The following is a 137,397-nucleotide window of genomic DNA, read 5'->3' as shown; positions in this document are numbered from 1 at the left end:
CAAGGGGAGCTAAAGTTCAGAGTGTAGTGGTGACTGTGGAAAAAGGGCCAAGCCAGAGTTGTGACTTTGCTCTTTTCTGCAGTTGATCTCCGACCATATCTCCTTCCCTTACCCTTCACCAAGACAAATACACCAGCTCCCCTCCATGCTGCAGTAGTCCCTGTAAGTGCAGCAGCTGAGGTTAGCTGGATTCCCTGAGAGAGAGCAGCCAAGGCCTGGGCGGCCTTGGCTCTGTTGCAGAGGGGCCGCCTGCCTGCCTGCCTGCATTTCACCAGCCTGGGGGTTGGGGGGACGCTCTGAACCAGTGCCTACTCGCTCCCCAACAAGTTCAGGGCTTAGAGTTCAGGTAATTAGGCCCTTGGCAATCTCACCTAAGCCCGCCAATAAAACTGAAACAAACACCTTCAGCTCCTCTTCAGGAGGGAGAGAGGAAATGAAGAGGGAAGGAGGGAGGACAGGGGAAATTTTTTTTTTTCTAAGCTGAATTCCAGCCTTGGCAACCAGAAGAAAGAAGGCTAGTATTCTACAAAGTAGCCACTCCAAACACTCTACCATATTCCACAATCATGGTCATCCCTCTTGCCACAGAACCCTGGCCTCCTTCTGCCACCATTATCCAGGTGACAGTCAACACCTGTTGGCACTGCCACTGGAACAGGAAACATACAATGAGGGCTTAAGCTTGCAGGGCTAGCTTTCTCCAACATGGCTTCTTTAATGGTAGAAAAGAGAAGGCACAGCATCCTGCAACCCCCCCTGGGGAGATATAGCCACCCCTCAAGAAAGTCTAAAAGGGTGCTCCAGAGTGTTCAAGAGTGACTGGGGTGGGGAGGGAGGAGTGGAGGTTCACCAGATTGGAAGGCAGGGAAGGATGGATGTGACAGTACAATAAAAAGACAGTAGAACGCATCGGACATCACTTTCCTATGTTCATATATGATCACACAACCAGTGAAACTCCACAGCATATACAGCCACAAAAATGGGAAGTTATACTCGATGTATGTAGGATTATAAAACATAAAAATAATTATTTAAAAAATTTTTAAAAAGAGTGACTACATGACTTCTTCTTACTCTGGTGTTACCATCAATTGTTGAGATCTTAATCCTTGTTTGAGCTCCTGTAGAATGGAGACCATTTCTTAACCATGCTGTGATTGGCATGCTGTCCAACACTCAGATAGGAATTTCCTTTTCTCCATAAATAATAAAAAATATTTCTTGTTGATATGGGATGGAGTTCCATACCAAGCCCTTTTTACTGGATAGTCTAAACTCCTTTCTGGGATACACAGGAAGAAGGGCATTTCTGTCATATGGGAGCGTGGGAAAGACGAAGTTTAATTATAATAATTGCCATTTGTTGATTGCTTGCTAGGGGCCTAGCATAAGTAGTCTACGAGGGTTCTCTAATTCTTCCTACATGGTAGGTGTTGTTATTATTATCCCAATTTACAGATAAGAAAACTGAGGCTAAGAAAGACAGAGGTTTGCCCAAGGTCACACTCGGACTTTAATGAACACTTGACTTGAACTGAATGCTCCCACTCTATACTAAGAATTAGTAGGAAGGAGGGGTAGGGCATCTTGCTCCAAAATACTCCTATCTAGTCTCCCCCAGCAGGTAAGCAGGCCCTAATACAGTCAATAAGCTCTGCTACATATCCTCCTTGGGAGCAACAGGTCCATCTAGACTCTAAAGTTGGAGGGCCTCCTCTGGAGTGGATGTACCCTTCCACCTGCGATGGAACCTGGAAGCCTTCAAGGAACCAAAGGCTACCATTGCCTCTGCCTTTCCCACTGCAGGCTCCTGTGGTTCAAGAATAAAGCTCCCAGTTCCTCATTGCACGTCCTCCAGGGAAGAGATCCCGACAGGTGGAAAGTGGGTGCATTGAGGGATCCTGGGAGTTGAATTGAGCCAGAGGCTTCTCGCTTCCTTTCCAACACCCCCCGCAAGAGCTGAGTTGTGTCTCGTGCGGGGAGACGTGGGCAGTGCAGTCAGTCTTGGGGTCTGCGGCTTGTCCAAGACGGAGGACCTCGCAGCATCACCTGGCCCTGGGCAGACACCCTCAGGGAAATACATAACCACATCCTCGGCGTGCACGCGCAACAGAAAGCGCCCCTGAGGAACCAGGACTGGGACTGGCGCGCCCAAAGCTCGCTGGTCCCCTCCTCTCCCCGCCCCTTTCTTACAGCCAGGCTCTAAGGCCAGAGGCCCCAGCAGCTGGCTAATTTTTCACGCCCCCCAGACCGCCTCCCTAGGTGACGCTACAGCCTCTACGGTTCCTTTAAAGGCTGCGGGTTCCGTTCTTCTTTCCTTTTCCACTGGATGCCAAAATATGCAAATTCGGGGACCGGAATCTGCAGCCAAATAGAGAAGGAGAAGGGGCGCGGCCGGCACGTCACCGGATCCGCTCCTTGTATGGCTCTTCCCGGCTTGGCCAGCCGCCCCGCGACCCTCCCTGCAGCCGCCAGGGCCCCTCCCTCATCCAGCCCGGCTCACACCGCCACCCACGCCCCCCGACCGGCCGCTCGCCCCCCCCCCCCCCCCCAGGGAACCGGGGGCGGGAGGCGCTGCATGCCCTGATTCCGGCCGGAGCCAGGGACCGCTGCAGCGCGCTGCTTCCCCGCGCCGCGCGGGCGGAGGAGAGCCCGGGGGCGCTGTGCCTCCCCGGCATAGGAATTGGGAGCCTGGCGGGGGTGGTGGAGAGGGGGCTCGCGGGCGGCGGGAATCCCTCCTTTCCTAAGAACTAGAGAAGATCCGGGGGAGACCGGGCCCTCCCATCCTCAGCTTTCCATGGAGTGAAGTGGCGGGGAGGGAAGGGAGGTTGTCATCCACCCCCACCACAATGCGCAGCTCGGGAGTTCCTCCCACACGTCCCCGGCCCGCATGGCCCTCCCACGGCGTGAGGCCCGGGGATCCTCTCTTCTTCCTTGTCAACACTCCCACTCCCCCTGAGAGATGCACGGTCCCCCAACCCCGACTCTGCAGCGGGGGACGCGGGATTCACCGTGCCCACGCGGCCACCGAGGAGAGAATCCTCCCCCGCCAAGCCGGTGTGATTCGGGGTCGCGCCTCTGTGCGCCCTTCCTCTCCTCCCCCTCGCCTGCGGCCCGGCCGCGCGCGCTTTAGGAGCAGGCCTCGGGGAACACATCACCCGCCCCCGGGATCCGCTGCCGCTCCGGGAGCTGACAGCGCTCCAGGTCGGCACATAGGCCGCGCTTGACTGCAGGGCGCGAGCAGGCAGCAATGAGGACAGCCCTGTGGAAGGCGAAGCGGAGGGTAGAGACTAGGAGAGGCTGCGGGGGGCGGGGGGGGGTGTTCAGAGATCGTGGATTCGGTGTTCTCCTGGTGCAACTCAGCAGCGGCCCTTTCGCAGGCAGCAATAGACAGCGACTGTGCTGGGGCCTGCTGGGCCCTCCTGCCATCCTGTGGCCAAAGGGGTTGTTTTGGAATCGTTAGGGAATTTATCTGGGACTTGGTGCACGTGTTTTCTATCCTAAACTTCATTCCTTCTTCCTCACCACCAAAACCGCACATCTTTGACTCCAGATGAGTGGGACTCTTGCCTCCCGCGCAACCGATTGGCAGTTACAACACCCCACCATCACCGAGTTCAACTGGAAGTCAGCTCCGGGCCAGGGGTCCAGGAAGGGGCAGGGGCTGCGAATCAGAGTGAGGTGTGCACCAAAGTTCTCAGGATAATGGACCAAAGAGCCCTAACACCTTGGAACCCCCAGGCAAAGGGAAGCACTCTCGTTAGAGTCTCGAGTAGGGTCCTGAACTCTAGGGGCGCCGCAGGAGCACGGTCTGAGCGCATACCTTCCGGGTTCCCCAGCAGCTTTCAGACTACCAAGGGGACATCGTCGGGTGTATTCAATTTTCTTTCTCCCTCCTGGGGTTGCTGTAGGCCAGTTGCAACCCCAGTCCACCCTCCATACATGCTAATTCAGTCCTCAAAAAAGCGCGCGCACGCGCGCACGCGCGCGCAAACACACACACACACACACACACAAACACAGGCTTGGTTACTGGTTTTTCCACTAAGCACTAAGCACTGCGTGCTGCGCGCTTTGCTTTCAGCAGCATCCCTCTTTCACATTTTCCTTCTCTTTTTTTTCTTCTACTTTTCTCTTTTTCTCTCTTTATTTAAGAGCGGCGAACGATGCGGGCGCTGCACGTTGGCTGCGGCCCGCTTCCTGCTTTCTAATGTTCCATTGTGAGGAGCTTCCATTGTGACGTCGCGCCCCTTCGGCTGGGCTTTGTCTGTCCATATATGGGCAGCTACGTCACGGAGTTTTCCCGGGGCTCAGATAAATAGGCTGGTGGAGTTCCCTGGCTGGGAGCTTTTGGGCAGCAGTGAGCTTGCTAGGAAGCGGCGGGGCTGGTGGTGGTGGTAGCAGCGGCGGCAGCGGCGGCAGAGGCAGCGGCGGCAGAAGCGGCGGCGGTGGCGGCGGTGGTGGCAGATCGGGGGACGGGGGGGTGGCGGGCGCGTGTCTGTTTGTAAGATCAATCCTGAGGCCGCGTCCGACCCCCTAGAGCCGAGATCACCCCGAGCCCAGCCCCCACCCCACCCCCCGCACGCGCCCCACCCCCCACGACCCAGCCTCACACAGCACCAGCTGAGGCACCCAAGAGGATTACCCCCTTTGCCCCCCTCCCACCCACCCCCCAAAAAAGAGAAGATCCCCTCCCCTGGCCCACCCCTTCCCCTCTTCCCTCCCCCCTCCCCCCGAACTTTCCCTCTCGCATGCTTTTCCCCTGCACCACGGATCGCCTCTCCGATGCCGCTTGCCTGGAAGCTGCGTTAGGAGCGAGCGGCGGCGGCGGCGGCGGCGGTGGTGGCGGCGGCGGCGGCAGCTCGGGAGTGCTATGACCGGCAAACTCGCCGAGAAGCTGCCGGTGACCATGAGCAGTTTGCTAAACCAACTGCCTGACAATTTGTACCCCGAGGAGATCCCCAGCGCGCTCAACCTCTTCTCTGGCAGCAGCGACTCGGTGGCCCATTACAATCAGATGGCTACAGGTAAGGGTGGCAGGGAGGCTGCGAGGCAGCAAGGAAGGCAAGGGAGAGGAAGAGAAGGAAGGAACGAGCTAGCGATGGATGGATAGATGGATGGATGGATGGATGGATGGATGGAGAGGTGGGGGCGTGCTGGGAATTTTCTGGGGGGCGAGTTGCTTTTCCCACCCACTCCTCCCGCCCTCCCCGATAGGGAAGGCTCGGTTGGCGACGCCACGGTAGAGGCTTCGGTTCTCCCGGGTGGGGGCAGCCGCCGATCGGAGGGAGGTAGGTGCGAGCTGCTCTGGGGTTCTCCCTCCCCACGCAGGGGGCCCGATCTCTGGGCTGCACGCAAGGCGTGGTGCTGTCGCCCCCTTTCTCGGGAGGAGCCCAGCGTCTTTTTTCACCCGCGCTCTCCCCCCTTACTCCCTCAGCCTCCCACCCGGGATGGAGCCATGTGCGGCGTGGAGTCCCCGCGGTGGGAGAGGTACTGCGACGCTGCCTTTCCGGGGCGTTCAGCAAAACCGTGGGGGTGTGGGGACGGCTGGGAGAAGGAGGGGGCTCTCCTGCGGGGCTGGGGGTACTGCCACAGGGGGCGATCCTGGGACCCGGGAGCTTGGGAAGGGCGGCCGCTCCAGCGCTGGAGACACGGGCCGGTTTTCCGCCGCCCTCCACCCTCTCTAGCTGGGCATAGGCTTTTCCCCTCCAGCAAGAGCTGAAAGCCCCTTCAGGCCAGGAGGAGGCTGGGGACCGGGGAGGCCACCGGAGAGCTCCCTTTGCGGGCGGCACCCTTCTACGCTCCGAGGACAAAGCGTTGAAGCGCTCTGGGTCCGCGACCCAGGCGCAGCGCGCGTAGGGGGCATCGCCCTGGCGGTAAAGGCGCGGCGTCCTGGAGTAGACAGGGCCAGGGGAAGAGGCCGAGTTGTGTGAGCTGGAGAGCGAGAGCCCGGCGCGCTCCGGGTCTGAAACTACCTGTAGCTGCAGCTACCTGCCCGCCCCACCTCGGGAAGAACAACAATGCTTCTCGCGCGCGCGCGCGTGTGTGTGTGGTACGTGAGTGTGTGCGCGGCGTGTGCGGTGTGTGTGCCGCAGCCACTCCACACCCCGATCCGTAGTATTTTGCTGTATCCAGGTTGCGCCCGGGAGCGCGGCACCGCCCGCTTTGCGCCGGGCCCAGCGTTCCTCTTACCCCATGCGCTGCGCACTCCAGCCGGCCGCACCCTCCTCACCTGGGCAAGGACCTGGGCGCCACGGCCCGGAGCCGACTCGGCTTCACTCACCCCTCCCCTCTCTCCCCCGCTCTCCGCAGAGAATGTGATGGACATCGGTCTGACCAACGAGAAGCCCAACCCGGAACTCTCTTACTCGGGCTCCTTCCAGCCAGCCCCCGGCAACAAGACCGTGACCTACTTGGGAAAGTTCGCTTTCGACTCCCCTTCCAATTGGTGCCAGGACAACATTATTAGCCTCATGAGTGCCGGCATCTTGGGGGTGCCCCCGGCCTCAGGGGCGCTCAGCACGCAGACATCCACCGCCAGCATGGTGCAGCCGCCGCAGGGAGACGTGGAGGCCATGTATCCGGCGTTACCCCCTTATTCCAACTGCGGAGATCTCTACTCGGAGCCCGTATCTTTCCACGATCCCCAGGGCAACCCCGGGCTCGCCTATTCCCCCCAGGATTACCAATCGACCAAGCCAGCCTTGGACAGCAATCTCTTCCCCATGATTCCTGACTACAACCTGTACCACCACCCCAACGACATGGGCTCCATTCCGGAGCACAAGCCCTTCCAGGGCATGGACCCCATCCGGGTCAATCCGCCCCCTATCACCCCTCTGGAGACCATCAAGGCGTTCAAAGACAAGCAGATCCACCCGAGCTTCGGTAGCCTGCCCCAGCCGCCGCTCACGCTCAAGCCCATCCGGCCCCGCAAGTACCCCAACCGGCCTAGCAAGACCCCGCTCCATGAGCGGCCCCATGCGTGCCCGGCGGAGGGCTGCGACCGCCGCTTCAGCCGCTCGGACGAGCTGACCCGGCATCTGCGTATCCACACGGGCCACAAGCCCTTCCAGTGCCGGATCTGCATGCGGAGCTTCAGCCGAAGCGACCACCTCACCACTCATATCCGCACGCATACGGGGGAGAAGCCCTTTGCCTGCGAGTTCTGCGGGCGCAAGTTTGCGCGCAGCGACGAGCGCAAGCGCCACGCCAAGATCCACCTCAAGCAAAAGGAGAAGAAGGCGGAGAAGGGGGGTGCGCCCTCCGCGTCCTCGGCGCCCACCGTGTCTCTGGCCCCCGTGGTCACCACCTGCGCCTGAGGCTCGGGCCCCCAGAATCCCCTCTTTTCCCCTCCAGTGCCTCCCGGCTGCTCGCCTGAAGGCAGCGGGAAAGCCAGCCACGGAGGCTCAAGGGCCGCGCCCTGGCCTCTCCATGGACGTGCGGCCCTTTGCACCCCTTCGATGCCCCCCATTCCCATCCTTTCACACCGGCCAGCGGTCGAGGGCCAGGCTGGAGGCGCCTTCCCCTCGCTGTCCCCCACTTAGCCAAGGCATGGGGGCGGAAAGGTGGCGTCTAGCCCGCTTTGTTCAGTTGGGATCGCCTTGATCCAGGGGCCGCTGGGCCGCGCCAAGGACCTGCGGGGGACTGAAGGCGGGGCCCACCCAACCCTCGCCCTACCCAAGCACCTCACTGATTCCCCCCGTGTGTCTCTTCCCCCTCGAAGACCCGAGAGGGGGAGGGGGTATGGAGCGCACCAAAGCGCAGAGCTTGCTGCCCGCCGCACGCACGCGCGCCTGCGTGCGGGGATGCGCGCGAGTGTGTGCGTGCTCGCGTGTGTGTGTATGTGTGTATGTGTGTGTGCGCGCGCGCGCGTGTGTGAGAGACTCTTGAGCTGAACTGGGCTGTGTCTAACCCAAACTCTTCCCCACATCGGGTCCCCAAAGCCGCTCGGGGATATCCCAGGCTAGGGGCCTGCACGTGGCTGGAGGAGATGGTCTTCCATCTGCTCCGAAATAATGTTTCTTACAGAAATGCCTCGGATGCCGCCGCCGCGGTGCAGCTGCAGCCGCTTAGGGTTTGGCCCCTCAGAACCCCCCCCCCCTTTTCCGAGCGCTTCCTTCTTAGGCCTCAGGGCAGTTTGATCTGCGGGGAGAAAGAGCAGCCATCACTGAGCCTGCCTTTTAAAAAATATGTTTTCTCGGCCCCCCTTTCCAAAATCTATGCTCCTGAGTTTGCCCTCTGCCCTCTCCCTCTTCTTTTCCCCTCTCCCTGACTTCTTCCCCATGTCTCTCAAAACCTTTTATCAGAAAGGCAGGCCCCAATCAGCCACCCAACTTTGTTTTTTCACTCACATACCTATTTCTTCTTCCCACCATTCATGAGAAAGCTGGCCATGTTTTTTGTTGTTGTTTGCTTCTGTCATCACCAACACAACAGATAGAATTTAAATATATGTGTATGGTGTGTGCATGTATGTGTATGTATATGTATGTGCATATATATATATATATATATATATACACACACACACACACACACACACACACATACATACAATATGTATTCCTAGCAAAATCAAATCTCTAAGGTACTTGGTTATCCGGCGCAGTGCACTGGAATAAAGAGAACTAGTAGGCATATACAGCTTTAAATGATTTATTTTTTATGAAAATATTAAATGATGAAATTATATCTACATGTTTGTATGTATACGTGGATATATATATATACACATATACATACATATATGTGTGTATATATGCATACACATATCTCTGTCCAAATTTTCCTCTAAGTTACATGAGGATTTTTGCATTAATCCATGTTGATGAATCAGGCACATCTTTTCCATTCCCCAGTCTCACCTTCTCCCTGCCCTACCTCACCTCTTCTCAGGCGCCCCCTCTTCCCCAGCTGTCCTGCCCAGCCCTTCCTCACACAGGGTGGCCCTTTTGAAGTGGAGAAGTAGGGAAGGGTGCTCTCTGACACAGCTCCCAGCAGTCTTGACTGAATGTACTGTTCCCTATTAGCGTTATTTCTCCTGTGGCCAGTAAGCTGCCCAGAGAGAAGGAACAAAGGTCTGGAGTTTACAGAATGTCTGTTTTTAAAGTCACTTTATGCGTTTCCCACTTTATTTTTTTTTTATAAAAAAGCACCGTTTTTGGTGGTGGATAATAATACTAAGAGGACTCTAGTGAAAGGGGAGAAAAACTCAAAGAATAGGGGGATTGTGAATTTCCAGGTACTTGGGCTTTTTGTAGAAGGAGAGAGAGGAAGATGAAGTTTGCCAGGAGGGCCCATATTTTTTCAGCTGAAGGGTAAAATCTTTCTTTGCAGAGACAGTATTTTGCTGAATACTTTTTATAATGTGATGATTATTAAAAAAAAAATTTGGTCACTTCAAAGCTGGAAGGAGGAATCAGATATCCTTTAATATTTTTTCCTTGCTCCTCCTGGGATATGCATGTTACTGCATGATTACTCTGAGTTTTCCTTTGTTTTAATAAAACTGTTCTCAGACATTTAAGCTAAACTAAGAGAAAAATAACTTTGTTGCCAAAAGGTTGTGCTATCCAGATTTTTTTATATGTCTGCATGTTTTAAAACCAACAAAAGAAAATGCACTCTAACTTATGTGAACTGAGAGAAAAAAATCAGGTTTTAAACAGGAAAACCTATGGGGAATGATATTTTTTGAAAGACTTTTGTACAAAGTTGAGTACTTAGAAAAAGACAAACCAGATGTAATATATTTTGTGGATGTTTTTATTTCTTGGATTTATAGTACCTTATACTAAGGTTAAAAAAATGCTTGATATTGTGAAAAGGTGAGATTCTTCACCAACATTTCATTTGCTCCTTTGTCACATTGTTATGCCAATATAATATAGTTAATGAAAACAGCATTTTTAAAAACCGAAATATTGAAATGGTGTAATGTTGTACCATTTGCACTGTGAGCAAATGCCAATACAGTAAATATATTGTGTTTGCTGACAATCAGCCGGCCTTTAAATCTCCTTATTTTATTTCTTGTTTTCATAGCATAAAGTTTTGGTTTGGCCTGTTTTTTGTCTTGTTTTGTTTTTGGCTGGTGGTTTGTTTGATAGGTTGCTATGCCTCATTTTGCTGTTCTTGTTCTAAAAACTCTGGAAATATGGAACCTGGTGTTACTGGAAGTGGGTCAGAATTTTGTGTGGGTTCCAGAGTTTCAAATCCATTTTTGAGTGCCAACTGTGGTTCTAGGAGAATAGGATCCCACTTCACCTTTCTGGGAGTCTGAAACTATCACAGATTAAATGAACAGGTTGGATAAATTCATGGGAGTCAAGACTGGTGACTAAAATCTTCTAGAACCTTCCTTCTGGTTTCCAATGAGTAAATCTCCTACTTTGTGAAGTATTTCTCTAATGATCTTAAGGAATTCCTGAACAGGAGGACTCTGAAGGGCCTCTTTTGCTTAAGCTTTTGAAGCCTGAAAAACAGAAACTTGACAGGGATTCTTCAGGGTTGGCAAGATAACTGAAAAGACTGGCAATTCTTTTGTGGTCAGATAATGGGGGGAAATCAGATTTTAAAGTTCTACAACTTTAATCCCACTTGGACAGAATTCCTCTAGGGCTCACTTGTCAATAGCTGGGAAAGGTAGCCAAGGTGGTCCTGATTCAAAAATAGCTCCTATGACTGACCCAATGCTTTTCAGGGAAGGAAGGACATCTGGGATTTGGAAAACATGCAGGGAAAGTTTGTGTAGCATCAAACCATCACATCTTATGATTTCTATCTCCCATGAAAATAGTGCTTCCCTCACCCCGCCAGCTATCTTTCCCAGAACATTCCTCATCCTTAACCAGGTTTACCAGCCAGCCTAGAGCTTTCTCCATTGCTTATGAGGAAATATGTGCATTTCACTTATTGTGTCTGCATCTCTACCCTCTCCTCTCACATACTCCCTGTAGTCTTAAGAATCCTTTATCCCTGCAAGGTTGGTTCTAGAGCAGTCTTTGGACAACTCAGTACTCTCTCTCTCCTTTTCCTTCTGTGCACATTATAGAAAATTCACCTGGTCTTCTCTGCTGTGCCTTTTGCATGTGATCTGCCTCACCAAAGTTTCGGGCTTTGTAAATGACAATGCGCTGTGTAAATGTAGCACCAGATTGTGAGAGGGGTCAGCGTGTCTGCCCCTGAGGTGCAAACCAGGCCAGGCCCAAAGTCACAGAAATGTGTCCCTGCTCAGAGAGTGCTCTTGACACCCCAGTGCAGACCCATCACGGAAATATGGAGGACATTTCTGATTGGCTATAGTTACCAAAACGTTGAGGCCAGAGCTGAGTGGAGGAGGTGGGCTGCGGCCTTAGAAAAGAATGTTTTTGACGTGAGAGGTGAATAAAGAGAATGCAGTATGGAATTTTAAATTCTCGCACCCACACAATTCTAGGTCACTGGTTGCCATATTGAATTCCTTTCTCTCACCTCAAGAAACTCAGAATTCCAAACTGCAGCTTTATAGACAGAGAGTTCCTTCTTAAAGGAAATCCAAGATAGCTGAGAAGTCCTAATGATTGCGCTTGTAGTCCATCTTTTCACTAAACTAGATGTTTCCTTCCAGATTTCTATGGTTTTCAGGTGAATATTATCAGAGGCAAAGATATTATCACTGGGTATCTTCATAGTTAGCATCCTGCCCCACCTGCACCTTCTCCAATCAAACCAGGCCTTCAGAGTTACACTTTCGTCAACAGTGTACAACACCGCATGATTAATAAACTCATTTCCCATTGGTGGATATTACTCAGCCCAACCTGGTTCAACCACTGGGTTACTTGGCAATATGGCAGTCCGCCTGGCTGGCACCAGCCCTGTGTGGTGTAATCACTGATTCACACTTTGTAGATAGATAAGGCTGCCTCTGATAGCATCATACCGGCTACCCAACCTGCCTGGGTTTTGCAAATATGGGGAGAGGAGACTCAACCCTGAAACTTAAGGATGAAGCAGAGAATTGGTGAAGCAAATGCCTGGATGGGAAGGAATTCCATAAGAAGGAATTGATGGAGACTTTGCAGAAAATAAGCCTGGAGCAAAATCATTAAATTATAGGAGAATTAGAGGCATAGCTCCTTCCAAGCACCCTCTAAGGTGTTTGAGGGTGAATGAAAGGACACCAAAAGGCGTGCACACACATGCACCATCTTAAAAGTGGCATTCTGAAAGTGATGGCTTTTTGCGAGGTTGTACTTGGTGAACCAGAGTTTGGTATAAATGAGATAATTTTGAGAATGTAGAGTAAGGAGTAGCATACGTTTTTATATGGTGGTAATGGGGGTTATGTGTGTGTGTGTAATATATAGAAAGAAATAGCAAAGTGGATTTTGGTAAACAAAGGCCATAGCTTGTGGCCAGTTGTTACTGTTCCCTGCATTTGCTAGTCCAGGATTTGTTTGCCATATATGAAGAGGTTGTGAGCTTCCTCATCCTGGCCCTGGGCTTCCCTTGTGTTACAAGCTTGAGGAAAGAAGGGGGCCTCTATGTGTCCCAAAGCTAGAAATTATACTGGCAAAATCTTAGTGACTAGTGGGACTTTCTAAAAGGTACTGTGGGGTTTTAACAATAAGTCATAATCCTAAATCTATCCCAAAGCATTCTGTTCAGAAAACCCAGTCTTTGAAAATAGGAAAGAGATCTTCATAGAAAGGGGAAACATCTGAGTGAATCTTGAAGACCTTTGGCCAGACACCAGACTAGTCCCTGGGACAGCCCTGAGGACACTCGGTCCTAACCATAGATCATCCACAGAGGCCAAGAGGACATCATATCCCAGTAGCTTCTCCTAGACACCCAGTTCTTGAAGTTGACCATTCCTTTTGCTTAAAGGTCTCCATCAACCCCATCTCCATTGTTTTCAAGATTGATCACTTTCACAGCCCTCTGTAAGAATAGAAGTAAGGCTTTCCCCAGTTTGCAATCAAGTCTCTGAGGTTTCCACAAAGCTACAAACAAGAATGCCAACTAGAAAGTTCTAAGTGCTAGTCTGGGTGGGAGTCAGACCACTTGATGTTTTCAACGTTGCCTAGCTTCCTCCCTGGCCTTGCCTTTGGAGAGGTCCCCAGTACATTGTCTCAGGGTCAGAACATGTGGCTTTCAGGGTTTGTTGAGATCCTGCTCTGGTCCCAAGTTCTCTAGATTTAAAAAAAGGCCCTTTCTCTGGACCTCAGGCCTCTCTTGTGACTCTTGCAATCTTCTCCTTTATCCCTTTCCTGGGGCCTCTGGGACACCACCATTCTCTTATCTTCCTGTTGCCCCAGTAGTGTTCCCTGGGCCCTGCTCATCTCTCATGAAGCATGATCACTAGTCCTTCAGGCTTGCTTCCTCCTAGGACTGCCCAGGGTCAACAGCCATCTGGGCCTTGGGCCTTTCTTTGTGGTCTCATTACCTACCCAGAAACAGACTGTTCAGCTACATATTTGAGGTCCCTTTGGTCACACACTGAGTTCCTGGGATAGTTCCTGGCATGCCTGACCTCTCAACTCCCTGAAGGAAGAGATGTCTGCTACTTCTAAGGCTAGGGCTGCCCCAAGCCCTCTTCAGGGAATATCACCCTTGTCCGTGAGCCTGTATTCTTTGGAATGTCTCACCCCAGGGGGTGGCCACCCACCAGGCCAGAATCCATCAGTGCCCTGAGAGAGGTTAGTAACCAAAACAGAACTGAGCACCCAAGTCCTTCAGCATCTTTTCAACAACAGGTACAAGAGCTCTGGTACCTTTCTACTCTCGCTGTTTGGTCTCTCCATGTAGTTATTGCCTAGCACTCCGCCATTGCTCCTTGCTTCCTTTCCCCACTGCTTAGGAAGGTCAGTTCATCCTAAGAGGGCCAACAACTTCCAACACCGGTGGGACCCCAGGGTACTAGCGAAAACCTTCTTTGGGGAATCTGTTGCCTACTCAGATCTCAGTCCTGAGAATGAAGTGGCAGTTGGATGAGCCAGCAACTTCTTCAGTTTTCCCTTAGGAAAAACATCCTCCTTTGGAATCCCAGCCTCCGTTCTGGACCTCAATTTCAACCCTGCCACCTCCTCCCAGTGCCACTGTCCATGAGTTTCTTGGTCTTTCAGAAGTTTAGTTTCCTCCTTTATTTTCACTGCTATGGTGGAGTTCAAATGAAGTCATGTATATGGTACCTGGCTCATTTTGGGGGCTCCATCAATATCTTTCTATCCTTTCCTTGTTTCCCCTGCCCCCATCCCCATCCTTTGATGTGAGAAAAAGAGCTCCGACCCCACCAAGGATCAGTGTCTAAATTCAAACACAGCCAAAGGACCATGTCGTCCTCACCACCACCCTCAAGTCCTGCCATTCACTGAAGATCAGTATTCTGAACGTAGATTCTCTCCACCCACCCCCCATCTACCCAAAGAGAGCACAGGTCCTTTTCCTTCTTGGGCACAGCCAAGGTTCATTGTTGTCATTTCCTGGGTTGGTTTCTGACCCCTTTCCAGGTCCTTTTGTCCTCTCTCTCTTACCAAGATGGGTGGATATAACACCTTCCTGATCCAGTATCATCTGCAAAGTTAATTAATGTGTCATTGGGCTGTTGCCTGCTTCCTGATCCTTATCAAGGATTTGAATAAAACGCAGCTGCCCCAGTTCTGTTCATCCATCCCTCTCCCTTGATTGTTAGTCATCCATCCTTAACCTCAGCCTTCTGGGCAGTTCTTCGCTTCCAATCACTGGGCTGGTGGCACTGCCCATGCCCAACCCCAGTTTGGGATCAGAATGTCATCCGGGATTTTAATGATGTAATGTTTTTGAAGAAAACTATGAACCTCAGGGCCCTTCCCTTATCCCGCCTCTGTGGGCAGATCCCCCTAGATTTTTCAAGTCATTAAACCCAACAGACTTCTTTTCAGATGAGGAAACGGAGGTCTACAGAGGTTTGGGCTTGTCTCACACATCTAATAAGGGCACAGCCAAGCTTTCAGATCCCCATCCCATCAGTGGAGGGCTCCAAAGAAAGGTGTTAATAACTTTGATTAGTTAGTATTTGCTGAGGGCCCTCCAGATGCAACACTTCCTTCTAGGCATTGAAGAAACAGGAGTAAACCAAAGACCCCGCCCTCTCAAAGCTTACCTTCTCCAGGACAGAAACTGATAAAAACCAATAAACAAATATGTGTTAGGTCTGACTGTGACATAAATTAGGGAGAAAAACAGAGAGAGTAAGAAGAACAAGGAATGTTGGTGGAGGGAGGGAATGACCATTAAATATGGGTACTTCAGGATGGCCTCCCAGGGAGGGGGACCTTTGAACACAGGCTCAGGAAGTGATAAAGTGGGCTATGTGGATCAAGCAGAGGAGACAAAATACAAAGGTCCTGGTGAGCTGGTGTCCTGGGCTGTTTAAGGAATACCATGGAGCTAGAGTTGCTGAAGGAGTGAGGAAGGAGGTCCACAAGAAGAGATGAAATCCAGGTGGCAGTGTGGGACTAAATCATAGGAGCTCTTTAAAGGAGATAAATGCATCCAAAAGAAGCCAACTAACACTGAAGGCTAACAGTCAAGGAAAGGTCCCACAGGCCCTGAGCAGAACCCCAAAATATACCTGGGCTACCAGGCCACAGTGACATAGTTGACCTGTCCTTCTCCCCCAGACCACATCTCCCTGTCCCCAAGGCCTGCTTGTTCTTATAACCTCTGACTGCAGTCTTCTTAATCTCTCTTTCACATCAGGGATATCAGGTCCACTGGTGATTCTTAAACTTCAGCTGGGCCAAAGACAGCCAGAACACCCACTTCAACAACCGCAGCCTGAAAGCCTTTCCTCTTCCCATTGACCTTTGCCTGGGTGCCAAGCCCTAGCAAGATGGAGGACTCTTCTTGCTGCCCAATCTATGAGTGAGAATGTCTCTTGGGCTCATCTCTCAGAAACTACTCCTACAAATCCAACTTCTTCCTTTCTCTGTGGCTGGAGTGGTCATATTTCCTGCCTCTGCGCAAATCTGGTAGATGGCCAGGTTCTGTCAATATGGCCATATTCCCATCTGTAACGTGAACCCAGAGCATGAAAATCAGGACATGCCTAAAGTCACTTGACCCACAATGTATTCTTTGCCACAAGTTCTCCATTTCCCTAGATTCCTGGAAATCTGTTTGGTACCCCATTTCTACAGCCTTATCTAAGCAAGTTCATTCATGAAAAAAAAAAATGTCTTCCTCCTTCTCTCCAAGGTTTTTGGTCTTCCATTTCCTGTCTTTCCAAAAGCTCTCCTCAGTCTCCATCTCTTCCTGGCAACATGACACCATCCAGAGCTTCTTCATATCTATTCATCTATTAAGGAAGCAAAACTGTTTTAAGCCAGGAACAGTGCTCAGCATCCCATGAGAAAGGTGGCCACCCCGTGCAAAGATGGATATGACATAGTCCTTGCCCTGGAGGATCTTCTGTCCAGGGAGGGGACACAAATAATTCCGATATATTGGGAATAGTGTCATGATAATGGTGGTCCCTGATAGGAAGGTACCTAAATCAGAGTCTGGTGGGAGGTGGGGACACCAGGCGTGGGGAAGGTGGAGAATGAAGAAGGGGAACTTCCTAGAGGACCTCAGGAAGTCCTCTTTCAAGTCGCCCATAATAATAAAACCATGAACATACTAGTATTTCCTACATGCCAAGCGCTGTGCTAAGGATATCACATGAATTATCCCACTAGACTCAGGTGGAGTGGAGCTACCCCAAGGCCCTTACCTGGAGGCCTGGGGACTGCACACTCTTTTGTCCTTTTCCTAAAGGAGGAAGAGAAAATCCCAGTGGCCATGGGCCCCAGGAAACAGCGCAGCAGCTTGGCATCTCTGGAGTGTGCCCAGCTGGCTCGGTGGAGGTTGTCCAACCCAGATGACACGTCCTTGTACTACATTCTGGTTCTTTCTCCTTGCTACAGGACAGACTTTTCCAGAGCTGGGGGAGGGCTGAGAAAGGGGACTCTGTCTTGAGATTCCCTTGGTCCAGGCAGAGCATCCCCCTGGGATGTGGGAGCCAGCTCCTCCACACAGGACCTGAGATAGAGAGCTGAGAGGAAAAGCCACCCACGTCCTCTTCCTCTAAGGCATTTAGAGTCTGCCACCACCATTCCAGGCATGGACAACCCTCTACCTTCCCCTCTCTCAGCTTCCTCTCTGCCGCTGCTGGTCAAGAGGTCCAACTTCTCCATCAAAAAGCAAAGCTGTCACTTCTGTTTTGGATCAGGAATCAATTCCTTCACTTGGCTGAGCCTCAAACTACCCCCCATATCTGTACCATGGACTGATACCCTACTCCAGTAGGTAGTGGGGAGGATCTGCTGAAATGTAACTATCTGAAAAAGAGCTGCCCTGACCCAGAAACCTGGAAAAGGTTGTTGAGGGAGGGAGGTAGGTGAGGACACTTCTCCTTCAACAGGTGAATAATCTAGGAAGATATTCTAGGTGGAGCTAGGAGCCTGGTCTGAACTCAGTCACTGTCCTCACCAGATCAGGTGAGCAAAACACACAGGATCCAGATGACTCAGAGGTGACAAGCTCAGGAATAATCCTCACTTCTCTGTGGAAACTCTATCTCCTGGGTCTTAGGGCACTAAAATCTCCATCCAATGAGAATGTATATGGCAGGCACCTGTGGGCTCCACTGCCTCAGGAGTTAGGAGACCTGGCTTCTCATCTTGGCTCCGACACTGGGACAAAGCTGTATGACATTTGCAAAGTCACAGTCCCTCTCTAGGTCTTGAAATCCCACAGAAAAGCAAGCTGTCATAGTAGGGGACCCAAATAGTATCATCAGCCCTTACATGCAGAAGTCCCAGGACCATCACCTTGTGTATAAGACCTACTCCTCCACCTCACATCTGGGACTCAGCCAGGGTTCGGTAATGACAGATAAGGTTCAAATCCAAAGATCCTGCTTCCTGCTGCTTTGAAGCACCCAGTCCTTTCTATGTCCTCTCTGTCCTCCATGGGTGCCATGGTGGCATGGCTTCACTTGTTTCTTGGGGCTCTGAGTCCTCAGTCCTCTCATTCCCAAACCCTGGTCCTTTTTGGCCTGAATCCATGGGAATGTTCTGTTCTGTACTCATTTCTTGTAATACGTTTTTAAACCAATTTCCTCTCCTTTTTGCTGGAAAAGTCCTTAGTTGGGGTCCCATTCAACCCCATGCCAGAAATGCTCAGCCGTGGCCTGTAGCGCACAAATCAGCCTCACATCCATGGACTGGAAGGTTCCAAGAGATGGTCAGCTCCTAGAGCCACTGTCATAGTGAGGGAGCAGCAGGGACCTGGAAGGCTTTGAATCTCTACCTGGGGTCCATCCTGAGCATTCCTACTTCTAAGAACCCTCCAATTTTGGTTACCAGCTCCAAACCCACCATCCAGGTTTCTGCCTCTCAGGAGGTCAAGGACCCATACTCCTTCCCATCCCCAGAGCCCAGTATGCTTCCCCTCATCCTTCTCCTAAATGGGCTGCCTGGAACTGCAGCCCCTCCCTGCTGGCACACCCTTTCACCCTTATCTCCACCATCAGCCACTTATTCCATTCCTCACCCTGCTGTAGCGTCTGCAGGGTTACCCAACCACCTCTAGGTCAAGCCTGTGTCGGATGGGCTGAGTCACTGCCTCCATCTCCTTCCAACCCTCCCAGGTCCCAGGGCTGGGTCTGGTTCAGCAGGCTCCATCCTTCCATGTGGGGAACCTCCAAGCCCATGGGCCTCCTGGGACCAGGATTTTCCAGATAGTCAGCCTAACTTGGTTTTCTCTGGAACAGCCCCTGTCACCAAAGAGACCTCCCAACAGTTCACCTGAGTTTGCTCACTGCCCATCTCCCTTCCTACCTCTTTTTCTGGCCAGTCATGGAAACTTAGACACACTAGTGAACCTCTCTCTGGGCATCAGATGACACATCTGTAAAATGGGATAATAATACCTCTCCTGCCCCAAGGAAAGACACTGGATCAGCTCATTTTCCAATGCACTCTTTCAGTTCTCATAAGCCTGCTGATTCTCAGCTCTCCCTGACCCTTGCTCTTAGAACACACCATGCGCAAACACTTAGGAGTCTTAATTCATTGCATCCTCATTATCAGTGCCACTAGCTTTTTCTCCCACCCCAGCTTCCACCTCTTTCCCATTCACATCCTCCTATTCTCAGGGTCTCTGCAGACTTCCCTGTGGGGGAGTCATACACCTACCAAACAGGCCTGCAGACAAAGCAGAAGTTCAGGCCCCTGCTTCCTGACCCACCCAATCCAGGGAAACCCAGAGCTCAGAGAGTTAAGCCCAGATTCCCTCTGGGGTTGGCACAGGGTACTGTCCTCTGCAATTGGCTGGGCCCTGAGCAATCCCTGCTGCGCACAGCCCGGGTTGCGTGGCCCCGTCTTTGCACACACCCTGCACACACATGCACGCAGCAGCCCTACTCCGTTCTCCCACAAGCACCTGCGCTCCTGCGCTCCCTCCCCCTCTTTTCTCCCTGCACTGTGCCTGTAGGACACACCCTCCCAGCCCACCAATCCCACCCCTGCCACTGTGCTCTACAGGCCTCAGCTCCAGAACCTCCCGTGCTCCTACAGCTCCCTCCACCCCCAAAGGGTGGGCCCCCACCAGCCCACAAGACAAAGACGCCTCCTTCTCCAGAAGTCTTTGTGGGAAGGGTCTTTGCTAGCTTCTCTCACACCTGCCTCCTGCAGCCCCTCACCTCTTTTCCTTTGTATGGAAAAGCAGCCTGAGGCCCCCACAGCCCAGGCTACCCCTCCCTAGCATCTGGTGAGAAGACAAGAAAAAGGAAGAACTGTGGGTTCTTTTCCCTGAGACTCCTAGATTTTGTACCAAAATGCAGGGTGTGCTCCTGTTTGCTTTTTTTTTTTTTTTGTTTCCTTTCTGAAAATAACCATGAAACTATCATTTCCTCCCACTGCCTTTTCCCTATCTTATTTGGATTAGCAGAGCTGCTGGGAGAGGTGGTTGGGAGCCACTCACAGCCTCCTGCTCTGGCCTGAGTCCTCAGAACTCACAGGTGGCTTTTGAGCAGGTGCAGCCAGATGAGTGCTGAGTCCCTCAGGTGGAGGGATGGAGTAGAGGCCGGGCACCATGACCCACTGTCATGCTCTTGTTCAGAGACCCCTAGAAAAGCAGGTGCTTGCCCTGCCTGGTCTCCAAGTTGGTGAATTTTGGGACAACCTCTGCCCTGGTGTTCTCTCTGCTGCAGCATAGAGAAGGAAGAAAGGAGGGCAGGAGAGAGGCAGGGGAGTCAGCTCAGCCCCTCCCTGACAGGTGGGATGCTGCCATGGATGCAGACTCTCCATGGGAGGGTGGTCCATACAGAGGAATTTGTACTAACAGAAAAAGACTGGAGTGCATGGTGGGAGGGGGGGGTGTCTCTCTTTTCCCTGTTTGTCTCATGCAATGCCATAGCCATTCTGAGTATCCATACAGCTCACCAAGAGGCAGTCTGTAAAAGAAGCCAGTTTATGGGGAGTCAGAGAGGCTCCAAAGGAACCTGCCTCTCCCCCAACCTGAGTGCCTTCAGGGCCAATCCACCAATTCTTGCCACTTGCATGAGAAACTGGTGCTCCCTGCCTTCCTACCCCTGTGGATATGCTACCCTGGCAAGCCCCAGCCCTTTCTGACATCTCAGGGAAATCAATGTCCAAGCACATTTGTCAGAGGGGAGAATAGTTAGGAATGGGAGGGGCAACAAGCCAGTCTTTCAATGAGATACTCCATCCCATAGGCTCTGGCCCCAGTCACAGGCCCCCAGCCACCAAAGCTGGCAGCTGCATGACTTTGCATCTGGTTAAAAAGGACCCTGAGGGAGGGCCCCGGTGCCTGGACAGTTGCAGTCCCAAGCAAGGCCAACGGTGGCTGAATCTGGAAGAGGGGCAAAGGACTGGCCTCCCTGGTAGGGGGAGCTGGTGTTCTCAGCAGCCTCCTCATTCTGGCCTAGCCTCTCTTCCTCCCTGCCATGTTCCCTTTTTGGGAATTCCCTCCTGGTCAGACCAGAGGCTCAGCAGGCCAGGGCTAGAGGCAGCAGCTGACCAGACTCAATGGCACTACCAGCTCCTCCTACCCAGCATTGAGACCCTCCACATGCCCCTCATGCTAGGCACCACTTTTCACTGTGACCAGACTAAGTGGCATGTGCCCTATCTAATTGCTCTGGGTCTGGTCTACTACGATAGGACCTCATTCCTTTCTTTGAGGGTCATGGGCTGCACAAAAGGCAGAGGACTTAGCATGAAATCCTCCCTGCCCCAGTGGCCCTTCCCGACCATCCATGCCCCACGCCCCTCGGTCCTCCCCGTTCCTCCTCAGCAGGACCTTTCTCCTCCCCCACTCCCTGCACCAGGCTGGGCTGCTGGGCTATTTGGGGCACTACTGGCCCTGCAGTGTAATCAGTACCCAGGGATAATTGCCACCTGCCCTGCCAGTGTCTGGGGGCTGTCTCGGCCACAGCGGCAAGAAGCGGACACAGAACAGCCAGGCCTGGAGTGAGGTCAGGCTAGGGCAGTCATGCCCATGCCCTGGTCTGCTCACCATGTGGGGGACCTGCAAGGATTCCCTAGGAAAGCCACACACTCCAGGGAGCTGTACTCACCCGAGATACCCTATGGATTTAGCTGGAATTTTATCCCAGCCAAGGGACAAAATTCCCAAACCTACTCTATTCCTCCACAATCAGCCCAAACTATGTCGTCCACCTACTAACTTCCTATATAGGGAAACCTGCTGGCTGCAAGCTGACCTCTGGGTGGTACAGACACCAAGCAGGAGGGACTTTGATTTGACCTTTAGCCCAGCAAGCCTCATCATTCTTCTCCAGAGAAGCAGCAAGCACTAAGGACATGACTTAAGGGAGCAAAACTTTTAAATACCAGCTCCCGGTACCGCCACCACTTTCTGCTACTTTCTTTTATATTCCAAGGCAATTTAGACAGCCTGGGTTTAAACATTCATGCTTCTCACGATCAAATCTATGGCCTTGGGCAGCTAGTTCAGCCTCAGTTTCCTCATCTGTAAAAAGGACATAATTTGAGGAGCTGTCCCACTAAGTTGCTGAGAAGAACACTTTATCTGCTATGTGTAACATGCTTCATCCACAATGGTAGTTATAACTATTGGGAACTGCAAGAGGCAGACAGTGGGGGTGGGGAGCATCATATACCAGCCATATGATACTCTGGAAAGCAAAGCCTAAAGAGACTCTGGAGCTGAGGGGACAACCCCAGGGCCTGGACACTTTATAGCAGCTATAGCCCTGGGGCTGGGGGACACCTCATAGGCCTCCAGAAGAACTGCTCCTACTGTTTCAACCCCATTTGCTAGAATGCAGTGCCATGGAAGCTTTATGAGGCCAGAAAACATCAAACACCTGTGGATGTTTTCTTTTCAAACATTATTTTCAAAAGCAAATCAGCAAAGCCCAGCAAAACTTCCATTCTGCTCCTTAGAGAAGAAGTAAAATAGTGTTTCTATCTTTTGTCCTAAAAACATTATTTGTCCTAATGCTCAAAATCCTTCACATAAATATCCATGGTCCTGCCACTTGAAGTGCCACTCAGATGAACATCTCCTTTCCAGAGTGGACCACTACTGGGAGCTGGGCCAAAGGGCCAGGACTTACATAGTCAACCTGTCCCTGAAGCAGTCCAGCTCTATCCCTCTCTGCTTCAGAGTCCCCAAGAAGACCCCAAGCTGGCACTCTGGGTCAACAGGCCAGACTGGAAGAGTGCCTTAGCCCTTCGACCCCACAGCACCAAGGTGGGAGCAAAGTGGCCCCTGTGGGCAGGAAGGCCATTCAATGTACGAGGCTCTGCCCCTCAGGGACAGAGAGGAAGTATGGGAACAGGATGTGGGCACCATGTCCACCTGCCAGCAACTTCTCAACCCCAGTCAGAACCCTGAGGGCCCCAGCCCAAGGCAGCAGTTGTTAGCCACACCACGGCTTGAGCACTATCCCCATATCACAGTGACTTCCTCCCATGTCCCCTTCCTGGGTATATTCTGCTCCAACCAGGGAACCTAGAGCCACCTCAGACCTCAAGGGCCTTGGCTGAGTGACCCTTCTGCCAGTTTTCTCTAGTGAGCACCTCCACCACTGGTCTGGGCCTACCTCAGAGACCACTGTGAGGGGGCTGCCCAGCCCCAACCTAGCAGCTCTACGGCCCTAGCAGCCCTTGGCCTGATGCCTGGGGAATACATCGTCAGGGTGGGGGCTGTTTTCCCTCCTGGGTACACTCTCTCTCACTCGTCTCCTCCCTGGGCCTGTGAGCTAATCAGAGAGAAGGAGGGGGAGGAGGGGGAAGCTGCTTGCCTTCCCCGTTATCTGCAGCAATCCACGGTGACTAATGCTCCCAGTTGGTAAAAAGGCAGTGTAATCAAAACACTTTTTTTTTTAGTCCTTAAAGTTAGTCATTCTCCCAGAGTGGAGGAAAAAAAAGCTACAGCAGGCTCCATGAGATGCAAGCCCAGAGGCTCCCACTGCTGGGTGGGACTAAAGCATTGGCCGCTGAGGCTTCTGCAGGTCTAAGGTCAGTCCTCCTCCTCTGGACCCATGGCTATCCTTCCTCCACACCCTCATTTGTTCTTGCTTTCCTTGACATCTGGGCTGCCTGGTCCCTGAAGGGCTGCCGTGCCAAGCCAGGGCCTGCCCTTTGCTCCCAACCCTGCCAGGTACTGCCATCTGCTGGTTGCAGGTTTCCAGAGGGGAGGAAGCATATAAAAGCTCCCAGGATGAGGCGGAGCAACAGTCAATTCCTTCTTAGGTGCCTGGTCTGTGCTGCCAACCTGGCCATTCAGTCCATGCGCTTCTTATGACCCCATCTCCTTGGTGCCTTGGGACCTCGCTGTGCCTCAATAGAGCCATCGATTGTCAGAGGCAGGAACCTCAGGAACCAAGGGGGGGGGCGGGGTATACCATAGTGGTGAAAAGCACAAGGGTCAGAGCCAGGACACCAGGTTGGAATTTCTGCTTCACCACGCCATGGCTGTGTTTTAGCCCCCGCCTCTGTAAAATGATAATAATAGTAGTACCTACCTCATAGGGTTGTAAGAATTAAATGAGAACTACTTACTTACCCAGTATGTCATGCGTGCTCAACGAGTAACTCAGCTAAAATAATGACAACATTTTAAAAAATGACATATATACATCACATGTCCATGACTGGGCCAAGACAGACATTACTAATCAATCACAGAACTCTCCCACCAATGGTAGATTCTCTAGAATCCTCAACACAACACTCCAAGCAGGTAGCAATGAATGATCCAAGTTAGCATATGGAATGACACCCATTTGCCATTCCAGATAGAACCAGGAACCTTTACATTGTGACCAAGGATGATGAAGCCCTAAGGAAGGAACAGACACCCTCAAGCCATTTGGAACCAGAGCCAGGGCCCTGACTATTCCTTGCTGACTACATTAAAAGTTTGAGCACAGTCCCAGTCAGGCCTCAGGTGACTCCTTCCCTCCCATAAGATTCATACCTAGCTTCATCTCTGCAACAACTTCTCTGGGCTTGTCCCTCTGTTAAGGACCTGCTTCACTGGCCTCCTCTATTCACCTATTCCCAAAAGCCTGTAGAGTCAATGTGACAGTGGACTAAGAATTTGAATGTGGGAGACTTTGGTGATGTTATCTTGTCATTCATTTATAGAGGAGGAGACCAAGGCCAGGAGAGATGTGACTGAGGTCACATTTTGTCTGAGGTCAGTCATGTTGTCAAATATGGAACTAGAACCTTGGTATCCTCCAGTCTTTTAGTCCAGAACCCATTCATTCTCATCCTACAAGATGTGTCTGCTACCTCCACTCCCATCCCTGAAACAGACTTCCCTTGGTATATGGCAGGCTAACATTTTTGGAAATATTTATCATTGCAGAATCCCTGAGGAAGACAGAGTATGGGAGAAGGCAGGATGTAGGTGGGGGAGCCATCCACAGGTGCTAAAGCACCAGGAGACTCAAAAACACGCAGCACCCCTTCCATCCATTAAATCTTCTGCAAGGCTGCAAGGACTGACCATTCTCCACCCATACTCTCTACCCAGGCTGCCCTTTGGGGACTTCTTTTCTCTCCAAGGCTGTTCTAGTGTTCATGTTGGCCCATTTCCTGAAAAATAACATGGTGATGAAGCTGATCTATGTGATGTGCTTGGGGAGCCACCTTTCACTAGAAAACTTGTTTGAATCAAACTGTGAACCCTTTTGAGTGGAAACAGAAAACACAAATTAGAGACTTGCCCCTATGTCCCACACTCTGAGCCCTCTACTGCACCCTAGTATGTCAGAACAAATCATATATCTCTTATTGTCTAGATCACTGCCTTGGTTGCTCCCCGGGCAGCTTATGAAACAGTTGAGGGTCATTTGAAGAATTTCAGAAAGCAGGTCTTTGTGGGGGCCAGCATGGACATCACTGCCAGCTCTTCTCTCTCCTTACTGGGCCTCAGTCCTCTTCTTAGCCATGGCAAGTTCCCTCTGTGTGCCTCCACACCCCTCATCTCAGATTCAGCTGGCCTGATTCCACCTCAGAGCTTGGTTTCCACAATGGCTCCTCCTGGAAACCTTCACTATTGCCCCACATGAGACTTAGGGGTCCCCTTACAGGCTGCCCTAGTCTTGTTATATCCCTTCCTGTATTATTACTGTAACTGCCTGTTTACTTCCTTCTGCAAGAAAGCAGCTCTAGGAGGGCAGAGGGCAGGATCAATACTTCTTTTGTGTGGCTGTATCCTTAAGATTTGAAAGATCCTGCAAAATTGCAGGAGCTCAGTTAATATTTATTAAATGAAGGCATAGAAAGAGTGGGACCATTCACATCATTGGGTCCTGTAGAGGAGACCACCGAAGGGAAGGACCAGCAGCTAGGGAGCAATCCTTACTCAGAGTCTTGTTGAGTAGATCTACATAATATTTCAGCCCACAAAGCACCTATTCTATTTGCATTTGAGCCCTGGGCCACCCTGAAGGAGGGAAAGATCTATTTATTGTAACACGCAATGCATGTGTGGAATATAACATTTAAAAACTGGAAGAGTACAGGGCAAACTGAGTCTCCCTCACACTGTGTGTCCAATGGATCCTTACCCCATGGACACTGCTCCCCAGTCTCAGGACTAGAAACCTCAAGACAGGTGATGAGCCTGTTAAGGACCCTTATTGGGAAGCGGAAGAGAATTTTGTGAGTCGGTGTCGACGGCTGAAAACGCCTCCAGAGGTCCTCCTGCCTCGGCGGCAGGCCGAGCCTCAGAACCCCAAGCCTGGGCAGGAGAGTCGCCAGCAAGGGAAACTCCGCGGCCAACACGCGGCGGCCAAAGGGTTAACCCGCCGGGTCCCGCCCTCCTGCCTGCCTCTTCCGGGCAGAGGGGGCGTGATTGCGTCACTTCCTGGAGACTGTCTGAATCCGGAAGTGATCCCAGAGGACCGAGTTGCGGCGGAGGACCCCGGCGGGCGGCCCAGGTTCGGGACCATGAGCTGGTGAGTGAGGCCGGGGCGACAGGGGATGGCTGGAGCCGCAGCCCGCCGTGCGTCTGGCCTCTGCGTCACTTCGGAGTCCCGGCACCCGCCCTTCCTGCACCGACCCCTCACCCCAGAGCCGGCCCGAGAGCCCCAGCTCCGGGGTCGTTCCTGGAGAGCCGCCTGCTCTACGCAGGAATCCCAGGGATACGGGCCGGGGGATGCCCTCAGCCTGGGACCCCGCGTCTGATCCTGTTTCCTACTCTGTCTCTTCCAAGGAGCCGGACCCGTTTCCTCCCATCTCCTTGAGTGAGGGACTTCCTTGGTCTCTCTTTCATTAAGTATCTGTTGAAGTAGAGTTGGTGTCTTCTTTGGCCCCCGAGAACATCTCTCCACCGCCGCCCGCCTGCCTCAGATTAGTGAACAAAAACTACTCGCCTTCAGATAACTGGTTTTTGCACCACTTTACCGTCTTCAAAAGATTAAAAGTGAATTTCCTTTGGAAGGGGCCAGAATGACAATCTACATTCACCCGCCCAGTGTGGGATTGGACTAGGTTTAAGTCTTTTCCGGGGCCATGACCCACTACTCTCCCTCTAAAATAGAAGCTTTGAACCTTAAGGAAACTGAAACCATGAGAATAGATGCCAAGGAGTCTTCAGAGTAGTGGAGTCACTACTCCAGTTGCCGCAGAGTTCTGTGATATTTGGGTCATGGTAGACACTTCATAATGTTTAGTGATTGATTTATTTTGTAAGATTCAGTTCGCAATCCCTGTTACTGGGTCTGGATTATTTACGTCCCCAGGAGACAACCATGGAGCTTCCTTAGAGGCTGCCTTGTGAGGGCTCTTATCTTGCCATCAGGCCCAAGAACCTGTATATTCACAACACCTGAACCTCAGGAGATCCACCTCTAAGGCACTTGCATGAATAATTTGACCCCCAGAAATGTGCAAGATGAATTAAAACCCAGTCACACTAATGTAGGGAACATGCTCAGAGTCTAACTTGTTTGTGCAAAGTGAGTGCATGATAATCAGTTATGAATAAATGAAAATAGTAGATTATCCTTCAGGAAGGATTTTGCCCGCTGATGTTTGGCCATCAGCAGAGACCCACCCCTGGCCACAAGCAGCTGATGTCAATCAGTGTCCAGGCTAGCTCTCTAATATAATATTCAAACCATTTCTGACCCCTCCTCCACCTGCTTCTTAGCCCAAGATTGATGGGCAAATGTCAGACAGTCAGCAGCAAGAGAGGGAAGCCTGGAGAAATCCCCTGATAAGCCCCAGCTGGAGCTGCTCCTTTTCCCTCCGTCTTTTTCTGCAGGAGGCCAACAGGGGCTGAACCCTAAAAAGGTAACTTTTCTTGTTATAACCTGGCTAGTGATGGGCAAAGTTCCCTTTCTTCAGTTCCCTTAGAGAAATTTCTTTCTTAAAATGCTGGACTGGGTCTCCCAACCTTGTAATATACCACTCTTTATGCAAAGTGTACAATATGCATAGAACATCAACATTGGAAATTTCTCACTGTTACATTCTGAAAGCCCAGCCTACCCCAGAACAATGGTTATCCTTTGTGCCCCTAGGCCTTATAAGTATGATAAGGTATTATCTTGTCCTCTGCATCCTGAATCTTTGGAGTTCTCTTGCCAGATTTTTTAAGTAAGAAGCAGAAAGTCACATGCTTTATGTTGTTTTGATTGGCACTTACAAATTAAAAAACTGAATTCATCTTTTCTTCTCTAATTGGAAGAACAATAGAACAGAGACCACTGAAGGTAAATTATTCTCTGGATGAGCTGAGGCAAGTTGTTTCCTCTTGTCTTGCAGAAAGTTTCTAATCTGAAAAACTAGCCCCCCATTTCCTAAAGTCCATGAGGTTGGAGAAAATTGAAATTGGCAGCTGTCTAACAAACAGGAGCTGAGATTTTTGTGAAGTAGAACTAATTTACCAGTATATGCACATCTTGGTACCTCCTTGGACTGAGGGTCACAACCAAAAGGGTGCTTTGTCCCTCAAAGCTGAGATTCCTTTCTTTTCCTCCTTAGAGGGCGCCGACGTCATATCTTGCGTGGACCCTGACCCTCTCTCCATGTGAGGGGACCAGCACCGGCGCCTGGGCACACAATTACACTCAGTTCCTAGCTCAATGGCTGGCAAGGGGACCAGGGCTGGGTGCTTCTGATTCATTCCCAGAGTGGTTTTCCTGCTCCCAGAATGAATCCATCCATTCATCTGAGACTGGAATTCTCAGTAGGGGAAGAGACCAGAGTGACGTAGAGACATCATGGGAGGCTGATGCCCAAGGTCAAGTTCACCAAGTACATGGGCTATGCCAGCTATAGTTAAATAAGGCCTAGGGGCACATGGCCCATGGTCCCCAAAGGGTAACCATTGTTCTGTTATAGGCTGGGCTTTCAAAATGTCACAGTGAGAAATGTCCAATATTGATGCCCTATGCACACTGTGGACTTTACGTGAAGATTGAGAAGGTTTTGTTCTCTGCTTCCTCTGTGCAGGCAGCCCGCCCACCCAGTTTATTTAGTGGGTACCTGCTGCCTTACTGCATTATCTACCCATTTGCCTTTCAGCAAGACAACTCAGTGATCTCTCTTACCGGGAAGAAAGCATTCCATATTCACATCTTAGATCACTGATTCATATCTTGACCCCAAGCCAAATGCTTTCCCCTCCCTCTCCCCCCTTTTCTCTCTTCCTTCCTCTCTCTCTCCCTTCCTCTTCTCTCTACTTTTGTATGTTTGTCTTTATTATGGAATGGTGAGAGAATTAAGTAGAATTAAGTGTAATGATCTTAATCTAATTTAGCTGTCTCCAGGAATAGTAGCCTTCCCTGGAACCATATACCTAGATGATCTTATGACAAGAAAGAACACGGGAGGAACTCTTCCTATATCTAGGGGTCTGGTAGTTTGAGAAAGAAGGAAATTAGAGGAAGTACAGAAAAGTTTGGGAGGTAGAGTGCTGTGTTCAGGTTCTGGTTTGGTTGCTCACTGTGGCCCATCAACCTTTCTCTGTGTAGCATGAAATAGATAACCCAAGCACACAGTCTGCTGTCCTAGTGGCAGAGTTAAAAGAATGGAGTCTGTCTGCAGATGTAATCCCTTTCTGAATATAGGCTCTAGTTTGCCCCTTAAGTTTGGGTATTCCTCAGGTTTGGTCTGCAGCTCCCAATCCACCCTGCAGTCCTGAGGGTAAACAACTGATATTCTACTGCAGATTGTGTTGCTAAGGTGGGATGTTCTGTAGGTTAGGTGTAGTAAATGCATTTCTCATTCAAGATCTTTTTATCTTAACAGTGGGTTTATTAGGGTGTAATCCCATCATATGTTGAGGAGCATCTGTGTAATGTGATGCATGTAGATGATTCTCAACAAATATTTGCTAATTTAATGCTTATTAAACATTTACAGTATTCAGAGGTCTCTGTTAAGTGTTGGGAAGGCATTTGAAAGATTATGAGTCAGACCCTGTCTTCAGCCAGTGTCTGCAAAGTGCTAGGGAGTCCAAGGAAGGACATCTGATCACTGAATGTCAGCATGGTTTCAACAAGAAGGACTTCAAGTGGGAGATAGAATTTTAACTGGACTGTGATTTATCAAGCACATACCGTTTCCATGGCGAATGAGAGAGGGATCTGGCTACCAGAATGGCATGGAAAAGGTGTGTGCAGAGAGATGTATTGAGAGTATTTGGCGCAGACAGTCAGGAGGCCAGTTTGGATGCAGTGAATAATGGTTGAGCAGAGGCTTCATTGGTGAGAATTGGCATTCTTAGCTTGGGGCACATTTATAGTGCTTTCAGTTCCATGCTGAGAAATTGAAATTGAGCCTGGCCTTTGGAAAATTGAAGGTTCTTGAGCAGGAAAGTGGCTTAACAAAAGAAATGATTTATTCAGATTATTTGGCAGTAGCCTGTGGGACAGCTCAGAAAAGAGAAAGAAAGGAGCCAGGGAGGCCAACTTGGACCAAAACTTCCAAAAAATGTTGAGCACACTTGCGGTTAGAAATATCTTTGGACATTACAACTCACATGCATGCATTTCAGTATATGTGCAATATACCCTAGTATGTTCTTTTTTGTGTGTTTTAAAGAACAACTCACCTCAGTTACTTTTATGACTACCTTTGATATGTGTATATAATGGAATAATGTAGGTAGACTAAGTGATCTGTGTGCCCTGGCTTCAAAAACCAGCACTTGGGGGGGGGGGGGCACAGAAGCTATGTGATACTGTTCTGCATGGACCCCAGTTAGAAAAATAACTATTCAAACTAGAAGCTAGCTTTTGATTCCAGCTAGCTAAAGATAGTGTTGTTAGTTTGGTTGCTTTTGAAGGGTTAAAATGAGAAATCCAGAGGGGTAGTTGAAAAGAACATTTATCCAACACTTTCCAGAAAAGAAAACCATAGGGACAAAAACCCATACAAAGACTTCAGTCTCATTGAAGTTCTGACTCTATTGCTTAAAGACCTGAAGCAAGTATGGCTTAAAGTTTGAATTTGACAAAGCCATTTGGTAGATCCGTGAATAGTTACTATATATTCTCTATAACTTTTTGAATGTTTGCAGTATTTCATACTTTTTATTTATTTTTTTTTTTTTTTGATCATCACCAGGGCAGACCTCACTTTCCATCGCATGAGAATGGTTGCCCTCTGGCCAGGGCCCGCGATGATATAGGGAGGGACCAAAAGTCCCGCAATGATATAGGGAGGGACCAAAAGTCTGTTTCCGTCCTCAGCCCTGCTCCTTTTACCTCCTGCTTCCCAAGGGCCATACTTTCAGCGGAGAAGAGGGAAAGGGTAGTGTGGGAGCTCTTCATCAGTTCCTGGGGGTAGGAGACTGAAGTGAGAGTGAGATTAGAGAGAATGCCTTAGAAGTGGCACTGCTGGTCTGGTGCTCTCAGAGTTCCACCTGGGCACTGTGAGCCTATGGGTGGAAATGAGGCCATCTGAGCTTTTTCTCTTGCTTGCTGAGTAAGCAGAGCAAGCCTGTCAGCTCCGAATGCCTTATGTTTTCTTCTTATAAAATGGGGAAACCCGTTTCCTACCCCTCAAGTCTTAAAGATTAGAATAGAATAGGTGACAACTTGTCTGTCAGATACTAAGAGTCTCCTGCCTCCTTGAATTTCTTGTCCTCCAGGTGTTGCTGCAGCAGCCTTCACATTTCTGTCGCAAATTCTTCCACTGTTCAGGAGGAAGTCACCACTCAGGTTTAAACAGTTGTATAACTTGGGCCTGGTTATGATGCATTATGGAATGGGACAGCTGCTTGTCCTTAAAACAGAAGAAATAGTTTCAGATTTCCTAACCATTCACTGCAGTATACTTATCTCTTTGTGACTCAGTGCAGTCACCCCTTCTGGGCCGTGGTGTGATCTTCCTCACCAAAATACCCTCCCCCACCCTCACAGCAAATCCTTACAGACCACTTACTGAAGCTTGGGTGCTGTTTTAAGCATTAAACTCTTAACCTTCACAGAGACCTTGTAGAGTTAAGTAGATTTTCATCCCACTTCATAGACAAGGAACCTGTAACCTGGCAAGGCGAGGGAACTTGTCTTAAGTCTCAAGCCAGTGATCAGCAGAGCTAAGATTTTAACCCCAGCACTATGGCTCTGGAGTCCATCTTCATCCAGTGAAGTATAGGAGGGGACCACTTCAAGTGAACTGATGTATCAGAAGCATAGGATCTGGCAATAGTAGATGCTCAATAAATGGTCACTTTAATTAGAATGTCCCCTGACTCTCACATGACCTAACATCGTGTGATTCATTCTGTCTGCTTTTCAGAGGGCATCCTGGGGAGCCATGGGGAAGAAGGGATCACAGCTGAGCCCAAGGATTGTTCTGGTCACAGTAACAAGTCAGCCAAGTCACAGAGTCATGCCTTTTATTTTTAAACACACATGCACCCCTCCTCGGACTGATGGCAGGTCAGGGTCATGTTCCATGTGCTCTGGTTTTGAATCCAGTTAATTAGGCCAGAGGCTGTGGTCATGGGCACTGAGATGAATGGTTTCAGCTCAGGTCACTGCCCCTCTGAGGGGGTCTCTTATGTCCTCGCTCAGACTGAACTTTCCCTGGCCCTTGGCATTGCGGCCAGCTGGCCCTTCATCTGGAGAGGATGGATCCAACAAGCAGCTGTTCCACCGGAGCCAGATGACTACATAAGCCCTGCCTGGCCCTGGCCCTCCTGCTTTCTCTCTCAGATTTTTAAGGTGGCAGCCTCATAGGGCCTGAGACCAGAACAGGTGGCAGCCCGAGGACAGAGCCACAGAAGGACCGGGGCGGGGGGGGGGGGGGGAGTGGAGGGCCGGTCCTTGTAGCCTGCAGAAGCTGCTGCCTTTCGCCCACCTTCCTGCTCTTGCCGAGACAGTGACTCAGGCCCAGACCACTCCCTGGGGAGCCAGGATTTCAGCCACTATCAACCACCGCCCACTCTTGCTCAGCCCTCCCTCCCTTCTCACCTCCCTTACCTCCCCCAGCAGTGTGCATCTCTTGCCCAGCCAGAGATATCAGAAGGGTACCGGGCAGAGGAGACTGAGTCACTTCAGGGCTCTTTCCCCCCCAGGCCGAGACCAGACTCACGTTCACTAGAAACAAATTCTGGAAGCCAAGTGAAGACAGGGAAGCATGTCAAGCTATTAACCTCGCTCCACTCTTCTTTGTAATGGGAGTGGAGGACTCTCCCAAGAAGGCAGGGATGGAGAGATCTGCCGGGGTGACCAGGGGATCCCCACCCAACTGCCATCTGGGTCTGCCTCTTGTCTCTGCCTCTGCAGTAGAGGGGGTGAGGAAACAAAAGATTGAGAAACCCAGCAAATTGAAAATGCAAAAGAGCTGTTTTTGTAAATAGACATTACACAAGAGCAGGAGCATTTTTGGAAAGGTTTTACTGAGACAGACAGAATTAGCCAACTGGCATCATGCTGCTAATAGAGATATTTACTGTTTGAAAAAGTATATTTGTAGCTTTGGAGAACATCCTGTTGACTTTTCTTTATTGTGAAAGAAAATAGAATCTTTTCCCCCCTTTCCCTCTGTACACACTGAACTTTTTTCCTTTCCTAAGGTGGGGCATATTAGGGGCTGAGAGAACTGTTTTCTCCACTTTGTTGCTGAGACTAAAATATCCCTTCTCCTGCCCTCTGGTGCTGATGTTTCTGGAAAAGCAAGCAGAACCAAGAAGGACTCCTGCTCTGGAGGCAGAGACCAGAACCCTCCTGATTTCTCCTAGAGATTCTCTGGGGAGCAAGCCCCGTCTTCTCACTGGACCTCTGCTTACCCCCACCTGCCCTGCACAATGCCACAGGGAGAACACTGAGGAAAGCTGGGAGAAGGAGGAGCAAAAGTCCTGCAGCCTCATGGTCCTCCCTGCCCTTGAGGACCATGAGCGGTGACCCGTGTGACCCAGCAGTGCCTGGAGATACTGCTATGCTGTCACTCTTGCTGCAGCCCTCAGAAGCAGCAGCTGTTTCCTAGGGAGTCCCACATGCCAGCATGACTTGAACCACAGGGCAGGAGAGACGTGGAGCCTGGTGAAGTGTAGTTGGGTTGCTCTTTTCTCCTGCCTTCTCCGTGCCACCTCTCACTCCACTTCATTTCAGTGGCAGAGAACCTGCTCTTTCCATCAGGGCACCTACCTACTCCAGTTGTCTGGCAATGTGTCTGACAGTGAGATGTGTCTGGCAGCCTCGGAATAAACCCACGAGACTCCTCTCCCTTCATATATCCTCTTTAAAACATTTCCTGTTGACCCGTGCTCCAAGAACTTGTCCAGGCTCTACTTTTGAAGGCGGAGGCCAGCTCTGTTTTCTTGGTCTCCGCTACATGTGCTGTTCCTCAACCCAGCTGACTGGGGTTTGATCACATGGGAATTAGGAGGCCAAAGACATGGATGTTACTTTTGTTGGCTCTTTATGTAGCCTTATCTAAGAGTGGCTTTTTTCAGGAACTTTAAATCACAGTTTGGTGTTTTTCAAGGCCCTAGAGCAATGCACTTATTTTACTCATTCATTTAATTATTCAGTGCTTTCTATGTGCATAAACTGTAGTAACTGTAATCTCCATGAAATCATTAAGTCTGTCTTGTTCATCCTGATGTCTGTAGAACCTAGCACAGTGCTTGGCACAAAAGTGGTCTTTGATAAATATTGATTAATTATTGACCCATGAAAAGACTGGCAGTAGCACTGTGCCTAGTACAAGTGCTTTGCCAGGGTCACAAAGAAGCATTATATTCATTCCCTGCCTTTGAGGAACTAGGTATCATAATCAGAAAGCAAGACATAGACACCTCAAAGTTAATTAGCCTGTACCCTTTGCCAAGCAGAGTCACTTCAGTAATGAAAGGATGGCTTGATATTGGGAAGTATATTTGCACCGTTTATCACAGTGATGGGTCATAGGAGAGAAAACTGGTCACCTACATGCATACTGAAAAGCAGAAATGCAATCTTTGTTCTTGAACTTCTTGGACTGTATAGGTCAAGCATGGAGGTATGGTAGCTGGTGTCAGGGCAAATGTACCAGCAAGATAAAATGAATAGAAGTCCTTAAAATAAAAAATTCTGTGGAATGTCCCTAACATGGATAGGGATTAAAATTCCATGGACTGCATCTAAGATGTGTAGAACTAAAAATTTTACATATAGATGTTACTTTGGGATCTTAATATTTAATAAAATAAATGTAGAGACCTGTATGAAAAAAACCTTAAAACCAAGGGACATAATAAAAAGACTTAAATAAGCAGAAAGATATATTATATTCTTAAATGAGTAAGCCTAATATTTGTAAAGATGTAGGGTCTTTTTTCTTTCACGCATGTGTGCGTGCGCGCGCACACACACACACACAGAGCTATAAATACAGTGCATTTCCAGAACTACTAAACATATTTATGGGGTTTGAGTGGGGAGCAGGGGACACATAAGATGATTTTGAAATTTATCTTGAATTACAAAAGAAAATAGCTCAGAAATTACCTAGAAAGGAGGGATTCACTCTACTAGGTATTAGGAGCTTTTTAAAATCTAAATAATCTATGTTATTGGCAAAAGAGTCGGTTGGTTTATGATATGGAATAGTAGAAGTATTTAACACTGATAAAATGGTTTTTCAAAGTTTTTTTGTTTGTTTTGTTTTGTTTTGGGGGCAGGGGTTACCAGGGATTTAATTCAGGGGCACTCAACTACTGAGCCACATCCCAAGCCCTATTTTTAATTTTTAATTAGAGACGGGGTCTCATTGAGTTGCTTAGTACCTTGCCATTGCTGAGGCTTGCTTTGAACCCACAATCCTCCTGCCTCAGCCTCCTGAACCACTGGGATTATAGGCGTGTGCCATCCCACCTGAATCAAAGGTATTTTTTAAATAGTATTAAAACAACTGGTATTCATGCACTCAAAATAATTTTTGAATTGAGTGAAGATTTAAATATTTTTTAAAAATTAAATTAATATGTAAATGGAAGGAACACAGAAGAGTCAAAATAATCTCAACAAAGAACTACAAAGTTAAAGGAATCACTCCCCAGTATTAAAACTTACCTTAAAGCTACAGTAATTAATATATTGTGGTACTGGCACAAGTCACTGTAACTATAGGCATGCACCACTGCACCTGGCAGAAATTTTTAATAAAACAAGTGAGAAATTGCTGACTCAAGAGAGTTAGAACTATACGAAGGATACTTTTTTTAGTATCTTTAAATTTATTTAAAAACTAAAAAATTTGATTCTAAAATGGAATACAGCCAGGTGTGTGATGCACACCTGTAATCCCAATGACTCAGGAGACTGAGGACAGATGATCCCAAGTTTGAGGCCAGTCTCAGCAATTTAGCAAGACCCTATCTCAAAATAAAATTTAAAAGGGCCAGGGATGTAGCTCAGTGGTACAGTGCCCCTGAGTTCAATCTTTAGTACAAAATAAAGAAAACTTTAAAAATGGAATACAAGTTGTAAAGTGAATGAAGTACAAGTGATAAAGGTGAGCATTTAAATCAGTAGAAATCAGTCTGAAATCAAGCAAAGCATAACAGCATTTTTCAAATGGTCCCAAAAGCTACTAATCCATTAAGAGAATAAGATCAATTTTAAGTAAGAGTGATGATTGTTTGATAATGCAGTTAATGAAGAGGAGGAACAGATCATATGAAAACACTGATAAAACATTGAAATTTCTGGTAGATTTAACATTAAAGACATAACAAAGATAATAGAACTCATGATATGCCCTCCTACAAGGACATCAATGACAAACTGGTTACTGTCATTAATAGAGAGCATTGAAGATTAGTCACTGTACAAAAAATCTTGAAATGTGCCCTGAAATCTTATAGTTTGTTTGTGAAAGAAACATGAGATTTTCCTAAATTTTACAACAATCCCAAAATTTATATTTATACATTACCAGTAAGCTAGAAAAAAAGCTTTTCTAAACTGTCAGTAGTGGAAAACAAATTTCAATCAACCATACTAGAGGAAAGACTGAATTATCTTTCTTTTCACTCAAGAAAATTATGCTACCAGCTCTGTCACATGCAGAGGCAATAAAAGACTGCGGCAAAAAATGTAGGGGTAAAAATATAGAGGTGTGTCAGGCAGATGATTAATAAAAATAATAGGTTATTTTTGACTTTCTGATGTTTGTGTCATTTGTTCACTTTTAAAGATTATTTATTAAGCTTTTTTATCCATTTAAATTTTCATCTTAATGTCTATTTTTCTATTTATTATTTGGCACTCTTTTTATTTATTTTTTTGCAGTACTGGAGATTGAACCCAGGACCCCATGAACACTAGGCAAGCATTCTGCCACTGAGCTACAACCCCTGCCCTTGTATTCTTTTTCTTTAAAGAGACCTGCAAAATTTTATAAGCTTCAGACCCACAAAACAGGGACCTACCTCTGAGAGAAGCACAGATGATGGTAGGACTACCATGGTGAAGTCATGAGGATGAAGTGACTATGGCATGAATTTCCAAGACACAGCCCTTCCCCTCCCCCAACACACACACACACACACACACACACACACACACACAAAATCTTCCACTTGCTGAGCTCCCAGAACACTTTGCTGGGCTTTTATTCCCAAGGCAAGAGATTAGGTAGAATCTTCTCTAAGGAATTTTACCTTCCAGGAGAAAAGACTAGGAAGAGACTGACATCAGGGAGTTGCTCCCAAAGTGTTTGGCCAGACCACTCTACACAATAGACCAGCTTTATTCATGTGCTCACAGTTGCTAGTTAGATTTCTTTCATCACCCAGTCTTATATGTGAGCAGGCAACCAAGAAGTGCTGTACACCCTCAGAAAGCATTTAATATAAAAAAAAAAAAGATTAAATAATTAAAAAAAACAGCTTGGAGAGAAACTGAGACTATAAAAAGAGAAGAAACTTCTTTTTAAGCTGTTATTAAGATCCTTAGATAAGACATCTGTGAAATAAAAACAGGATACCATAAAAGAAGAAAGGGACATTCTGAAAATTAAATAGAACTCTTAGAAATTAAAGGTCTGGTAGTAAAATTTAAAAAATAATATATAGTAAAAAACATGTGAAAACTTCAGCCTTGGCATTCCAAGGCATTATGGTGGTGGTTATTAGGTTGGGTTACAATATAAGACTGACCAGATGCTTTTTTATTAGCAAATGGATTTCTTTTGCCTAATGCACTGAATTGAATCCATCTCGTTGGGATTAAAGTCATGATTTTTTTTAATCTGATAGAAATGAATAAAACTCATTTTTTTTCATTTAGAAAATGAAAGTAGTAGAAGATGAAATGTTGAGAAACAGAGAGGACCAGCCAAGTAGGATCACCATCAAAATTAAAACAATATCAAAAGTAAGAAACAGGGGCTGGGGTGGTAGCTCACTGGTAGAGCGCTTGCCTAGCACATGTGAGGCACCAGGTTTGATCCTCAGCACCACATAAAAACAAATGAACAAAGGTATTGTGTCCATCTACAATTAAAAAATTTTTAAAAAGTAAAAAAATTTGAAAAAGTAAAAAACAAAATGGAGAAGAGATGACAATTTTTTTATTTGTTTTTGGGTATTTTGGGTGTTACTGTTTTATTTTTTTGTTTTGTTTTGTTTTTGTACTAGGGATTGAACTCAAGGGCACTTTAACACTAAGCTACATGACAATCCTTTTTATTTATTTATTTTTTAATTTTTGAGACAGGGTGTTGCTAAAATGCTGAAGTTCCTGCCTCGGCCTCCCAAGTTGCTGGGATTACAGGTGTGCACCATTCTGCCCAGCAATAATTTTTTTTTTTTTAATCCTAGAACTAAAGATTATAAATTGCAAAATTATAACTCTCCTACTTAGTACAATGGATAAAACAGATACATCATTATAAGATTATACAACTTCAGGATGAACACAATCCTATAAACTCATATAAAGAAAATAAAAAATAGGCCACACACAAAGGACAGAAATCAGAGTGGCTTCAGATTTCACAACAGCACCAGAAGACTATGAAGCAGTGCCTTTGAAATCCTAAAGGAAATTATGTCCAGCCTATAATTCTATACCCAGTCAAACTATCCTGGTGGTAGAAAAAAAGAATTTTATGCAAAGTCTGAAAAAAAATTATCTTTCATACCCTTTTTTTCCACCAAAATGAGGAGTAAATCAAGAAAGAGAAGATGGGAGATGGGCTAATGAGAAAAAGGTCAAAGGCATCCCAGTAAGGATCATCATGAAGGGAGAGCCAGGCATGAGAGCTACACAGCAGGGACCAAGGGCAGACAGTCCTGCAGACAGTCCTGATGGGCAGGGCTGAGGCTCCAGTGGAGAAGCTTCAAGATGACCATGGGAGCAACTGAAAAGAATAAATATACCAGGAGTGGAGTCAGACAACAGATTGAATCAGAGATAAGTCCATAGACAAGAAAAGTAAAAAATATGCAGTGTTGTTAGTTACGTACTGCTTCATGACAAATGATCCCACGACTCTATGGCTCAAAATAACAATAGTTTCTGTTGATTGGGAATTAGAAGTGACTTAGATGGGGGGTTGGCTGGGAAACCCTAAGGAGGTTGTTGTATACATGGGCTAGCACTGCAGGCTTCCTGTTTGACTGCCCTGAGCAACCCATTGGCTCTCACACTTGGTGTGAAAAAACAGCACAATATCCTCATAATTGTTAAGTCAGGATATAACTATGGAAAGAGTGGAGGTAGCATCCAAAACTGTTTCTGTTTGGTCAAACCCTGTCTTCCACAGTAAGTACCCAGTGCTTAAAGCATAGTGATCAAGCCAGGCGCAGTGGTGCACACCTGTAATCCCAGCAGCTCAGGATGCTGAGGCAGGAGGATCGCAAGTTCAAAGCTAGCCTCAGCAACTTAGTGAGACCCTGTCTCTAAATAAAATATAAAAAGGCTTGGGGATACAGTTCAGTGGTTAAGCACCATGGGTTCAATCCCTGGTACCAATAAAAAAATAAAAGCCATAGTGATCAAGAGGAAGTAATATGAGCATTTCTGTATAGAAATGCAAATGTGAATGCCAAAAGCAAATAAAACAACTGAGTTGAAATGGCTGTCTCAGGCAAATGAGGTTAAGGGGGCCTAGGGACTAATGTGTTAAACTTTGTTGCCTTACTAAACTATGCATATGTGTAACTTTGGTAAAAGTAGAACTTAGATCAGAGGCAAAACACTCCTGTTTCCTTAACTTTTAAAAAGTTATTTAAATATTCACGTGTATATATGTATACAAATACAGGTACACACTGAGATTCAGGATATTACTGCTTACTTTCTCCTTTGTGGGGATGATTATGTTTGTGTTTTGTCCTTTCAGTTTTCCATGTCTTCCAAGTTTTTAACACCAATCAGGTGCTGTTTTTGTAATAAAAAAAAAAAAGGAGGGGGGGTTGATTTATTTTTACAAAAAGTCTACTTGCCTCAGTTTTTCTCTCTGCAAATTGTAAAAAAATATAATGAATACTACTAAAACATTAACCATGGTCATCTTTTAGATATGAGATTATTATGACTGGGTTTTTTTCTTCTCCTCCCCCCACCCATCCTCTTTTTCTATATTCCTCAAGTTTTCTTTCATGAGCATGTTTTATTCTTTGAAGGGATAAAACTGTAAAAGGCTATTTAAGCAAGACTGTAGACCTGAGAATAACGTGAAGTGAGTCAGGAGGAGGAAAGGTGTTCTGTTTGGGTGGTGTGGCCATGTCCCTGTTTCCCTGTATAATTAAACTATCCTGATGATGACCACTCAAAAATGTCCCTCTCTGGACCAGGTATGGTGGCACATACCCTCGATTGCAGAAACTCTGGAGCCTGAGGCAGAAGGATCACAAGATCAAGGCCTGCCTCAGCAGCTTAGCAAGACCCTGCCTCAAATTTTAAAAAGAACTGGGGGTATAACTCAACGGTAGAATACCCCTGAGTTCAGTCCTCAGTACTAGAAAAAATTTAAGAAGTCCCAATTTGGAACAGAAAGTTTTAAAGAGTCTAAACCTGAAGGATTAACAAATGGCCATGTGCCTGAGTCAGAGTAGTTGAATTGGGTGATTGAGAAAGAAGGCTGAAAGGAAGGTTGAGACCATAATACAGAGGCATGTTGAAAGCTAATGCAAGTTCTTCCACCGACCCCAGGGCTGGAGCAGGAAATGTACAAGATGAACCTGGAGCAGCTCCTAGTTAAAGTGAGGAAACTGAGGGGAGGGGTGGGAATTATACTTTCTTTACAAATTTTCTGAATATAAAATTTCTACGTTTATTTTTCTTTTAAAAAATAAAGGTGTTCTGCCAGATAGATGGCTTTTGGGCTATGAGGTAAGAAATAATCAGACTAGCCTGATAAAATTATATGTGATTGTCAGAGCTGCAGTGGAAATATAAGGAGCAGCCAGCTCAGTCTGTGTGGTACATGTCACCTCTTTGTGCAAAGCCCCAGTTCCAAACAGCGCTCTTCTCTTTCATTTCCAGTCTCTTAAAGAACCATGAGCGCCTTCTGATCCCATGGTACTTTAAGACTAAGCATTTTGATCAAATACATCTAAGAAATCCATGTGAAAAGAGTATGGAACTGTGAGTGGCAGAGAGAAAATGGCCAGAAGTCAGGGTCCCTGGTGGTTTTCTTCCTGGTTTTCTTATAAACCAGCACAATGACCCTAGGATAGTCATTGAACTTCTCTGGATCTGCTTCCTTGTCTACAAAATGAGAGGGTTGAACAGAAAAAAAAAAAAAAATTCTATGGTGACTTGCAGTTCTAAAAATACTGTGATTCTAAATTAAGATTTAGAGAGAAGCTGTGGCACTACAAATAATGGAAACTAAGTTCTGACTTTCTTGGTTCCTGGTCTGCAGGTAGTGTAGACTCCAAGGATTCTTCAGGATTCTCATCCCACTCCCCACATTCTAGAATGAGATTCTGTCTAGATATGTGGAACAGACCAGCTGTTGTAACTCCTTTGTTTCATAGTTGAAGAAATGACTCCAGAGTGATTGTGATTTGTTCAAATCACAAAGCTAGTAAGGCAGAGACCAGGTTTTCTGCCTCCTGGTTAGAACTCTGAACACTGCAGCAGGCCTCCCACAGAACAGGAGCCATCTTTTTACAAGGCCACCAGGACCTCATTTGCACTGTCTCCAAAATGGCCCTTGAGGACAGCTGTTCAGCATCCATCAACTCCAGTCCCTGAATTGTGGGGAAAGAAACCAGGGGCCTGCAGAGAGGACTCATCTTACCTTGAACCTTTTTTCTTTGGGTTCAAGAAAGGGAAACAATTTCGATTTTTCTTCCCTAGCTTCCATAGTTTACCTTTCCTTTCTGGTAATTGCATAGCCTGAGATGATTAGTTTACAGAAGCCACGTGAACCAGTCAGCCCCCAAAGGGTTAACACTCCCAAATTATGGGGCTGGGTTAACAATAAACAGGATGTCCTCCAGAAATTAAATTTAAACCTCTGTGACTCAGGCTGCCCATCCCCTCAACTGGCTTGTTGTCTGGGGTTATTATCGGTAGTTAATTATACCGTTGGGTGTAGCAGCAGTGTTGGTCAGTTTGGGCTAAATGCAAGCAGGCTCTGGGACAAGGGGGCGTGAGTGGAAGGTAGGATGGGGCCGATGGAATGGAAGGTTCGGATGCAGAGCCTCTACCTGTACCCCACAGCTTCTAGGAGAGCCGTGGGAGAAGCCAGCTTTGGCCCCTTCCAGCTGCTTCCAGGGATTCCCTCACTTCCTACCTGCCACTAGGTGAGGCAGTGGCACTCTGTTCCTGTCACTACTGGGTTGTACTGTGTTGGCTTTCCAACTTGGCCATAGTTCTCTTCTTGGGCTCAATAGAATCAGAATTTTCAGTATCTGGAGGAAACTTCTAAATTTTCTAGTTTGCTACACTCATTTTACAGAGGAGGAAAGTAAGTCTCAGTGTAGCAGTTAGCTGCCAAATGACAGCCTGCTTAGGGAGGTGGACCAAGTAGTTGCTCCTCGACTCAAGTCCTACCCCCGTGACCTTCCTTCCCTTAGGCCAGGCTTCTTCCAGGTTACAGTGGGTACTCTGAGGTGCAGAGCTTCTTAGCAAGTTTTGGGAAGACTCAGGCTGGATCCCAGTTTCTCCGAGTTAGCTGCATTTAGATTTTGTCCATTTTCCCAGGGGATTAACCCAGCCCAACCAGTCATTAATGGCCATGTAATTTGTCATTTTTCCTCAGCTTCCCAAGAAGCCTGCAGACCCACAGTTTGTCCCCCTGTAGAGAAGCAATGAAGCACCTAGTATAGATGATAGTGATTTTTGTGGGGGGTTTTAAAAGCCATGTCTCCAAGAATGACAGCTGTTACAGTGAGCCTCTGATTTCTCATTTGTAGCTCCTCAGGACACAAGGTTTGTAGTGATTGTTATCTGGGGCTGTGTCCCTTTCCTGCCATATATATATGGCTGTGTATTTAAATGACAGACCTTTCATAAGATGTGCTGGGGAAGGAGGTGGTGCCCAAGAGCCTGCATGGGACACTGGATAGGAGGATCTGTTTTCTAGAACAAGGCCCTGGGTATGATGGTCCTGTGCCCTCCAGGGCTTGGGGTACCAGTGTCAGATAGTGAGCTTCAGCCACTCCTTACCCTCTTGGGGCAGAAGCACCCATGGTGCATCCATTCTTTCAACCACATCCTTCCCCATTTCTCAGGTATTCTCGTCTCTCTGTCTCTTCCAGGATTCCTTTCAAGATTGGGCAGCCCAAGAAACAGATTGTACCCAAAACAGTGAGTAGCCTCGTCTTTCCCTCTGAGATTCAGTTCTATCTTACATCGCCTCTGCATAGAACCAAAGCTTTGACTCCGCACATCTTGAGCTGAGAAGATAGCCACCTAGGCCTTATTGCCAGTCATGTTGATCTAGAACCTCTTAAAGACTGGGACTTGCAGGGGCCTCCTGTTCCGGGGTATTGGGGATCTTCCCCATTCTTGGTGGTTTACAAAGGTATGGCAAAGGCTCTGCTTCTGAGTAGTCTTTCCTAAGAGGATCCTGGAACACAGACTCCCTACCTAAGATACAGCCCAGGCTTGCTTTATTTATTTATTTATTTAGAGAGAGAGAGAATTTTAATATTTATTTTTTAGTTTTCGGCGGACACAACATCTTTGTTTGTATGTGGTGCTGAGGATCGAATCCGGGCCGCATGCATGCCAGGCGAGCACGCTACCGCTTGAGCCACATCCCCAGACCCCAGACTTTATTTTTAGCTATCTCCTCCACTAAAGACCAGGTAACTTCGTGCCCCTCGTCCCTTTGTCTGCCCTATCAAATGTGTCCTCTCCCATGATCCAGAGTCACCAGTGAGAGGGGATGACTGGCTGCTACCTGCTGTGAGCCCTATTTTATCTCCAGAATGGGAGAGGAGAACCTCAGTTCACAGAACCTGAATTCTAGCTGGAAGCCCACAGAACTCATCTGGTCAACCTCCTGATTTTTCCTGATGAGTGGTGGTGACTGCTAAAGTGTGAAAAGGCCGGACTGGCAGAACTGGAGTTAGAACTCAGGTCCGAGTACTCCTTCCCTTGCTTTGTGCTGCTTCTCACTGTGAAGACCTTTGAAGTTTGGAAATTCTAGTCTGGAGTAGCCTTTTCAGCCCCTCTTCCACCAATCGGAGTGTAGTCCTTGGTTTTAACCTGGTTGTTAACTGTAGAGCCCCTCTCTCAATAACTTCAGAAATTTCTACTCTGTCTACTCAGTAGACTCTTATCTGTTGTCCCAACCCTTGATAGGCCTCCATGTCTTACTGACTCTCCTTCCTCAGCTCAGCTGTCAGGACCACAGGCAAACTACTGCTTTACTTTGGTAGGAAGTTCAGCACACATCTGACCAATGGCACCATCTTTGGGAAATTCAAAGTGAAGTCACTTGAAAGGAGCTGGGTCTGAGCTAAGAGAGTCCTCCTCTGCTTCATGCAGATGCAGGTCACTGAGAGGCTCCACTGCCTCCCGTGCAGGGGCTGACCATCTGTGGAGGCCTCCAGCTGAAGCCCAAAGAATCTGGGCGTGCAAATGCCGGCTCCAGCCAGCTACAGGAAGTGGGAAGGTGCGGCTTTGAGCCTCTAGAGTTTAATCCATGGCAGATCCTAAAGGGAAGTGGTTTTGAGAAGGGTCTTTTATTCCGATCCTCACTACCAAAAACAAAGAGACAAACAAAAAACCCTCCCAACACCCTAACCTTCATCGAAATGGCTTTTGTTCTCCCCAAAAAAAGCAAAGGCTAGAACGTACTTTCAACTTGTTTGCCAGAGTTTGTAGACAGAACAATCTTGAATCCTTTGCCCTGAGAGGTAGCAAGGACCCAGGGGAAAAACAGATACATGTGGCTTCCCTCTTCCCTTGCGTCCAACTCACTTGAGGTGGGATTGTCCTCTGGTTCATAGCCTCAGCTCGCCCACGTAGACCAGGGAGTGGGAAGAAGCCATGTTGGATTTGCAGCCTCAGTTTCCATCCTGGTTCTGTCACATCGTGTCTGATCTTGAGCGTGTTCCTTGGCCTCTCCAAGCTTTAGCGTTCTCATGTGTGAGATGAAGATGGCATGGCTGGCATCTCAGTCTGACACAAGGCAGTGCATGCAAGATGCAAGGCACTTAGCCCAGTGTCTGGCCCGTAGCCAGCCTTCAGTGCGATGCACTACAGAAAGCCAGCGGATTTGACTCCTTCATAAGCCATCGAGGACTTAGCCTGTCCAAGCAGCTCAGTTCCCCGGGCCATGGGCTGGGCCTTTGATCTCTCACAAGGAGTCAAAGCTGAGTTGGGGTCTGGAATAGAGTTGTTTGCTTGCTTGCTTGGCCCGTTCTCCTCAACTCCCCAGGTCACTGAAGTATATGTAGTAAGACCCTCCCTCTTCAGAGTCGCGTTTTCCCTACCTCCTCCAGCCCCCAGAGCGGGCCTAGTCTGTGTGGTTGTCTCAGCATCTCTGGCAGCTGCCCCCGGATGGCAGTGACGCACTCTGGTATTCTTGCCCAGGCACTCTCAGGGAGGGGAGCAGATGTGGCCGCCCGGGTTATTGGAAGTCATGGCACCCCTGTCATGGGAAGAAATGCTCATGTTATCTTCAGGGAGTTTCAGGAGGTTTTTGGCTCAGGGCACTCAGTTGTCAACCACAAAGAAAGCATTGTGTCTTTGCTCTGCTGCTCTCCTTTGCCCAGGTTATTAATGCACATTCCACCATTGTCAAAGCTTTGGCTGGAATGGCATGTTCTCTGCAGGGGCTGACCATTGGCACCAAGGCGGAGGAACAAAGCTCCCCTACCTCCCCATGCTAGCCTTCTGCCTAGTTCCCTCTGGCCCCTCAGGGCCCATAAATTGACTGGGGCATCCTGATGTGGAGAAAAGCCACACCTCCCCACCTAACCCAGGAGCAGGGAGCAGCACTTCAAAGCTTTCCTTTCTATGGTCCTGTGCAACAGGATTACCCCAGTCTTATGTGCAAAGGAAAGCACACACCAAGATCCCCAGCTAGGTCGGTGCCCTGCAAAGTTAGGGCAAGAAGGAGTAACCACATTAAGCCTTTCCAGTTGAGGAAGATTTCATGCTGAGCAGAGGAACCTTCACTTCCCTCACCCTCCTTCATCTTGGAGTGTACTGAAGAGAAGGCAGCTGTCCCCCGAGAGCATCCCTTGAAAGGGGGCTCTCAGAGTGCCCCTTATGCCTCAGCTCTGATGTGACACACCTTAGCTCCGGCCCTGGAGCCCTGGCCCTGCCTCCTGGCCTCCTTTTTCATTTCACTTGTGAGTTCAAGTTTTGGGAAAACAGACCTTTCATTCATTTAACACATTCCTAGTTCCTGCTACACCAGGGCTTGGCCTAGACCAGCAGATACAGCAGCAAGCAGCACAGCCCCTCCCTTGCACCCGGGCCCCAGAGAATGCAGGGAGCAGCTGAGGGCAGTTGTCTGGGGCTTGATTTTCCCTGCACTAACCTGGCCCGCCAGGCCCAGCCTGACTGGTCCCCTGAAGGTCCGTGCACATGTGTTTACACTTGCATTGTTGACTGGGCTCCAGTGGCCGTTTTGGCAAAGGCATCAAGCATTCAAAGATGTTCAGATCTTTTTTGCTTGGCTCTTTCTCTCACAAGGCATATACCTTGGAATGTGGCTCCAATGTGTCCTTTTATTCCCTTAGCCATTGTCTAAGGAGCTGGGATTTTGGTGCTGTCCCCGGTGGGTCTTTCCTCTGTGGATAGATCTGGAGCCAGTGAGCTACAGAAGCAGCCTGCACCTGCCTCCTGCAAGTAGGGAAGCAGAATGTTTAGACTTCTCCTTTTAGGCTTCAGGTGGCCTTGAGTGGCATCAGGTAGAAGGGTCGTGTCCCACTTCATTCACCCTCATTCAGCTCCCAGCGTGAGACCTCAAGTTTCTCGTCAAACCTGAATAATCCCACCTAGTTGGAAACCCAAGGTCCCTCTCTCTGCAAGTTCAAGCAGTCCCCGGGCAGGGAAACCAGGTGTTCTCTGACATCCCACACACATCAGCACTCTCAGGGGATTGCAAAAGAGAGGACTGGGAGCCAAAGGCACAGCGCAGGGCTCCTCCCAGAGAGCAAGCACCTACTCTGTGCTGTAGATCTCGGGGAAAGCTTGACTGACTAAGAAATGCTTAGTTTTCATTTCATCCCTTTGGAAAAACTACTTTTAACTTGTAAAGACATGTCCTCTGAGGTTGAGCAGGAGCCACACACTGTCCTAGCGCCCAGCACAGTGCTTCATGCTTAGCCACTGTCAGAGTTTACCTGGCTGCCATTGCCTGTGCACTTTGGGCTGCTTCTCCTTTCTGCTGGAAAGACGACAGCCCAGTCTGCCTCCCCAGGCTACTTCCATCACTCAGTGCAGGAGAGGCTCACAGACACTCTGGACCGTCACCCTCAGTGAGCACCATGGTGGGCCAGCCACCTGGCTTGTGCCCTGCACATACTGCCTGTTTAAGCAGTGTAAGCTTTGTAGCCCCTCAAGTTCACCCGACTGACTAACTGAAGTTAGTTACCCTTTTACCAGAAAAGAAAGTGAGGCTCTGGAGTGAGAGGAAATATTTTTAAGCTCCACAGCTAGTCAGAGCTCATATCTTATCTATCTCTGCTTATCCTCTAAACTGAAGACAGAGCCCCTTCCCTGTTCCCAGAACAAATTTGCCACCTGCAGTCACATACGTGGACTTTCTTGGCCTGCCGCAGACCCAGCTGCCGGCAGGAGGACCGGAGGGGAAACCAAGGCTGAGCGGGTGGCATCCCGCAAAGTCTCCTGGCTGCCGCGAGGCAGGGCCAGTCCTGAATTGCAGCCGGCCTCTTCTCCATGCCCTGCTGCCTCCCTGGGTGCACTTCAGTCATACTCCAGAGCACTTTGACCGCCACCAGAGTGGGGGCGAAGAGAGGGCACCCAGCCTGGCACCTCACTCCCCGTGGTGGCAGAGCAGAGCCACAATCCGCTGTGACTTGCCTGGCTGGCCCCTCTGGGAGGAGAGGCCTTCTCCCAAGTCAAACACTTCATTAATTTTGGGAACACAGGGGATACTGTGTCCCTGAGGATCTGCTGGAGCTTGCATGGACTGGACTGCGTTGTTTTCTGCAGATGGGGAGGGTGTGGAGAATCTCAGGCTGGGAGATGTTTTCCATTGTGTTGTCATTTCTCTGTTGATCGAGTTATCTCTTTTGTTACAGGTGGAGAGAGACTTTGAAAGGGAGTATGGAAAACTCCAGCAGTGAGTGTCAAACCCCGGGATGAGGCGGGTGTTGGGGAAGGGCAATACCTCCTGCTAGGTCTCCCTCCCCACCCTACCTGTCTCCTTCTGACCAGTCAGTGGGCCACTCATTAGCCCTGTCAGCACCTGGAAGCTGAGGCCAGTTCAGGTCACCAGGCTGCCAGTTCTCCCCCAGCAGATGGCTTTAGAACAGTCATTACTAGTAGCCTTTGGGGACTTGGCCTCCTGCAGAACATGCAGTTTGGGGTAAGAGCCCCATGGAGAGGTCCTTCCCTCCCTGGTGGGCCTTCTCAGGTCAGGGGCAGAGGAGCCTGAATGCCGTGTGGCCCAGCACCCAGGCCTGCCCCTGCCTTGCAGGCTGGAGGAGCAGACCAAGAGACTGCAGAAGGACATGAAGAAGAGCACCGATGCTGACCTGGGTAGGTGCCCTGCCCACGCCTGGTGTGGCTGGTAGGGTTGGGGGTGTCCTGCTCCCTCAGGGGATGACTTGTAAGTCATCATTTGACATTCAGAGAATGTCAAAATAGTGTCCCTGAGAAGTGCCCTGAGGTCAGAGCACCACTTCCTCCTGCCCTACTGTGGCAGTGGTATGAGTACAAGGCTCTCCTGGAATTCCACTTAGGATAGAACCCTGGCCAGTAGAAACTTCTAGCAGAGGTGCCTCCACTACTCAGCATCTGGGCCATCAGCTCAGGCAGTGCCTTCCCTGCTCACAGAAACAAGAGTTCCTGGTTTTCTTGTGGTAACAGGAACTGAAGCTGTTGTGCATTTAAACAGAGTTGGGTTAAAGTATATGGCCTAATACCTCAGGATAAATTTGTTGTTGTGGAGGGCACTGAAAGGTCTGTGGTGAGTGAGAGCCAGCAGGTGCCAGGAAATGGCCAAGGCCTTGGGGAGGCTTCTTGGCTGAAGAGGTCTTATTTGATGAGGAAAAGCTAGGCCCAGGAGCTCTGAGACAAAGACAGCTCTGAAGTCAGGCAGTGTCAGGAGACTGTGTCCACAGGCTTTGTCCCCAGGGAGCCAGCCAGCAGCTGGAGCAATGGAGCAGTGCTCCCTTACTGTCTCCACCCCAGGACACCCCGCACTTGACCAATAGTTTACCACTAATTCCTGCCCTGCCCGGTCACTTTGGACCACAGGCTAACTCACTGTGCCTCAGTTCCCTGGTCCAGAAAACACAGGTGCTCGAGGTGCTGATCCCTCCGGCTGATGTGACGGTGAATCAGTTGGTTCAGTTGCTCTTAGTAAAAAGCACTAAGAGCAGCACTAGCATGTGGTGGCCTCTCAGAGAGGGTCAGCATGTGTGAATGTCATTTTAGAGTAGGATCTGAGGGAGACTTAGGTTTGACCAGGGTTCTCCACCTTCTCTCACTTTATAAATGCTGGACCCGTGCCTCAGAGCTAGGGATTCAACAGGAACTTCCCGTCCAAGGAGGGGAGACATAAGAAGTCAATGAGTATATGTTATAATGCCATGTTACAGTGATAATATGAGGAAGAATAAGGGCAGGAGCATGACAGGGTGCAGGAGGAGGCCTCCCTGAGGAGGGATCCCTTCCACACAGTCCTAAGGGACGAGGGAATCATCCATCAAGAATATCTGAGGAAACAGTGCTTTGAACGAAGAGGCCAGCAAGTGCCAAGGCCCTGAGTGGAGCAGGCTTTTCTTCAGAGGCTGTGTGCTCAGGTGAGGATCCATCTCCTGCACTTGGCCATTCCACCCACATACAAGTGCTCCGTGATGGCGGTGAAGCCCTGGAACAGTTCTCCTAGGACTTTTACCCTCATTGTCTCTTCTAAACTTGAGATTGACAGGGAATGTGAGATGTCCATTTTATGAGAGAATAAACCGTTTAGTTCAGTCCCTTGTCTCAGGACAGAAAAGTCTACCCCTTTCTTGCTTGTCCTCTGTCACCATCTCACTTGTTCCTCTGCCCCCCTCTTAGTAGAAATGGCAGAGTTTTCACTCTAGAACCTTAGCCCATCTGTGTTGGCATGGGTGCCTCATGAGCCAAGTCCAGATGGGCAGCATCAAGGTCTCCAGAGGCCATCCAGAATGCACAAGGTACTGAGCAGCTCAGGGTGGCATTAGAAGACCTAGTCCTACTTGATGTGCAATGGAAGGTCCCTAGCACAGGCAACAATTTGGATTCTCTCTCATTTTCTTCCCAGATGCTAAGACTTCAGCCATTTACTTACATAAACATGCATCTTTCCAGTAAAGGGCACTTTAAAAAGCTGATCAGAGGGAAGTGTGCCTTTCCCGGGAGCAGGGTTCTCTACCTTCTAGAAGCTGGGAGCCACCAGCAAAGCCGCCCGCCTGTGCAAGGAGGGCCAGCCCCTTTGGTCAGGGCCCCAGAGCCTCGGGCCATTGCTAATCCTGTCAGTATGGGCCATCCTGAACACAGCCACTTCACTGCTGGCCCCTCACGTTTCCAAGCCAAGGGTTGGACTTGGGGGTTTATCTGTTCTGTGTGTTCTGGGGTCTGCATTATTTGGATGGCATTTGTCTCTTGCTCTGCACTGTCTTCAGCAGGGGAGGCGCTGTGACCTGCCACTTCCTCCCCTCCCTCCTCCTCAGGCAGCTGCACTGTGAGAGCGCGAGTGGAGTGAAGGCTTGTTGTTTTCGTAGTGGGTTGCTTTGAACCAAGTAGAACATCAGGATCCATGAAAAGGAGTCTGGCTATGGAGAACTTAGGATTAGGTGGGTGGCTCCTGGAGCTGAGGGCTACTGGCCCCTGAGTGAGGAGCAGAGTGTGGGCAGAGTAGGCTCTTCCTCACTGGGCACACGGCTGCGGCCTCACAGCCACACCCAGAGCCTCCCATGTTGGTGGCAGCAGGATCACTGGTGGGCTCAGGCCCCACTCCCAGATCTCTGATTCATCCAGTTGGAATGAGACCCAGAGATGTGTCTTTGATGCATGTCCAGGTGACACTGGTGCAGCCAGGTCAGGGACACACTGAAAGAGCCAGTGACCCTGACAATGAGGGGAATTGAATTATACCTTTCCTGACTTCAGAAGCTCCTGAGCTCCCCAGATAGAATCTAAAATCCCCAGTTGTTTTTCTAAAAAAGTTGATCTTTCTTTCAAAAAAGTTGTAGGACTTTCAGAGTGATCAGTCTCTGAGGGATCTTTGGATCCTACAATTCAGAAGACTCAAGGGGACCCATGACCCTCTTTTTCTCTGAGGTTCAAAACCCACCAGCCTCTGGGGCTGTGCTGGCTAGCCATGCCCTGCTGAGCCTAGGCAGAGACAGAGAGGAATGTGAGCTAGGCCAGGGGACCAGGGCTTTCTTGACCTGAGCACCGGGCTGTGTGCCTAAGGAGATTCCAGACCCAGTTCTGCTCCTGAGCCAGTGGCTTGAGAGATGCAGTTCATTGACTTCACATGAGAGTCAGAGGTGTGGGCACTGGGAAAGCAGAAACAGAGAAAGAATGTCTCCCCACCCCCAGCTTTTGGATTTTTTTCCATCAAATATGGGGGGAAAATTAGTAGAAGACATTTTTCAGAAATTTTCCAGCTTTATCCAGGTTTTTATTATCTTTTAATTATGCCATATGTGATCATTTCATAATCAAATCAAGTTATGCATAATGTTTGTTCCTAATCTACAAAGTCACTTCACAGATTTTAAAGTGTTTCTTCCTCCGTTGTTTCAACATTTCTGGAAAGTTTACGTTTCCAGTCTTCTCTCCCATTTGGCCCTTTTGCTAGGTGACTGCAGCCCTCTCCCAGATCCCAGGGGAGCCTAGGTGGTGCTCAGAACGGGCCGCTGGCTACTCAGGGCCTCTTTGATGCCTTGTAGAGGGGCTGGGCCAGGCAGGACCCCTCTTACCCAGGGCTCAGGTTCTTTCTAACCCACAGTCGAGAAGCAGGCCCTTCCTCAGGATAGCACTGGGCTCAGGGTTCCTGGCACCTGATGAGTGGAGGGAAGATCATACTGATCAGCTGGAAGGAAGGACTTCCTTCATTAATTCTAAGACACTGTTCACTGTAACATGTCTGACTTCTAAGCACTATAACACTTGATGGTGTGTTCTGGTTCCATTGGCAGCATTTTTCTTTCTTTCTTAGTGGTTTATGCAGCAATGGTATGTTTTACAACTGGTAATGTTTTGGACTGAGGGTATAGCCAGTGGTAGATGCTTGCCTAGCATGCACAAGCCTTGGGTTCAATTCCCAGCAACACACACACACACACACACACACACACACAATTGATAGTGTCTTAAATTCAGTGACATACAAGTAGTAAGAAAATGCATTTGGCCAGATGTGGTGGCCTGGTCTGTAATCCCAGCAACCTGGGAGGCTGAGGCAGAGGATCACAAGTTTGAGGCCAGACTCAGCCACTTAGCAAGGCCCTAAGCAACTTAGTGAGACCAGTCTCAAAATAAAAAGAGCTGGGATGTGGCTCACTGGTTAAGCACCTCTGGGTTCAATCCCTGTACAAAAAAAGAAAGAGAAAGGGAAAGAAGGAAGAGAAGCAAGGGAGAGAGGGAGAGAAAATGCTTTCAAAATCTTGTCTCCCCCCCCTAAGGAAGCCAGATGTACTCTGAAACTGGTATGGACAGGCACCCTCCAGTCCATCTTCCTGCCCCTCGAGAATTTTGATTGCAAATAATTGAGACCTGAAAACAACTATGGGACCAAGAACCTCAGCAGCCAACAGGTTTCTGAGCTGCCTCCTCCAGTCCACAAAGGACCCTTTGGCCCTTTACAGTGAAAGCGTGCTGAGCCAGGTGTAAACTGGAGTGCTTTTACTTGTGTACACAAGGGAGGCCAAAGCCTCACAGCCATGCCACCTGGAGAGGTTTATAAAATACATATTCTCAGGTTCCCAGTTTGCTGAATTAGAATCTCTGGAGCCAGAGATGGATATTTTACAGATTCCCACCCAAATGATCCTAGTATAACCTAGAGTTTAGAAAATGAAGTCATTGTAATCCATAAAGCTTTGTGAAAGTGTTCCTTGATGTGGTGTTAGATAGTCAGAAATAAGCACTGAACACTGAGGATAACCAGGCACAGTAGTGCATACCTATAATCCCAGCTACTGGGGAGACTGAGGCAGGAGGATCCCAGGTTTGAAGCCAGACTTGGCAATTTAGCCAGACCCTCTCTTGAAGTAAAATAAAAGAGGCTGGGATGTAGCTCAGTAGTAGAGCACTTGCCTAGCATGCATGAGGCCCTGGGTTCAATCCTCAGGGCCACATGGCTCTGTGGTGCCATGTAATTTTAATAGCTGTGGCATGGGAAGAGGGCTGCAGGTCCCTGGGCCATGGGAAAGCAGGAAGCACTGAGGAGACCTTGAACCTGTTCCTTCAATGGTTCACCACTTTTTGACTTCTTACAGCCATGTCGAAATCTGCCGTGAAGATATCCCTGGACTTACTTTCCAATCCCCTCTGTGAGCAAGACCAAGACTTTTTGAACATGGTCACAGCCTTGGACACAGCCATGAAGCGGATGGATGCCTTCAACCAAGAAAAGGTGACTCAGTCTTTGTCTCTAGTGACCAAGCACTAGCACCTCCCCCCTCTGCCTCTCCATCTGGGCCATTCGGTCCTTGGAGTCCTTGTATTGCAAGCCCGCACCCGCCTCTTCCCTGATTGGGCTGCATCCTCTTCCCATGGCTCCTGTGAGGTGTACCCCTTACTGTGAGGCCATGAGGGTACGGACGCATGGCAGGTCTGCTCATGCAGGGCCCCTGAAGCTCTCTCGAGCCCCCACCTAGGCTTCCACACTGAGCAATGTCTGAGCCTTAGCAGCAGCATTAACGGGATGAACTTGACCTGGCCCTTGGGCCTCCTGATTGATCTCTGTGCCTCTTCAAGCTACGGAGTTAAGGGGTGCCACCTTGCCTCTCCTTCTGCATCCCCTTTCTGTCCTTGTTTTTAAGAGCCTGACGGATCTCTGCCTTCCAAGGAACTTGCAACCTCCCCTTTTAGGGAGAGTCTAAGTCCCCCAGTTTTGATGCCATTGGGTTTTTCTTTGACAGGTGAACCAGATCCAAAAGACTGTGATTGAACCCTTGAAAAAGTGAGTAATGTCATCTGGGGACACAGGCCTCAGGGCACTTAAGGGAAAGGCAGGTTAACTGGCCACTTGGGGACTAAGGAGCCTATCTAGCAGCCTGTACCCAGACCCCCATAGGGACAGACAGGCTCAAAGGGGCTCCAGCCATGAGATCTGTGTCTCTCTGGGTGCAGACTCCCAGCAGCTCCAGAGCACTGTCAGTGCCAGACATGCTCTGAGGTAGCCGGGAACTGCTGGTCCCCTCATGGCGCCAGACACTGCTCCGGTGGTCGGTCGGTCATTTGGCCCTTTTCCCCTTTGCTCCCGGTTGGGACCCGTGGGGCCAGGGCTGGCTGGATTCGGCCAGCAGAGATCCTGGCCAGCCCTCAGCGGACATGAGCAAGGCCTTTCATCTCAGACCGGGTGGGAGTGCAGCTGCCTGCAGCCCTCAGCTTTGGAAACGTGGGGGTGGCCACACATGGGGAAGGGTGCAGCAGTGGGGTCTTGCCTGGAGAGATCCCTCTAGCTCGTGACCTGTGAGGACCAGGAATTCTTCCGCAAGACTCATCTTTGTCTGGCAGGCCTTGGTCAGTGATCAGACAGGCCTGTTCCCTGGGCCCTGGAGGGAGGAGCAGACTGAAGCCTTGAAGCTCCCAAGTCCTTCCTCTCCTGGCCTCTCCCACTCGGCTTTGACCTAGAAAGGCTTGTGCTCCAGCCCAGCAGCTGCACTTTATTACCTCGTCTGTGGTGGTCCCTGGCAGCTGCTTTGCCAGGCCCTGGGTAATGAGGCCCTGCTTAATTATCATTAGGCCTGGATCAGGGCCCAGAGGGAGATGAAGAGAGCAGTTTTTGATCCTCCAGTCCCTTGTGTTGGGGGGTGTTGATCTATTCCTTCGCTGTACAAGTCCAAGGGGTGGGGTTAGGAAAAACACCTCTAACCCCTCAAGCACTCCTTCCTAACCAGGCCTGCAGTGGGAAGCTAGGCCGAGCTGGTGCACGAAGGGATTTCTCCTCCTGCCTCCTTCCCTGCCACCCAGCCTCCCCAGAGTAGGCTTTACCACCCACTGCCTCCCAGTCATACTCACCCCCCTGTCTCAGGGTCACATGGGGAGCTGGGTGTAGGATGAGCCTGAGTGCTTGTGACTCTGAGGCCTGATCTACAGGTCAAAGGTTCAGAGCTGAGTGAAAGGAACACAGAACAGACCTTGCCCACAAGAGGACTTCTCCGTGTGGAGAGCTGCAGGGTCCCAGAGGTAGCCACAGGCTGGCACAGCCCGGCAGGGATACCAGCTCAGAGAGCAGGGGGTTGACTCCTGTCTCTGTTTCACAACCAACGAGGCGGCCTTGAAATCAGATCCTGCAGCCAAACAGAGAGAAACCCCGGCTGCTTCCCACCACAAGCACAGCCCACCACCTGCCAGGAAGGTGGGGGCGTGGCAGAGGGGGCGGCCACCATCTCCGCAGCGGATCCTCTGACCCCTGCATGAGCCCTCCGGCCTGCCTGGCTGCCCAAGCTGGCTGCTCCCTGCAGCCCGCAGCCAACATGCGATCTCCCCTGACCACAGAAACCACCACAGCCTGCTGCCTCCTCCCCACTTGCTTCCTCTGCCAGGAGAGAAGCTCCCAGGGACCCCAGGACCGGAAACAGGAAACTGCAGCTTTCCTGTCCTCTGATGAAGATCATGGCCACATGGCCACCCTGCCGCCCCCAGCCTGCCCCCCAGGGGGCTCAGCCTCTAATCCCCGGTCCCTGGCCCGTTCACATGTCGGACAGGGATGCTTTCAATTTCCCTTTCCTGGTGGGTGGAAGATCCCGGCTGCGTGGGCACAGATGAGGAATGGCAGGCATTCCCCACCAGGCCGGCTGCTCCCAGCCCACCTCCCAGCCGGCCTCTTTCCCTCCTCGCTCTCCCTTCACCCCACGCTTTGCCTCCCTGCCTCCCTGCCTCCCGGAGAGCTAGCTTGCTGATGAAGCTTGGGCAAGCAAGAGAAGGACAGCCCAATGGGTCAAACTCCAGTAGGAAAGACCTGGGGTGGGCCCAGCCAGTTGTCCCTTCCAGGATAAATGTGAATCAGACCTGAGGTACTTTGGAGCCTCAGGAAGGCAGGCCCAGGTGTACTCACTGCCACCTGGCACAGTACCATGGAATGGGGAAGGTGTGCCAGCCCACCCCGCCAGCCTGAGCGTGTGTCCTCGGAACTGACTTCTCGGGTGGTAGAGGCCGCTGAGGAGCAGGGAGGCAGGGCTGGGTGGGCAGGGGGAGGTGTGATCTGAGTGGGTTTGGGGAGCAGAGTATTTCCTGAGACCTGGTCCAGGGAATCCTGTCCCCCATCTCTTACCACTAATTTACCAAGGGACAGCAGGGACTGAGCAGAGAGAGTCTGACTTCTTGGCCTTCTTTCTTTCTTTTTTTTTGTAAGGTTAATTTTTTGTTGTTGTTTGTTTAGTTGTCAGTGGACCTTTATTTTATTTTTATGTGGTGCTGAGAATCAAACCCAGTGCCTCACACATGCTAGGCAAGCGCTCTACCACTGAGCCCCAGCCCCAGCCCCCTGGCCTTATTTCTTTAGGGAAAACTACGAAGGCGTGGGCTTCGTGTGTGCATCTGGAGGGAGAGCTCTGCCCTTGCTGGGGGAAGTCAGTGTGTACCTTTTTAAGTCCCAGGGGCATGCCAAGGAGGGGCTTTGACACAGGGGACCAGCCTCCTACTGGCACCCAGACCTCTGACCTAAAGGTGGAGGGAACCATTTCACATCTGGGGTGGGGTGGGGGCGTCCCATTGTCAGAAAGCTGTGCAGTGCCACAGTACACACACCACCTGCCACTGGGCTGGCCATCTGTCCGCCCATGGCTGAAAAGTAGAAAATGGAAAGGTAGGGGTTCAATGAGCAGGAAAGGGGGCTAACATCCTGGTCCCCCACTCTTAGCCATCTCAGGGTAGGCTGTGATCTCTCTCCTTTGCCTCAGAAGATCCCAACCCCCAAATCCAAAGCTACTCATGGTTATTAGTGATTCATCAGTTGTGGCCTGAGCCTGCATGGCCTCTCAGTTTGAGGAGTGCTGCGGTGGGAGACAGAAGTTCTTGTGGGGGACATCAGTCTCCCTGCCAGTCAGGCTCCAACTGCAGCCACTGCACCTGCAGAGGATAGGTGACACTGATTCTAGAGACAGAGAAGGAGCCAATATTTGATTAACCTGTACACATAACCGTCTGACACTACCTGTTCCCAAGGCTGTAACCCCCAGTCCCTTCCCACCCCACCCTCCCAGCTGTGCACTTTGCCCTGAGCTTCCGCTGCTGTGTTCTCCAGAGGCTGACTGGGTCCCTCTGTTTGGCACTGCTGCTGGAGCTGACTCTGGCCCTGGAGATGACAGCTATGGAAACAGCCTGGGAGTATGTGCCCAGGTACAGGTGCTGCTCAGGTCAGCAGGTGTCCAGGGCCCCCTGACCGACTCGCATAACACCAGTCTTGTGCCTCACACACATGGCATTGCCCTTTCCTGAGATGATGGGCGTGGAGTGGTGGGATGATAGTCAGGGCAGGAAAGCGCCCCGCTGCTGCCTCTCATTCTTGCCCTGTACCTGTTCCACAGCCACCCAGCACCTCCCAGGCACTGGGGCCACCAAAGCAGAAGATTACTTCTGACAAGAGGATCAGACAGCTGCTAAGAACGCTTGTCCCCTGGGGTGGGAGGGACAGCATGGTAACTTCCCAGGCCACCTACACCTGCTCCCTTGTGCCACATACCGCTCAGCTGCCCAGGAATGGAGAGGGGCTCCTCTGGTGGCTGCAGCTCCATTGTGCAGCTGCCTTGGGCAAAAGCATCAAGACCAACTCTTCCCAGTGACATCACACTTTAGACGCACTCTGTGGAACACCATGCATGAGTCCTGGTGGAGAGGGTCCCCACGTCTACCAGTTACACAGCATTGAATAGGCCGCGTCTCCTGCCTGACCAGTCAGTCAGTCAAATATTGCCCTGCCAGCCTATCAGTATCTGGCCATGCACCTGAGGGGCCTGCCGACTCTGGTCACTCGGGGTGGAGAAGCAGAGTTGGTGAGCAGGACCAGAAGAGTCAGCTCCTCCTGGAGGAACCCAGAGAGGAAGAAGGAGCAGGGCTTGATTCCCACACATAAGGGCATGTAGCTGAGGAGTCAGAGAAGTCCTGGTGATCTGTCCCTTCTTTAGCATTTTCAGTTAGGTAGCAAGCCCTTCCATGATGGACATTAAATTAGAGGAATTGGTTTTCGGATTACCAGATGCCGGAGCATTGAAAATACTGCTGCTGTTTCTGAATGGCCCACTCTTATGAGTGGTTCCCATTTTGGTCCATTTTAGTCATGGGGTAGGAGGAGGTCCCTGAGTCATAAAGTTCTGGTTTGTTGGTCTGCCCTTTCGGTGGTAGGACAGCAGAATTTCTGCTTTTCCTGTGGTGCTGAGGAGCCCTTGAAAGAGTAGTTTCCAGTTTCAGTTCTGTGACCTACCAGTGGCACTATGAGGTGATGAGCGGGTGCCAGACAGAAAATTTGGCACTTGAGTACTCTTATGGACTATCTGTCTGATTGTGACCTTGAGCAAGTCATGTGTCATCTCCCTAGCCTTGGGTTCTCCCAGTTCAGTTTTTAAGATGAAGCTGTCTGACAAATACCTTCTGAGGAGGAGTGTCCCAGCCCTGCCATCCTCTCGTGCAGGTCCTGGAGTATGGTGAGACTGCTGTGGGCAGGGAGGGAGGTAGCAGCTGGACAAGTGGTGTCATCCATTCTCCGCCCCCGGTGCTCAAGCCTAATGGAGTGGTCCTAAAAGTTCACGTGCTCTTGACCTTCCTCCTGGACATTGTTCTGTTAGTAACATAAGCTCCAGGCCACCAGGCACTGGTTGGTCTGTCTCCTGGTAAAATCCCAAGACCCGGAGCAGGGTCTGCACTTAGTAGGTATTCCATACATACCTGTGAATGACTGATGAGCTGCCAGGCTGCCCTCCCAGAATGGGCCTGTGTCCAACCCAACTGTGCCCGGCAGGTTTGGCAGTGTCTTCCCGAGCCTCAACATGGCAGTGAAGCGGCGGGAGCAGGCCTTGCAGGACTACAGGAGACTCCAGGCCAAGGTGGAGAAGTACGAGGAGAAGGAGAAGACAGGACCCGTGCTGGCCAAGCTGCACCAGGTGTCAGGGAGATGGGAGCGGGTGAGGGGGTTGACAAAGAAGGGACAAGGTGGCCAGAAGGGTCATTGGGGCCAAGTTCCTCCCTGCTCCTGGGGACCAAGGCACCAGCTATTCCTACTGGCACCCAGACACCTGCATCCTGCACCAGCCATGATTGTCTTGATGACAAGGTCTCCTTCCTCAGGCCCGAGAAGAGCTGCGGCCTGTGCGGGATGACTTTGAGGCCAAGAACAAGCAGCTCTTGGATGAGATGCCACGGTTCTACGGTAGCCGACTCGACTACTTCCAGCCCAGCTTTGAGTCCCTGATCCGAGCGCAGGTGAGGCCATGCCACTCACACACCCAAAGGTGACCAAATACTCTTGCCTTGGGAGATAGTCCTGGGCTTTGTGAACACCCTCAGGCCATCCCATACCCCACACTGGAAGGGAGACTTGGTCATTCTCTGCACAGACAGCTGGGCCCAGCACCCCAGCCACCGCAGGCGATCATTCAGTGCTGGGACATAGGGTTCTGGCACTGCAGGACTTGGACCGTGCAAGGATTTCTGTCTGGCTTCCTCCGTTGCTCGTAGGTTAATCCCAGCCCCAGGATGGACGAGGGCCTTGTTGTGTTAGCCATTCCTCCCTTGGCTTCTTAAACCAGGCAGCACCTTCAGCCTCTAGTTTGGGCAGGTTCTTTGCCTGAGGTTTCCAGGTGGTGAGGGATCCAGAGGTCCATAGAGTGAAGGCCTCTGAGGACCCAGTGGAAACTTTGAGCTTCCCATGGAGGGGACCCTGAGCCCCAGAGAGAGCCATGCCAGCTGCTGTCTCGTGATGCACCCCCTGGTGGAAGGGCAGGTGGGGCGCAGACTGGCCTGTGGTGCTGCCCAACTATGTGTTTGGACCAGGCACCATTTTAGTATACTGGCCAGAGCTCTGTGTGTCCTGTTACTCAGAGCAGGATGGCGTGTGTCCCCTGGCCTCTCCCACCCCATCTATCTTCAAGCCTTTAGCTAGGATTCTCTGCACTGGCCAAATGGGAAAGGTTGAGGTGCCAGAGCCAAGAGCAGGGCTCTTCCACATGGACCCCAGCTAATCATAGATGCTCATTGTTAGCCTCAGGATCCCAACACACCCTTCCCATCTTTTATCACCAGGTCACCAAATTTTAGGCTTCCAGTCCCTGTCTACCAGGGCCTGCCCACTTCTGCTTTTGCCTGGGCATCTGGCGCCCTCCAGTGGATGTCATCTTTCCTTATAGATTTCCCCTGGAAAAGTCTGGTTCCCACTTCTCCGCCTGCATCTTTGGAGACGTCCAAAGCCATGGGACCAGGTACTTGGCATTAGGAAGGCTGAGCAGGATCTACCCTGCAGCTGGGATTTCCTAATGACCTAAGTCCTTGGTCCTTTCTTGTTTCTTGAGGGCAGTGAGACAGAGCCACCAGCAGGAGGCGACAAGGGCTTCCTTCCTGCAGCTGTACCCTTGCCAACCCTTTCCTTTGCTGACACAACCCCACTGCAGCCTCCAGTGACCTACCCCCTACCTGCCCTCCCCTAGCTCCCAGGAGAAAGCTGGAGGGTGCCCAGGCTGGAGCCGTTTGGGAGGTTAGGGATGACCTATAGCCAAATCAGTGGGGTAACCACGGCTGTTTACTGCCTCCTCAGTGCCAACCTCCCCCTCACATGGCTGCTGCTGCCATTAGTCACTAGAGAAGTGAGCATTCCTGGTGACTCACCGGGCAGTGCAGCCTGGGCAAGAAATTTAGGGCCACCCCCTGCCCTCACCCCAGTGATTGCCTATGTCCCCAGTTTCTCAGGTGTTAGCAATAGGTTGGGACTGACCTCACTTAGCTCCCCTGGTCCCAGAGGAAGCCAGCTAGGATGTCAAGAGACTTCCTAAGGTACATACAACTCAGCCCTGGCCCCACTGCACCGTGCACCTTCCCAGTTTAGCATCTCCAAGTTTCTAAAGAGAAGGTGACAGCCAAGCTGGGGAGTTTGGAGAGAGTGGAACACAGGAGCACACGCATTTTATTTGATCAGAAAGTGGTTAGTTTCATGGCAGAAATGGCCTCTGCCCTCTGTGGAGAAGCCCCTAGTCCTCAGCAATCTGGGGGTGTTGCTGAAGAGCCTATCCCACTCCCCCACCCTAGCCTCTCATCCTTGTGTCCCTCCCACCCTATTGCTGTTCCCTACCCAGAAGGACCTGTGGACATAAGCCCAGCCTTAGAACCACTCCCCTTGGCTATGTGGTTTAGGCCAGGAACAAGGGTGGGGCAGGAGTGGAAGGCAGGTGGTAGATCCCAGGGCCTTGATCTCACCTTTACTTCTAGAGCAGGCTTTCAAGGCCCTGGGATCTACCACCTGCCGTGTCCTCTCTTTCCCACTGAGGTATGGTGCCCGCTAATCATCTTCTCTCTCTCTGGGCCTGGCCTTGGCCATGTGTTCTTCTCCAACCACTCCCAAGTGCACAGGCACCCCTGCCCACACCAGCTGTTGGAAGGAACCAGGGATTGAAGGGCGTCACCTCCACCCCCAGCCCCACAGGGCCACATTGCCTCTCTGCAACCCTGGTCTTGGACGGAGCCTTTCTCTGCAGTGGACATTCCAGAAAGCCACAGGCTGTGGTTCAGTCCTTCCTGCACCACCAGTTCAGGGAAATTGGTGAGGGCCAGAGAGGTGATGGAGAAATGAGTAGAAACACCTGCCTTGAGCCAGCCACCAGCCACCCAAGGGACCAGACCCTGGCTAGGCTAGTGCTCCTAGACTGCTGGGCCCCGCAGGTATTGTGCTTGGGCACTGGATGCTAAGGGAGGCCAGCCCTTGCCAACAACTCTTGCCTCTTGCCCAGGTCGTGTACTACTCAGAAATGCATAAGATCTTTGGTGACCTCACCCAGCAGCTTGACCAGCCGGGCCACTCAGATGAGCAGCGGGAGCGAGAGAACGAGGCCAAACTGAGCGAGCTCCGAGCCCTCTCTATCGTGGCTGATGACTGAGCTTCCATCCTTCAAAGACTTCTGGGACACAGGCAACCTCTCTAGTCTTTGCCCTTAGCAGGCACAGGCTCATGCTTCTCCCACTGGCTGCTGTTTTGGAGACAAGAGGTGGCCCCTGCTCCACCTTATAATCCTTTGAACTGAGTGTCTCCATTCTCTTGAGCCTGTCACCAGGAGCCCCAAACAAACAGGCTGCTCTCCTCAGGCACAGGTAAGCAGTGTAGAAAAACCCTAGGGGCTTTTTTATTTCCTGAAGAACCGTCCAGAGTATAACCTGACCTCAGGCCAGAGCAGCAGCCCCCTGGAAGGGCCTGGGTTTTGCCATTGCAGTTGAGGGTCTTAGCCCCACTTGCGCAGCAGGGATCGCATCTACCTCGAGGACACATTCCTGGCCCCTCGTTGCTCTTCACACCAAAGATTCTTCTGGGCAAGGTACAGGCACAGTCCTGGGGAACAGGAGAGCCCTGTTCCTCCAGCCCCAGCAGACCCCTCACTCCAGCATGACAAAGGCGGGCTCAGTGCAGGGACAAGCCCTCGCTCTTCCGCATTCCCTAGGTAACTGGGACTTGATGTTAACTATCCCCCCATGCAGCATGTGACACATCAATCCACAGGCCTCAAAGCAAGAGCAGTGGGTTTGTGTCTAACCTGGATATCTGGAATTTTATTTTTTCAAGTAAAGTTTCCAACAAAACATCCACCTAGTGTTGTGCTGACTTGTGGAGAGAAGGGGAGCCACTAGAACAGCTATCCCAGTTCCTGCCCACTTGGCAGAGGGCCTCTGCCTGATTCCAGCAGGCAGGCAGCCTAGGGTGCAAAGGTTCAGGCTTTCCACCTTCTGGAAAGAACTGCCAGGGTGCAGACACTGGCTTAGGGCCAGGAGGCTGGGAGGGCACCAGGCTGGCCAGAAAAGGAACGGGGAGAGCTAGGAGAACACACTGGTTTGTTTTTGACTTTGGTTTATTTAAAAAACAAAAAGCCAAAAAAAAAAAAAAAAAACCAACAACTTTATATACAAAGTCAAACTGAAACCACGGATTATGGAAAGAGGCGAGAATTATGGGTAACAGGGAAAAAGGCTGGGCCAGAGCCAATACCACATTCTGAACACAGGAGCCGGGGAAGGAGGTGCTGGTTTCTTCTGGCGAGTCTGGGGTGGCTGGAACACAGTGTTCTATTGGCACCCTCGGCCCAACACCGAGAGCTTTCTAGCTTAGACTCCATTCCCACGACGGCCACCAGAGCCCCCCAGGAGTCTGCGCCTGGAACCTATAGGACTTGTGCCATCCAAAGGAAGGGGTTTCTTAGCCCCCACCAGACTCCACATCTGTTCCTTCAGTGTACTAGCATCAGACCTTGTCACAGGCTCGAAAAGCCTTTTCCTCCCCTGTCTCACTCTAATCTGGAAGAGGACAGGAGACAGCACAATACTACAAGGGCCCTGGGAGAAATTCCAAGGTTGAGGGCAAAATGACATTCTAGGGGTGCAAAAGATGTTATATTTAGTTGTAGCTGGAACTGGGGTTCCTCAAACGTCCACCCACAAAGCACAGACCCCACCCTGATGGCTTGACATCCCCTGCAGAGGCTGAGCACAGGGCTCAGCCACCCCTGCCTGTGGCTCCCAGGCCTTGCTCCAGTGGCTTTCTGGTACCAAAAGGGCTTTAACGTCATCAGGCTCCATCGCTGACCTCACAGGACGGCCACTCCTGGGCAAAGTCCCTCAGTTGCTAGGTGCTGGCTCTTCCTTCTCTACCCAGCTATCGGCCTATATGAGCACAGAGAACAGATGACATCAGAGGACAGCTAACCACTTACTGCTGGGAGCCTTTGGGCTACATGCTGCTAGGTTCCCAAAGAAACTAGTGGATGGAGGATGGAGATGAGAGAATCTGAGAAGGGCACTGGTGGCTAGGCTTTCCACATGGCAGCCAACTGTTCTCTGGGGCTTTTGGAGCTCCACCAAGAGGAGATGCAGTCACCCCACACACCCCACTCACCTTTTCAACCATCCGCTGCATCTCAAGCTGCAGCGGGGTCAGGCGCCTGCGGAACTCCTGCAGCAGCCGCTGAAGCTGGCTCTTCTGCCGTTCAGCTGCCCGAGCTGTCTCCTCCGCCTCAGTCAGCCGGGCCCGCAGCTCCTGCATCTCCGCTGCCAGTGTCTTATTCGTCACTTCAGTGGCTGAGAAACGGTGATGGCTCTCCTCTGTGCAATGTGGGAAGACACACCGGATGGACTCAGGTGAAGCACAGGGCAAGGGTCTAAAGCCTACGGAGTGGTGTCACCCTAGTCCCTGGGGATACCCACTCTCCCATCCCACCCACGACAAGCCCCACAGCCTCTAGACCACTCACCCAGCTTCAGTTCCAGTGTATGAATCTTGTTTTCTAGGTAGAGCCGGCCACTGTCCTGCTGTTCTGCACGTTGCAGCAGGCTCCCCACATTGATCAGACTGCCATTATGGGGCACCAGGCCTTTGTGTTCCGTGGGAGCAGCACCTGGCTTTGCACTCTTCCCAGAAGGAGGCAGCAGATCCAGGTTTCCTAGAAGGGGCCATGAAAAAAATCTCATGAAGTCTCAGGAGGAAAAGGCAACCTACCCTATCCCTTTTCCCACAGGTGCATAGCACAGGACATACCAAAGAGCACCTCCTCAGGAAGCCCACCGTCCACCACCTCTGGGCGGCTGTACTGAAGGCTCCGGTACTGGCAAATGTTTTGCGTCACCACCCTACTGACCAGCTGCTTGGCCTATAGAAAACACCAAACACCTGCTGGTCAGACAGTGTGAACCCTGCCCCAAAGAGAGGAACAAGGAACTAGAAGGAGCTCATTGTAGGCCTGTGCATATTAGGAGGCCATCCAGAAAAGACAGAAAGATGGGGCAGAAGAGAAGTTACCTGCTCTGCACTGAGCCGAATCCCCAGGGTAAGAAGGACCCTCTCCAAGTCTCGCCGGTGCAAGTAGCCACACCAGTTGGCATCAAAGAATACAAAAGCTAGAAGACAGTCCAAGGGAAGCACAGCAGATGGGTCCAGCTCCTTGGGCTGTAAAGGAAAACAGATGGACAGCTTTACTGACAGATCTCAGTGACTAAATGGCCCAGGACACAACCTCTTTACAGCAAGCAGCCTGAATGACAGTACCAAGCAGCCTTACAGCTGAAGGTTCCAGGCCTCTGTGGGGCACTTTCCCAAAAAGAACCTGGTGTGCTCCCAGGTTGGATCCCTCTCAGCTCCCCGCAACAGGGAGAATGAAATGATCCCCATGAATCAAGAACCACATTTTGTTTCTTGTTTATCAAGGGAAAAGTCACTGGTAGCCTCCCAGGTGAGGTATGCCTATCAGAGGTATTGCCAAGCTTCCCACCACAGAAACTAAGGAAAAAAAAGGTCTCACCATGTCCTGAAGTGAGGAGAATTCCATCTCTGACTGGTTTGAGGCAACAGACCGGACTTCCGAGTCCTCTAGCTTTGCTCCTGCTACAAAAAAACCCAAGTTAAACAGGGAGCCCACGGTGGCCCACACTTGCCCCACAGCCCTAAGAGACAGAAGTTAAACAGGGAGCCCACGGTGACCCACACTTGCCCCACAGCCCTAAGAGACAGAAGTTAAACAGGGAGCCCACAGTGGCCCACACTTGCCTCACAGCCCTAAGAGACAGACACCACCTGAGGACCATAATCTGCTCCCCACTGGACATACCAAACTCCTCCTCCCCATCATCCCTCAGAAGTAGCAGCTCTGGGTCCAGGGCCATCTCACACAGGTCCTCAGATGCCTCACCCCGGGTCTTCTCTTCCTCCTCTCCCCCAGAAGAGGGTGGTTTGGGCAAAAGCCCATCCTCCTTCTAGAGAAGCAGACAAGGTGATGAGGAGAAGGAACTAATTCCTGTAATACTAATAATAATGGCTAACATCTGAGTATCAACTCTGTGCCGGGCACTGTGTTAGAGCCTGTAGGTGTTTAATTGAATGACACAGGATCCAGAGCACAACAGAGGCACTTCTAGAAACCCAGGTTCTCTTCAGGAGTCAACCTAGTCCTAGAAAAAATTAAGTATACTTGAGAGCATCTGGGCAAGAAGTAGACTCGCGTTATAAAAATGGTGAAAAGTCCATCCAGCTAACCATATGGCAATCCAACCTCCTCTGCTCTCCCAGGCCTTCTTTGTGACTGACACTTCATGCCATCATGACGCGTCAGCCATGCTTCCCTCCCCTCTTCTCTGCCACCTCCTTCACCCTGTGTGTGCCACTGCTTAACTATGTGGTATGAGAGTAATCTCTCTGGGCCTCAGTCTATCCCAGGCTTCCAAGAAGTATGCACTGTGAGGGAGCACGAGTGAAATGGGACATGGGAAATACTTAGGACGATGCCTGGCACAAGTGAGGGACTCAGATCACAATAATCATTATCACTATGTGTGGTCCTCAGCCCAGCCAGGGCTGACGAAGGTACTCACCAGCGGGGTGTCTGACTCGGCAGCCGTGCCCTCATTCTGTACCTCATCCTTGGACTCCTTGGCCACCTCCTCCTTGACAGCTTCCTCCTCCTTGACCGCTTCCTCTTTGGCCACCTCCTCCTTCTCAGTTTCAGGGGGGGTCACAACCTTTTCAGGAAGGCTCAGTAGCATTTTATAAATCTTATAGCCAAAATCCCTCTGCAGCATCTCCAGAAACAGCTCAGCCAATACCATCACCTATTTAGAAGGGGTGGCAGAACCCTGTGAGCATCAGGTGAAAAAGGAATATGCCACACTGCCACAGCCCGCACCCTACCCACAGCCCCCTGAAACTCCTACACCTGCCTCAAAAGAAATCCTTTCTTTTGGCCTCCGATCCTCCACAATCCCATGGAGGGAAAGGTTTACACAGCCAGGACGTGCCATGACAGCAGGTTCTAGAGGGGGTGGAGGGGCCTCTGGGAGATCAGTGTCCATCTCTTGTTGTGCAGTGGCCTCTGGAGTCTCCGCATTCTGTTTAGAACTATCTGCCGCTTGCTCCGAAGCATCAGGGGCCTGTTCAGTAGGCTCTGCTTCCTGTAACCATAGCCAAGATGTGACCCTGAGGGTCTCAGTGTCAGGGTACCTACTTTTCTGCGTCTTCCTAAGGCTCAGCCTTAATCTCTGGTACCTCCTGGGTTGGGGGAGCTGCCTCTGTGGCTTTCTGCTGGCACAGGGCCTCCCACTCCTCCAAAGTGGGCATTATGGTCCAGACGTCTGGCAGGTACACCACCACTGTATGCAGCCTCCGGGGCGGTCCCGGCTGCAGGTACTGAAACTCAGCAAAGCGCCACCTGCTCACAGCAAAAGGAAAAGGAAGCCCTAAGCCCCAATCAACACATTCAGGCAGACGCCAGGCTCACAAAATGCCTGTGTTTCCAGTCAGCACAGACCAAGCACATACTGGACAGCGAGCTGTGAAAGGACAAACACATGATACAGAACAAGTCCTCAAGAACAGCAAGCAACAGGGAGATGACAGACAGTTGCTGTGCCGGAGCTAAGGCAACAAGGATTGCCAGGTACAGCTTGGGGGTACCTCTAGTACCCCATAACCCTTGGGCATGTTCAGGACCCCAGTGTCCATCTGTGAGTAGCTGGGGGTGGCATGAGTTATGACTGGGCACAGAAGAAAGCTGGCAGGCCACAGGGCAAAGGCCAGATCTTCTAAACAGACTCTCCCCACAGCGAGCTGGCCACACTTGGGGACGGCCACTCACCACTTGGTGCAGGTGCTCAAGTCAATCCCAGTCTGGGCTTGCGCACAGCGGATGGCTGTGCGCACCAGCACCTGCGGGTCAGCCTGAGGGTCGAGGCCATCCAGGGAAGGAGACCACTCACCCCCAACCAGCACTGCCTCTTCTTCTTTCCGACCCAGCAAAAACTGCAAAGAGATTAGGGATACAAAAGAAACCCACATGGCCTGTGCCTCCTGCAACAGTGAGGAGAGGCTGCCACCAATCAAAAAACAAAGGCAGCAGAAGTGGTGAAGCCCACCATCCAAGGGCCCTCTAGCCACTGACACGGACCAACCACCTAATGCCTTCTAACAAGTAGGAACATCTCTGAGCTGTATTTTCCTCCTGTGTACAACAAGGGCATTTCTGCTCTGCAACACTGCATTTCTACATATTACTGAGCAGAAGCCAACCTCTAAAAATGTTACAGGCACTGGACATTATCAGTGACTGCATCTTGCCTCCTGCACCCCAGCTCTTACCTTTATCTGCTTCAGAGGATGTTCTGGCGTTTCCCTTGGCTCAGCCATGTCATCCACAAAGAGCATGCAGCAACGATACAGCTCCTCCAGGCCCGGGGAGGAGAGCAGCAGTACCTGTGCAAAAAGGCCCGAGATACACTCAGAGCCACCTTCCACCTCCGGCAATGTGACAAAAGCCACAGAAGCCCAGCCAGCTGACCTTGGAACTGTAAGCAGGGTCACTGTCTGCAGGGCTGGGCTCAGCACCAGTATCTGGAGCTGCCTCCTTTTCTGCAGAGACCTGGATCCGGCTTGGATGATGGAGGGAAAAGGGCTGGCTCAGAGGGAAGGCTGACAGCCAGCTCAGATGCACGGACAGAAAATCTGAGGGGACCAGAAGGCTGCGGTAACGGCGCTGGAGTTCTAGGAAGTCACAGATGGGGCTGGAGGAAGACAGCAGGGGAATTCAGACCTGAGTGAAAACTAAAACATTCAAAAATGAAATTATAAAAGACTTAAAAAAAGGGCAATTTATTTTTCAGTTTGGGAAATAAGGACTTTCTAAGTAGGCACCTCTCAACAGGTGACGATGGATCAGATGTGACTACTTGATTTACAGTCTCCCTATGGCAAAACTGGAAAAGGAAAAACACTCATAGAACATGACAGAGAAATGGTCATGGTCTTAATAGAAAAGGCACTCACAAATCAATAACAAGAAGTTCAAATACCTAAGAGAAAACTGGGAAAACTGACATCAACAGGTATTTCACAGAAAAAGAAACACCTACGACTTAAAAGCCCATTAAAATATGCACAGTCTAACTTATAATTAAAAAATGCAAATCAGAATGTAATTTTTCACCTATGAAATAAAAAGATGAAAAAGTCTGCTAATTCAGTATTGGGAAAAGCAGGGGAAACAAGTCCTTCATGGTCTGTTGAAGAGGGTAAATAGACAGTCTCTTTGAGAGAACTGGCAATAGCTATCAAAGGTTGAAATTAAACCCTTTAAGCCAGCTACTCTATTCTGAGGAATTAATAGGACACTTACACTGTGCACCTATATGTATGCAGAAGGATGTTTATAATACTTAAGAAAACTAGGCTACATATGTAGTACTAGTTAAATACATCCATTTAATGGGATGCTATATATACTGCTAAAAAGAATGAGAATAATCTAATATTAATATGGAATAAATTCTAAGACAAAATATCAAATGAAAAAGCAAAGTATCAAACAGTACATACAATAGGTTTACACTGATTTGTTTTTTAAAAAGCTGTAAAAGCACTCACGTGCTTGCAGGGGCCGTATCTCATTTACCCTAGAAAGTGTTACCTGTGACAAGTCTCAGCCCATCCCCAAGCCTTGCCACTCACCTGTCCACAGTATAGGGAGTAAGATGAACCCGGTAAGGAGGCAGGTCATGCCTTGGTTTCTTAGCACCCCAAGGCTCTCCACCAGCCCGCTGTTTGCGTTTCTTGGAGTCATAGTCATCACTGGAGGTTGATCCATTACCAGAAGTAAGAAATTACATTGTTACATACGAATTCAATACACACTGATCTAAAAAGAAAGAACTGGAAACATCAGCTACTCCATTCTGAATCCCTAACATCAAAGAAATGGATAAAGAAGCCATACTAACAATCATGGCAATATGCTACAAAGATATTAAAAGTGAATATTTAAACTCTCTTAACACAGAAAAACATTCATGGGTTAAGCAAAAAGCATAGTCCATATACAGTAGGCCTCAAATATGAAAAAGCTTTTACATACTGAAATAAAATATTAATGATGGATGCTTTTAATAGGTTTGTGAATAATTTCTGATATTTTTCTGAACTTTTAAATCACCTACAGTTAACATGTTATTTTTTTGAATTGAGAAAAAAAGAATTTGCCAGGTATGGTTGTGCACACCTATAATCTCTTCAGCTCAGGAGGATCACAACAAGTTTAAGGCCAGCCTTAGCAACTAAGCAAGGCCCTAAGCAACTTAGAGACACACCCTGTCTCAAAATAAAAAATAAAAAGGTCTAGGGATATGGCTAAGTGATTAAATACCCCTAGGTTCAATCCCCAATACTAAAAAAGAAAAAAAGAATTTAACTGATTTTTTTTTAAACAAGAGACACACTTTACCATGATATACATTCTATTAAGTAAATCTTATTAGACAATAAGCCCTCATTAGTACACATTAATGTGATAAAAATACTCAAACCCTTTGCTCCAACAATCCCACTCTTAAAAATCTATCCAAAGGAAGTTTACTGGAAAAAAAAAGAAAAAAGGGGCTGAGGATGTAGCACAGTGGTATAGCACTTGCCCAGCATGTATAAGGCCCTGGGTTCAATCCCCAGCACCACAAAAAAAGAAAAAGGCCAAAAAAAGGTCACATACATTGGAAAAACATCAAGCAACATAAACTGAGAGTGAGGAAAGTACAAACCCAGGAACACCCAGTTTTTATAGTAAGTAAACAGTAACCAGTCACTAAAACAATCATGAGAATGATACTACAATATGGGAAAAAAGGTTTAAGATACACAAAAATAATCTGAACTTAATATTGTGGAGTATAGGGACTGGGGATTTGGCTCAAGTGGTAGCACGCTCGCCTGGCATGCGTGCGGCCTGGGGTTCAATCCTCAGCACCACATACAAACAAAGATGTGTCCGCCAAAAACCAAAAAAATAAATAAATATTAAAATTCTCTCCCTCTCTTAAAAAAAAAAAAAATTCTATTAAAAAAATATATTGTGGAGTATACACATATGCAGATAAAAACTAGAAAAGGTCAAAGAAAAAGTAGCACTAAGTGATTTTTCATTTTCAAAAATATTTTGTACCCTAAGTACATGTTAAGACAAGAAGGATGTGACTCTACTTTGTGTACAACCAGAGATATGAAAAATTGTGCTCTATATGTGTAATATTTATTATAATGCATTCTGTTGTCATATAACAAAGTTTTTTAAATAAATTTTTTAAAAAGACAAATAAAAAATATTTTCTACTTTCTAAAGTTCTTTAATACCTACCTTTTAACAGGTTTTTAAAGAGAAGACAAGAACCTTTTAACACTGATATCACAGTATGTACTACTTAATATGTTTTTAATTGCTTATTACAGTATCACTTATGCTATTACCTCAGACATTATCATAATCACTTAGTATGGGGTACAATAAAAACAAGAGGACAAAAAAAACCTTTGGACTATTCATTATAAAATACCAGATTGAGAAGGAAAAAATATCCATTGTCACATGAGAGAAACAACTGGCAACTCTTTGAGCCTAGGTAACTGAGTTGATTACATGTGCCTCCAGAAAGTTTTTGTTCTTTCCTTTTACCTGCCTGGGTCATTTTCCTGGTCTTCACATCCAAGTAACAAAGCTGGTTATATTTAACACAAAGCTTTTGTTCTCTTGTGTTTGCCTGGGTCACTTCACTGTTCAGGAGCATCTTTATTTGTCAAAAGCACCTTCTTCTCCACTTTACAGGACATCAGTGTTTCCATGTTTCTAACAGAACCATTCCAGACTCATTCTGACACATCTCTTCAGCTCACCCAGGACTGAAGTGAGCTCTTCAGTAAATGCTGTCCAGCTCTACCTAAACTATATGTTCCACTGGATTCTATGAGCTCAGCTGCCAGTTTTCTCCCTTTTCTGTGAATGGTCAGGAACAAGTCATAATGCAGAGCCAGTGGAAGACATGTCAGTAGCAGCAACAACAGAAGCCCAGCCTGTCTAAAAGACGTCAGCAGCTCAGCAGGAGTAGTCCAATGTTCCCTCCATCCCAAAGCCTAGGATTCAACATAAAGCTTGGCTTCCACACAAAATGCTAATGTGATCGAGTCCTTTACAAACTGATGTTCCTTCAGAGTTACAAATTCTTACTAGCCATCTTCCTACTCTGCACATTCTCACCCCTGACAGCTGGTGGTACCTCTCTCCAAGGGATGATAACTCCAATCTCCAGGAGTTATGACACTGAAGCACCATGCACAAGCATTGCACAGGGCTTGGCATGTCCAGGACAATCAAATACACATGACTGCACAAAAAGCCTAAATTTATTTTTTTAAATATTTTTAGTTGTAGATGAACACAATATTTTTATTTATTTATTTATATGTGGTGCGGAGACTCGAACCCAGGGTTTCACACGTGCCAGGCAAACACCCTACCACTGAGCCAGAACCCCAGCCCAAAGCCTGAATTTAAACCAAAAGCAGCAAGTCCACAACAGTCATTGATTGCCACCCAAACTACATTATGCCCAAAGGCACCTGATATGATCATACCATGAAAGCCTATGAAGGCTTTTTTAATAAGCTCACAAAAAGGCAAGATGGAAGGTCCCTGGAAACTTGAAGACCAGAAGATAAGAAGTGTGGATGTATTCTCAGCAACTTGAGAGTGGGACAAAAGGTTCAATAGTGGAGATGATATGGAAAACAATCCTAGATAAAGCTGGCTCCTACTTAAAATTCACAATGACCTATCCTAAGAGAATAAGCCAAGCTTTTGCATAGGGACTGGCTACATCACTTTGCCTTAGCTTCTTCCTAGAGCTACACCATACTCCTCAAAATGTGCACACTGGGCAACTCTGACAGCTCTTTCCACATACTGGTTTACGGGCATCTGGAAGAGTGTTCCTTTCCCTGTATAGTTCTCAAAGCAAATGAGAACCCAACATGAAGGAACTTTCTGCAGTGATCTTACTAGAGGGAGGGTTACATAGGATTTTTCACTTATCAAAATTTTCCAGTTAAGATTTGTATATTTCAGTCTATATAAATTTCACCTTAAAATTTTTACTTCAAAAAAAAAAAAAGACACCGGTATGATGGCACACACCTACAATCCCAGCAACTCAGGAAGCTGAGATAGGAGGATCACAGTACAAGACCAGCCTCAGCAATTTAGCAAGGGCCTAAGCAACTTAGTGAGACCCTGTCTCAAAAAAAAGAGCTGCAGATGTGGCTCAGTGACCAAGAACCCCTGCATTCAATTCCCAGTAACCACCTCCCCCCACAAAAAAAAAAACACCCGAATCAAGTAGGAGGCAACAGCTAGATGAAGGGATAAGTAAGGATAAGGGCAGATGCTGATATTTGAAGTGGGGTAACAGATATATTAGAATTCATATCTTTCCATTTGCTTTGCATACACTGAAATTTTCTGTTATTAAAACATTAAGGCCTGGGGTTGCAGTTCAGTGGTACAGCGCTTGCCTGGCACATGTGAGGCACTGGGTTCAATCCGCAGCACCATATAAAAATAAGTGAAGGTATTGTGTCCACCTACAACTAAAAAAAAATTATCAAAAAAAAAAAAAGTTAAGAAAAATTCTCAGGGAGATTAAGATTAGGAGCATATGAACCAAAGAGGGGAGAGACATCACACTGCTGGTATACTCCCTAAAGCTCACAGATAACAATCACTAGGAAGCTCCAAGGACCCCAATCAACCATGCTTGATTCCCACATGACCAAGAAAACTGTCTGTCCGCATGTCCACGCGCGTGCAGAATGCAACCTGACAATGCAACACCACACTCACCTAAGTGTCGTGTATAAAAAAGCATATGTTTTAAAGAACAAATTAAAACATACACTGCAATGTTACTTTTTTGGACATGTAATTATTTTCTTGAAACAATCCCTGATATCTCAATTGTGGGAACTAGAAATAAAAGGAAAATTATATATTTAAGAACTATTTCAAGCCGGGCACAGTGGCACAAGCTGTAATCCCAGCTGCTCGGGAGGCTGAGGCAGAAGGATCTCAAGCTCAAGGCTATCTTGGGTAATTCTGTATGACTCTGTCTCAAAATAAAATTCAGAAAGAGTGGGTACAGAGAGGACTAGGACTCAGAGGTAGAAACTCCTGGGTTCAATCCCCATTATCAAAAAAGAAAAAAGTATTTCAATGTGACACTTCAAAAACTACTTATATTGTGTGCATGTACAAATATGTAACAAATTCCATCACTGTAATGCATAATAACAAATCTCATCAATATGCACTATGAGGCACCAACAGAAAATATGTGAGGGCTGGAGTTGTGGCTCAGTGGTAGAGCACTTGCATGGCATGTGTGAGGTGCTGGGTTTGATCCTTAGTACCACATAAAAATAAATAAATAAAATAATAAAATAAAGGTATTGTGTCCATCTATAACCAAAAAAAAAAAAAAAAAAAATTTAAATGTAGGAAATAAAAAGAATATTAGAAGCTAAAAAAAAAAAGAACATATCAAATCTCTGTTTTGCTAACTCTGTATATAAAGTCCCAAAATTTATATGTACATATAAATCTCCTTGTATTTGCCTATTTAAGAGAAAAAGGACTAGGACCTAGCTGCAGAAAGAATTTAGTATATCAACAGTTGGCAAAAAAAAAGAGGGGGGGAGATATTGCTCCTCTCAGAAATATAACGAAATATATGTCCTGATCATCCTCTTACCTTCGGCCCTGATCCAGTCGTCCATGAGGGCCCCGAGCGGGAAATCTGTTCAGGTGGCTCAGGTGAAGTGTGTGGGATGTTTGGAAGAGACTCAGAGCTATAGACAGAAAATGGCCAGTGACTTAAAAACTGTCTAGTTTTCCCCTCCCTTTCTTCCAATGCACAAAAGCACCCATTTTTATTCTAAGAGCAGCAGTCTGAAAGTTACAAGTCCATTCATCCAGAGCACCCCACACAGCCATACCCCAATATTTGTGTCTCTGGTACTCACGCTTCTGAGGAAAGAGCGGGGGAATCCGGTGAGGCTGGAAGATCAACTGAGGCTGAGCTCCCAGGATCCCTTGCTTCTGGCCCAGGGCTGCCACATGCAGAAGAGGAGGTGCTGGGGACTTCAGCAGGGGCTGCAGGACAGTTGCCAGGAAATTGAGGGGATCCCAGAGTTGAAGCATTCACTACCTTGGAAAGATACAGTCCCACCCCCTCGACAAAAGTAAGGTTTCTGCCCAGGTAACTGGGCACAGAGGCTTCTCTCCCTCCCCTCTGCCACTTCCCCTTCCCCCAAACCCCTCCCTTCCTTTCCCACTCCCCTTTACAGTGCAAATGCTAAAGAGAGATGAATACCTGGTTGGAGAGCGTTTGCACCTTGACAGCATTCCAGGGCACTGCCTGGCCTGGGTTGTATGCAGCCTTCACCAGCACCTTCTCACCCAGTTGGGGCAGCCGGCCTTTTACCACACTGCCAACACAGGAGAGAACCTGGTCCAGCCACCCTACCTGCCCCCATGTAGCCCATTCCATCAAGAGTTCTTACTTAAAAACAAAAGCAATGGCTTAAAACAACAAAGCAATGGCTTTAGAGAGGGGCCCCACCAGCATGGTGACATAACTGAATCCATAAGCAATTCCAGCAGGAGACTAGCCTCAAGCCTACCTTAGCTGAAAAAAGACCTCTTCATCCACCACCCCAAAGTAGTCATGCAAACTGGTAACAATGCCAGTGAAAACCCGCTGCTTTTCTCCACTCTGCAAGAGAAGAGGGCAGGTTAAAATTAATAGGAAGCAACCTGAATAAAATTATGCTCTGCCACTAGGGACTCCCCTCTATCCACACCCCAGCTCAGCATGGAGATTCATATGGAAGGAAACATAGAGCAGACATAAACTTTCTATGGTGAGGAAAGATGGGTTACAAACTGCTTCTAGGACTTCCAGCTCTTTAATCTCAAGAGGCACGGTTAAGATTTCCCTGGACTCAGAAACTGACTCCCCAGTCTGAGGGGTATCTAGTCACCCCATACGGCCCACTACCAAGACAAGAGTCAGAAATGCTGACCATTACAATATAAAAAATGAAAGAATATCAGGCATCCCCATGCTGGGGTAGTCCCAAGGGCTGAAACTCATTAGAAAGGATGCCCAACCTACCTGAAGGTGCCTGGCACTTTGGGACAGGTCTGTGGCCACAGGAGGAGTAAGCAAACCAGGAGGAGGGCCCAAAAGAGATGTTGAAGCCGCACCTACAGGGACAGAGAAGCAACCTCTAGGAACTGCACCTACCACGTTAAGCATTAGAGACAACTAGAAGATATGGGTAAAGGAGAGCAAAGTAGCTCCAACCAGCTCCTCCTCAGGGCTTCACTGGCAACCACTGTGGTCATCTCCTCATTTCCTAAGAAACATTAACAGCTAGTTGCTTCACACCTGGGAAATCCCAAGGGCCAGAGTTTTGTAAACTAACTGCAGAGCACATCCTACTAGGAGGTCAGGTGGGGACAAGAGTGATCACCTGAGAAGTTGCGTCCCCCTGGAAGTGGGTTGATCCGCTGGCGCTTAAACTGGGACATTGGGAATGCTGTCCTCTTTCAGAGTCTTGGGGAAAAACCTTCAATCAGAAAAAAAGAAGTTAAATGCTCACATGAAAGATTTCTGTCTATCCCCAGACAAGTGGAAAATCTTAAAGAAGTAAGAACCTTAAGAAAGGTGAAGAGATGTGAAGAGATGGGTACTGAGAATGGAAAAATTGTTGGAGACCATATAAAGAAGAGCAGGAAATGAAATAAGAAATTACATTATTCCGTTCTGCCCTCACAGTAACCTAGTGGTTGCGTGATACTGACATGCTGTTTTACGGAAAAGGAAACTGGAGCTCAGAGAGATCAGAGGACTTGGCCCAGGCCACAAAACCGGGACTCTCACCCAGGTCTCCCAACAACTTAGCACTCTTCTCACTATGCCATGCAACCCCCTAAGAGGCGGACGGAGTAGGAGGCTGGAAAGAGCTCCGATGACATTCATTCATTCAAAAACATGCCAAAACGCTCCACGCAGGACCCGGAAAAATGGAGGCGGCCGGTGCCCGCGAGGTGGTGCGGGCCCTCTCCCCGGAAGCCTAGCCCGTTGTTCCCCCGACCCGCTGGCGTGAAGGGAGCTCTCCCAGCGGCCCAACGCGAATCGGCCTGAACGCCGCTTTCCTGCTCCCGGGCTCCGTGGTCCTTTGCTCTGGCCTCAGCAGCCAACAGCGCACGGCCTCCTGGGCCGGACCGCGGAGAGGCCACCGTGGGAGGACGAAGGCGCGCGGTTTCTCCTCCTCCCGCCCGCCCCCAGGGCCGAGGCTGTTGCCAGGGAGACGGGGTTTGCAGTCCGGAGGGGACTCAGCCCCTTCCGCGTCCAGTGCATCTTCGCCGCCGGGCCCCCGCAACTCCTCCGCTTGGGGAGAGGCGAAAGGGCAGAGGGGCAGTGGGTGGTCCCCCAACCCACCTGCGGGCCAGGGCCGCGACACCGGGGGGACAAAGGCACCCGGAACCACCACAGCCACTGCTGCCGCCACCACCGGAAGCGCCTCTCCGGAAGAGCGACCACTGGTCGGAAGCTGCCACTCTCCCGGATATGGTCCCTCCCTCGTCTCCACCGACCTCTCCCTTCCCCCACGTTCGCCTGCCATCCCGCTGCAACTGTGGAACGGAAGTGCGCCTCCTCGGATCGGATGCGCGTTCGGAAGCCGCGCCTCGTGGTGTCCTTGTTTAAAATGTCCCATTAGAAAAATAGGCTTCAGAGCATTGGTTCCTAATCCAAAGGCAGCTGGAGTTGGACGTCCCCCCACCCAACACACCACCCGCACACAAGCCTCACTCTGGCAGTCCCCAAATGGCAGTAGCAAGAGAACCAGTCCATCTCACTGGAGAAGATGTCTGCCTGGACAGTGGCCATTTACAGGATACATTCTTATTACTCAAGCCAATGAGCCCCATCCCTATCCCTGCCCTTCCACTGGCTACACTCCAATAATAACCTTGGGAAGTGAAGAGATCAGGAATCTGCCCTAATTTTCACATATGAAATCTGACAGACCAGTAAAATTATTTGCTAAAAATCTTGCCAGGAAAATGGCCATTCTAGTCCCCATTAACAATTACATTCCCCCCCCCAGCCCGCCCCCAACCTCTGTCCTCCCATTATCCCTCCACTCCAGCCTCTCTCAGCACCCATACCCCTCCCCTTCCTATTCACTTAACATTCACAGTACTCTTTGAGACAGTTTAATCTCACTTTATCCTCTTAACAAGCTTGTGAGGTAGGCAGAACAGGCATCATTAGCCCAAATGGGAAGTTGTGGCTCAGAAGTTAATAGACTTTGTCAAGGTCTAAAAGCTAGTATGGACTTCTGGTTTCAGCTCTGACAGGTAAAAGCTAATATGGAGCAGAGCAACTGAGAATTGACCTTGAAGGTTATTCTGCCGTTCTGCACGTTGTCCTGAGCCTCCTAATTCCTCATGTGGTCTTCAGGGGCTGTGCTCCAAGGGCAAGACTCAATACAGAGGCAGCCAGGACAATGCCTTTCTCTGTTCTAGAGCTGCCAATTCAGGTATGAAGAGGAAAGCAGGAATCCAGTTCAGTAACTGACCACTACAGAAGGAAGGTCAACTTCATCCTTCCACAGTTATCTCACTCTGAAGGCTTTGGATATATGATTCCAGTAGGGATGGTTGAATCCAGCCAGTTGACAATACTGATAGTCCCACAAAGATGTACATATTGTTATGCATAAACGCATCTGCACCATGCTGGTCCAGACATTACTGTGCCAAACATGCTCCTTGAACATCTGATAAATAAGTTAGTTCACATTGTCTAAGCAGAGGGATTTCTGGCGGGGAGAAGGAACCCTGGAGCTGCTGCATCTTGGAGCCTCTCAAGGAACCAGGGTTCCTCTGCCAGGCTGCTCAGAAGATACAGACTCAGCCCTCGCCTTGGAGAAGGGCAAGTCAACAGCTCTCCCTGGCAATGCAGAGTGAGGAAGACTTCACAGCAAATCCCCTCCACCCAGAGTCACCATGCACAAAGAGGTCTCATTATACAGAAAGGTTTTTTCCTCGTCGCTTCTTCACCATTAATGATGGCATAAAGGTCTTCCGGTGGGGGTGATACTGAGGCCTTTCAGAGAGGGCCCTGGTCTCAATCCTATGGAAAAGAAAAGGAGACAAGCTAGGAGAAAACAATGGTCCCAATGTCAATAGATCACTATTTAGCTATTGTAGGGAACCCAGAGATGTTAAATTGGTGCCTTCTTCCCCCTGGAGAATTAGTCAGATAAATCTCCAAGTATGAAGGACCTCACCGAAAGTGAATCCTTTGCTGGAGCCTCCATCTTGCTCTCCCCATAGTTAGGCCACCTCCCTCGCCTAAACTTCCTTTTTAAGGAGTGAAGGCTTGCTGGGCTGGGTGAGGATATTTTCCATAATCTGCTCCTGGTTCTATCACTGACTCACCCTGAAACTTTGGAAAAATGACTGCCCTCAACCCCACTCAGTCTTCAATCTCCTCATCTATAAATGGGGCATTTTAACTATCTTTTGTTTATTCCAGAAACTCCTTTGACACCATGTTTCTCAAATTTCATAGGAACCAAAATTACAACTAGAAAGACAATCTCAACATCCTGGTTCATCAGTATCCTCCCCCTCCCCTAAACCAGATTGGGCACAGGACTCACCTAGGGCCAGAACCATCAGGAGGGGCAGGGGGCTCAGGATGTTGGGAGCTCCTCCAGCGGATCCGATTGAGGAGGACCTTGACCTTGTCCCAGTGGGAGAGATCCTGCTGAGCAGAGGGGAAAGCGATAACCACAGAGCTCCTCCCCACATATATATCCCAACTTGTCCTTGGAGCAGGACAAGTCACCTGTTCCATAGGAATCCTGTTATTTTCCCAAAGTTTCTGGCCTTTTGGGTACCTACCCACTCCCACCATCTCCCAGTTCACCCACTCCATCCCACCCCCACCTGCCCCACTTATATCCATCACTACCTTGTGTTCCTGGGAGAGTAGAAAACTGTGAGTTGGTTCCACTGGGGCCTCTGTCAGCCTGGGAGGGTTGATGCTGAGCACTCCCACCTTTTGGGATAAAGCTGCGTCTGCCCCTTCAGAAATATAATCAGGTTACCCAGGGCCAGAAACAGGAAGCCACCCCAACAATCTAAGGTTCAAGGGGTCTGCTGGTGGGATCATGAGCAGGGACACAAAGCAGGCAGGACACAGAGAGAAACACAATTCCCCCTCACCTGTCTCCTTTGTCTGGCTTAGCAGCTCCCCTGGCCCCTGTACCCCATTAACTGGGGTAGGTGAAGGTGAAGGTAAAGGGACCAGGGCTGACTCCTCCTCTTCAAGACTCTGGGATGGGAGAGATGGGCAGTCAGGGCCTAATCAGAAGGCGAAGCTGTTTTCAGAGCAGTCATGGTTCCAGGGGGTCCTATCCCTACTCAGTCTCCCAGACTCAAGGCCTGGCCACCCTGCCCACAGCTCACTCACCTCCAGGGGTCTCTGGGTCTGCAGCTGCAGGTAGAGTTGCTGGAGCCTCGCCATCTGCTCTAGCACGAGGCACAGGTGTTCTAGGTATCGAAGACCCTGCCCCGGGAGGCAGGCCCAAGATCCAGGATCTAGACCCTGCACCTGTGGGACACAGCAAGGTAGGGGAGACTCTCAGACTTAATGAGCCTCCCACTCTGGGCAGTCAGGCTGGGCTCAGCCATCAATGGACAAAGAGGAACCAACACCCAAACTGGCTTCTCCCATGGTACCCAAACCTGCCCACCTTCTCTGCAGGGGTGGCTACACACAGCTGGGGGTGGGGTGAGACAAGAAGCAATGACACAACCATCAATTAGGGGCATTTAGAATGCCCCACCCTGGGATAACTCCAGGGAAAACCAGAGGGGGGTGGGGGTCCCTACAAGTTCCACTTGACAGGGTTGTCTCCACCCCACTGTTCACCCAGCCCAAGGTCGATACTCACCACCTCTGCTTCCAGGCCTGCCTCTAGCTTAGTTTCGGCCTCAGTGGTCTCTTGCTCTCCTGCTCCAAAAAGGGACACTCCACACTGCGGCTTGCTCAAGGAACCATGCTCTCCAGACACACTGGGGAGCTGGCGGGACCGCTCCAGCACCTGCCCCAGCTTGTGGTTGGCCAGCAACCGGCCCAGCTGGGCAGGGGGCTCTGTGGCATCAAGGGCCAGGTGCTCAGGGCTCCCCATGGGCTCAAGGTTCAGAGAGTCCTGTGAAAGTTCTGATAAGGTAGCCAGGGGACTGTCCCCAACCACCATCTCTACACCTGAGTCCCGGGAGGCCAGTTTCAGAAGTGGCACTTGCCTTCTGAGATTTCTCAGTTCAACCTCTTCCTTCCGGGTATCTGATGGGCAACCATGAGCTGCATCCGGGATCCGTCTGTAGGTACTGGTGACTCCAGGCACTACACAGCTGCATGCCAGGTCCTTCCCGGCCCCATCTGTAGAAGAGTCAGTATCAGGTCTGGCAGGCTGCCCTCAACACCCCCAGCATTCCTAGCAACCCACAGCATTCCCCTGGGGAGGAGTGTCCTGGGCCAGTGGTGAAGGGAAGACAAAGGAAGTCACAGCCTAACCATTTTGAGACACATGAGGCACTCTGCCTGGGAGATGTTGGGATGGGGTTCCCTCTACAATAATTATCAGCAACCAGGAACCCATACTTTGGGCTGTGCGGTAGGCAAAGCCCTTGCAGATCATGCCGGGTCAGCTCCTAAGATGGCCTATCCCTTGTCTCCCCTGCCCCCAAAGGGGGTACCTAATACCTCCAAGTCCCTCAGGTAGGAGCCACAGGTTCTCGGGCTGTTTCTCAAGAGGGAACAGTCAGTGGCCGGCCTCAGGGAAGGCAAAGGGCACAAAGAGTGAAGCCTAGAGTTCACGCTGCTCTCTGAAGCCCCTGACGCATCAGGCACAAGATGCAAGATGAAGTCTCTTGCGGAGCTCTTGTGGAAAAGCAATAAATATAACAGCAGCTCTAACCATTTGGGACTTTTGTTCTTTTAGGCGAGAAATAGTTACCTTTTTGTGAAGCGCTTAAAAGAAAAGAGAAAGAAAGAAAACTAGCGTCCACTTATTGTCACCTCTGGGCCAGGCCCTCTAGGATCTGGGTGCCCTGTAGGAACGGGGCAGAACCTGTGGCTGCCTAGACTTAGCTGGACGTCAACGCCGGCCCCTCTGGGCCAGGAGTCCACCCCTGCACTGCTCCTCTGGAGAGGGGTTCTCATCCACAGAGGGTCTTTTTGGAACTGCTGGCTGGGGCAGGGGACGGAACAGTCAGACATCCTCCGCAGAGTGGGAGAAGGCTCCAGGAGCGGAATAAAGAGGGAAATGGACCCAGAGGAAGTGGGTGGGATGGAAGTGGTGGCTGGTTGACCCAGACGCCGGAGCGTCTCCAATGCGCAAGGCGACCCTAGCCTAATCATTGCGGCTCCTCAAAAGTGAGTGGCGAGTGGGGTACAGCCGGGTGGGCGCTGCCCTTGGGGGCCCGACCGGAGCGTGGGTAGCGGCACCAGGGCAGGAGGCCCCGCGACCCATGGGTGGGCGACTCACCCCGGCCGAGCGGCTCCACCGCGAAGACGCGCCGCCGGCCCAGCATGGCGCGCTCCCCGCCCGACGCGGCGCCCGGGCTGCAGCCGGAGCAGCCACCCGAGCGTCCCCCGCGCGTCCCCGACCGCGATCGGTCGACTCAGCCCGCGCGTCCCCACCCAGCTGGGCGCGGCCGCCGGACACTCCCCGCAGGGGGCGGGCCTGGGCGGGACGAGCAGGTGCGAGGGCAGCCGCGGCGCGGTGAGGGGTGCTGGCCTTTTGGAAAGCGGCTGGCCAGCACCCCGTGCCTCCACTGCGCGCCCCCAATCCTGGCGGAGGCCAAGGCAAGGGCCCTGAGCCGCTGTCCCTCGAGGGGCGCGGCCCCGCCCGAGGACGCTGGCTGGCTAGCAGCGAGGGGTCGCCGCCCCCGGTCCACACGCGGGCTCTGTCTTCCGGCCGCAGACTGGGGTGCAGGGGGGGAAGCACTGGACAGGAGCCGGAAAGGAAATGGAGCCCCACGTGCTGGCAGACGGAAGAGCGCTGACCGGGGCCCCGCGTCCTGGCGCTCCCAGCTATGCGACTTGGGGACAGGTCTCTCAGCCTGTCAGAGTTCTGGCGCCAAGAAGGGGAAATGGTTCCGGCGCCCCGGGAAACCCTTCACAGCAGCTTCAGAGCGCTGTGTCCTGGGCTCCATCTGAACCCCCTACCTGGCCCTGTACCTCTTTCTCATCTGAGTGCCGGGGAGCTGGGGATGGATGCATCTTCAGGGTGTGGGGAAGAGCAGCCTGCAAGCAGACCTGAAGTGTGACCGCTTCCCTGTCCCCACCCCACCCCTATCGGGCCCGTGGAATTCCACTCCCAACCCCCATCCTAAAAGGAGCCCAGGCAGCTGCTGATGGTGGGACAGCCTGATGACCAGATGAGGGCAGGTGGCTTTTAAGGAAACATCCCCACCTGGGGGAGGGTGCAGGGTTGGGGGGAAAAAAAAAAAACGTCAGGAGGACTCAAATCCCCTGGAGGCAGATAAGGAAGCTGGCGGACGTGCAAACTTGCACCTGGGCCTCTGGGGGAGGGGCTGGAGCCCAAGCCACTGTAAGAAGTGGCTGGTAACAAGGAAGGAGAGGACCCTCTACTCGTTGCTCTTTCCAGGAACCCATCCTGAACATCCTCTGCTGGAGCCTTCATCAGAGAGGCACAAAGGATCAGATTTTCTGATTTTATAAGGAAACTGAGGTCCACAGGCAATCCCCCAGCATGCAAAATGACAGCTAGTTCCCTGAATCGCCATTACTTGTCATTTCTCAACACCTTGATGTTCAGGCCAGGCCCTCCACTGCTAGCCATGGGTCTGCTGGACTGCCCCCTCCTGGCCCAATCCTTCTGGATATCCCAACCCCATCCCTCTTCTCCAAATACTAGGGAAACTGAGGATGCTGGACCTGGCAGAACTGCCTTCTGCAAATCCAAGAAGATGCAGGCATCAAATTCCCCAGCTGTGCCACACCCCACACAGGCCAGGTGGCTTCCTTCCTCCAATGTGAGAGTGGGGAGATAAAGGGAGGGTGCCTTTGCCAGATCTTGCTCTGAATTTGGAGAATGTGGGGCCAGATTCCAAGCAGTCTCCGTGGTGACTCTGGGGCAGGAATGTATCTGGAAACAGGAAGCCCAGCCAGCAGGAATGCAGTGTCTCAGCACAAGGCTTTGTGTGTGGCTCATAGAACCCCCACTCACCGGACTACACTCCCCTCCAGGCTATGGCCCCACCCCCTGTGCAGATACTAGGCTATTTTGGAAAAGCCAGCAGCCCTCATGGGGACCCAACCTGACATGGGGGACCCGCATACTTCCTTCCCTTTGTTTTCTGCGGTCCTGACTGAGGCAGCTCCAATCCCAAAACACTTTAACCCTGTATGACCTGCCTCCTCCACCGGAATCATATACCTAGAAGAGATGCTGCCCATATCCTGAGGTGAACAGCTACCCTAAGTTCCTAGGACACAATGTGGCCTCAGCAGTCATCCCTCAGGCTGGCCCGCAAGCCCTCATCCCTCCACCTCCCTTCTGTGGGGAAGCCCCAGCTTCAGGAAGTGAGTTTCCTGCAAGCTCAGTGCTCAGCCGGGCCCTGGGGGGTGGGGTGGGGGCAGGGCAAAGCCAAGAGGGGGAGCCAGCCTGGAGAGGCAAAGGGGCCTGACCTCCCACTGTAGCCTGCAGTGGCTGGAGCACGCCTGGAAGGCTGCCTCTGGTGACAGAGGATCAACCCTTCCCCAACCCCACCCCCAGCAAGCCAGAAGCCCCAGAAGCAGGCTCCCATTCCATTCTCAGCCCCTCCCCTTACCATGTAGAGTCCTGGGTGCTCAGTTTCTTCACATGTAGAACAAGAATGACAGGGATGCCCTACCTCTGGCCGTGAGAGTGCAGTTAGAGCCTTAAAAATGTCCCTAGCACGTCTTTAGCCACTAGTTATCTGGCTGTATAACTTTGTGAACACCACTTTCCCAGGCGGGTCTGAAGGGGGTTGTATTAGATACCATCTTCAGCTACTTCTAAGTCAAATGTGTCATTTCTGAGCGTATTGTCCCAAATGCAGAGAGAAGTACAAAGTACTGTAGCACAAGTGGTCAGCCTGGGTCAGAGGGAGTGGGTACTCAGCTAGCTGGCTTGGGGTGGGGACAAGGGCAAGGGTAAAAATCAGAGACTGCCCCCAACAACCTTGTCTGCTGACAAACTGGTTTGACTAATAACTGCATCTTCCAGAGGAGTCTGCTTCCAGGCTGTCCCTGTGGCTGCAGAGGACTCTGGTATCAAAACCCTCAGATCCAGCCAGGCATGGTGGTACATGCCTGTAATCCCAGCGGTGCAGGAGACTGAGGCAGGAGGATTTCAAGTTCAAAGCCAGCCTCAGCAAAAGCAAGGCACTAAGCAACTCAGTGAGACCCTGTCTCTAAGTAAAATACAAAATAGGGCTGGGGATGTGGCTCAGTGGCCTGGTGCCCCTGGGTTCAATCCCTGGTACCCCAAAACAAACAAAAGAAACCTTCAGATCCCCTGGGAGGAGAGCCAGATGCCAACAAGAACAAGGGCCAGAGGTGGGTTTTAGCTTGGACCCACTCTGCTTCCCGGTGGCAATCAACAGCCCACCTGTATCACCTGGATACACCCTTTTCAGGTGTCCCCACTCCACACTTGTCTTCCTCCACTTCTGTGACACCTCTAACTCACACAGTTTGTTACAGGAGGGATCCAACCATATTGAGAGTTCAACCCACACTTTCTGCTTAACACTTCCATCAGCCTTGAGGTGAAGTTCAAACCAAGTTTGCTCAGGAGGCCCAGAGGCCCCTGTTGTAAACTGAGCGTTCAACTCACAGTCACCCCAACCTCTCCTCCACCTGCCGAATACCCAAGAGCTGGTCACACCCACAGCTGCCTCTTTGAACTTAGCAAGAGAGCCCTTAGCACTCACTACCACGTGTTTCTTCATGGCAGCTCGATTGCTGCCTCTTGGCCATCATCTCCAGGAAAACAAGAAATGTGTGTCTCTGTTCATATTCTCACTGTGCTGAGAGCCCAAATCAGCATTTACCAGCAAGCAGAATTCCCCTTTCGTGAGCATTCTCCCTTACCATGGGCTGCACTGGACACTAGGTGGCATCAAAGAGGCCGCCCCATTTCCCATCAGACAAGACTCCTGGGCCGGGCAGCCAGTCTTTATCTTTTCTATAAAAACAAAGGCCTGTCTGCAGCAGCCATCCAGGCAAAAGGTGAGACGATTATATCAACATGTAAATTACATGCACAGGTGCCCAAAGAGGCAACACCGTCTCCACCAAGATCCCTTCCCCAAAGAGCCAGATAGCACAAGGCTGCCATCAGAGCCCACACATTCTGAAGCCACCTTTGATCTGCTCTGTGAAAATAAATCTGAGGCTGCTGCCCATCTCTGGCTGAGTGGGGGCAGGCTGGCTCTGGAGCACCCAGCAGCCCCCGTAGAACTTTCTGAAATGTCTTCCAGGATTGGGACTATAGATGGTTGGTGAATCTTGCAGGAGACTTCTGCTCCCCACGCCCTCTCAAATGCACCCCCATCCAGGGAAAGTACACCTAGCACTAGCTGTGACAATTGCTTTTTTCCCCAAAAATTAATGAAGCCAGCTAGGTGTGTGGTACACACCTCTAATCCTAGTGGCTCAGAAGGCTGAGGCAGGAGGATCATAAGTTTGAAGGCCAGCCTCAGTGACTTAGCAAGGTCCTAAGCAACTTAGTAAGACCCTGTCTCTAAATATACAAAAAAATGGTTGGGTCCAAGGGTGATGGCACACACCTGTAACCCCAGCAACTTGGGAGGCTGAGGCAGATGGATCGCAAGTCAAAGCTTCAGCAATGGCAAGGCTGGAGATGTGGCTCAGTGTTAAGTGTCCTTGAGTACAATCCCTGATACAAAAAAAAAAAAAAAATGAAGCCAGCCATCTGCTGGAAAGAGGTGGCAGCTTGTCCACAGCCAGTTAGTGGCAATCCCTCAGGGTGAGGCTCGGATCTTCCCTCCCAGGCAAGGCTAACCTACAGCACCAGTCCAAGGTTATTGATGGTGATTTTGTTCTGAATGGGGCAGGCAGCCTCAGGGATGTGTAGGTGGTGTTTTAGAAGACATGTCCCTCTACATCCCCCATCTTCTGCCCACCCAGCTCAGATGGATTGGCGGCTCCACACCAAGTAGAGTAAGGACCACAGAGACCCCTAGCCTAGCCCAGCTCCAGCTGAGCACAAAGCTGCCTCACCAAGAAATCTTCCTCCACCTCTCTGGTCCTCTGTTCCTGTCCCCTAGCATCCCTGCCCATCTCCAGGCCCCCGGTAAGAAACTCATTCCCTCCCTAGTATAAGGGATCATCCCCGGAAAACAAGCATCTCTACAAAAGGGTTCAGGAAGTGCCCACCCCACCTACAGAGGCAACCCTCTTTCCCCTCCATCATCCCACCTCATCCTGCACCCTGGCAGTGGGGTGGGTAGAGGGGGAATGGGAACACAGAGGTAAATACACATTGTCTACCCAGTAGCAAGGAGCAGCTCCTACCCAAGGGCAGGGGAAAAGAAAAAAGGGCATCTGCGTCTGTCCGTGTTTATATATTTATAGAGCTCATATGTCAAAACTCTGCACAGTGAATACCATCAGCCTCTGACCCACCCCTGTCCTAGACACTGTGCCCCACCCTGTGCACAAATGCATCAAACGCAGTGGCCGCTTCAGCCCGTGGCACAGGACCCGTCCTGCAGGGGGAAGGCCAGGGAGGGTGGGGCTGCCCTTAGTCCGAATCGAGTCCCAGCCCTTGACCTCACCCAGCGAGGACAAAGGGGGCTTGGGCCCCCCAAATTAGTTCATGTAAAAGCCACCACCCACCATCACCTCATCCCTGCCAACTTGCTCTGGGCACAGTCATGTCCAGAAACGTAATAAGTGGAGCTGGGCTAAGCACCGCAGGGTTCAGGCCCGAGAGCTCAGAGTGGTGGGTGCCGCGTAGCGCTGGCGGGCATGCTTCTCACAGTACAGCTCGTCGCCCACCCAGAAGTGGCCTCGCATCTTCAAGTTCAGCCCACAGTCCGCGCAGGTGTAGCAGCTGGGGTGGCGATAGCGCCCCTCCTGGATGCGCACTGCCTGGTTCCTGCAGGGTAAGGAGAACGGTCAGGACAGGGACAGGATGGATGGAGACAGGGTCAGGCATAAGGTCACTTATCCCAAGGAGCCAGAGTCGAGACCTGGGGCAAGTCGGAAGCTTAGATTTTTTTTTTTTTATTTTATTTTTTGGACTTGGGATTGAACCCAGGAGCCCTTCATTACCACTAAGCTCTATACCCAGCCCTTTTAATTTTTTAATTTTGAGACAGGGTCTCATTAAGTTGCTGAAGTTGGCCTCCAACTTGCAAACCTCCTTCCTCAGCCTCCCTAGTAGCTGGGATTACAGACATGTATCACTGTGCCTAGCAGAAGTTTGGAAATTATGGAAGAGAAACCCAAAACGGTAGCATTTCTCATTGCTCCAGGGAGAAAGGAGGAAATGCGGAGGAGGAAAAGAGGAGGAGAAAAGGAGGTGCTCAGGAAGAAGCCAGCCCAGGTCTTCATTGTGAGAAGACTGCAGACAGCCTGACACCAAGCCACGGAGAACACAGCCAGGGCTTCCCTTCAGAGTCCTTGACTGTTGCCCAGCCCTGCCTGAGGGCACCCCTGCCCGGCCCCCCAGGCTCACCCCACCTCCATGGCCCTCCCACACTCACGCGATGCTGGTGCTGCACTTCTCACAGGTGTGGAGCTTGGGTGGGGTGGCCAGAGCCCGGGAGGGGGACAGGGATGTCTGAGGGCTCAGTGAGCTGGGCAGGAAGGCAGGCGTGCCACCTGGGAGTGGGGAGGGACAGAAATTTGAGAGTTCACCACCCACAGCAGCAGCTGTGTTTAGTGACACTGCTGTGGCTCCTCCCTGGCTGCTCCCAGGCTTGTTGCAAAAGATTCTTAGGGGACTCAAAAGTAACAGTGGGTATGACAACGCATAAGGAGAAGATGGTCCAGCCAGACCCCGGGCTGAGGCTGGCCAGGGCGTGAAGGACAACCACAGCTCCCGAGTACACCCTTCTGAGACAACCTGGGAGCATCAGTGTTGAGTGCCAGACCTCAGACAAAGTAGTTCCCTCCCTTGTGACCTGGTCACGGTGATGCCAACAGGCACCAGTACTAGCAATAACTGTGCCATGATGACCTTGTACAGTTTCCAAAGAGCTTTTATATGTGTTATTGCATCTGAGCAGGAGAACAGCATGAAGAGGTGCACAGAGATATTGGGCAGCTATTGTCCCTGCTTCAGCTCAGGATCCTGAGGCTCCCTTGATGAAGTCACCTCGTGTCTGTGCTCCCTTCCCCACCACAACTGACCCTGTGCCCTTCTCTGGGAACTGCAGAGGCCTTAAGTCAGGATAGATAGGATTTGCTCCGGGCTGGGCTGTAGCTCAGTGGCAGAGCAGTTGTCCAGCGTGTGTGAGACCCCAAGTTCCATCTCCAACACCACAACATTAAAAAAAGAAAAAAATTGCTCCAACTCTCACGCAGCCTCCAGGTATCTGTAAACACTCCTAGGAGCTACACATCAGAGCTGGAACCAGCCACCAGGGACTGGTCATTCTGCACCTCCAAATCCTCTCCTGCCTGTTCCATCATCTCTCTCTTCCTCTCTCCCCTTGGACGAGGCAGTCTCTCTCTCTCTGTCTCTGCTATTCCAAAGTGCATTCCTCCTGACTGCCTGAAACACTGATCCTACAGCATCCCCTTCCTTGAGAGCTGGCCAGGCCTGTTTGCCCAATACAAAGAGCTGTTCAGGAGCAGAGGGTCACATCCTGCACACCAGTGTTCATCAAATGAATAACAAAAGGCTGGATGGAGCCCACACGGTCCTGTTTGCTCCTGGTGGCACCTCACCAGGCAAGAGGACCTCCCTGACTCTCCTGGTTAGAGTGCTCCTCAGCCTGGCTCCAGAGGCCCTCATCACAGGGACCTTCCTCCCTGCTGCCAGGCCAGGCTATTGTCTCATGCCACGCCCATCAGCCCTCTGGCTGTAGGCCTCCACATTCCAGTGTTCCCAGGCCACCTTCTTAAGGCTGTTGATTGAAATCTTGGTCTCCTTTCAGGGCCAAGTTGAATCCCTCTTCCTCCAAGAAGCCCTCCCTAGAGACCCAGGCCCCAGTGCCCAACTGCCCACTCCCTTGGCACTTTCCTGGTCCCAGCCAGCACAGCCTGGCACCTTCTGTGTGCATACTTGGTAACTCTGAGATGACTGTGAGCTCTTTAAGGACAGGGACTGTGGCTTGGCATGTGCTCCCCTGCCCCCAGTCCTGTGATGAGCACTTAATAGACACTTAAGAAACACCACTTCCTTAGCCTGTGAAGTCGGGATCCCAAGAGGCCCAGGGAATCACCTTCCCACGGAGCCCTGCGGCCTCACCTCTCTCCTCAGCCTCCAGAGCTTCCTGCAGGAGCTTAAAGGAGCTGGACTGCCTCGGGGCCACCCGCGATTCACGGTTTTCCTGCAGCATCTTGAACACTTCTGAGTCCTCTTCCAGGAGGCAGCTCCCTGCCTCCGAGTCCACACTGCAGGGTGGGGCAGCCAGGAATGAGGGTCCCATGCCAGGGTGTTAAGACAACCCTCCGGTCACAAGAGCATGGGGGAGGGTGTTCTGGGAACTGGAGGAGAGCCCACCAGGCTTTGGGGGGCGGGGACCCCATCCCTCCCCATGAAGCCAGTTTCCCACCTGTCCTTCTCAGGTCCTCCAGGTGCCCATCCCACCCTGCAAGGTCTGCTGGTACCTGAACCTGGGGCTTGAGGACCGGGGGCCCGGAGAAGGCGGCAGCACCCGCACAGCCGAGTCGCCAGCACGGCCGAGACCAGCCTGTGGGAGGAGAGCAGCGGGAGGAGTCAGCGCCCGGCCCTGGCCGACGCGCCCACGGGCGCTGCCAGATGCTGCTCCCCGGACCAACGCCAGGGGGCGCCCGGTCCCCACAGAGCAGCAGGACCCTTGCAAGCAACAGGCACCCTGCCCCACCCTCAGGGCCAGGGCACCAGGGCTGCTGGGTTCCAGCACCCAAGGGAGGCCAGTGCCCAGCTACTGAGGCATGTGGCTTCTGCTAGGGGACTGAGCAAGAGGCAGAGATAGATGCCAAGCGACCAAATCCTGACACCCCTCTAGGCAGCACACCCCTCTCTGTTAGGTCAAGCTACCTGTTAGGGCTCTGGTCCCACAGAACAAGCAGAGGAAGCCAGCTGCCATTCTGCAGTGAGGCCATGGAAACATAAAGGGGTGGAGCCAAGGAGACAGGACAGGGGCTGGGCAGGCCTCCTGCCACACACGCTGCGCTGCCCTGCTGCTCCTTCTCAGGAGAGGGCCAGGCTCTGGGCTGCCCAGGCCTCGCCCATCTGCCCTGGGAGGTCTGATCCTGCCCCACAGAACTTCAGGAGCCAAGCCCTTTCGGAGTCCACACCCTGGCCCCAGGGATACCCATCCATCCAGTCTCCAGAATTTCCTCACCTTCAACCTCCTTGTCAACCCTTGAGGCTGTTTCTGGCCAGCACTTCAGTATCCTCTCCCATTCTGTCCCCTTCCTTGCCAACCCCATCCAGAGGCCACTAAGTGGAAGAGGGGGTGCCAGCTAATGAAGAGGAGATAACCAAGCAGGCCAGGGAGACCTGGTCCCAGGGCAGAGATCCTGACAAGCCAGGTTCCCGCACTTTACTACTCAAAGTCAAGGATGAATTATGAAGTCAAAATTTAAAACGGCACGAATCTTTCCTTAAGCCGGAAGAACTTCAGAATCTTCAGAAGACAGCCCAAGACCTTCAGCCACTGGTCCTCTTTCAGCAGTTCCTATTCCTGCTCCTGGGTCTTTCTGTTTGTTTTTTGTACTAGGAATTGAACCCAGGGGCACTTTACAACTGAGTTACACATTCTCAGCCCTTTTTATTTTATTTTAAGACAGGGTTTTGCTTAGTTGCTGAGGGTCTCCCTAAGTTGCTGAGGCTGGATTCAAACTTGCAATCCTCCTGCTTCAGCCTCCATAGTAACTGGAATTACAGCATTTACCACCATGGCCAGCTGCTTCTAGGGTTCTTACCCACAATGCTCTATAGGTAAGGGGACTGAGGGTCGGGAGGGAACAGTAGTTCAATCCACCTGGGTGTCAGAAGCAGAACTGGGACTTCACACTCAAGTGCCCAGATACAGCCCAGCACTGTGTGGTTGATTGAAGAACTGGGCCTGGGGTCCTTAAGGACAGTGTCTCAGGCTGTGGTTTAACTGGGTGGTAGAGCACTTGCCTATTCTCAAAGGACTGAGTATTCTCAAAGCCTTGGGTTCCCTCACCAGCACCACAAACAATAACAATAACATCACTTCTCCAGACAGAACAGCACATGCCCTCCATGGGCACCAGCCCACAGCAGATGAAGGGCTAACATCCAGCCTAGGTCCCCTCAGGAGCCAAGTCCTCATTCCCAGACAGAGGGAGGGAGGGAGCCTTGGCATTGGCTCCCCAAGGCGTGTGCTTGCCCACAGGGGTCAATTCGCAGTTTCCAGAAGGGCTATGGTGTCCTACACCCTAGATTCTCAACATCTCCAGCCAGTCAGGAGCCACAGCCAGGTCAGGGTACCTCCACACCCTCCATCTCCCAGCCCTTTATGGGGGGCCAATACTCTCACTTGGAGAGGGCCTGCCTTGCCTCCTCCCCTCCCTTCCCAGAATGACCCTTCATCTCCAAGACCAGGAAGGCTTCTCCCTCCTCACCTGCCTAAGAGCATGTCTACAGCCAATGCCCCTCTAGTTCTAGGGAACTTGAGTGGCAGGTATGGGGTAGGGGAGGGGTGCCAGGAGAAATTCTGTGGTTCAACAAATTTTGGAAATTAATCAGATCACATATGCTTCTTTTTCATAAACTTTGAGCCTCGAAGACACTGAAGTGCAATGACACTCAAGAGGAAGCTGTGGGACCCTGTGACTCCTTGCCCAGAGGCAAAGTCTGTGGGTTATAGGAATTTCTGGTTTTCTATAACAAACCATCCTCAGAGCCCAGAGGGTGCCTGACATGAAGCAGCTGCTCCATGAATATTTGTCACAGGAGTGACAGGAGTCCTCAGGGTCAGAGAAGGGAACTCAGACCATCTAGTCTGGCTGAGGCCGAGAGAGGAAGAGGGTCTATGGCAGAATTTACAACAGAGGTGAGACTGATCGGGGTCCCCCTGCCACCCCAGCCCTGGGCTCCCCTTTAATATGGGGACTTGTTGAAGTGCAGATCACTGTCCCACACACACCCATGTCCCATTCAGCAGGTCTAGACTGGAACTGAGAATGTGCATTTCTAACAAGTTCCCAGGTACTGCTAGTTTGAAACCCACTCCCCCAGGCCAGCCACATCCCTTCCTTGCTCATGGCTGGGGACATGAAGGAAGGAGACCAGGAAGGCCTGTCCATGAGTACCAGAGTCCTACAGAGATGACAGTCCCCAGGAGAATCAGACAGAAAGCAGCCAGGAGGGACATGCCCTCCAACCCTAGGCCAAGGTCATTCCCAGCTTGTCTGGGACAAAAACTCAGATTCCCCCACCCCCAAACATACCAGGTCTCTCCTGGCCCCCGTGTCCCCCTCTCCCCGAGTGCCTATTGCCCATCATCCTATAAAGCCCATCCTGTGTTCCCTCCAGTGATCAGAAAAATTCCTAATGAAGCCTTTTCTGGCCACCCGGGGCCCACATTTGTCTCTCCCCTTCCAGAACACCTCCTTCTTTTGTAATTAATACCACACTGTCTAGTGCTTAATTGTTCCCAAACTGCTCTGCATATTTGTCTTATCTGGACAGCTGTGTCTTAAATTCTTTAAAGACTGGGATTTCATGGAGCACCTCTCTACTCCCATAGTAGCCTCAGGCTGACAATGAGGCAGGCACAGGGCTGGTTACCAAGGAACCCCCACTGGGCAGCCCCAGAGGACCCTTCCCATTCCTTCTCCAAAGCTCCCAGTTCCTAGAGCCCTCCCCAGCCCCAGCCCCACCCCCACCCCCAGGCTCTGCTTTCTGGAAGGAAGAATCAAGCCGGAGGTAAGATTTCAGCAGCTGGGCCTCATCCCCTTCACCCTAAAGGCTGGACATGCCCCCACCCATGCTGCCCCCAGCAGCTGTGGCCCAAGACTCTTGCTGCCTCACTCCCTCACCCCTGTCCTTGGGGAGGAGAAATGCCACCAGCGGACATGGGACCTGGGTGGAGGAGGAATCCAGCAAAGAAGGGAGGCAGACAGAGAGCAAGCCAAGGGCAGCCTGGGGCAGAACCACAGTCCCGAGGGGGTCATCAACGCTGACCTGACCAAGAGCAGAGCGGGAAGGAGGAGGGGGATGGGAGCTGGGGGCTTGGGGAGGGGAGGAATGTGTTGGAGAGATGCAGCCAGAGCCAAAGGGATTTATCCCAACAACAGCAGCAAAACTATGTCAGCCCCAGCCCAAGAGAAACACACTGAGGAGGGGAAGCCAGAGAAAGGGGGGAGGGTGGCCCAGCAGGGAGCAGGGAGGAGGGGTGCCGGCAGGACTGGGGTGGACGGGGGAGGCAGGTCTCAGGCACTCCATGTGGCCCACCAGAAGCAACAGCCTCTGTCACTAGGAGATGGCCCCACAGGCTGCCCCAGGTGGCACCGGCTGCCTGCAGCCCCGGGACACCTAGGCTGCCAGGGGGAAAAGGAAGGCGCTCCTCCTCCCGCCTGGCCTCCTCACCTGTCGGCCTGCGGGGCGGCCCCCATAGGAGAGTGGGTCAGCAGCAGCAAGGCCCGGTGAGTGCGTCAGACTCTGGAAACTGAAAAGGAAGGAATGGAGAGTGGGCGCAGGGGTCCGCGCCGCCTGCCCCGGGATGAGGAGGGGCCTTCAGGGTCCCCAAATGTAGCTACTGAACTCTGAGGGGCCTGGCCCAGGTCCAGTGGCCCAGGAGGTCAGGGTACCTACCCACCAGCTGCACTCACCTGTGGGCAGTCACTACCTCTCCAGCCGGGGCCAGCGGGCTGGAGGGAGGCGGGGTGGAGAAGGGGCTGCCTGGCCGGGGGCTGAGGGAGGCTGGGCTGGAGTAGGCAGACCTCAGGGAGGACTGGCTGTCAAGGTGTGTCCTCAGAGACCCCTGTGGAGAGAGAGGCAGTGGGAAGAGCGGGCTCTCTCAGGCCTCATCCCTGGTGTGGTCAGGTGACAGGGCTCCTGGTTCGATGGCCCTGGCTTACCTGGAAGCGAGTTGCCAGCACTTCCAAGGAACCCTCCCCGTTGGTCTGCCCAGGAGAGGCAGCCCCAGACCTGAAGAAACAAGAGGAAAAACTGTGTCACAGGAGTCCTGGCCTCCAACCCCCTACAGCTTGTGACGATGCTGTCCCCAGAATCTGGTTCTCAAGACTTGCAGAACATCCAGGACATTCGGACATCAGGTGGTCAGCTGTAGACTTAGCCAAATTCAAAACAAACAATGTCATCAACGACCACCATCGTTTTTAAAAGGACAGAACAGCTCCAAAATGTAGAAAAGATGTGATTTCAGCAAAATATTCAATAAATTCAATTCCATTAGAAACTCCTTACATGATCCCACTCCTTTTCTTTTTTCCCCACTCCATCTAGCCTTTTCACTGGTCTACATCAGTTTGTAGGTCAATGCTGGGGAAGATGACTGAATTCACAGAAATAATCCTTTAAGTTTGTTTGTTTGTTGGTACCAGAGATTGAATCCAGGGGCACTCTGAACCACTGAACCACTTCCCCAGCCCTTTTTGTATTTTATTTAGAGATGAGATAGGGTCTCTCTGAGTTGCTTAGGGCCTCACTAAATTGCTGATTCTGGGTTTGAACTCACGATCCTCTGTCTCAGCCTCCCAAGCAGTTGGGATTACAGGCCTGTGCCATGGTGCCTCGAAATCCTTTAAGTTTTAACCCACGGAGAAACTAAAGCTGAACGACGGAAAATGAACGGCTGAAAGTCCCCAAGCCCTTCAGTGACAGGGCCAGATGCTCACTTTCCCCCACCACTGGTGGCCTGAATGCTTCTGAAAGGTCCCTCAGGGTCCCTTCTTCAGGATTCACTCTGAAAGGGTGGACCAGCCCCTCTCCCTCTCTGGCAGGTAGCTGAAGGGCCTGGAGAACCAGGGAAACAAGCAGATCCTCTCCCCACCAACAGTGGCAGCCGGCGAGAGGGCTTCCCTGCTCCAGGGTCTCTCTTCCAAGCCCCTACCAGTGTGGCCAGCTGAGACTTAAATGGGAGGTGGCGAGAGCCCCCACTTCCCATCCCTGCCACCCCATGACTGCATGCTCCACAGTTCCCAGACTTCTAGCCATTGCTGAAGAAGTCAGTCAGCAGGAACCTCTGCCTCCTCCTGCCCCAGAGCTTCTGAATGCCAGTGGGAGGGGTGAAGAGGGGGTTCAGCAAAGGAAGCACAAGACCTGGAGCTGTGGCTTGCCTGGGGTGGAGCTGGAGGCCAGGGTATGTGGTCCCAAGAGGGACCTGAGAGGGAATGGTGACGTCAGCAGCTCCCATCCCTCCCCTGTCACAAGCTGCCACCTCCTGTAGATTTTGATTCCATCCCCAGATGCCATAAGGTACTCTCCCCCCTCCTTCCCTGGGTCCCACTCCCCAGAGTGGCATGAAGGGAGCCAGCTTCTGTAGCACCTCAGGGCAGGGCCCTTGGGTGAGGAGGGGGCAGGCAGAGAGGGCCTGGCAGGAGGAGTGATGGCAGAGAGGAGGGAGGAATCTGACTCAGGTTCCAGGCCTGCCCAGAGGGCTCTCCTGACTGTGGAATCTCCCAGCATTCCTGATCCCTGACTCACTGTGCTGTCCCACCCCAGGAAGCCACCTGTTCCCCCACAACCCTGGCCTCCAGGTTCAAAATCCCATAAGCCCAGGAATCGTCCTTCCCCAGCAAGGGCCCAGATTGGTGATGGGGAAGGATGTGTGAGCTCCATGAGAAAAGAGGCCCAAATTCCTTTCCTCCACCTGGATCTGAATAAAAGGCACCTCCTCTTATAGGCAGGGGTCCTGGAGACCGTAGGACACACCTTCCTTAGAAGTTTCCCCTCTTCAATCCACTTCATGCCCACACCCTGCACCCTGCACACTCTCGGGAACCTGTCAAACCCGGGCTTCCAGGTAGCTGGTGCCAGCTTACCCTGCCCAGCCTGTGGCTGCACGCCCAGCCTGGCGCCCACCTTTACCCAGCTGGCCAAAGGGACACCCTTCAGCCCACCCAGCTTCCCTCTCCCTCTGCCGTGGGCCTGGAGCCTTCTCAGAGATGTGCCAAAGGAGACCGAGAAGGCCAGGTGGAGTGACGCAGCTGCCTGGCAGTGGACCTGCGGAGGGGCAGGGGAGGCCCACAGGCCTGGGGAAGTGGAGAGGCCCACCTGTCCAGCTGTAGTCTCAGGGGTGAGGCACTCTGACGGATCTTGCTCTGTGCCTCAGCATGAAGCATGCCCTCTGCACTCTCCCCATTAATGGCCAAGATGATGTCGCCAGGCCGGAGGTCAGCGGCCTCTGCCTTGCCCCGTTCAGTTACCTGCCAGGGATAAGGAGCAGTGAGTCTCCAGTATCCACACTGAGCCCGTGGAGCACTTGGGGGAGGGATGGAGCAGAAGGAGACTTCCCTCTGCTGCTCAAGAAGCACAGGAGAAACTGGGCTGAACCTTTGACACCCACACTCCTCTCTGTGCCCTTCACTGTCTGTCCAGCTAACCAGTTAGTTAATCCCCTCCAATAGCTCCAGTGGCAGCCCTCTCCTCTCAGGCTCAGCACACCGGGGCTTCAAACCAAGGCCTCCCAGGAATGTGTGGTGGCAGACTTTCAGGACCTGAGCTGGGAAATACTTTTGGATAGAGAGCTCTGCCTGTGCAAATCACACCTTGCAGGTGGCGGCTTGCACACCGCCCTCTGTGGGAAAGCTCCTGGCCTGGGTCAAGAGGAGACTGTCAAGAGCTCAGGAGGCCTCTTGTCCTATAACCACCCAAAATGGCTGTCAGCAGGTGTAGGATTAGTAACCAAGGAGAAAAGGGCAAGCCCTCTCCTTGGCTCACTCCATTTCACCCCCGAGAAGCTAGTTCCTACAGTGGCCCCAAGTCCCCACGGCAACAGTGCCAGCCTTCCCCTGCCCACACTGCCAGCGGCAGGGCTCAGACTCCAGTACAAAACAAGAGAGGCATTTGTGGGGCCCCGGGTAGACAGGGCAGACCGACAATGGGGGGTAGCTCCTTATCTCTCCAAACCAGTCCTTACCTTGGTCACCCTGATGGGCATGTGGAAATCCCTGCCCCCGGTGATGCGGAAGCCCCAGGGTGCTGGCCCCAGCACATCCACGGTCAGTGCCATGCTTGAGGAAGAGAGGACTGGAAGGTGGGTTTCACTCCCCGCAACCTACTGGAAGCAAAAGGGAGAAGAGGGGGACAGGTCCCCCAGCAGAACGTCAGGGGCTAGGGGTGGGTAGGGTGGGTAGAGGAAATGACTAAGTCCCTCCCTCACCCCAAAGTTTCACTTCCCCCCACCCTGGGAAACTGTGACTCCGAGTTCCCCCTTCCGAGGTCTTTAGCCCAGCAGCTCCCAAGAGGCTGCTGTCCCCATACCACACAGGGCCTTGCTGGAAAATGGGTGGGCAGTGACTGGCAAGTGGTAGAAGATGTCTGCATTTCCTCCCTGTCCCCTCCTCCACCATCAGAACTTAGTCCCTCAAGTGCTTGCTTCCTGTCCCCAAAACCGACAGCACAAGGTACTTCCTCCCCACTCTGGGGGAGGGCAGGAGGGTTGCCTGGGTAGAGCCAGGCTCTGGCACAGGAGGGACAGCAAAGAATGGGGTGGCCCCACCAGACTATGTAAAAATCTGCCCAGGTTGGGGCTGGCTTGGGTCAGGTCAGGTCTTCAGAAGGGCCTCCTGGCTGCCTGCCCAGGCCCTGACAATGTGATCAGATGGACAAGATCCACTTCCCACCGCCCCCAGGGGCCTGCTGCCCTCTGAACAGCCCCAGCAAGGAGGCCAAGGCTCATCTGCAGAGAGGGGCACACCCACCCCCTGCTACTGGCCAGCAGGGAGAGAGGGCTGATGCTGCCTGCCAGCTGGGGCCACAGGCCTCCCATCCACTGCCCCCTCTGCTGGGCAAGGGAGTGTCCTTGCAGACCAGGCCCTTGTGGGATTTCCTGAGCCTCTAGGTCTGGAGCCAGGAGCCAATCCTGGCAGGAAGCTGCAATGCCAGGCTGAGCACCACCCAGCCCAGCACCCATCCTGAGGCTGCCCCTGGGGAGGTCCAGAGCCTGCAAGGGCTGCCTGATCTCTCATGAACACCGGGCCCCTGGGGAGGGGGATACTCTGGCTGGCGAGTCTGTCTGCCCCTCCCCTATCAGTTGGCTTCCCTTTTGCCCAAGCGTGGGCTCTATCCCTCCCCAAGTCCCCAGGTTCCCAGGCCCTCAGTCCCCAAGGCCTGGTGCTGGTGGCTCGTAAATGCCCTGAGATTCCCAGACCTTTGCGCCGGCCAGTGGACTCCGGCTGTCCGCGCTGTTGGTGCCGCAGGGAGGAGCCCAGCCTGTCGGCCCGGCTCTCCCAGTTCTGGAGCTTTCTTCCCTCTAAGGCCAAAGGACCCCCGCGGGCAGGGGGCTGGAGGTGGAGCACAGGCCACGGGGTGGGGGGCACGCCGAGGACTGGCCGCAGGGAAAGGGGCTGTGGGCCGAGGACGGGCCGGGCCGGGGCGAGCCGGCGCTGGCCGCGGAGGGTGCGCAGGTGGGCGCGCGCTCACCTGGCTGCCGCTCACCTGTCGGCCTGGGCAGCCAGGCCGGGGAGGGGAGGGAAGGAGGCAGGCAGGAAAGGAGGGCGAGGACCCGCCGCCGCTCCGCCGCGCTGTCCGCCCGACTCTGGGGAGAGCCCGCCCGGGGCTCCGGGACCTGCCTCCGCCCATGTGATCCCGGGGCCGCCCCTGCCGCCGCCCCTGGCCCGGGAAGCCGCCTCCTCCGCGCCGCTGAGCCCAGGCGCTGCCACCTGGCCCGCGCCCCGCTGGAGAGATGGAGGCAGACTCTCCCCAGAGACCCCTCAAGGCTGCCGTCGTCCTCCCGAGGTGCCCGCATCCTCCCGAACGCCCCTGAATGCAGCGGTGCTGTTCAAGTGACAACCCCTCTCCCCGTCCGCAGACAGCTCCCCCGGGCAGGTCGCGTGCCCCTTCTACAAAAAGGGCCCTCGAGCCCGCAGCCCGGGCCTGGAGCGGGAAAGGGCTGGCCGGTCTGCTGCGGTCTTCCAGGCTCCTCCGCCCACCCCAGCTCCCACGCTGGCGCAGATGCGGTCTCGACACCCACAAATCCCAAGCCAGGGCCACCCTTCCGCCCTCCCTTCCTGGACGGCCAAGCCAGCCGACTTGCTTCTCTGCAGCGCTTCCCTGCTTGAGATACCCCATAAGCCTGCTTTGTGCAGGGTGGCCTGGAGAAGATGAAGTGAGACTCCTGACTGGGGGTCACCAGCGCCTCTCCTTTCCTGCTGACCTGGCTGGGGTGGACCATTGTGAACAACCACCCCTGGTTCTGCCTGCCCCTTCTCCTCTACCAACCATTTACAATCCCAGCTCTAGGGATCAGGACAGCCAAGAAGGAGCCTCAGGTGTCAGCTTAAGCAGGAGGAGCCATCTGGCCAATGGTTTCCCCGGAGTCATACCTGGCAATCCTCACCCTGGAGAACTCTGGGCCCTGGGAGCCTCCTCCTGCACCCCCGGCTGGTCTCCCAACTTGGCTCTCTGGGGAACGCACCTGTGGGCACAGCTGTAACCTGCCTGCCCCAGGTGTGAGTCATTCCTCTGAGTTCCACCGTGAGGAGTGCCCTCAGCACCTCCTTGCTTACCCTGTCCCCATCTCATCCTCCTGTACTCTGTCCAGCCACCTCTGCCCTGCCACCTCCCTGGCCCCACCTCCCACTGTCTGGGTGTGTAAACCACTCTCCTGTGGAGTAATCCTGGGCCTCCTGGTGGGGCACTTTGCCTGCTGCACCTGCTCTACCTCCCCGACTAGATTGGAAGCATCCACTGCCTTTTTGTGTGTGTGTCCTGGGCATGGAAGCCGGGGCCTCCTGGATGCTAAGCACATGCTTTCCCACTGAGGGACACCTCCAGCCCCTGAAAGCCCCTTGAGGGAGGCAGAAATCCAAGCAGGGCAACCACAGCCTTGGGGGTCACACAAATCTAGCCTCAAATGCCTCATCTACCTCTTACTGTGTGACCGTGGGCACAGTTCCCCACTCTCCCAGGCCTCAGTTTCCCCACGTAGTAATGCCTAGCTTACCCTCCCATCGTGTAGATTGCTCTTCATAGGCAAAGTCCAGGGATTACAAAGAGGTGTAAAAACAGAGTGCTTGCCACAAATGAGAGGGTGCAGGAGGTGGAGGGGAGGGAGAATTTATCTATTTAACTCAATGATTCAAAGATTCAAGCCAGGTGTGGTAGTTTTCACCTGTAATCCCAGCTTTTTAGGCTGAGGAAGATGGCAAGTAAATTCAAGGTCACTCTCATCAATTTAGTGAGCCCCTGTCAAAAAAAAAAAAAGGCTGAGGCTGTAGCTCAGTAGTAGAGTGTCCCTCGGTTCAATCCCCAGTAACACACACACACACACACACACACACACACACACATTCATTCAACAAATATCTCTTGAGTGTCCACTGTGTGCCAGGCACTGAGTCACGTGGTCCTCAAGGGGCTCATCCTCCAGTGCGCTTTGGACAGTCTATAAACATCTACAGGTTCATCTGCAGCGTTTCCTGCTCTATGAGTTGTGCATTCACAAAACCCACCACAAGGACCTGGGTCATGACTGTGACACAGAAGAGACCTATCCTGCTCTAAGTGACCCTCTGCCCAGGGTACAAGTCACTCTCATCACCTGATGGGGTAAACCATCGCCAGAAATCTCTGACCCTCCCTTCACCTACGCCCTCATGCCAGCCACAAAAGTAACTATCTTACAGACTAGGGTGGTGGCAGCCTGCAGGGAGGGGAGTAGAGGGTTCCTTTGCTGCCTGGAAGTTTCCAGGGTCCCATCAAAGCAAGGGTATGGATTTGGCTCCTAAGGGAAAAGGAGTCTCGACCCTATGATGTTTTATGAGGGCTTCAGGGAATGTAAATAGAGCCAGGATGGAGGTCCAACACAGACCAGCAGGTTCCTAAAGAGTGGTCACTTCTAGTCAAGGACAGGAACTGCCAACTTGGAACCAGGTGGAGGTAAGTGCTGGGTGGAGGAAATGGATGGAGAGCAAGCTGCCCCACCCAGGCTTAAGCAACCTGCCAGGGCCAGGCCACTGCCCTGTGGGCCCAGGCCCTCCCCTCTGTCCTGACAAAACCAGGCATCTCCACCCTTCACTTCAGCCACCAGCTTTCCCCACCCTGGGGTGGGGGCATCTTAAATGACAGACCAGAACATAAAAGCAGCCTGAACCTGGGCTACCTCAAGGCAGTCCCTGAACTCCTGTGTGACCCACCTCAGAACCTCTGGAAAAGCATTACCTGGGCATTACATCAATTGTGTCAGCATTTAAGACTGATGTGCCCCAGACACCTGAATACCTCAGAGCCTCAGTCTCTCCTGTAAAAAGGAAGCATGAAGGCTGGGGCTGGGCCTCAGTGGCAGAGCGCTTGCCTGGCGTGTGTGAGGCACTGGGTTCCATCCTTAGCACCACATAAAAATAAAGTAAAAAAGCTCCACCGACAACTAAAAAATATATATAAAAAAGGAATCGTGACCTGCCAGCTATTATGCTTACAGCACTCCCTGATCCACTCTCAGCAGCAGCCCAAGAATGGAGCTTTCCTTTCTTGGAGGAACAATTAGACCAGGGCTGTGCCATCATTGATGGTCCCCAGGAGCCACCCAGCCTCAGGACTCTAAAACTGAGGACAAAAAGAGTTGCTTTGCCTGGCTGTGCCCCACCACTCCCAGCTTCCTGAAACCAATTGCTCAAAAACTTGAGCCCAAAGAATAAACACACAAGGGCATCAGTGTGGAAATGGAGTGCACAGAAGGAAAACATTAGCAGAACAGTTAGAATGTCATCTAGTCCAGCAACCCCACAGTGGCCGTTCCAGAATCAAAACAGTCTACAAACAAGGCCACATTCAGTTCCCGGCTCTGGCGTCTTCCACAGACCTTGTCCTGGCCCCTGTGACGTTGGTTCTCAGCACTTCTTGTCAATCAGCTGCCCAGTCCTGGGGGCTGCCCATCCCCCACACCCTGAGGGCTGAGAACTCACGCACACCTACCTGCACAGCCCACTGCAGAAGGAATCCACACAATCCCAAGCAGGAGGCCTCTCCCATCCCAGAGGAAAAAGACTCAAGAGACAAGGGCCCTGGTATCCAGATTTATTTTACATCATCTTCCAGAGGGACTTTTAACATAGAGGAGAGCTGGGAGGCAAGAGCGCAGCAAAGTCTCCCTGTGGATTGTCTGGGAGAGGCCAGTGGTGCTGGACACCGTGGCCACAGGAGGATGTGCAGAACCCAGGCCCAGACCTTGACAGCCTCTGGGAAGCAGAGGCCTTGAGGCGAGACCTCTTGCTAGTGCTTGAAGGCTAAGAAGGGGCTGCATCTGTCCCCCACCTCGCTCCCAGGCCCAGCTGGAGGCAGAATGCAAAGGGGCAGCAGGCTAGCTGGTGAGAAAGGGGAGGAAGTCCTGCAGGCGCTGGAGGCCTTTGGTCTGCATCAGGTTAGGAGGCTGGTCCTTGTTAGAGGAACCCCACGGGGGTGAAGCCCGGAGCCGGTCCCTGTTAGAGGAAAGGCAATGGCGGGTGGGGGTGGGAGGCTAGGAGTCTGGTCTTAATAAGGCCTGGAAACAGTCTCCACTTCAAAGCAGACCTCTGTATTTGGGGAGCGGGGGTGGGGTTGAAGGGGCTTTCAGAGGAATGCCTGTGAGTTGTGGGTGGGAATCAGTCCATGGGGCTTTGAAGGGGCTCCAAGGGAAGGCTGCTGGGGTCTCTGCAGATGCTGGGAGAGCAGGTCTGGGGGAGGATGATGTGGGGACCCTACTCCCTCCTGTAAGTGCTACTGCTCCCCACCCCATCCTGGCTGGCTCCAAGTTGCCATGGAGACCACTCACACCGGGGCTACATAATTTCCAGGGAATGTCCCAAATTTCTGGGTCCTCCGGGAGACACCTGAAAGAGGAAAGACAGAAAGAGCATCCCCCAGGCTCCTTCACGTAACAGGAAATGTAGGGGTGAGGGACGGGTCCCCTGCTGGCAGGGCCCAGAACTGCAGGGAGAGTCCCAGGGAGGCGTGGAATTGGTTTGCCTTCCTCATTCCTGCCCCCTAGTGGCAGAAGCTTAGGTGGGCGAAACTACACTCCCTAAATTCCATAATCAAAGAATCAGAGCAATTAACAAACGTGCACAGCTTTGCACAGAGCACTGCATACTCCACCGTTCTTCCGGGAAGCCGGGAAGCAGCAGGATGAATCACAGAACTTATATTGGGAGGAAACGCTCTGGTTTAGTATGGCACCCGCGTTTCAGAGATGGGCAGGTAGGGCCCAAGAGAAGGTCCAGGGAATTAATTCCCCCAAATCACTTGGCTGCTTAGGAATAGAGTTGGGACTGTCATCTAGATCTCTGGTCTGCTGCAGTCTCAAGGAATCCTGTGTTCTGGGGTGAAAGTGGGATGCTAGAAACACAGGAGTACAGAAAGAAGTGAAAGGTACCCCAGAACTTGGGAGGACTCCCTTCCAGGCTGCCATCTGGACTTCCTGCCTCCTGTGCTCTTGCTCCACCCAGAGTGCCTTGTTTTCCCATCAGCCTCCCCAAGTCAGTCCCCTGCCCATCCAGGCCTCGCTTCCTCCAGGACACCTCCCTGGCCTGCACTGTCCAAACATGACCACAGCTGCAGGTGGCAATAAGCATGTGAAATGTGCAGGTGCCACTCAAGAACTTTTTTATTTTCTTTCATTTCAACTAATTTAAACCCAAGCGGCTACACGTGGCTAGTGGCTGCCACACAGACAGAGCAGGTGCAAGCCATTCCTCTGGAGCACTGTGGCTTACACCACAAGAGCGCTGCTTTTTCTTCTTAACTATAGAAACGTGTAAAATCTTGTTAGTAGTGTTTAAAAAAATAACTCAAAAGCATAAGTGTACAGAGTAAAATGAGAATGTGCTCAAGCCATCTCTCAGCAGAAAAGGACTCCTAACAAGTTAGTGCTTAATAATCCTGGGTGTCAGAAGCTTGGTCAGCACTGAGGAATTGGGATTCAGATCAGAAAGTGCAGCCTGCCTGGTCAAGGGACTACACCCATGGCCCCCCCTCCCAGGTAGTCCCCTAACCCTCTGGCTCCAGAGCCCACTTATTGCAGGGGGTGGGGGGGTGATTCTGGCTATTCACTCTATTTGGCCCATACTTTGAAGCTGAGGCCTGGACAGAACCTGTCCACTATTGGGAAGCAGGCCAAGGTGAAGCCTGGGGGGCCGGTCACTTTGAACCAGGCCAGAGCCAACTGAGGTTTCTTATATTATCCTCTGCCCGAACTGCCCTGGGACAGTTACTCCCTCCTCTCCTGAGGCTGGAGGAGCAGGCTGGGGCAGGGGAGGTGGGGAATATGCCCCTGTGTGAGACCTGGTCCCCACCACCAGCCCTCCCCAGGAGTCTGCGTGCCGGGAGAAGGAGCAGGGGCCGGGGCAGACGCCTGCCCTGAGCAGACAGTGGCCTGTCGGCGGTCCTGCACTGGGACCAGTTTCCTTTGAGCCTCATCCCTCCTCAGGCACCAGGAAGGCAGCTCAAAGAACACTGGCTTTGGGAAAGCTCCGGAGTCAGGTCAGATGCTGAGTGGAGGCGCTCAGGCCAAGCATCTTTGCTGAACCAGCGTGGACAGGCAGCAACAGCCCACAAATGCCCCTGGGGACCCTGAGACACCTTTTGTGGCCAGCCCCCAGCCCATTCCCCAGACCCACATACCCACAAACCAGCCATCATCACACTGCTGCATGACATCCACTCGGTCCCCCTCACGTAGCTCCAGCTCATCCTCGTTCTGGGGCCTGTACTGGTACATGGCCCGGTACCTGCAGGAGACATCACTATGGCAGCCAAGACTTCACCCCTTTGTCCCACACCAGGTGGGCGGTTCTACCAGGAGTTTCCACTTCCTGAGTTTCCCAAGGCCCCTGGAGCTCTCCTGCCTTGCCCCCAAATCACCTATAAGCTCTACAAGGACAAGCCCCACCTAGGTCAAGTTTCCCAGGGGTGGGGAAGGGTGAGGCATGGGTCAGTGTGCTTGGCACTGCCTGTTGGTGATCCCCACCCCTGGCCAAGAACCCTCAGATGGTACTCACGGCGTCCAGTGTATCTGCATGGTGTTGGGGGAGGAGGCTCCCATGTCCAGGGGACGGCTGGACCCTCGAGAGTGGGACAGGGATGGCCCAGAGGTGCTGAGATTCTGGGGATCCACAGGAGGAAAGAAGGGTCCCAGAGAGGAAGAATGAGGGAAGAGAAATGGGTGGCCCGCCTCCCTGTTGAGCATCGTCCACACTGCCTCAGGTTATCCCCCAAGTCCCCTGGTCCAGGTGGGGTCAGTGACTGGATTTTCAGGTGCCAGCATGGACAAAGCTGGGACCTAGGAAGGGTCCCTGCACATTATATGTGCTCAGCACCTGGCGAGTGGATGAACATGGGAGCCAGCACAGCCAGGAGCATGCCAGCTCAGGAGTGGAGCTGTCTTGCCCTGCAGCTAAGAGAAACCTCAGCCCACATCTCCCCGACCACCCACCACACTGGGATCATTACCCCATGTCATAGGGGAAAAACCCAAACCCTGCCCAGGTCACACAGCAGGCAAATGACAGAGCCCTGATTCCCTGCACCTCCTTCCCAGAGATGAACACTGGCATCAGGACAGAGTGGTCTGGTGTGACACAGTGGGTGGCTTTGGGGGACCTACCTAGAACTGGCTGGTTGCCCTCGTTTCCCTGGGCTGGAGCTCACTGGCCAGCATTAACTTAAGGGGCCTGGGGTTCCCAACGTGGGGGTGGGGCTGCAATGCTAGGTTTGGCCCAGCTGCCTCACTCCCAGTGTCAGATGGGGGACAGGGTGGGGGACAGGCCACCTCACCTGGGTCTGGGGTCTGGACTCCTGGATGGGAAAGGAGAAGCCGGTGCGGCGGGGGGAGGTCCGGCCCCCCCAGTCGGTGGGGTCAGCTGGGTTGCACGGTACTGAGGGAGAGGTGGGGTGCCGGGCCAGATGGGCAGTGGTGGTCAGGCGGGGAGATGCAGGGAGCTGGGAGCTGTCTTCACAGACCCGGATCCGGGGCTCACGGGACACCTGCACGTAGCTAGCAGGGAAGATGCCCTGGCGCCCGGTGCCTGAGATGCGCCCCTCATACCAGTTCTCATTCACCTTGCGGATCAGGCAGATGCGCTCCCCCTGGGGGGCAGGGAGGAGTCAGTGTCCTCAGGGTCCACCTGACATGCACCCGAGGATGCTTACCTGAGCCGTATCATTCAAGACTAACACCTGGCACACAGCACAGACCAGACTCGGAGGGGGTCAGCAGGTCATCCGAGATCCCACAGAGAGAAGAACGGGAGCCAAACCCACACCCCCCGGGGGAGCAAGCAGAAGTCCCAGCTCTTCCTCCATCAGGCAGCCCTGGGCTCCAGTCAGGGCCTGCCTCCTTGGGAAGCACATCTGGCTGAAGTGTCCCCCCTCCACACACTGAGCTCAGAGCACTGTCCCCTCCTAGAGCTCCAATCATAGGGGAGCCTGTGACCGATTACACAGATGCACACCTGGCTCTGCCAAGCTGTGTGGCCTTGGGCAAGCCGATTTGCCTCTCTGAGCCTCAACTCCTTGTGTGTTCAGTGGGGTAAACATGCTGCTGCTGTGAGATGCAAGAACACTTACAAGAAGCACTGGACAGGTATTAGCCACCACTGCCACGGCTCAGTCCTGTCCCTGCCTCACCCTCTGGGTAATCCTGTCATGAGTGCATCAGAAAACAACCCCCTCAGAGCAGGTGGTTTCCTCCAGCCCCCAGGCGGACAGGGTTAGAGCCCCACCACCTTGGTGGGCTGCCCCCAGGGAGGATGGGCCCCAGCCCTCAGCTTACCTACCCTCTGTCCCCTCCCCTCCTCATGCAGCCCTCCTTTCCTCTCTGTGCCTGGGGCTGGCTGGCTGGGTGGCACTGACTACAGGCACTGATGGCCTCTGCCCCCCAAAAATACCAATCAAAGGGAGACCAGGCCTTGCTTTCCAGGGCAGCATTTTTCAGACTTTTTTTTTTAACCACAGTCCACATTTTAAAAATGTCTTTTTAGGGGCTACAGTTATGGCTTAGTGGTAGAGCACTCGCTGAGCACGTGTTTGAGGCCCTGGATTCGATCCTCGGCTCCACATAAAGATAAATAAGGGTACTGTGTCCACCTACAACTAAAACATATATATTTTTAAAATGTCTTTTTATTCACACCCACAGCTGCCTATAGTTGGGGAACATACCCTTTCTTTCTCCACACAATGCAGTCTAATATTTCTATCTATTCCTTTAAAAATGCAGATTATAGCCAGGCCTGGCGACACAACCTATAATCTCAGCTACTCTAGAGGCTGAGGCAGGGGGATGGCAAGTTCCAGGCTGCCTCAGCAACCTGGGGAGACCCCGTCTCAAAAGAGAAAATACCAAGGGCCAGAAATATGATTCAGTGGTTGAACGTTCCCCAGTACAGAAAGAAAGAAAGAAAGAAGAAAGTGCAGATTCTGATCCTCATCATCTATCAACATGCAGTTGAAAAACACACTTCTAGAAGTTTATAACAATCTTTTAAAAATGGATTAAATTAAGGGGAACAAAATTCTAAGAGTTTTGGAAAAACGTGAAATATGGGGTGCAGATGGGTGTGCCTGACTAAATAAAACCTTTTAGGGTTTGGGCTGGAGATCTGGTTCAGTGGTACAGGGCTTGCTTAGCATGCATGAGGCCCTGGGTTCAATCTCCATCATTGGGGAAAAAAGAGTTTATCTGTCTTCATCTGTCCCCACCCCACCCCACTTCTTCCCTCTTGGTCCCACCTTGCGGAAGGATAGCTCCACCTCCAGGTCCCCCTTGAAGTTGTACTGGGCCACAGCTTCTCCGTACTCCACCACCTGGTAGGTGGGGGGTTTGATGGGCTTGGGGATCTCATCTGCAGGCAGCACCTGTGGAAAGAAAGGTAATGAGAAAGATCTGGCCCGGCATCTACTGGGTGTACCCCTGGGGCTGATGGGAGGGCGAGGCACCAAAGAGAAGGTGGTAACACGCAAGAGCTGCCCAGGACAGAGAGAAGACATTGGCTGTGGACACTGACCCCAGACAGAAGCCCCAGGGGTGGCCAGGGTGAGCACAGCCAAGCGGGTGAGGAGGTTAGTCCAAGAAGGCTTCCTGGAAGAATTTCCAACAGAGGTCTGTGGAGGAGGTGTTAGTGGAGGGGGTATGACAAGTGCCAGGTGGAAGATGGGCCAGTTGGAAAGAGAGGCTGGACCACAGAAGGAAATGGAGTATCTGGAGTTGTAGGGAACAGATGGCAACCTCTTTGAAAACTGAGGATTTAACTTTAACACTTGGTTCAAGTGTCTTGGTTCCCCCTCCCCTTCTATCCCATCAGGTGCTCCCCATGCTGCCTTTGCTTCACCCTACTCATAAAAGTCAAGAAGCCATCTGGGCATGGTGGTGCACACCTATGATCCTAATGACCTGGGAGGCTGAGGCAGGAGGATCACAAGTTTGAGGCCAGCCTCAGCAACTTATGGAGACCCTGTCTCAAAATAAAATAAGAAGAGCTAGAATTGTAGGTCAGTAGTAAGAGTGCCCCTGGGTTCAATCCCCAATACTGGAAAAAAAAATCAAGAAGCTAATCAACAATTTCACACTAAGACATAAATAATTGGTGGGATGGAATATTGTATACACTTGTGAAATTTCAGGATCAGAGAAGTTAACCTGTAGGTAGGGGATGTCTTATGATGGCTATCAAATCAAGAACCTGAATGAAACAACAATCCAACCCATGAGTCAAAGAGGAAGTCACAAAGGAAATGATAAAATAGTTCAAGTTGAAAAAAAAAATTTAAATGGTCAGATGCAGCTAAAGCAGTATTTAAAGGAAAAGTTATAACATCAAATATTCATATCAGGAAAAGTTTCAAATCAATAACATAAACTAAGAAATTACAAAGATTAGAGCAAATTAAACCTTGTTATTATATATTATTAAAATAAGTAAAAAGACAGAAATAAACCGGTGTGGTGACACAGGCGGGTAACCCCAGTGGTTCGGGAGGCTGAGGCAGGAGAATCACAAATTCAAAATCAGTGTCAGCAACTTAGAGAAGCACTTATCAACTCAGTGAGACCATGTCTCTAATAAAATTTTTAAAAGGGCTAGGGATGTGGCTCAGTGGTTAAGCACCCCTGAGTTTAATTCCCAGTAGCAAAAAGAAACAGGAAAAAATAATAAAAAAGCATAAATCAATAAAATTAGAAACAAAACCAATAGAGAAAAATTAATGAAATAATTTCTTTGAAAAGATCAAGAAAATAAATAAAAGGCTGGAGCTGAAGCTCAGGGGTGGAATGCTTGCCTCACACATGAGGCACTGGGTTCAATCCACAGCACCACATAAAAATAAAAAAATAAAGTAAGGGTACTGTGTCCATCTACAACTAAAAATATTTTTAAAAGAAAATAAAAATAAATAAATCTCTAACCAGAAGAAAACATAAATTGTCAATATTGGTCATTAGAGGGAGGTCATCACTACAGATTTTACTGACATTAAAAGGATACTAAAGGCTTGGTGCGGTGGCACACACCTGTAATCCCAGCAGCTTGGGACGCTGAGGCAGGAGGATTGTGAGTTCAAAGCCAAGTTCAGCAATTTATCAAAGCCCTAAGCAACTTAGCGAGACCCTGTCTCAAAAAGCCAAAAGGGAAAGCTAAAAGGGTTGGGGATGTGGCTCAGTGGTTAAGCACCCTGTGTTCAATCCATAGACCAAAAAAAAAAGATACTAAGGGAATGATATGAACAACTTTATGCCAATAACTTGACATTTCTCAAAAGACACAAATACCAAAGATAACCTATAGGCCTCTACTGTCCCTGGAATGGAAAGATCCACATTCAGATTCTAATCTTCTACTTTGTAATTTGTCACTGAGCCCTATCAGTAAAATGGGGATTATCTGTCATTCCCCAGGCACTGAGGAACAAAGGAGGTAATATATCTGAAAGAGGTGATGCATTTATATATAGCTCATAAATGGCCACACACTTCCAACTCTTGCTGGTTGCAATTAGGAGACGGATTCTGAATGGTGGAAGTCCAAGACACTGATAGGGCTGTGGCTTCTGGTTGAGTAGCCGGACTACTTGGTCTCCCCTGGGCTGGCTCCACCCTCATTTAGCAAACCTTTCCTGGGTACACACAGAGCATCTGGCCAGGTTGGGGGTGGGGGGCATTTGTGCCCCTCACAGTTTTACATATTAGGAAACCAGGTATCTGCACTCCAAGTTTTTCCCAGCCCCGGGCCCTCCCAGCCTGGCACCTACTTGCACCTGTTCCTCCCACTCACCTCCACATAATTAGCAGGGAAGATACCCAGTCGGCCATGGTGTTCCCCCTCCAGCCAGTTCTTGTCCACCTCCTTATGGATATAGACAATGTCACCCTTCTGCAGAGTCAGCTCCCTGCAGGCCAGAGTAGAAATGTCACAGCAAGCTGAGCCTCCTTTTCCTCAGACCCTGCCCTGAGTACTCTAGGTCCCCTCCACCCTCTGGAGATGCATATACTGAAGCCCTGTCTCCCACCCAATAGTGCAGAGACTACCCAAAGTGGAAGGGAAAAGGTTGAGAAAAAGCCACTTACTTGGGGGACTGTGCCTGGAAGTCAAACTTGAGCCGAGCAGCCTTTCTCTGGGCAGGGGAAGAGAACAGAGTGGGCTACCTCAGTCAGGCAGGAAACCTGCTCCATGCACCTCCTCCTGCACCCTGACCCTGATGCACCCTCCTTACCTTCTTCTCTTCCTTTCTGGCTGGGCTGCAGCCTCGTTGGGAGGCACTAGGGTCTGTGGAGAAGCACCACCTCAACTTGGGGAGGTCATATCTGGGAGGCGTCTGGGTTGGGATGGGTTATGCTCCCTCCACCCAGGACAGATACAGAGAAGCAAGGGGCTCTGTGATCTCCCTGCCGACCTGCATATCTGGTAGGTGCACATCTAGGTGATGGGGCTGCGGGGTCCTTACCTCGGGCCGAGGAAGGGTAGACAAAATCTCTCCGACCTAGAAAGGGGCTTCCTCCTCCATCCGCCATTCTGTGGGGGCTCAGGGGTTGGGTGGGACCCAGGTAAGGTGCATGCGGGGCGCTGAAGTTCCAGGCTGAGGCCGGGCTACACGGACACACAGAGTGAGCACCGGTTTGGGACTCCCCTCCAGACTTCCCTGATCTCCCAAATCTTCCCGCCACCCCCACCCGGGCCACCTCCTCCCAAGGCGTCTCCCAGGTCCTGGGTTCTCAACAGGATGTCCTACTTCCCTTGCAGCCACGGCCGGGAAAGGGTGAGGCCTTGGGCAGGGAGAGGCCGGAGACGGCCGGTGGCGACAGTGTGCGTGGGAAGTGGGGGTCCCACCGCCGCCACCCAAGTCCCTGGGTCGGGCAAGTGGCCCTCGGGACGCTGGAGGACGGCCCCCTGCAGAGAGCGGCGGCTCCGGTCCCTCCCGGCCACTTTCCCACTCTCCAGGCCCCTCCTCCGCGCACTCCCCCGGGTCCGCGCGTCCCCCGCACTGGGCCGGGCCAGCGCCCCCGCGCCGCCGCCCAGCCCGCGCCACGTCCGTTCCTGTCCCCGGCCCCGGCCCCGGCCCGGACGGACCCCTCCTCCAGCCCGCGTCTCCGCACTCACCCGACCGGCGGCCGCTGCTCCGGGGCCCGTCGGGGCGCCTGCGCGCTCTGTGCGGGGAGACGGGCGCGATCAGGGCCTGGGGTCCCGGGGCCCAGGCAGCCGAGGCCGCCGCCTCCGGAAAAGTTCGTGGCTCGGGAGGGAAGGAGGGCGGGGAGGGGCGGCGGGACGCGGGGTCCTAGAGTCGGCCGCGCGCGGGAGCCAAGGAGCAGGAGGCGGCGAGCGGCGGAAGAGGGAGGCCGGGCCGGGAAACTAGGGCCGGTACGGGTCGGGGTCCCTGGGGCTGCGCTAGGACGGGGCGGAGTGGGGCGGGGACCCGGGTCCCAGACGACGGGCTGACGTGGAGTGGGCCTGGAAGGGTTCCTAGGGGTCACTTGGAAAGTCAACGCCCTGAATAAGCAACAAGCTGAAGTTGCCCAAGGTGGCCGCAGCCAGAGTGCCTGCCCGTCCTCCACCCAGTCCCCGCCCCAGTGGCCAATGGCTTCCCCCAGGAGGACCCCAGGAGGCCAGTACCTGGGGGGACGCAGGCAGCCGGGTCTCAATCGCCCGCAGGTCCTTGTCCAGCTCAGCGCTCAGCTTGGCTAGCTCTCTCTCCAGCAGGACCTGGGGGTGGGGAAGGCTTAGGCAGTGGGGGGAGGGGTGGGAGGAGGGCAGCACAGTGTGCGTGAATGTGTGTAGTGGGGCTGCTCAGAGGTCAGATGGGAGCAGCAGGCCAGGTCACACCGTGCTTGGGTCAAGGGCATGCCTCAGAGCCAGTGTCTGCTGTGGCTTGGGAGGGGTGTGGCTCCGGGTATACGGGAGGGCATTCCTGCCCCCTCTGCGCCTGCACTCCAGGGTGCTAAGATGGTAGTACTTCCTGATGGTACCTCCCAACCTTTTTTATTTATTTATTATTATTTTTTTGCCATGTCAAGTCTCTGGTCAAGAGCCTGTGAGGTCCGTGCCATCGTTTTCTATGGCTTTCCATGGCCTGGCTTCACTGTACCGATCCAGCCTCCCCACTCTAGTAGACCAATTACAGTGCCCACTCTAGTAGACCAATTACACATGCACTCACACACATATGCATATTCCCCTCCTCCATACTTTCCACTTCAAGTCTCTGCTTACATGCATAAGCAGCTCTCGGCCTGGCCAAGCTCTCTGATCTCCCTTTGCCCCTACTGAGGACCTAACCCAGCTAGATAAGTACTTTATCACTGAGCCCCATCCCCGGACCACCCTTTGATCTTTTTAGAGCTGAGTTTTAGTGCTTGGCATGGTGTAATCCCAGTGTCTTGGGAGGCTGAGGCAGGAGGATCACAAGTTTGAGGACAGCCTCTGCAATTTAGGCCCTAAACAACTTAATGAGAAACTGTCTCAAAAAATTAAAAGGGCTGGAGATGTAGCTCAGTGATAAAACACTGTTTCAATCCCCAGACAAAAAATAAAACAAAACAAACAACAACAACAACAACAACAAAAAAAACCCTCAGTTCTGTGTCCAAGAATACTTCCTGGTAACTCCAGTCCATACTGGACACTCCCTCCTCTGCTCTTGCTTTGGTCAACACATGTTTATTGAGTATCTACTGTACACCAGGCACTGTCCTGGGTGCTGTATGAGAGCAGAGTGTCTGGGCCTTTGGTCCATGACTTTTGCCCATGGTCATTGGGGCCCATATGACCCAGAATCTCTCTCCAGCCCCGATGCGACACTTACCTCGATGCGCTGGGAGGGTTTGTCAACAGGGTCATCCACCAGCGGTTTCTTGGGCTGAAGGGTGGGAAGGGGAGTCAGGGGGTGAATGCACTTTCCGAATGCTCAAGCCGGGTGGTGCATCCACACCCAGAGGACCTGGTCCATACTCACCTTCTGCCCAGTCTCTAGTTCCTGCAGAAACTGGTTCCAAGAATCTTCTGTCCAGACATTTTCTGCTTTCTCTCGGCGTCTTTCTCTCGGCACCTGCACAGATGTGGGTAGCCATTACCTTGAGTAGAGGGGCACTGGGGCTCTACCCAGGCTCAAAAGCAGGCTCTCAGGCCCTGCCCTATCCTGTACCTATCCGCCCTCCTAAAGATTCAAGCTGTGAATTTCAGCAGAGAGGCCTAGCCAGATCATGCCGCTGGGGTGGAAGGGGAGCATACTGGATGAGCTACCTGATTTGGGGGCTGGAGCTCTGAGGGCAGTTCTCCAGGATTATAGGTGAAGGTGCTTCTGGGTAACTCTTCAGAGTGGTCCCAGCTTCTCCTGAAGAAAGGGAAGAACATCAGTCTCCTTTTAAGGAAACTGAGGCACAAGTGAGATCACAGCCCTGAGAGAAGGTATAGCATCACTTCTTTCTATTCTGGCCCCATCCCGCCAAGGGGCCTAAGCTGTCTCTGCCTGCCCCTCTTCTTTACTGCAGAAGCAGTGTTAAATAGTGCCAAGTGCGCAAACTCCAAGTGCAAATCCCAGCTCCATCACCTTTTGGTAAGTTGTATGGAGCCTCAGGTGCAGCACCTGTGAAGTGGGAGTGATTGGGTAAGGGAATTCATACCAGGTGCTCAGGAGAAGGCCAGACATAAACCTCTGCTGCAGGGCAGCTGGGGCTTTCCCGTGGGCCTTAGGTATCCTGCATTTGCCCTGGTATATGTCTATGCAGTTTCCATGAATCTGGTCTTTCCTGCTGCCACAGCTGAGTGGACTTACACACAAACCCAAGAGAACAGTCTGCATCCTATTCCAGGAAAAACCTCCAGGAGGTCTGGGCGAGTTATTTCTGTTCCATGGAGGTACTGGTTAGATTCAGTGACCTCGTTTGTCTGACCACCCCAGCTACTGAGGCACCCTGCTGTCTTCCCTCCAAGGGTCCTTTCCTGGCTAGCTTTAATGTCCCAGCCTCTGTTTTTAGTTTGAAAGTTTGTACCAAGGAAAACCACTGTATCAAGCTTATCAAATGATGGAATGTCTGCCTGGAGGGTCAGGATTTGTTGGCTATAATTATGATTCTATTCTGATTTTAGGAATAACAAAAATGATCATGAGAATGGAATGTGTCGTGGCTAATCAAAGGAAACTCTAGTCATAATTGAGCTTGTATATTGCTAATGTTTGTGTAGACATGCTGTGTGCCAGTCGTGATGAGGATGCCAATGTGATCTCATTCCGTCCTCACTGAATGGTCCCCGCTTACAAGACAGGGACACCCAGGCTCAGAGTGGGTAAGTGGCCAAGGTCATATGGCTAGTAGCAGAGCACTGGCTTCAACCCCAACTCTGGGTCCAATCTGGAGCTCTTCAGTCTCTATTGATGGTGCCCAAGAGCCACAGGCTGGTCATGGCCATGCTAGTGAGCAGGATCCCTCCATGTAAAGGCACAAGAAGCTCTTGGATTTAACTCTGAGAGCAAAGCTCCAGGTTCCCATGGGCCTGAGCAGTCTGCATAGAGGAAGGCATTTCCTCCCTCCGCTGTCTGCAGTGTGTCTCACAGCTGCATGTGGATGGGAACCTGGGTTCATCCACAATGATTGCTTTTTCTCAGGCTTCAAAGTGGAAGGCCCCAGGACCAAGCTGCCCTCAACAGCTCTATCTGTGGGTGCCTGGGAAATCCCACCAGGCACACATGACCCATGGATTTTTGCAGGGGATGAGTCCTCCTGGCCACCATGAACACAGGGCAGGTGTTCCTGACCAGAAATGGATGCCGGGCCCATTCCTGGCCACCTTTCCCCTTTTATCTTGGATGGATGGAAAAATGTGACAGGATGGCAACAGGACAGAGCCCAGCTGAGGAGCTGACCCCATCCTGCGTGCTCTGAGGCTGTGCTGGACGCGGCCACGAGGGGGCACTGGTCCCCACAGGGAAGCTAAGGCCCACACAACCTCTGCCCCCAGCTCACCTGACAGAAGCTGCTGCAGGGCCCCCTGGCCTGGAGGATGTTCTTTGCGGTGGCCCTGGCTGCTTGGGGTTTGCAGAGGAGTTCCACGAGGAAATCACTGAAGGTGGAAGAAGAAAGGCAGGGGCTGGGGTTGGGTGACCCTGTGAAGCTCCAGCATCCACTTCCTCCCTAGCTTCTGGGTGGCTGGCTCACAGCGGGCAGAGATGGTTCTTGAGGCCACTTAATGTGGACTTTTCCCCAAGAGTTTTACAGCTCCAGGGTAGGTGGTATCCCCATTGTACAGATGAGGAAAGGGAGGCGGCCCACTCAGCCAGGGTGTGGCAGAGTGAGGATTCCCAGGATGAGGAAGGAAGCTAAGACTCCCAATTACCACTGCACCTCCCAGGGGCTTTGGAGTTTCCCAGAATGAAGTACAAAAACCTCTCAGGTTGAACGAAGCCACCTGGGGAGCCCTGGAGTCAAGCTTGGGGCTGCTTTCCCAGCCTCAGGCAGCCGGCCAGGGTGGATGAGCGAGCCCTCACTCCCTCACCTTTGGGTGGGTCCTGGAAGGTCCAGTCAGGCTGCAGGTCTGGGGAGCAAAAAGGACCAGGTCACAGATAGGGCAGAAAGTGGGGATGGGACGCCCTGGCCACTCCCAGCCTCCCTCCAGCCTAGGGCTGAGCGCTGAGTCAGGGCCTGCGGAATGTCCCAGGGAGGGGAGGAATTAGGAGAGCAGCTCTTGGGAGGGCTTGAAATGCCTCTGGCAGGCTTATGGCCTGGGCGAGCTGAGCAGGCAGCCGCCTGGCCCAAACAGTCCTGTCCAGCTTCTCCCTCCGGGTTCCCACACACGCCCTCTCCTGACCTCTGCAGACCTACCCTGGCCATGTCAGGTTGGAGTTCCCCTTCGCTTTCTGCACTCTCTTCTAAATGCTTTGCTTTCCCCTTGCCCAGACTCACTCTTCTGGGGCGGGGAAGGCCCTGGAAGAGCTACTGACCAGCCTGCCCGCCTCTCCCTCAGCAAACCAAAGTTCCCCTCTCAGGAGCCCACCTTCTGCTGGCTGCTGACTGTTCTGCTTCTCTTCACAGCAAACCTTAACTAGCTGAGGATCACGACCTCCCCGGCTGCCCCCTCTCTAAATAGGCCTTCAGCCCACCACTCCTGCCCCCACCACTCCTGTCCAGGACCCCACCGATGGGGCTGAGGCTGGGGCTCAATGGTGAAGTGTCCCTGGGTGGTTCAATCCCTGGTACCAAAGAAGAAAGAGTATATGGGAGGAAGGGTAAGTCATAGGCAAACACTATGTCATTTTAGCAGTGATTCAAATCACACCTAAGTAGTGGGTTCAGGCTGGTACTATGCCACTTCATTCAAGGGACTTGAGCATGAGGGGATTTTAGTATCTTCAGGGGGTCCTGGAACCAATCCTTATGGGATACTGAGGAATAATCATTTTTTTTTAATTTTTATTTTTTAGTTGTAGATGGACACAATACCTTTATTTTATTTATTTAGATGTGGTGCTGAGGATCGAACCCAGTGTCTCATGCATGCAAGGCAGGTGCTCTACCACTGAGCTACACCCCCATCCCCTGAGGAATAACCATTTACCCTCTATTCTGGGACTCAGAACCTTGGCTGCACATTAGAATTACCTGGGGAACTTGAAATCAAAATCTCATTTTTCAGTGAGTCCCAGATATTTCTACCTGCATTTTACCTTTCCCCTAAACTACAGTCTTTACTCAACTGCCTATTTGACATCACTCAGATGTGACATATACCAATTCTGAATACTGCCAGGCACAGTGGCGCACGCCTGTAATCCCAGCTACTTGGGAGGCTGAGGCAGGAAGATCACAAGTTTAAGACCAGCCTGGGCAACTTATCAAGACCTTGTCTCAAAAAAAAAAAAAAAAAAAAAAGGCCCTGCTCAGTAAAGGGCCTGGGAATGCAGCTCAGAGTAGAGTATCTCTGGGTTCATTCCCTAGTATGGTAAAATTGAATGCCTCTTAAACCTGCTCCTCCTCAAGTCCTCTCTGTTCCTATAAACGGCATCTCTATCTTTCAGCCTGCTCAGTTTTAAATCATTCTCATGCCTCTCTTTCAGGCTGTGTTCAATCCACCAACAAATTCCAATGACTGATTGGGCCGGTGGCACAGGCCTGTAATCCCAGTGGCTCAAGAGGCTGAGGCAGGAGGATTGTGAGTTCAAAGTCAGCCTCAGGAACTTAGTGGGGGGGATGTTGTTCTGTGATTAAGTGCCCCTGGGTTCAATCCCTGGTATAAAAAAAAAAAATAGTCCAATAACTGTCCCTGGGTGTATTCAGAATCCCCAAAGGATTCTAGCAGGTTCACTGCTCCTGCCCTGGTCTAGGTCTCGTTAAAGCAGGGCTTGCATGGCAGCCATTTCCTTCCCAGCCTTACCAACCAGGGAACTGATCCCCTGCTCCCAGCAACTCTTCTGCACCCAGCAGCCTCAGAGAGCCTCTTCAGCCATCACAGTCAGAACATATCACTCTTCTGCTCAGAACCTCTCTCCGGCTCCTGATCTCTTGCACAGTAAAAGCCAAAGTTCTCATAACAAGCCCAAAGTACCTATGACTTCTTGGCTCCATCTTCCACCAAAGGCCCCCCACTATGGTCCAAGAGCTCCTTGCTGGTCCCCAACATGCCACGCATGCTTTTCCTTCCAGGTCTTTGGAGTTCCCTCTGCTGGGTGACCTCCTTTATTCCCAGGGCTCTCTGCACCAGGGTCAATTCACAGGGGCCTTCCCTGACCATCCTGGGTGAAGTCACAGCCTTTTTGTACCGGTCACTTCCCTGGCCTTTATTTTTCTCCCTAGCCAGTTCTGCCATATGCCATCTAGAAGGTTCCTGTTTATTGTGTGTCTCCCTTTTAACTTCAGCACCTAGATTAGTGCTCAACACAGTTAAGTGCTCCACAGTCAGGGACTGATTGGATGAGTTGGCCTCATGGCCACTAATGTTGGAATGTCAGCCCTACAGAAAAGTCAAAAGAAGGATTTCAGGGAAGGACTGCCTTCGTGTACCCTCAGAGGACACTGAGGACAGCAGCTGATCACTGGCTGCTGGAGGGTTCTCTGGAGGCCACTGCTATCCCCCAGTCCAGGGAGGGGACATGGAGATTCACTTCTTTGGTCTGTCTTAAGGACCACTGACTTTAAAGCCTTGGGGTTAGATAGGTGGAGTAAATCCCCTGAGGAGGAAAGTCTCTTTTTCTCTCCCTCCCTCCCCAGGCTTTGGATACCAAAATATACTCTGGCAGGAGAGGGTGTCTAACCTGGTATTTTCCGGTGAATCTGCTGGAACATTTTCCGATACCAGTCTCTGGGGCTGTCAACGCTCTGGGATCAGAAGATGTAAAGTCAGGCCTCTGAGCTCAGCCACCCCCCCTATAGCAAGTCACAAAAGGTTTTCCTTGGTGAGCCCTTTCTCTGGTCCCTGGTGACGGCCCTGTGGGTGGACTAGGGAATCTTCTGTGGTGTCTTTCCAGAGCAATAACTTCAGTAGCATGTCACATATGCAGGCCTCCATCAGTATATACAACCATGATCCCTACACTGTGGATTTGGGGTGATTTACACGTTACCTCTTTGCTTTTCTACATTTCTAATGCTTCTAGAAAAAACATGTGTTTCTATGTAATGAAAAATAAAATTGATAATGGAGAGGGGGGAGATGATATTTCCCAAACAGCCCTGGGAGGCAGGAAGGGTATGTTAACACCAGCTTCCTGGTGAGGAAGCATGTTGCCTCAAGATATGGAGGCAGATGGAAGAGGGAGACTGTGGCAGTGCTGAAGGGGTCCTCAGGTCCTTCAATGCTTGCTGTGCTATGAGGCCTTCCCACTTGTACAACTCAGACTCACAAGGGTGCCCGTAACTTTATGGGGTTCATGATCCCCTGAAACTCATCATGGTTAGATTCCAGCTTAGTCTGGAATGGTCTGGGTACAGCCTTTATTGCCCATCTCTGATTTATCCAAACAATAGAGCTCTTTGTAAGTCCCATCTGTTTGTGACCCCCAGCCCTGACTCACAGATCGGGGGGCAATGGGCATGCCGCTCTCATCCACAGGCCCGATTCCCTCGTACTTGACCCAGCGCTTGTCCCGCCGCTTGTTGTCCTTGGTCCATGTGGCTGACCAGTTCTGGGCATCCTGTGGTGGAGAGGCCTTCGAGTTCTCAGAGGACCAGGGGCCAGGGCCTGGCCAGGTCTGATACCATGCAGGGTCTGTGGGGTATGTGCAGGAGAGCATTAGCTAAAGGCTGGGGCCTCTACCTGACCTTGTTTGTCGCTTAGATCCCCACAACATTGATCCCTATGGGTTCAAAGTTTCAACAGCTCCTTGTTTGTTTGAATGGATGACGCAGGCTCTTGATCCCTGGCAGCACCACAGGCTTCTGTTTGTTTACTTCTTAAAGTGAATTAAAATGGATTTTGTTTTGAGAAATATGTGTCCGCACTCAACCCCTCCTGCTTTCCTGGGGCTGTCTTAAGAGTCTACAGAATGGGAATCATTACTCAAGAGAATGCTGGGGATGGCTTAGCGGGGGTGTGGCAGAAAAGAGGCTGGGCTTGGAGGGAACAGACCTGAATTCAGACCCCAGCTCTGCCACCTACTGGCTGTGTGAATTCAGGCACATCAATCAGGCCCTTAGCACCTCAGTTTCCACTCCCGTAAAAGGAGGGTACTGGTGGGAAGGATTCAGTGACATCTACTTTGTGAGGCTGTGCACACACAGCCAAGGACAGCGAAGACAGAAACTTGTTTCCTAGTCATGGTACTGTGTTAATTTCCCTAGAATTTTTAGCCCCTAAGTAGGCAGTGTAGCAGCTAAGGGCTTCAGGGCCAGACAGGCAGCTCTGACAGCTCTGCCTTGGTTCCTGAACCTAGCTTTGCCAGAATATGGAGGGATTAAATAAGATGAGGCTTATAAAATGTGTTTGCCTGGCTATGTGCTGCTGTAAGTGTTCAGTGATTACTTGTTGAACGATGGAAGTGCTTTACAATGTCTCCCTCAAGAGAGTGCTCAACAAAGATGCCACCTCCCTCAGGGCAGGCCTACATCCAGAGGTTCCCAGGATCTTGGGGACCCTGGGACCTAGGTGACAGGCTCTCAAACAGCCTCTCCAACCTCCTGCTGGGCTCTGTGAGTAGAGACCTGAACAGCCCAGTCTAGCCATTCCCTGGCCTGCTGACTGTACCCTTGAACCTGGGGCTGTGGATCCTGCACATTCCCTTCCCCAGGCACGAGGCAGGAGTGGGAGGGAAGGGGTACCTCAGCCTGCTCCCCCACCACAGCAGAGGGAGGGCCCTGATCTGAGCCTGCAGGCCCCTGGGTACCTCATGATCTTGAGACATCCATCCTCCTCTGCTGCCCCTGTCTCTTGACACAGTGGTGCCAAATGGCAGGGTCCAGGGGCTCGGACCCCCCACCTCCCACACAGGGTTCCTGGAGCAGCTTTTTCTGAGCAGACCCACCTGAGAGCTCGGAAGCTTCTCTCCTCTGTGGGATGTAGCCATTGCACACAGTCCTGGGCGCAGGGTCATGGAACTGGAAATTAAGGGTGTTGGAGCCACCATTCCGGATCACAGGCACCTGTAGGAGGGGCCAGGAGCTGCAGCTCAGGGCCCAGAAGGTTCCACAGGAGAAAGGGCGGGATGGCTACTTGGGCACAGCCTGCACCCCACAAAGAGGGTCCAAGGACCAGCCTTGCCTTTCTGTGGGCAGCTATGCAGCCTCCCTAGAGCTCTCTTCAGACCCTCCCTCTCCCCCTCCCCCTTCAATTCTCTGCTCCCCTGCCTGACCTGCAGTCCCTAATAACTGGACCCACAATGCACCTGCTTCCTTGCCGTCCCACTCACCCGTGTTCCCCGGGAGGATGACCCTACATGGGCCCGGAGGTGGCCAGGGATGAAGTCATCTAGGCTGAGCTCAGCAGGGAGGTTGCAGGGTGGGCCTTGCATGCTCAGGTCAAGGCTGGATGTTTCCGACTGCTCCTCTGCAAGTCCTCTGCAGAGAAGGGAGAAGGAGGGGAAAGGGACTGTCTATAGGCCCCTGGCCGGACCCTGGTGTGGGGGAGGAGGGCCAGGCTATGGGAGGAGGTTGGGGCTAGCTGGGTGGGAGCTCAAGGACCCAGGAAACAGGCCACTCCAGGCACCCGCCTGCAGGCTGCCTGTGCCGGCTCCCAGAAGCACAATGGGCCCTTGTTAGCTCTGGGCAGGAGCTCCGGGTGGGAGTGGGGGAGGGGGAGGCCCAGGCAAGGAGGGGGGGAGGGAAGGCTGGCCAGGAGTGGGGCTGTGGGCCTGCTGGCTAGGCCCTCCGGGGCTCTCCTTGCCAGCCCAGTCTGCTCCCCAGAGGGAAGGCACAGGGGATCTGGGGCAGCTGGTGGAGAGGGAGGCACACATGACTTTGTTTCAGTTCCTCTGCCTCCTCCAGGCTCTGTGCAGCATCTGCTTGCCCACAAGCACAAGGAGTCACTTGGGCCTAGGCCAGGGGAGAGGCCCTGACCAACAGCAAGGCCAGCCGCCCACTGCCCACTGGGAAGTAGCCAGCAATGCCCTGATCCCTACCAGGGCCCAGGGGAGCATTTCCAGGAAGCGGAACCACTCCTGAGCTCAGGAGAATGGCTCCCTCCGGCCTCCTTCACAGGAGCCCTGGAGACCAGGGCTCAGGTGCCAGTGCTGGTGGGGTGGAGAGGGAAGCAGCAGGTGAGGGCAAAGGTGTGCATGGCCCTGAGTGCTCCTCTGTGCACACACATGCTCCCCTTTCTCCTGCACCTCCAGGCTGTGTTTTGCATGGAGGGTCCTCCCTGAAAGAACTGTGCCCAACTAGCCATGAAAAGCTGAGGTCAGGGGAGGGGGGGGGGGTGCTGCAGGCACCCAGGAAATGGAGGTATGCAAGAGGGGCTGGGATATAGCTCAGTGGCAGAGCACTTGCCTAGCAGGTGTCAAGCCCTGGGTTCTATCCCCAGCACTGCAAAAACAAAAGGAGGGAGCCCAGAGACAGGTTCAAGAGAACACAGGGAGATCCTCGGTCGAGCTGTCTGAGGGGGCTTTTGTACTCAAAGAGCTACAGTGTGGAGTCGGCCCTCTCACCTTTGCTGCTGGATAGGCCAGGAGGGAGCCAACCTCCACCGCCTTATGGACTAGACTGAATCAGGCTTGTACGCACCTGTGGGGTCTGGGGGGCTTTCACCAGGGCGGCAGATGCCTGGAGGTGCCCTGCCCTGTGTGTACACAGTGAAATATACATGCAGTGCTATGATATGGCTCTTGGGGGATCACGGGGGTCAAGTGAGCCACATGGGGTTTGTGGTTAGAGGGGTGTCAACTGAATAGCAGTTGGTGGAGTGTGCAGCGGGCAGTCATATGTGCAGCGTAAGAGTTGTGGGGACCCTGGGGGGGATGAAGCTACAATAGGGGGCTGTGATTCCTCATCTGTATCCAGTTTCTGCTCAGGTCTGGGGTGGAGGGGGTGACAAGACTGGGTGGCAGACTATTTCCAGTCTGCATTTATGGGGATTCCTTCTGACATCAGAGTGGCCAATTGGGGACATAGATCTTCATGCCAAGCCCTGACTGGGGGAGTGGAGGGCTGAGGCTGGGGGAGAGGCAGCTCACCAGCTGGATCCAATTAGGATTCTTACCCAAAGCAAAACATGCAGACACACCCCAGTTCCTGCTGCCCAGCCTCCCTTCATAAGGAACCTGTGAGGCAGGCAGAGTAAAAGGTCAGAGGCCTGGGGCAGGCTAGTTCCTAGCAGCCACCCCTCCCTGCCCTGCTGACTGCCAGGAGCCAAGTTGCCAGATCAGCATCAGCAGTCCTGACCATCAGCTGACTGAGCCCTCCTCCTCTAGGGTCCCTTCCCACCCTTCCAGCTCAGAGAAGTACCCTCTTGTAGGAGGAGCAGAGCAGGAGGTTCTCCCAACAATATCCGTTCTCAGGGTCTGCTGCCCATTGGTGCCCCAATGTGCTCCATCCCCAAATCTGCTCCATGTGATACACCCTAGCAATATGCAGGGGTAGGTGGTCCTAGTTTTTCTCTTGGCATCCCAGCCAGGAGCCATTAGGAGGTGGAGGCATGCTGGGGGAACTGGTCCCCTCCTAGCTAAGGACAGAGGGTGTCATAAACTCTAAGAGTCCTCCCAGAATTCAGACAGCCCCCCTCACCCACGCAGCCAGCACGAAAAGGCTGGAAGTCCGGGCAGACTCCTTCTCTGAGTCCCTGACCTGGGGGACTTGGCCCTACGCTTTCCCAGGTACTTTCCAGCTACAAGTCCACGTGGGCAGGGACAAGTTTTCAAGACTTTTGCCTTTTCTGGATAGAGGTGGAGGAACTGCTCACAACTCTTCCCACTTGAGTTTGGGACAGGGACCCTGGGGGAGGGGCTTTGTGCCTTCGGTTAGGCTGGAATCACTCCCAGCTGGGGCCTCGCCTCCTCCCCGCCCCTCTCCTTCCCTGGGACCTACCTTCCCCGGCGAGCAGGTGGCAGGGCCTCAGGGCGCCTGGGTGGGTTGGAGCATCCCTGCCCAGCTCCTTCCTGGCGCGGCCGCGGCGGGCCCTTGGGGAGCGAGGGCAGGGAGAAGCGCGGGCCTTCACGGCCCTCGTGACCGGGTCAGGACGCCGGGCCAGGCTGGGCGCCCGAGAAGGAAGAAGGAGGCCGAGGGGGCGCGCAGGGAGGCAGGACCGTGCGAGTGGCGCGGCTGGGGAGTTCGGGGCTCGGATCTGCACCGGGGGCCGGCCGGGGTGGGGCGGAGCAGGGGGTCGGCTCCCCTCCCTCGCTCCAGCGGGGCGTGCGAGTGCCCTCCGTCGGGGCGCGCCGCGGGAATGCTGGCGGCCCTTGCAGAAGGGGCCGGGCCGGCAAGGAGGCGGCGCCGGGAGGGGCCACCAAGGGTCCCCGGGGAGCCCGCACGGTTTCCCAGCTGCCTCCCCTGGCCCCCACACCACGGGGCTGGCGTCGGGAAGGGGGCGGGCGGGCCAGCGAGGGCCACTCAGAGTTTCCAGCGACATTTCCAGGGTGTGGGAAGCGAGCTGCTGCGCGGCGGAGCCAGGACAGAGGGCAGGAGTGATTAGCGAGAACACGCTGAGTCCCAGGGACCGGGTGGAGCTTTCAGCTGATACGCCTCCACCGCCCGGGAGAGGAGGGAGACGGGCCCGCAAGGCTGACAGGCGGGGACCGAGATAAAGGCGCCCCACAGGCAGGGTGGCCCAGGAGCCAAGGCCCCGCCGCCTCTCCGGCTCTTGGGGAGGAGGTTTGTGCACGCATAAGCGCGCGCCCGGCGTGGGCAAAGAAAACTTGCACGCGTGCACTCGCAAATGTGCGGATGCTCACACGTGCAAACACTGGGAGGAAATCGGCTTCAGGCAACGGCCCAGGGCATGCCGCGCCCCCAAAGAGGATGAGGGTGGGGTCCCTTGGGCGGGGATGAGGTTAGGAGGGTCTTGATGTTCCCATACACCGTATTTGTTTTGATCTTCCTTCTTTCCGCTGTTCCCGCTACTCTGACATGAGTCCCCAGAGCCCCGCCTTGTTCACTCTGGCCCTGGCTTCTTCCCTCCTTCCCGCCACGCTTGTATGTGGGTACAGGGCCTGTTACAAAAACATGAGGGTGCTTCATGACTGTTTACTGACAGTAGAAGTAAAGTCTAGAGTGCATCTAGCCTTTGGCTAACCTCTGGGATCCCCAAATCTCAACCAATCAACCATCAAATAGCTACTGATCTACTTCAGATACTGTTGGGAGTGATCAATAATAATTAGGGAAATATGATAGTATCTATTGGATACCTACTGAGTATCTAATTAGCACCCAAGGCCACCATGCACTTCAGACGGTTTTTCAAGTACAGCATTCAGCCCAAAATTTGAAAGGGAATGGAGCAAAGAGGAAGCAATTTCAACCCCTACCTCCCTAACTGCTGTTAGCTCTCTTTTCCCAGTTGGGGTAAAGAGCTATACTGGCAGCATTGGAACAAGATAATATGGGGATGCTAAGGCTGAGGGGGAGGTCTACAAAGAGGCAGCCAGGGGCTTCCAGTGTCTGCCTGCTGCTGTGTGGTTACAGATCAGCAGCACTGGCAGAAAAGGGACCATCAGGCACAGGTCGCAGAAGCAGATCCTAGGCTTCCAAGAAAGATTTAAAAATGATTATGGGGCTCCAGGTCTGCCATTTGTGAGGTAATTTTACAGAGGCAACTATTGTATGAGCAGGGGCTGAGCAAGATAACCTTTGAGGTCCCTTTCAATAATATCTGCCTCTCCTGATGAAGATGGGGTGGGTAGCAGTGCCCTTAGAAGGTGGCTGCCCTAGGACACTCCTTGAAGGCAGGATACACACCCACCCCTTGGCACCAGCCTTTTTCCTCCCTCGGGGATAAATTACCCTTGTCTCGAGATTTCCCACCTGTCAGGGTCCTTGGGTATAAGAAGGGCCACATCACTTTCATTATCTTCCTTGTTCTCCAAACATGGCGAAGCTGAAGATCTTCCAATTCCAGAAATCCTGGCCATATCCCTCACCAGCAGCGAGCTTCTCTATTCTCTAGGGTTCTGACCTGGACTCCAAGATAAATATTTAATGTAGAGGGTGCTGCTGAGCCGCCAAAGGTCCCAACTTCCGGCTTCTCACAGAGGGAGGTGGCAGCCATGGGCAAGGAGCTGGGGACTGGCCACCGGGTCCATCTCTATGGGAATGGGGAGTTAGGTAAACAGCTTTGGAGGAGTACGGGGAAGGCTGCTAGAGACCTTTCCTCAGCTCTGCCTGTCTACTTAGGCCTGGGCCTGGCTGGCCTCAACACCTGACCCTGCAGTTTTGAACCCAAAACTGTTCCCTGGGGCTCAGCTGGCCCCACAGAAGACAGGATGGAGCAGAGCGTGGTGGTGCAAGCCTGTAATCCCAGCGACTTGGGAGACTGAAGCAGGAGGATCACAAGTTCAAAACCAACCTCAGCAATTTAGGGAGGCCCTGAGCAACTTAGCCAGACCCCCCCCCCCAAAAAAAAAAAAAAAACAGCTGGGGATGTGGCTCAGTGCTTAAGTGCCCCTGGGTTCAATCCCTGGTACCAAAGTGGTGGTGGGGGGAGATGGAGATTGTTGGGACCACTGGGCAAGAAAAACAAAGGAAACTTGAACATTTCCTCCTTTTCTGCCCATATTTAGGGAAAATTCCTCTTTGAAAAGTAGATTAAGTAGGAAAGTAGCAAGGTTCTGAGATTCAGCCAAGTATCTCAGGTGTCGGATTTCCTACCTCCCACCCCTGACTTCAGTTCCTTGTGGCGGGCGGGTCTGCCTCTGTGGCTGGAACAGCTTCCGGGCCAGGCTGAGCTGGTGAAGGTGTCCCAGATAACAGGCCCTGATCAGTCCCAGGGCAGATTCCTTTCATCTCCTAGGCACGGCCCCTGCTCATTTTCTTGTCTGAGGGGGACCGCCCTCCCCGTGAGCCTGCCACTTACCAACTCTGCTGCTGCCTTTGGTCAGGGGCTGCCTCAGCCTCCTCAGCCACCTGAGCCCTAGTAAACATAGTCACAGTTATATAACTGCTCTGTTTTCTCAGATATCTGATTCCAGTCACCAGGATCTCCACCTGTGCCCAAGGCCACCAACTTTTAAAAATTCTTTTTCCTCTCGGTACTGGAGAATGATCCCAGGGCCTCAAACATGCCAGGCAAGCAGTCTAACACTGAGCTACATACCCAGTCCTTTTTATTTTATTTTGAGCAGGATCTTGCTAGTTGCCCAGGCTAGCCTCAAACTTGCAATCCTTTAATCTCAGCCTTCGTCAGACTCGCTGGGATCACAAGCATGTGCCACAGAACCCTGGCAGTCAACTTTTGTTTTGCCTGTATTCCCCCACAGCACTCTTGTCCTCGACCCCAATTTCAGGGCATGATGAGCCAAGCATTGCCAATATCCTCATGTGGAGGGAGATGGGGGGATAAAAAGCAATTCATTCTGAAAAGCAACTTCTGTCACCAACAGGAAGTGTAAGTGGTTTCCTCTTACAGGGAAGACCAGGTGAGTAGGGTACAGAGAACTGGGATTCTCTTCCTAAGTAGGGAAAGGGAAAATAGAGATCACCGAAGACAGACACACAGACACTCCATGTCTTTCTCTAGTGCTGGGAACTTGCCATTAGTTGCACTTAGATCTCTCCTGCACTGGGCCCCAATCCCCTCACATTAAATAAAGGAAGAGCATCTGCTGTCCCTTTTATTCTCCTGCCCAGGGATGACTCTGGTACAGTCTTCAAGTAGGCTCTGAGCCCTTTTTTCTTGCGCTCTCACAAGAGTATTTTCCTGCAGACCAGAAGGGCTTAGTAAAGAAGTTCAGCAGTTGGGACTTCTCTAAAGGGGTGACCATGGTGACACAACAGTGAGGAAGAGAAACCAAGTCACCTTGGACATATCAGGGCAGCTCTGGACTCTGTTTCATCCCCTGGGCCCCATCCTTTCTCCTGGGCCCTTTGCTGATTCCAGCTCCTGCAGTGCTGGCCAAGTTCTACCAATGGCCCTTGTCCATGCCAATCACTCACAGGAACAGGGTGGAGTAAGGGAGAAAAGTGAAAGTGACCCACTTTGAGGCTTCAAAGGCCCTCCTGTGCTAACAATGGCATGACCTGGCCCATCTGGAATCCAAGTTTTTTTGGGTCTAGTCACTGTGAAGTGACTGTGAGTGAAAAAGCACCCACCAGTACTGGCCAAGCAGAGTCATTTTGGGGCCATGGAACCCCACAGAAGTACAGAATGAGCTTCCCATAGCACACCTGTGATGTAACATGAATCTATCTAGGGACCTCGGTCAGTCACATCCAAATTCCTAAGGCTGTGACAGAACTTAGCCTTTCATCCCGTTTATCCGGCCTGTCCCCAAAGGAAACCTTGACAGTGACATCATGTGACTTCTTTCTCCCTTTTCATGGACAAGCAAATAAGCACAATGTGCAGATGGGGTGTCTTTGAGAAGAACTAAGCTGGAGGAACCTCTTTTAGTTCCAAAAAAGGATGAAGAGCAAGTGGCTTCAGCTCTTTAGAAAGTCAGCTTTATAAGAGAAGGACAAATAAGCAGTGACCTCAGAGGGGAAACTATGCCAAGTCAAGTTGGCCACAGAGAAGGGCACAGAACCAAGAGCTGGAGAATGAGGTCTGCCTGAGCCTTTTTCCCACTCGGGTAAACTGAGACGGGGAGGATGATAAGGCTGACTGGCCAGGGGACACCATGAGGTAGTGCTCCGGCCTCCAGACAAAGGACAACCTTGTCTTCCCGCCTCTTTGAATTCTGTAATGAATTTTCTCCTGCATCAACATTAAAAGGCGACTTAATTTGCCATTAAATTGTCAACCCACTGTATCAACATTAAATAGATTTTCTTCCTAAGACCTGAAAGTTGTGATTTAAAAAACAACCAACGCCAAAACAAAAACCTGTGCATTATTAGAGCAGTGGGGACTCCATCTAGATTTAGTGCAAGGTCCACATAAATTTGCATTGCAGCTCTTCATTCCAGGATCTTAAAAAGCTCCCTACAACCCTGCAAATCAGGGCAAATATCAACTCATCTTCCTGAGGCTTTAGCTAAGGAACAGGATGCTGCTAATTCAGGATACCACTAGGATAACAGAACCCACCACACATACTTAGCCTTTGTGCCATTAGATATCTGGGAACGTTTTCTGGCCTGTAAACTGCACCATGACCTTATTGTGGCTATATTTAACTTCACGATTGCTGTTTGGGTTTGTCAGGCCTGGATTTAGCCTTTCCACCCCAACTGCCGGGATCTGTAGAGTTCCCTCTCCAGGCCCTGGTGCTTCCCATCACCAGTCCTTGTGAATCCACAGCACCTCAAGACATTTCTACTTTTCAGAGAAATTGAAAGGCTGTTCTTGCACTTCCTGTTCTTGGTAGTCCAGCTCAACTCCTCTCTGGCTTTGACTTCTTCCAAGTTGGAATTCATCCACATCTATTGTTAGGATCACATGCAGGGTTATTAAATTACTATAATAAAAGCCTATTTTTATCTTTTGTAAAGACTCGAGATTCCTGGGATGTCTTTCTTCCTTTTCTTCAAGTAGTAGCCTCTGTTGGAGAAGCCACAGGAGGAGAGGGTATGGGATTGAGCAGGACTTAGTGGTAGGCAAAAGGCCAGGAGGCAGCTAGGAGCAAGGGAGTGGATTTCGAGTGGGAAAAACACAAAAATACAAAAGTACTTTAAAACAAGAGGGGTGAAGGAGAGAGATCCTCTATTGCTATGGGGAACTCCCTTGGGAGCGGAATTCCTTAGCATTTTCCAGAGACTAAGCCAGATATCACAAGCCAGGCTTTCCCTTGCTCCTGGAATTATTAAATGAGTAAGAGCCAAATATCAACACCTCCACCAGGAAATAAAGACACAGGGAGCCAATAAATTATCACTCAATTATAAGGAAGTTTCCTTCTTTTTTTTTAATCTTAAAGACAACTTCCAATTTACATTAAGAAAGGTCTAACAAAGTAATTTCTTGTTTACAAAAAAGACTTATTAACTGACTCCTGCCAACCTAACATTTCTGCCATTTTCTTTAACGTAACTGAAAGCAAGAAAAAGCAGGTCATCTCTAAGTGCTAGCAAATATGCCATCATTCAGAAGAACCTTAAAAATTACACCAGCAGCCAGCCTCAAACATCTGACCACTTCCCCACCCAGGAAGCAAAACCAGGGAACTTCTTAGCAAAAGTTGGCCGACTTTTCTATTAGGAAACACAGCCACTGGGTACAATGCACAGAGAAGGGGAAATACTGTATCCACCATAGCCTCTTCAAAAGATTCTGTGACAGAAAAAGCATGGCTTTATTGCCCCAAATCAAAAATCTATGGCTGCCTTGTTACATGTGCTTTGTTTTAACATGCAAAAAAGGGTGCTCGGTGGGCGATGTGACAAGGGTATGAAGGGAACCTGGTCCAGAACTTACAGGCAGGCAGTGTGCACAGCCTTACTTCAGAGCAGCGCGGGGAAATGCGCTGAGTCCTGCTCTCACTTCTTGATCTGAAGCCACCTTGACTTGTCATGAGGGCACTGAGGAGAAGCTGCATAACCTGTCTCAGACAAAGGTGTTATTTGGCAAGTCTTGCCACGGTTGCCAGGGCGTGAGGCCAAGGCCTCCCAAGAGGGAGTATATGCTCAGGATCATCTTCACCTTTGTGACTGCATAGATGAAGGCAGCTAACATGACCCCATTCACTTTGGCTGGATAGAGGCAGAGCAGGTCCCCAGTCCCAGCGTAACACAGGCTCTCCCTCACACAGTCAATGGCACAAAGCTCTAATATGGTTCTCTGCTGGCACCCCAGATACTAAGAGTAACAACCCTGTCCTTTGGCTACACAACTTTCTCCACTATACATATCTCCTTTTTTTTTTTTTTTTTTGTGGGGAGGGGGTACCAGAGATTTAACTCAGAGGCACTTGACCACTAAGCCACATCCCCAGCCCTATTTTGTATTTTTATTTAGAGACAGAGCCTCACTGACTTGCTTAGTGCCTCACTTTTGCTGAGGCTGGCTTTGAACTTGTGATCCTCCTGCCTCAGTCTCCTGAGCAGCTGGGATTACAGGTAGGTGATACCACACCCAGCAACATTTGCTCTTTCTTGAGGCTTTCCTCTGATCCTCTGATCATAGCAAGGCTTAAAGGGACCATGGCAACACCATGCTTCAGAACCATCTACCACGTAACCCAGACCCTTCTCAGTCTCTGAATAGCCAGTTGTAGATGGTCTTTTACTCCAGGTCTAGCAGATTTCAGAAAAGATGGGGCCAGGTACCAGACAAGATGGAACCCATGGTTTATAACCACAAATAACTTAGGAAACTGGAGCCTCATACCCATAACTGGGACTCTGCTCTTTTCTGCCTAGGCAGGGAAAGCTGAATGTCTTGAAAGAAACTTGGATTCCAGTGTTACTATAACAACTAGACTAAATATGGGGTATTCTAGAATGCCATCTCAACAAGTCTTTATGGGATAGAAAATAATTTTCAATGCAAAGATCGGGGAGAAATACAAAGGAAAACTAGGATCAGTCAATGTGGGGCAAGTTCTTCATAAATTAGTTTAACTGACTGATCACCCAGGTTGGTAAGGACAAACTTAATTTTGAAGTGCTTGTATTTTTTAAAATATTTTTTTAGTTGTAGATGGACACAATACCTTTATTTTTTATTTGTTTATTTTTATGTGATGCTGAGGATTGAACCCAGTGCCTCACACGTGTGCGGCAAGAGCTCTGCCACTGACCAACAGTCCCAGCCCAGTGCTTGTATTTTTATTTAGAGATACAATACAGCAAAAAAATCTAGATTTCAGTTTTCCCTCTTCTGAGGCTAGAGAGAGTCTGGAGTAGTGATCCTGAGCAGCAAGCCCAGCTGTATCTCAGATGATTATAATTTTTTTTTTTTCTGCCTATAGAGAGGTCAGTCGCCTCAAGCTTGGTTTTAAAACCACTTAGAGGGCTGGGGATGTGACTCAAGCGGTAGCACGCTTGCCTGGCATGCGTGCAGCCCGGGTTCGATCCTCAGCACCACATACAAACAATGATGTTGTGTCCGCCAAAAACTGAAAAATAAATATTAAAAAAAAATTCTCTCTCCTCTCTCTCTCTTAAAAAAAATAAATAAAACCACTTAGAAGATCTAAGGGATAATGTCAATTCTGAAAGGCTCCAAAGCTATCTAATTTTCAGAAATCCTGTCCTTGCTCCTTAATGACATTAAATAAAAATATTCTAGTGGCCAAACAAATAAGATCTTTCTCTTCCTATTTTGAGCAGGGTCAGGAAACCCTACCTAAGGTATCAGGATAAGAAAACAAGTCTTTGCCATTGAGAGAAACTTGCTTGGGTGGCAGCTGTTGTTCACAGAAGACCAGAAAAGGTGATGTCAACACAGGTAAAAGGATATGAAAAAAAGTGGATATCCCTGGACAGTGTGACACTGAGTCCTAGGCAAGGAGACTAACAAATACATCAGTATGTGACAAGAAATATTTACTTTGCTGATCAAAATTTATGACAAAAGCCCAGCAAATCAACAATATCTGTACCTATAACTAAAATATCATTTTGAGATTGTAAGGAAAATCAAAGCTGTAGCATTCCATTACACACACACACGTATTTTTGGAACTAGGGGTTAAACCAGTAAATCTCCTGTTATCTGTATCACATGGATACACTTAGCACATGACTTTCTAAAATGTTGAAATACCCACCTAGTTTTTTACAGAACAGAAGCAGTAGCTTCACTTTTAGAATCCAGCACAATTTTCCAACCTCCTCTTCCCCCACCTTTTTCTTTGGTTCTGGAGATTGAACCCAGTGGTGCTTACCCACTGAGCCACATCCTCAGCCTTTTATTTTTGAGACAGGGTATCATTACATTGCTTAGGGCCTCACTAAATCACTGAGGCTGGCTTTGAACTTGTAATCCTCCACCTCAGAGCCACTGGGAATACAGGCATGTGCCATGGTGCCCAGCCCCTAGCTCCCTTTAAGAGCTAGCTGGTGGTGCTGTATCTGACACTCATGTTTTCTTAAATCAGAATTTTCTCTCTACTCTAGGACCCTCAGCAGCTCTGTGGGTACCAGTATAATAATACCCTTTTGTGATTTTCCATCAAAGAAACTTGCTTTTATCATCATACCACTTATTTTTGAGAAGGTAATTAAGATATTCCTAAATAATCACCCTTTTTAATCGGTAAAATATTTTTTGTTCGTAAGTGTTTGCAGTGAGTATTTAGCTATAGGCTGCTGATGGAGGCCTCAAGTGTGGTTTCTACCTGTGGACTGTACAGCCTCAATCCACACGGCAAAGAGAAAGGGCAAGGGACTCCCTGCTCTACCATCTGTCATGTGGGCTGAACTTCATAGGAGAGACTGCTACTCCTGGGGGTGGGAGAGAGGGATATAAGGGTGTACCAGAGCTTAATTCCCTCTCTGGGTATAAAGACAAGTTACTCAAGATTTTTCCCTCCCTTATTTTACATGTTTTGCTCACAACCCAAGAGGAGATCCTTCATCCCTGTCCACAATATCCTTTCTATCTTTCTATTATGAACAGAGCAATTCATGCATATAGATTCTAATCCCCAAGAATGCTTTGATCTCTGTCATAGACAAACTGGGAACTGTTATGCATTAAATCTTCATTCTTCTAATAAAAATTATGTTGTTTTTTTTTAAAATTTATTTATTTATTTTTTTCTGGTTTTTGTTATACTGGTCAGTGGAGTCTCTTGAAGCTCCCAACATGAAGTCTTGCTGTCTGAGACACTTGCTCCAATGACAGCCTCCCACATCCCAGATGACACTAAGGAAGTCTTTCAATTTGCATTTCCCATGCTTCCATATTATATTTCCAGACATGCAAATTCATTAGAGAGCTCATCAATGAGTGCTGCAACATGGTAACTGTGATCAGGCTAAGCCAAAAATGGGGGCTTAAGTATCCCCACCCCCCCAAATTTCCTTCATTAGTTGGTTGTGACATGAAAAACAAACCAAGGGAAGAGTAGTCAAACACTACATCTGAACACTTGTTTCTGGGTTCCAAAATATGCTAATGAAGGTTGATATATAGTTCAATCTAATGAGTATTGAAAGATGGAGAAACAACCCAGTAGTTAGGAGACAGATCTTCTAATTAGATCTAGGAGACAGGAGATCTTCACTCATCCAGTGCCCTTTAGCGAGACTTTCAGTTCACAAAGGGACCATGCCATCTTCAGTTTCCATTACCTCAGTTAGCTGCAGAATTACTGACACTAAAAAAACAAAAGGATGATTGGGACAATAGAAGCGACAGCTGATGCAATGGTATACAAGGGCACACATACTTCTAGTTGTGGAAGGTTCTGCTAAGGGCATTTATAAAATATTTAGAAATGTGACTTCCTTTGCAGGTGGGGTAAATCTCCCCAGTATTCAAAAATGAAAGTGAAAGAATCTGGCAACAGCTAAAGCTTTTTGAAAATCTTTTCCCTCCAAACTTCTAAGGAGAGTTCAAACAAATCATGCTTATGGTTAGATGGACAAATTTTAGGTAACTCTAAGAAAATCCCTCATTATTTTTTATTTGGCTTTAGTAGAATACATTAAAAGAATTTGAGAGTAAAGAAGAAACTATATTGGTACGGAAAACATTCTCCTTGGCCCTTAAAAAACAGTATTTGAGTTTATTATGGTTTAGATGTGAGGTGTCCCCCAAAAGCTCATGTGTGAGACAGCGCATGAAGATTCAGAGAACAAATGATGGGGTTATAAGAATCTTAACCCAATCAGTGAATTAATCCCCTGATAGGGATCAACTGAATGGTAACTGAAGGCTGGTAGGGTGTGGCTGAAAGAGGTGGGTACTGAGGGCGTGGCTTTAGTATACCTATTTATACTGGTCAGTGGAGTCTCTCTCTGCTTTCTGATCATCATATGAGCCACTTCCCTTTGCTACACTCTTCTGCCAATGAATGTTCTGCCTCACCTCAAGCTCTGAGGAATGAAGCCTGCTGTCTGTGGACTGAGACCTCTGAAACCGTGAGCCCCCAAATAAACTTTTTCTTCTGTACAATTGTTCTGGTCCAGTCTTTTAGTCACAGCCTC

General features: G+C 51.2%; 6 protein-coding genes across 30 annotated transcripts; 2 read left to right on the top strand and 4 right to left on the bottom strand.

Moving 5' to 3' along the window:
* The first annotated feature begins 4,867 nt into the window (after positions 1–4,867).
* Positions 4,868–8,112, top strand: Egr3 (early growth response 3). Of its 2 annotated transcripts, none has more exons than XM_027927101.2 (2): positions 4,868–5,030; positions 6,316–8,112. In XM_027927101.2, exons 1-2 carry the CDS (start codon positions 4,877–4,879, stop codon positions 7,323–7,325), a joined length of 1,164 nt encoding a protein of 387 aa, XP_027782902.1. In that variant the 5' UTR covers positions 4,868–4,876; the 3' UTR covers positions 7,326–8,112. The 2 variants fall into 2 exon arrangements, with proteins under 2 accessions (XP_027782902.1, XP_027782903.1); XM_027927102.2 differs by lacking the exon at positions 4,868–5,030 and adding an exon at positions 5,454–5,493.
* An 18,312-nt stretch (positions 8,113–26,424) lies between these two features.
* Positions 26,425–63,588, top strand: Bin3 (bridging integrator 3). 11 transcript variants are annotated; one of them, XM_071610572.1, is made up of 13 exons: positions 26,447–26,506; positions 27,703–27,845; positions 43,717–43,765; positions 44,123–44,268; positions 48,688–48,728; positions 49,086–49,147; positions 54,088–54,224; positions 54,733–54,773; positions 59,772–59,913; positions 60,098–60,232; positions 61,156–61,227; positions 62,362–62,558; positions 62,746–63,588. In XM_071610572.1, the coding sequence occupies exons 4-13, from the start codon at positions 44,182–44,184 to the stop codon at positions 62,852–62,854; spliced, it is 1,023 nt and encodes a 340-aa protein (XP_071466673.1). In that variant the 5' UTR covers positions 26,447–26,506; positions 27,703–27,845; positions 43,717–43,765; positions 44,123–44,181; the 3' UTR covers positions 62,855–63,588. The 11 variants fall into 11 exon arrangements, with proteins under 11 accessions (XP_027782776.1, XP_071466673.1, XP_027782771.2 ...); XM_071610574.1 differs by lacking the exon at positions 44,123–44,268 and having other exon boundaries at positions 26,451–26,506; XM_071610571.1 differs by lacking the exon at positions 27,703–27,845 and having other exon boundaries at positions 26,475–26,506.
* Positions 63,589–63,834: 246 nt separating this feature from the next.
* Ccar2 (cell cycle and apoptosis regulator 2) lies at positions 63,835–78,514 on the bottom strand. Of its 2 annotated transcripts, none has more exons than XM_027926963.2 (21): positions 78,353–78,514; positions 77,382–77,477; positions 77,021–77,112; positions 76,527–76,618; positions 76,217–76,331; positions 75,867–75,996; positions 75,596–75,692; positions 70,482–70,601; positions 69,316–69,538; positions 69,117–69,230; positions 68,617–68,780; positions 68,028–68,190; positions 67,703–67,933; positions 67,358–67,594; positions 66,598–66,742; positions 66,292–66,374; positions 65,793–65,939; positions 65,532–65,643; positions 65,248–65,436; positions 64,893–65,098; positions 63,835–64,660 (listed from the first exon to the last, which is right to left on the bottom strand). In XM_027926963.2, exons 2-21 carry the CDS (start codon positions 77,437–77,439, stop codon positions 64,616–64,618), a joined length of 2,763 nt encoding a protein of 920 aa, XP_027782764.1. In that variant the 5' UTR covers positions 77,440–77,477; positions 78,353–78,514; the 3' UTR covers positions 63,835–64,615. The 2 variants fall into 2 exon arrangements, with proteins under 2 accessions (XP_027782764.1, XP_027782765.1); XM_027926964.3 differs by lacking the exon at positions 78,353–78,514 and adding an exon at positions 77,792–78,151.
* Positions 78,515–79,115: 601 nt separating this feature from the next.
* On the bottom strand, positions 79,116–83,546 carry C3H8orf58 (chromosome 3 C8orf58 homolog). 2 transcript variants are annotated; one of them, XM_027927166.2, is made up of 7 exons: positions 83,481–83,546; positions 81,885–82,372; positions 81,401–81,541; positions 81,154–81,262; positions 80,900–81,012; positions 80,586–80,692; positions 79,116–80,053 (listed from the first exon to the last, which is right to left on the bottom strand). In XM_027927166.2, the coding sequence occupies exons 1-7, from the start codon at positions 83,524–83,526 to the stop codon at positions 79,945–79,947; spliced, it is 1,113 nt and encodes a 370-aa protein (XP_027782967.2). In that variant the 5' UTR covers positions 83,527–83,546; the 3' UTR covers positions 79,116–79,944. The 2 variants fall into 2 exon arrangements, with proteins under 2 accessions (XP_027782967.2, XP_027782968.2); XM_027927167.2 differs by having other exon boundaries at positions 80,586–80,689.
* A 5,013-nt stretch (positions 83,547–88,559) lies between these two features.
* On the bottom strand, positions 88,560–100,859 carry Pdlim2 (PDZ and LIM domain 2). 8 transcript variants are annotated; one of them, XM_027926895.2, is made up of 10 exons: positions 100,770–100,859; positions 99,250–99,390; positions 98,385–98,536; positions 96,227–96,296; positions 95,978–96,129; positions 95,736–95,814; positions 91,796–91,878; positions 91,434–91,579; positions 89,722–89,839; positions 88,560–89,111 (listed from the first exon to the last, which is right to left on the bottom strand). In XM_027926895.2, exons 2-10 carry the CDS (start codon positions 99,340–99,342, stop codon positions 88,934–88,936), a joined length of 1,071 nt encoding a protein of 356 aa, XP_027782696.1. In that variant the 5' UTR covers positions 99,343–99,390; positions 100,770–100,859; the 3' UTR covers positions 88,560–88,933. The 8 variants fall into 8 exon arrangements, with proteins under 8 accessions (XP_027782696.1, XP_027782690.1, XP_027782689.1 ...); XM_027926889.3 differs by having other exon boundaries at positions 99,250–99,387; positions 100,770–100,854; XM_027926888.2 differs by having other exon boundaries at positions 99,250–99,387; positions 100,755–100,847.
* A 3,475-nt stretch (positions 100,860–104,334) lies between these two features.
* On the bottom strand, positions 104,335–128,257 carry Sorbs3 (sorbin and SH3 domain containing 3). Of its 5 annotated transcripts, none has more exons than XM_071610567.1 (21): positions 128,170–128,257; positions 123,627–123,774; positions 123,243–123,360; positions 121,797–121,990; positions 121,038–121,101; positions 118,286–118,324; positions 117,757–117,853; positions 116,036–116,126; positions 115,749–115,841; positions 115,599–115,652; positions 114,410–114,499; positions 113,900–113,946; positions 113,247–113,389; positions 113,016–113,068; positions 112,870–112,916; positions 112,577–112,691; positions 110,037–110,162; positions 108,081–108,392; positions 107,306–107,409; positions 106,929–107,035; positions 104,335–104,749 (listed from the first exon to the last, which is right to left on the bottom strand). In XM_071610567.1, the coding sequence occupies exons 2-21, from the start codon at positions 123,726–123,728 to the stop codon at positions 104,688–104,690; spliced, it is 2,058 nt and encodes a 685-aa protein (XP_071466668.1). In that variant the 5' UTR covers positions 123,729–123,774; positions 128,170–128,257; the 3' UTR covers positions 104,335–104,687. The 5 variants fall into 5 exon arrangements, with proteins under 5 accessions (XP_071466668.1, XP_027782857.2, XP_071466669.1 ...); XM_027927056.2 differs by having other exon boundaries at positions 104,335–105,139; positions 128,170–128,255; XM_071610568.1 differs by having other exon boundaries at positions 104,335–105,139; positions 123,243–123,315; positions 128,170–128,255.
* Between the last annotated feature and the right edge of the window lie 9,140 nt (positions 128,258–137,397).

The sequence above is a fragment of the Marmota flaviventris genome, chromosome 3 (genome assembly GCF_047511675.1).
Source record: "Marmota flaviventris isolate mMarFla1 chromosome 3, mMarFla1.hap1, whole genome shotgun sequence".
Taxonomy (NCBI): Eukaryota; Metazoa; Chordata; class Mammalia; order Rodentia; family Sciuridae; genus Marmota; species Marmota flaviventris.
This window is presented reverse-complemented; position numbering and strand designations above follow the sequence as displayed.

What these genes read in the sequence shown, in the direction of transcription:
- Bin3 (XM_071610572.1), top strand. Translation starts at nt 44,182, where the DNA reads ATGCATGCCAGGCGAGCACGCTACCGCTTGAGCCACATCCCCAGACCC. An exon ending in GAGTATGGAAAACTCCAGCA is followed by an intron (nt 48,729 to 49,085) that starts GTGAGTGTCAAA and finishes CCTGCCTTGCAG; the next exon opens with GCTGGAGGAGCAGACCAAGA. An exon ending in GTCCAAAGCCATGGGACCAG is followed by an intron (nt 61,228 to 62,361) that starts GTACTTGGCATT and finishes ACCACTCCCAAG; the next exon opens with TGCACAGGCACCCCTGCCCA.
- C3H8orf58 (XM_027927166.2), bottom strand. Translation starts at nt 83,526, where the DNA reads ATGCTGGGCCGGCGGCGCGTCTTCGCGGTGGAGCCGCTCGGCCGGG. An exon ending in CAGGCCTGGAAGCAGAGGTG is followed by an intron (nt 81,542 to 81,884) that starts GTGAGTATCGAC and finishes TGTGTCCCACAG; the next exon opens with GTGCAGGGTCTAGATCCTGG. An exon ending in CCTGATGGTTCTGGCCCTAG is followed by an intron (nt 80,054 to 80,585) that starts GTGAGTCCTGTG and finishes TCTTTTCCATAG; the next exon opens with GATTGAGACCAGGGCCCTCT.
- Ccar2 (XM_027926963.2), bottom strand. Translation starts at nt 77,439, where the DNA reads ATGTCCCAGTTTAAGCGCCAGCGGATCAACCCACTTCCAGGGGGACGC. An exon ending in CCCGCTCTTTCCTCAGAAGC is followed by an intron (nt 75,693 to 75,866) that starts GTGAGTACCAGA and finishes TTCTGTCTATAG; the next exon opens with CTCTGAGTCTCTTCCAAACA. An exon ending in TTCGGCTCAGTGCAGAGCAG is followed by an intron (nt 65,644 to 65,792) that starts GTAACTTCTCTT and finishes TGTTTTCTATAG; the next exon opens with GCCAAGCAGCTGGTCAGTAG.
- Egr3 (XM_027927101.2), top strand. Translation starts at nt 4,877, where the DNA reads ATGACCGGCAAACTCGCCGAGAAGCTGCCGGTGACCATGAGCAGTTTG. An exon ending in TTACAATCAGATGGCTACAG is followed by an intron (nt 5,031 to 6,315) that starts GTAAGGGTGGCA and finishes CGCTCTCCGCAG; the next exon opens with AGAATGTGATGGACATCGGT.
- Pdlim2 (XM_027926890.3), bottom strand. Translation starts at nt 99,656, where the DNA reads ATGCAGACATCTTCTACCACTTGCCAGTCACTGCCCACCCATTTTCCA. An exon ending in TTCCAGCAAGGCCCTGTGTG is followed by an intron (nt 99,388 to 99,593) that starts GTATGGGGACAG and finishes TGCTTCCAGTAG; the next exon opens with GTTGCGGGGAGTGAAACCCA. An exon ending in TGCCCATCAGGGTGACCAAG is followed by an intron (nt 98,537 to 99,249) that starts GTAAGGACTGGT and finishes TATCCCTGGCAG; the next exon opens with GTAACTGAACGGGGCAAGGC.
- Sorbs3 (XM_071610567.1), bottom strand. Translation starts at nt 123,728, where the DNA reads ATGCAAGGCCCACCCTGCAACCTCCCTGCTGAGCTCAGCCTAGATGAC. An exon ending in TCCCTGCTAATTATGTGGAG is followed by an intron (nt 110,163 to 112,576) that starts GTGAGTGGGAGG and finishes TTCTTTCCACAG; the next exon opens with GTGCTGCCTGCAGATGAGAT. An exon ending in ATGCAGATACACTGGACGCC is followed by an intron (nt 107,036 to 107,305) that starts GTGAGTACCATC and finishes TGTCTCCTGCAG; the next exon opens with GTACCGGGCCATGTACCAGT.